This window comes from Squalius cephalus (genome assembly GCF_949319135.1).
Source record: "Squalius cephalus genome assembly, chromosome: 9".
In the NCBI taxonomy this organism is placed as follows: Eukaryota; Metazoa; Chordata; class Actinopteri; order Cypriniformes; family Leuciscidae; genus Squalius; species Squalius cephalus.
Window position 1 is genome coordinate 21,699,219 of NC_137130.1, and position 144,179 is coordinate 21,843,397.

The 144,179-nt window shown below is 38.3% G+C and overlaps 5 protein-coding genes across 6 annotated transcripts in view; all 5 read right to left on the reverse strand.

Annotated features, from left to right (window-relative positions):
- Positions 1 to 7,275: 7,275 nt before the first annotated feature.
- On the reverse strand, positions 7,276 to 86,047 carry man1a2 (mannosidase, alpha, class 1A, member 2). Its single transcript, XM_079881423.1, has 14 exons — positions 85,206 to 86,047; positions 82,840 to 83,309; positions 74,216 to 74,474; positions 53,123 to 53,219; positions 34,029 to 34,147; positions 30,937 to 31,017; positions 21,638 to 21,732; positions 20,759 to 20,882; positions 20,585 to 20,678; positions 12,503 to 12,618; positions 12,205 to 12,424; positions 11,756 to 11,928; positions 7,843 to 7,958; positions 7,276 to 7,519 (listed from the first exon to the last, which is right to left on the reverse strand). Exons 2-14 carry the CDS (start codon positions 83,148 to 83,150, stop codon positions 7,387 to 7,389), a joined length of 1,938 nt encoding a protein of 645 aa, XP_079737549.1. The 5' UTR covers positions 83,151 to 83,309; positions 85,206 to 86,047; the 3' UTR covers positions 7,276 to 7,386.
- A 7,747-nt stretch (positions 86,048 to 93,794) lies between these two features.
- On the reverse strand, positions 93,795 to 101,502 carry trim45 (tripartite motif containing 45). 2 transcript variants are annotated; one of them, XM_079881425.1, is made up of 6 exons: positions 100,829 to 101,502; positions 98,416 to 99,167; positions 96,007 to 96,136; positions 94,986 to 95,100; positions 94,742 to 94,868; positions 93,795 to 94,656 (listed from the first exon to the last, which is right to left on the reverse strand). In XM_079881425.1, the coding sequence occupies exons 1-6, from the start codon at positions 101,305 to 101,307 to the stop codon at positions 94,505 to 94,507; spliced, it is 1,755 nt and encodes a 584-aa protein (XP_079737551.1). In that variant the 5' UTR covers positions 101,308 to 101,502; the 3' UTR covers positions 93,795 to 94,504. The 2 variants fall into 2 exon arrangements, with proteins under 2 accessions (XP_079737551.1, XP_079737550.1); XM_079881424.1 differs by having other exon boundaries at positions 98,410 to 99,167; positions 100,829 to 101,400.
- Positions 101,503 to 102,784: 1,282 nt separating this feature from the next.
- vtcn1 (V-set domain containing T cell activation inhibitor 1) lies at positions 102,785 to 106,000 on the reverse strand (the record flags this gene model as incomplete). The annotated part of the gene is made up of 5 exons (XM_079880287.1): positions 102,785 to 103,696; positions 103,947 to 104,201; positions 105,332 to 105,691; positions 105,797 to 105,861; positions 105,969 to 106,000. The coding sequence occupies 5 exons, from the start codon at positions 105,998 to 106,000 to the stop codon at positions 103,569 to 103,571; spliced, it is 840 nt and encodes a 279-aa protein (XP_079736413.1). The 3' UTR covers positions 102,785 to 103,568.
- Positions 106,001 to 118,264: 12,264 nt separating this feature from the next.
- Positions 118,265 to 136,412, reverse strand: parp4 (poly (ADP-ribose) polymerase family, member 4). Its single transcript, XM_079881416.1, has 35 exons — positions 136,301 to 136,412; positions 135,910 to 136,042; positions 132,590 to 132,785; positions 132,368 to 132,473; positions 132,158 to 132,236; positions 131,781 to 131,879; positions 131,510 to 131,668; positions 131,259 to 131,396; positions 131,010 to 131,168; positions 130,723 to 130,874; positions 130,511 to 130,642; positions 129,799 to 129,897; positions 129,496 to 129,682; positions 129,253 to 129,400; positions 128,773 to 128,915; positions 128,200 to 128,331; positions 128,024 to 128,110; positions 127,770 to 127,934; positions 127,631 to 127,674; positions 127,384 to 127,462; positions 127,127 to 127,264; positions 126,796 to 127,003; positions 126,567 to 126,637; positions 125,157 to 125,344; positions 124,973 to 125,072; positions 124,690 to 124,860; positions 124,171 to 124,251; positions 123,921 to 124,001; positions 123,732 to 123,827; positions 121,854 to 121,991; positions 120,869 to 121,763; positions 120,656 to 120,765; positions 120,460 to 120,562; positions 119,447 to 119,579; positions 118,265 to 119,373 (listed from the first exon to the last, which is right to left on the reverse strand). Exons 2-35 carry the CDS (start codon positions 136,033 to 136,035, stop codon positions 119,172 to 119,174), a joined length of 5,145 nt encoding a protein of 1,714 aa, XP_079737542.1. The 5' UTR covers positions 136,036 to 136,042; positions 136,301 to 136,412; the 3' UTR covers positions 118,265 to 119,171.
- A 723-nt stretch (positions 136,413 to 137,135) lies between these two features.
- Positions 137,136 to 144,179, reverse strand: part of LOC307164497 (protein mono-ADP-ribosyltransferase PARP4-like) — a 14,323-nt gene continuing 7,279 nt past the window's right edge. Inside the window, exons 20-35 of the mRNA XM_079881414.1 lie at positions 144,054 to 144,132; positions 143,798 to 143,935; positions 143,467 to 143,674; positions 143,231 to 143,301; positions 142,711 to 142,898; positions 142,527 to 142,626; positions 142,244 to 142,414; positions 141,698 to 141,778; positions 141,486 to 141,566; positions 141,301 to 141,396; positions 140,321 to 140,452; positions 138,611 to 139,946; positions 138,349 to 138,494; positions 138,157 to 138,259; positions 137,933 to 138,065; positions 137,136 to 137,859 (exon numbers count right to left, since the gene is read on the reverse strand). Of these exons, the coding sequence (XP_079737540.1) occupies positions 137,658 to 137,859; positions 137,933 to 138,065; positions 138,157 to 138,259; positions 138,349 to 138,494; positions 138,611 to 139,946; positions 140,321 to 140,452; positions 141,301 to 141,396; positions 141,486 to 141,566; positions 141,698 to 141,778; positions 142,244 to 142,414; positions 142,527 to 142,626; positions 142,711 to 142,898; positions 143,231 to 143,301; positions 143,467 to 143,674; positions 143,798 to 143,935; positions 144,054 to 144,132 (3,265 nt within the window). The 3' untranslated portion in view covers positions 137,136 to 137,657. The remainder of the gene's footprint in view (positions 137,860 to 137,932; positions 138,066 to 138,156; positions 138,260 to 138,348; positions 138,495 to 138,610; positions 139,947 to 140,320; positions 140,453 to 141,300; positions 141,397 to 141,485; positions 141,567 to 141,697; positions 141,779 to 142,243; positions 142,415 to 142,526; positions 142,627 to 142,710; positions 142,899 to 143,230; positions 143,302 to 143,466; positions 143,675 to 143,797; positions 143,936 to 144,053; positions 144,133 to 144,179) is intronic.

A 144,179-nucleotide genomic window follows, 5' to 3' on the forward strand; every position in this document is an offset into this window, starting at 1 on the left:
AAGCACAACTGGAGAAACCCTATAGGAAAGTAGTGCAACATCATCACATACAGCAAGCATATCGCTGATGCTTCTGAGTAAACCATCAGACCTAGTGCAGCCTCCAGTGGAAATACGAGGGAGGGATTTTCCTGTCTGTTTGCTTCCTTCTAAATCTTTTTTCTTTTTTAATTATGATGAGGGTATAAATGACATGAGAAAGCAAAACAGGAAATGACTGCTCAATCGCATGTGAGGAAACTCCAGTTTTGTGTGCGGGGTCTGAATCACAATCAGTTTTGTGAATGACTGAGAACAACAAGAGAACGAGAGAGGAATGGAGAGAGAATTAGAAACTGGATCTGAGGGACTGTCCTAACAGTTTTGTGTTAATCTAACATGACGTCAATAGTGAGGACACATAATTATACAAGATAAGGAAAAAACACAAACAAAATGCTATTCCCTGTGCCACTTACATTTATGATGGGAGTGTCATTCCCAAGCTGATTCATACACACACAGCAATGAAAATCAAAGTTTGTTATAGGGAACCATCGCACTATATCTTACCCAGTCGATTAAATGTTGACAGCAATGAAAACAATGCAAAGTTTTATCTTAGCTTAAAGCTTTTACTTCATACACTCAAAAGTTCTTTATTGGCATCTGTGGTTCCATTGCACAAAATGTTCTTTACAGTGAGAAAAGGTTCTTTATATGTTTTAAATGGTCTTCACACTTAGAACAATAAAATGGTTATTTTAAGAACTGTTCTGTGGGGAACCAAAAATGGTTCTTCTATGGTATTGCTGTGAAAACCACGTTTTGAAACCATCATTTTTAAGCGTGTATAAGGGTGTTCAAATCCACAATATGCTTCCGAAAAGGTTGATGCATTTGCATTCAGAGGATGAGGCATGAACAATGTGCTACGTAAGAGAACTAAAGTATGTCGATCGCATGTGGGTTATTACTGCCCAAACAGGTTAATGAATCTTTTCTTAGTAAGACTTATTTTGACAACTGAAAAAAAAGGACATGAGTCATAACTCCAAGTTATTCTAGATGACTTAGCTCACAGGAAGCTTCTTCACAAAAGTTTGTCACTGTTTTCACACCTGGAGCTCAGAAATAAACAGTGACGGTAAAGGTTAATGCATTAAAACCATATATGCTTCTGAATTTCTGAGATCCCAACCATGATCTGTCATTCCTTTGTTGAATTTGCTAAAAGCACGAGAACACACAGCCATCAAACAAAGATTTCTTTCAGCATCATCAAACAAACAGCACCAAATGTCACATTCAAAGCCTTTGAGAAACATCTAACGACACATGGAGTCTTATGAGGCTAAGCAAGCATTTTCCTTCCCAGGTGGATTTATAGAATAAATAAACATCACAGAGAGGGCTGAATCGAACAGAAATTAAGCAGTGTTTTGTTCAAAGGTGAATGTCATTTAGTTTGTGAGGAGGGGCAATGCCACCTGCTGCAGCTGGGACCAGAGCCAAGTGGAAATGACTCACTGTCCATGCTACGGATGGTTAACCGGCGGCCATTAACACATTAAACACACTGAAGGAGGCGCGCACACGCACATACTGCCCATTAACACATTAAACTCTCCACTACGTATGCGGACGTCCACGCAATTGTTTTTTTCCCCTCTGTCTATCTGCTCACATAGTGACTCATAGTGACATTCATAATCCTCTCCTTCCCGTGACATCAGCAACCCTCTGGGATCTGTTGATTAAAATTCAGAGGTCCTGAGATACAAAAACACGATGCAAGGGGTCTCATGTGTCCTCAGAAGAGGGGTTCGGTTAATACTGGAGGGACTGGAGAACTGGCTCTCAACTGCGGGACAGATTCATCTGTCAGCTGACAGAAGCTAGTTATAGGGAAAGTTCACCCGAAATTGAAAATTCTGTCATCATGTACTCACCCTGGGTGACTTTCTTTCTTCTGTGGAATATGAAAGAAGACATTTTGAAGAATGGTGATAACCAAACAGTTTTGATGACCAACACAGAGACATTTCTCTGAATATATATATATATATATATATATATATCGTGTTCCCCAGAAGTCACACAGGTTTGGAACAACATGAGGGTGAAAAAATAATGACAGAATTTGCAGTTTTGGGGGAACTATCCTTTTAAATATGGCAGATCATTTTTCTATCAAAAATAGAATAAATGCAATTCATAAATAAATAATACCCAATATGAAATATGAATTTCCTGTAAAAGAAACCCTTTTTAAGTAGTTTGGCATCATTTTTTTTATCATAACTATAACTATAAAAAAAGAACTATGGACTCTACAACAAGCATGGACTCTACAAGAGTGTCCTGTGGTGTCTGGCACCAAGACGTTAGCAGCAGATCCTTCAAGTCCTGTAGGTTGCAAGGTGGAGATGCCGTGGATTGAACTTGGTCCAGCACATCCCACAGATGCGCAAATGGATTGAGTTCTGGGGAATTTGGAGGCCAGGACAACACCTTGAACTCTTCATCATGTTCCTCAAATTGTTCCTGAACAATGTGTGCAGTGTGGCAGGGTGCATTATCCCACTTCCACCAGGGAACACCACTGTCATGAAGGGTGTAACTGGTTTGCATCAATGTTTAGGTAGGGGGCATGTGTCAAATTTTACGTCCACATGAATGGCCGGACTTTCCCAGCAGAACATTGCCCAGAGCATCACTCTCCCTCCACCGGCTTCTCGTCGTCCCACAGTGTATCCTGGTATCACTTCCCCAGGTAAACAGCACAAAAGCACACGGACGTCCACGTGATGTAAAAGAAAACAGGACTCATCGGACCAGGTGACCTTCTTCCTCTGCTCCGAGGTCCAGTTCTGACACTGTCAGCACATTCGCCGGTGGACAAGGGTCATCATAGGCACTCTGATTGGCCTGTGGCTACGCAGCAGAGTGTGATGCAGTGTGTGTTGTGACACATTCCTCCCTTAACCATCATTAACATTTTATCAGACCAGACGGGATAGCCTTCGTTGCCCTCGTGCATCGATGAGCCTTGGGCGCCCAACACCCTGTCGCCAGGTTTGTGGTTTGTCGATCCTCAGACCACTGTTGGTAAATTCTCATCACTTCTGACCTAAAGCAACCCACAAACCTTTCCATTTCAGAGATACTCTGACCCAGTCATACCAATTTCGCCTTTGTCAAAAACTCTCAGATCTTTATTTCTGCCCATTTCTCCTGCATCCAACATGTTGATTACTGATTGTTTGTCTACCATCTAATCTACCAAGACCTTAATATGTGGCCTTGTTAGGAGATTATCAGCGATATTCACTGTGACATGTTTTGGCTCATCAGTGTTGATGAGGTCAGATCAGGCATGATAACAAACATTAGTTATATTATTTCCCTTAAAAAAAGAAAAGATAACTATGCTTTTTCAGCAAGGGGTTTGTAAACTCACTGACTTTTCTTCTGAAAGTCAAATCTCTCTTTTCTCCGGTGGTACTAGCTGTCAGCACACCCTCTCTCTGTGCGTGTAATCGGTTTGCTATCATTAATAGAAGTTGCCAACTGACCTACCTGGTTCACAGTGACCTTGGCGCTTTTTTGTGGCTGCCAGTTTCTCCAAGCTTATCACTCACTGTTTTCCACAGAGCAGCAGTTGACTTTGTGGCCTAAGATGACCCCTAAATGACACTGAACACATTTTGGTGTAAGATTGACTCTGAAACAATATTCACTCAGACATTGCAAGTAAATTCCACAAATAATTACAAAGAAATGGCAAGTAAAACTTACTCCAATAATCTTTATTTACAACTTTGAAAAATATATTTGTAGTCTCTAAAGTTTATATGGATGGTGAAGACCACTCTGTTCATAAAATTCAGCATTGCTTCAGCTGAAGCACAAGATGCCTGATTCATGCAAACTCAATATTGTATTGTAATATTGTATATGCAAAAACAAGCATTTCCACCAGTGGTCTCAGAGTTTTGGACACCACTGTATGTGTGGAGAGAGAAATCAGTCATGGTTCAGCATCTGTTGAGCAGATGATACCGAGGGGTCACATGATGTCAGGTTGAAAGAGGGCAAATGACACCCAGCTCATGACCTCTGCTTCCTTCTTTTGCCCCCCATCCATCCCGTCCTGTCACGCTGCGGTCAGACCAGACAGCTCAATGACAGCAAAAAAAAAAAAAAAAAAAAAAAGGAAATCCCTCATTTCTTGCCCTCAAATCTGCTGCTTCTGCTAAACAGAGAGAGCAACAACAACAAACACACATGTGTGAATACTGTTTGCAATGGGGATGACCTGTATACGGAGAGCAGGGGTAATGTGCAGGACCAGTTCACCACGACCTGTAATATCAATGTGTGCTGCCAAGAGCAAAAGAGCATGAAGGCCTTAAAACAAATAGATAGCACATTTATCAATAACATTGTTACTGAAATAATGGAACTGTACATACTGTATCTACTTTCGATCTATATATAGGATGTGTTAGAAGAATAATATAAGAACAAAGGCAATTTACAGTATTTACAAATCCACAAGGTTCCCACAGCTTTAGGTATTGGAATGTACATGATGCTTACATTACTTTATTAAATGTACAATATATATATATATTGTTAGTTCTAATGCTGTAAATAATATCACATAGAAACTGTTTCCATTCAAACATTTACACTACTGTTCAAAAGCTTGGGGTTACTTAAAGGTTTTTTAATGCTTTTGAAAGAAGTCTCTTCTGCTCATCAAGGCTCCATTTATTTGTTCAGAAGTACAGTAAAAACTGGCATTGTGAAATATTTATAATTGAACATTTTGAAAATGTAATTTATTCCTGTGATTGTAAAGCTGAATTTTCAGCATCATTACTCCAGTCTTCAGTGTCACATGATCCTTCAGAAACCATTCTAATATGTTGATTTGCTGCTCAATAAACACTCATCAATTGTAAAAACTAAAACTGTGATGCATTTGTCAGATTTCTTTTATGAATAAAGTTCAAAAAAGCATTTATTTGAAATAGAAATCTTCTGTAAATTTGTCATTACAATCACTTTTGATCAATTTAATGAATCCTTACTCAATAAAAGAATGAATTCCTTTAGAAAAGAATGACTGACCCATACTTTTGATCAATAGTGTTTGTATCTTACAAACGTCTCAAATTGGACAACGTTCATCCTACGGTTTGAATATGGCTCAATGGAGGATTCAGCGTTCAGTCCTATGTGAGCATAAATATGAAAATGATATTCACTACAGAAACATCCATGGCTTTTCTGTCATTTAAAGAAGTTTAGTGATCTGGTAATTTTCTTGATATATCCTGATCTTCTATGATTGTGGGAAACCTGCATTCAAATGAAGACGTCTGATCCTCCTGAACTATGACCTCCACTGTAAGTGTGCAAGTGTCTTTTTTATGAGTCAGTAAGAAAAGACTTGACAATAAAAGCTTTAGTTTTATTCCATTCACTTTTTGTAACATCTTTATTGAATTTGTGTGGTATTTTAAACATATTTACAGTTATTTTTTTTTTTGTTCAGTAAAAATACAAATACAGAACACAGCATTTTCGAAACCCACCCAGCAGCACCAGGGAAGAGTGTTGGCCTGGGCTTCACTCACCATTAGTCAAAGTCATGTTACTGGGGAAAAAAAAGAAAATGGGACACCACTTCTGCCATCTAGAGGTGAGGAGAGGACGCGGTTTAGAAACTGAAGAACTGAAACGACAGGATATAAAGAGAAAGACCCTTCGATGACACCCAGTGGTGCTCAAGTCTTTTTGAAAGACTGATTCTCAAACAGATTCTTCATGACCTAAGATGAGAAAATAAGAAACTTTTCCTTCTCCGATCAACTACATGAAATATTCTGTGGATGTGCCATTTCACACGATAGAAGATTACAACAAACGAACATGAGTCGGAGTGCGTAAGGCTGAGCACGTCTTCCAAACAGACTGAATCAATATAAGGTCAAATATGACAATTTTTTTTTTTTTAAATAAATAAAAAACTTCAATATGATTAGCTGTTTGATCAAACTTGAGTGAATCATCTGATATCAGGAATCTGTTTCTGTCTGCCACCACCGGTTCTCAATGTTTACAGCCCAGGACCGAAACATTCATGGAACAATTCCTGTTAAAACTCACATGAAATAATCAGAGATATGCATTTGACTTTAAAGAACAGAAACAGGAATGACAAAAAAAGGTCTTTGACCTCAGTTTAGTATCACCAAGTCTAAAACATCCTACATCATGGGCTTTGTTGTTGTGCAACTGTATTCAAAATCTTTGCACTGGTTTTTGTTTCATTTACTCTGGGTTTCTTGTACAGGGCACACACAGTGTATTTTCTGAACTCTAAACCCCATATTTATTTATATATATATATATATAAAAATCTCTATCTCGTTGGCTACGATTAGTGGTAAAACTGCTGTTGAAAAAATCCGGTCTGGTCTAACAGAGCGACACCGTCGACAAATGAAAACAAATGGTGATGGCCGTGAGAATTAGCATCTAAAGCACTGCGACTTCTCACAAGTTACAGCTGCTGCTGCTTCAAGTGTTACTGATTCAATGTATGGCAAAACCCATCCATGTTTCAGAAAGCAGTGTGAATGAAATTGAGCATTCAGAAAGGATGAAAAGAAAGAGAGGAATGGAGAGACACGGAAAAGCGCGGGTTTCTGGAATGACGGTGGTGACTGTCTCACAGGCAGCATCTGTTCGATAGCAGCACGTGTCTGTTTTTACCCGCTAACCTTAACAGAGACATCGGGGAGACTGTTTGAAGAGAAATCCTGGAGAAAAGAACATCCCTGGGTGCCTGTGGCCTAAATTCAACTCAGCTGGAGAAAGATTTCACAGGTGGTCAAACCCAACATCTGCTGTCTCCAGGAGCCCGGCTCAGAAAGTGAAAGGCTCTGGTCTGGGAACAATTTATCCACCATTTCGAAGTGATTTAGAGCTGAGCTGATGACATGAAACGCCGCCAAATTGGAGAGAAAAAAAAAAAACGAACAAACTTGTTAAAATCCTTCCCTGGTGAGAAATGCACATCCGTTTCAGAAGGTCTTTATGTCCGCAAATGTGTGTACAGTGTGTGTCAGACCAGCGGCCACAAGAGAGAGACGCACATGATCAATCCGGCAGTCTGTCCTTCAGAGAATATATGAGAGACAGAGATAAAGAGAGTTCGGTCTCCTCCGTTCACTGAAGTCCCATGATTCACAGTCCAGGAGGAGACAGTGGTTGGTGGGTACAGTTCTCTCCTCTCCTTTGCACTAGCAGCTGCTGTCTTTCACAAGGAGGGAGGCGTATAGAAAAAGGGGCGAGTGAGGGGGAGAGCGCCCCCCCGGTGCGTCCGCTCTACCGCTGGGTCTCGCTGCCAGGCAGGGTGATGTTGCCCAGGTGCAGGACGGGCAGAGGGTGGGCCTCCGTGTTGAACACCCAGTTCTCAAGAGGCAGCAGCTCATCGCCGGAGAAAAGCAGATATAGATACCTACAAAAACACACACATGCAGGGATCATAGAATTAACCTGATACTGTTCCAAACTAGGTCACAGATCTGATGTATCCTGTTCAAAAGACATTTGTGAGAAACTGCAGTGTCTCAATGGCACCAGCAGGTTGCAGTAATGACCGGCTGTCTTTTCCACTCCAATTTCCTCTGCAAATCCTACTTGCTTTTCGCAGTGCTATCATCTGTATGTTGCATAGTAATGTTAACCATTATAGTAGCATCTGATCATTATTACATTGTTTAATGTACAATAATAATGTGTATTTGCGTTATGCGCATCAGTAAATGGAACGACTTTTACTTGAGCGTTTCAGCCAGGAAGAAGCTTTGCTGGACGTCATCGTAGGTGGGGTTGGAGGAGTAGACGTCTTTAACACCAGAGAAACCTCCGCTTACTCGACAGTATTTATCTATAGCCTGCAGAAAAGAAGAAGAAAGTTATATTCAGAAAGAATAAACACACACACACAGTATTATACACTACTATCCAAAAGTTTGGGGTCGGTAAGTTTTTTTATTTTTTATTCATCCTTTATCTATTAATAAAACGTATCAAGGTTTCCACAAAAATACCATGGAAGTCAATGGGGACCAGAAACTTTGGTTACCCATATTCTTCAAAATATCTTCTTTTGTGTTCAGCAGAAGAGAAATTCATACAGGTTTGGAACAACTTGAGGGTGAGTAAATTATGACAGTATTTTCATTTTTGGGTGAACAATCCCTTTAAGATACATTAAAATAGAAAACAGTTATTTTAAACTGTAATAATATTTCACAATTTTACTGTATACAAAATGAATGCAGCCTTGGTGGACAAAATAGACTTTTTCCCTACCAACCCCAAACATTTGAACGGTACTGTTTTTACAATTTTTTTTACTCAATTTTTACATGTGTCCCCATCACAAAGATTTTTTTTTCTTGCATATTTGTGACAAACAGTGTAGTTTGTTAAAACATCATGTTTTTGTTCTTAATGTGAGAAATATTTTCACATGCGTGATGTTCTTGAGGCAAAAAGAAAATGTAAGCATCTTAGATGAACACTTCTTGGTAAAGGTTGTTAACGCTTGAGTCATGACTATGTCTTTGATTTCTTAAAACTGTGAGCATCAGACTATTGTTCTCAAATTCAATTCAACTATGTAATATCAAACAGTACTTTCTAATAAAGTTACCAGGCAATTGGTGAGTAACTAAGGCTAGGTCAGTTCCAGATGTACTTTTTCCTGTGCATTAGCAGAGTAAGATTGTCTAAACAGTATGTGAGTATCAAGTGAAACCTTGTCCTAATCCCCACTTTGTGACTGCAAATCAAATCAATGCACGACTGTTTACTCACAGTAATGACAAGCCAGAAATAGAACTTAAAAAGCTGCTCTTTTTCTCCAAGAACCAATAATGCTCTATTAGCGTTGCTTTAGCCTCTGCAGGCAGGAGTGCTGCAAGCCATCTGTGCCAGGAAAACACGGCATGATGTGCTCGCCTACATGGAGCAGATCTTTCTGAAACAGCTGCTACACTGAGGACTCACCTCACATTGTTACAACACAACAGCAGCTGGCCTGATCCAGACTCACATTAACCCATTCAACAGAGATTCAGCTCAGCGCCCCCTTTCCTCGATTTTCCATTTAGATTACCTTTGAATCTTTGAAAACATTCATTTAATAATACTTTTAAATATAATCATTAGCAAAAATAACTTTTCATACTATACTTAAATTGCAGCACTTAAAACAACTGGTTTTAAGTTTTAATTGGTTATCGGCCATAAAAGGAAAATAATTCTCCATTAATTCCTATAATCATTCCTAGACAGAATGACATTATTTCCCCCATAAAACAACATCTCTGCAAACACTACAGCAGTTCAAATAAACAAACTGTCAAGCCGACGACATTAAACCAAAGCCATTTGTTTAACTTCCAACTGGCCATCTTGCAAAGATATGGTGAAAACTGGGAAAAATCCTAACTGATCCCAGAGACGCTCACCAAATAGATCAAAACATCACTATTTATCTAACCAAAGAAAAGTGCCAGGATCGCAAGGAGAAGAGACGTTGAGACCCTTAAAAGAAAGAGGTGCATAGAGAGAGCCGGAGAGAGAAAATGATCAAATTAGAAGAGAAAAAGGGGCAATAGCAACAAAGGAACTTTGGTGATCGGGAACAAGTGAGCTTTATTCTGCTCTCTTTGACAGAAATGGGGATAGTGACAATGAGGGAGAGGAGGAGAGAGAGCCCAGGCATCCAGTGGCTCATCAAAAGAAGCCCAAATGCAGAGAAACAGTACTGTAACGGCAGAACAATGACACCCAATCAGAGAGAAAACAATGACGCTCCATTCTCAAGAGCACTTTGAAACTGTTCTAAAAACACAAACACACTTCCCTAAAAACACAGCCTAGGTCTCACTGGCATAATAATATCAAAAGAAAGGGAGGGATGCATCTAAAAAATACAGATGGAGAGGTACAGGACTAATACGAGCAGCAAAAAGATGCCACAGATAGAGCGACTGGGACTACAGATGGATATCAAAGCGATGAGATATGGGTTTAGATACTGAGGAACATCCTGTGCCAGACACTCAGTCTGTCCTTATTCTGTCTCTGATATCCGGATGAACTCTGATGGCTGGAGATACCATCCCGGGGAAAAGGGAGTCGAACTTTTTTCCGAACAGTTTCTTTGTGCTGCAGAACTGGGTTACGCTGATATTAAAATTCAAACTGACACAAGACGATTATTATTTTCATGTTTTGGATGATAAACAACGCTGTACAAGCTAAAAAGCTCAATAGTTATTGTCAACGTTGAATCACTGTCGTAATGCTTATTCAATACAGGCATCCCAACATTATAAATGCAGTGTAGGAAACATGGATAACTATTTTATTTTGAGATTCGACTTAAAGTCTGTAAAATAGAAATGTAACCTTTATTATAGTATAGCACAAAACTTCTCTTAAAGGGTTTGCTGTAATCCAGTACTATCCCTTTAAATTGCAGTTATATAATGGCAAAAGTAATCTAATCCACAATTAAATATACAATATTTGGTTTTAGGCACTCCATTCTGAGGATACTAGACAAATGTAACATTTACCCAATATCCAGTAAAAACAGATTTCCAGATTAACTGCAATCTTCATTTGATTTTTAAAATGTTATATATTAATACAGTAAAAATGATTTTTAAAAATGATGCACGTGAGCGGAGTGGTAATATTTCCACCGGAACGGAGATCGCTTTCTGAAGATTCTGCTCCGCTCGTTCAGGTCCGCTCGCTCAAACCCAGAATGCTCTTTGTGATATGCTGGTTTGAGAATATGTGAAATAAGCAATAGGTCTATGGTTGTGAAGATTATACATAACCTAAATGCACAGTAAACATCGAAGTTAAGTACGATGAAGGTGAAGAAATTGAAAGAGAATCTATTTTTAAGAGTTATTTTTAGTTTTTTGCTAATGGATAAAGAAACTTGAAATTCCTTCACAGCGTTATACTGTTAACAAACACACCGACGTCCACACTGATGAGAGCGCCGATTAGACGATTATGTAAATATGTGCTGCACGCTTTCCTCTCAATAACAAAATAAACACAAAATAACAGCGGTGAGAAAACAGCAGTTAAGAAAGCATCTGATCATAGTGATGTGGATCATTTTTGCACAAGCTCTGCAATTCAGCACTATCCAGTCAAGTCAAGTCACGTTTATTTATAGCCTACAACTTTAAAGGTGCATTGCGCAACATTTCATGTTAAAAATACCCGTTTTTCTAACCCATACATGCTTAAACAATTGCCTGATGGGCTGAATGAGCCCCTCTCTGATCACTGCGATTGCCTCTATAATCCTGTACAGTAAAATAAATAAGAGGGATTCGGGTCGGAATTTGAGACTGGGCGTGACGTCATGCGCGTTCAGTTGCAGTGTTGCAGTTTCGCTTGTCGCCAGAGGGGGCATAGTTCTGCAAAAACTCAGAGACTTGCGCAATGCACCTTTAAAGCCACGCATATCATAACTGTCTATAGGCCTACAGTAATTGAGGCATTCATTTAAGAAATTCATTACAAAAGACGTATAGTACAGAGAAATGTAATGTTGGAGTGGTGGAATTGTCCTGATGTATTGTGCATATTCTGTGTTACTGTTATAGAGATGGAAGCATCAGGAAAGGTAGAGGGATGTGCTGACCTGCGCTGCTTCCCAGCCCCACTGCCTGTATTTGGGGTCGTGGGTAAATCTCCACATGTACCAGTACGTCTCGATGACCTCAGGCCTCAGGATGTAGTACTTCTCGTTCTGTCTCACAGCCACGGCCTCCAGCCCGCTGTCAAACTTAAAGGCCTCGGGACCGAGCTTCAGTACTGCAAACAATAAAAGGTTTATGAGTTCGGCACTATTAGTTGAATCTTCGGCCCTCGTGCTATAAATGTAAAAACTATCTGTCTGAGAGCTTGTGGCTGAGCTGCAATCAATCACAGTCTCTCAGTCAAGTTGTGTGAAATAGAAATGACACACTCTCAAAATAACCTGTAGTGTTACCATGGCAACACTCCATGCTATAAATTAGATTTGAAGTCCAAAGATCTGATGCGTTTTTTTTTTTATACTCTTCAAACTTCCCCCTCTTATTCACTAACCAGTGCGATCGTAGCTTTCGTGGCAGGTGTGAGCAATCTCTGCTCCGAGCTGCAGATAGTGCCCAGCTTTATCATCCGGCGACCCATCAGCCCCCAGGGCAAACATGCCCCCAGCAAAGCAAGTCAGGTGACCCATCTTACGCTCCAAGTGGCCATTTTTCCACTCCCCGATGAAAGTAAGACCGCCGTTGGACTTACGGATGAGGTGGCGCTCGATAGCCTGCAGAAAGAGAGAGAATGAACAGAGAACACGCACAACACAAGAACACAAGTTGTCATGGCAACCAGCAGCCCTCACCTCGATGGCATCGTCGTAGGTCTTGCGTGCCTCTGTGTCGGTTTTGTCAGACATTAGCCAGGCCTTCAACAGGTATTCATAGAAACTATCACCCAATCCACCTACAGACGTGTGATCTGCAGAGCAAGAGAGAGAAACCAGGATAAACCAAGGAGAGCTGAGACGAGCTTTTCAAGGTATTCACTTTCACAACAATGTGAGGTCTGCAAGATTTTTAATGAGAAAGAAATTCATTATTCAGCAAGGACATATTAAATAGATTAAAAGTGACAGAAATATTTGGGATAATGTAAAAGAATAATAATGTAAAAGCAATTACTATTTCAAATAAATGCTTTTCTTTTGAAATTTCTAGTCAAATAATGCTGAAAAAAGTTTCCACAGAAATATTAAGCAGCACAACTGTTTCCAACTAAAAATACTAATAAGAAATGTTTCTTGAGCACTAAATTAGAGTATTAGAATGATTTCTGAAGGATCATGTGACACAATGAAGACTGGAGTAATGATGCTGAAAATTCAGCTTTTCCATCACAGGAATAAAATAAATTGATTTATGGAACACATATAGAAAAGCAGTTGCTTTAAATTGTTATAATATTTTACAATAATACAGTTTTTACTGTATTATTGAATAAGAAACTTAAAAATCCCCAAACTTTTGAATGGAAGTGTAAAAGTTTTAAAGACTTTCTCTTTCAAAAAATCAAAAGAAACAATACTGATGGCTCATCCTGCACTACAGATTTCTATGCAATTTAAATGCGCTCTAGATTGAGAATGTTCCTCCCCCAAATACCTGCACAGTAGTGACATTTTAGGCCAAATTAAAAGGAATGAGGTGGAAAAAATAAGATGATAAAATGTCCTGTAGCTTGTTGCTAATGGTATTGAAAAAAAAAAGCTGAGACTGCTCACGACATTTGCATATCGTTGCCCTATTATTGATTTGACTGCTTCTATTGCTCTCTTCATTTGTAAGTCGCATTGGATAAAAGCATCTGCTAAATGATTAAATGTAATGTAAATGTAAATCTTCACAACACAAATGAAAATCACTTTAAGGAAATCTGAGAGCTTTCTGTCCCTCCATAAACAGCCTACACAACTACCACTTTCAAGCCCCAGAAAGATCAAACGTAATCCATGTGACTCCAGTGGTTTAACCTCAATTGTATGAAGCAACGTGAGTGCTTTGTTTGAACACAAAAAAACATATACCACTTCATTTATAAACTATTGATCTCAAACGCGCTCATATTTTGAAAAAGTGGTAAATTATGTGTTGTTGTTTTTTGGCACAAACAAAGCACTCGCATCGCTTCATAAAATTGAGGTTAAATCACATGGATTACTTTTATGATGCCTTTTCTACCTTTCTGGGGCTTGGAAGTGGTAGTTGCGTAGACTGTCAATAGAAGGACAGAAAGCTCTCAGATTTCTTAAAAAAAAGATCGAACGAAAGTCTTACGGGTTTGAAACGACAAGTGGGTGAGTAATTAATGATAGAATTTTCAGTTTTGAGTGAACTAACCCTTCAAGCTTAGAGTAAAGGGAGTTAGCCTAATTAGATGCAGCTAAACTCTTAATTTTGTGAAAATGCATTAAACTTGAGGAAAGAAAAGCCAATTGAGGTTATTCAACTTGCTCAGTTTTGGTTACTGTCTGTTCAAAGCTCAGTCTTTTAATGTGCCTGAATGCTGCTATAAAAGTGTATTCAGGCTTGACACGGACTCTCATTACAATAAAAATGCGCTGAAGTGAGCATGTTTTCGCTGGCGTTTATTCAGTGTGGACACACACCAGCACACACCTAATCACTTATAAACACAGCCATTGAGTGCGTGTTCCACTTTGACAGCTAATGACTGCAGAGTGAGTGCGTGTTTGACAGGCTGGGAGTCATTTGTGCTGGTAATGGCTTGTAATGGGCACCTACAACAGAACATGTAAACAATCTGTGTTGACTTGTCGGAGGGAACTGTTGAAATTAAGACAGGTATATTGAAGACATGGACAAAAACAGAATATTAAAAAAGAGGCACTAGGTTATTTATTCTGATATTAAACTATGGTGCATTTGACAGCAAACACAGATTGAGTTTATCTATCTTTCTATCTATGTTTTATATATATGTCTGTCTGTCTGTCTGTCTATCTATCTATCTGTCTATCTGACTGTCTGTCTGTCTGTTTAATACAGTATTTGTCTGTCTGTACATAAATCAATCAATCAATAACAGTATTTGTCTATGTCTGTCTATCTGTCCATACAGTATATCTGTTATGTATCCATCCATCCATCCATCCATGTTATCTATTCATCCATGTTATCCATCCATCCAGTACAGTATTTGTCAGTTATCTATCCATAGTATCCATCCATAGATCCATCTAATACAGTATTTATCTATGTCTGTCTGTCTGTCTGTCCATATACCCGTTATGTATCTGTCCATCTATGTATCTATCCATCCATCCATCCATCCAAGTTTTCTATCCATGTTATGACAGCAAACACAGATTGAGATTGATTATTATATCTATTTCTATGTCTGTCTGTATGTATGTATGCATGTAAGTATGTATGTATGTCTGTATGTCTATCTATCTATCTGACTCTGTCTGTTAATACAGTATTTGTCTATGACCGTCTGTCCATAAATCTATTTTATATCCATCCATCTATGTTATCTATTCATCCATCCATCGTATTTGTCTAAGTTATCCATCCATGGTATCCATCCATACATCCATCTAATAAAGTATTATATGTCTGTCTGTCCATATATCTGTTATATATATATCCATCCATGTATATATCTATCCATCCATCCATCCATCCATCCAAGTTATTTATCTATCCATGTTATCCATCCATCCATCCAAGTTATTTATCTATCCATGTTATCCATCCATACATCCATGTTTTCCATCCATACATCTATGTTATCCATCCATGCATCCATGTTATCCATCCATCCTCTATCTCTCAGAGTGCCAAGACTCACACTCACACAAAAGCTTGTTAACCCATCCAGGGAACAGACAGGATTCAGGACACACATTCTCAAAAGAAGAACAGGAAGTGTGATGTGTGCAGGAGGCAGATGAGTGTATACTGTACACTTGCTGTTTATAGTGTATGAAATATACAGAAATTGAATAAGGTTATCAAACAGTCCGCACTAAATATAGATTAATCCTTAGTAAAGCTACAAGCCTTCTTTAGTTAAGAGCAGTGAGTGATTTTCTCTGTTCCCTTTGTTCTTTGGTTAACTTTACTGACAGACAGAATTAGTGGCTGCTGTCACTTTAAGATCTGCCGCTGCTGACAGGATCTCACGCATCGCATTTTCTCATTTACTCTTGTTCATTTAAGACTTTAACTAATTTAAGACTGCTTTTCTGTTATGAGGATACTCGACAAAACGGACATTTTGGCATAAATGTGTGTGTTATTGTTCGTTCAAGCACTAAAGAGAACTGCCCAGCAAAACTGATTCTGGCGCACTGTCAGTGCGCTCGATACTGGCGCGAGTCTTTCTGTGCGTCGTGTGTGTGAGTGTGTGTGTCAGAACATTCACAGACAGCGCGATACCTGCTCATTATAACTTTCATTGAGGTATTTTTAGCGTGTACAAGCGACGTTCCTGGACGCTGCGCGCATTGACACAGGCAGGGTCTCTGTGTCCTGCTCGGTCCTGCTCCTCCATGGTGATGACGGCGTGCGGTTAAAAATCATAAACTAATTTGAAAGTTGGGGGGACACGAACGGGATTTTGAAGTGCAAAGGAAATTACGCTTGTGCATGGAAGAATGAGAAAGGAGCCCATTAGCACTGTCACAGCTCATAGCTGCCAGGGCTAGCGAGCTGTTCTGCATTCAGCCTGCTGGGAGAGACCTAGCGTTCAGGAGATGAGCTGCCAAAAACCATTATGAAAGGTCTTTAGAGGAGACTGGGGGTGGAGAACAGATGCAGAGGTGATGGTTTTACACGAGAGAGGTGTGAACACACAAGTGACATGGCTAAAAATTGCATCTGCAATAGCTGATTCAGAGTGAGAGCTAAATAAATCAACGAGGCAGCAACGAGGCAGGAGGCTGAAGCACTTTATGAGAGATCCTTTACAGAGACATTGAGACAAAGTTAAAGATGTATTTTATGCTAATGGATGCGAGGGACTGGCCTGGAAGAGGCGAGACGTGGAAGCTGAGATGAATTATTCAACAGGAGAGAAAAAAAATTACAGGGAAAAAGGAATGGGAAAAAAAAAAAAAAAAAAACTGAAGAGAAAGTGAGAGAGAGCTGTCCAATCACAGACCACTTGTAAGTAACTCTTACCAGCCCGTCACGCACAGGAGGTGAGACATGTTGGAATACTGAAAAAATGCAAAGCCGCCGACATAATACTGGAGGTAGTTCACAAACTGTTGCCATGTGGTTGCCAAGGTATTCTGTGGTTGCTAGGGCACGGCTTACTCTGCTAATTCAAAAGAGCCCACATGTGTCTATGATATACCAGTCCCCAGATATGGCCACCTTAAATTGATACTTCAGGGATTTTTAGGCAAAAAAAGCACAAGTTTAATTGCTTACAAAAGTAATATGACACTTTTCCTCAACACATAGTGAATTTATTTAATTTACACCCTTGGGACAAACAGTGCAGGATGAGTTAGGTGTCAAATATCATAACTAATATTTAACATTAGAGATTTGTTCTAGTGATGCTTGCCTTTGCAAGAAATGCTTATAACACAATCTGGCTAGAGCTAGAAAAATTGAATAGAAAAAGTATAAGAAAATAAAGTTCAGACAGGATGTGTTGACTATGAGAATCTTGACAGGTTGAAAACAACAGAGAGAAGAAAACAAGCTGCTCAGAGACAGCAAAAGGAATAGAGAAAAAAGGTACAGAGAAAGGAAAAGGGCAGAGGCGAATGTGTACGAGTAGTAGAGAAAAGAATTTGGGTAGAAATCATAATAAATATGAAAAAAGAACAAACACTATCATCGATTAAGATGATGAATAATACATAGATGGTGCAGGCTGATGTGCAGTGAGACAGAAAAAAAATAAAAGTTGTGGAAGTGGAAAGATTGATTGAAGCAGAGACATTTCAGACTCAAACTCCCAAAAATTCCAGTCAGACTCTCATAAACCATCTGGGCCTTTATTTCACAGCCTTTTCTGGCACTGCTGCCATTCATCGAATGCCTGGATATTCACTTCTGCCAATCAAACACAACTCCCTAACGGCCTCCACTGAAAAGTAAATGCAGTCTTTGAATAAAAAAAAAAAAAACAGAGTGGATTTGAGTAACAATCAAAGATCCAGGCAGGAAATCTCTACAGAGAGGCTTCGCCGACAGCGAGCGGACAGGTCATGGACAGAGAATGATGGGCTGAAGACGAGATGTGGATCTAAAACCTAAAGGCCCCTGGAGCTGAAGTTGTACAGACAGAGAAAGAGAGTTATAATGTTAAAGGGATGGTTCACACAAAAATCATTGTTCTGTCATCATTTACTCATTCATATGACTTTCTTTCTTGTGTGGAACACAACAGATGATGTTTAACACAATGTCCAAGCTGCTTGTTTTCAGTACCTGGCTATACATGATATCCATTCAGTTTAAATTGTAATAATAAATAGAAAATACAAAATGAGTAAAAAAAATTCTAAAACATTTTGTGTTCCGCCATATAGGTCTGGAATAAAATGAGGGAGAATAAATGATGAGATAATATTCATTTTTGGGTGAACCGTCCCTTTAAGAGCCCATGGGGCAGATGCAGTGTGGGAGGGGGAATGATACTCTCTTCTGTTTTGGCCTGTCACTCACACTGAGTTTTCATTTAGAAAATAGATCTCTAGTGCACCTTAATTACATTTTACCCCTTTGGACAGACACACATGCACGCTTTACTGGAATTTAGTGTGTGTGTGTGTGCGCGTGTTTAGCCTTAAGACGCAGGGCACTAATTAAACCCTCATCTCTCCCAGTAATTAAGAGTTGGTTAAAACACAGTGGAGTGTTTTCACTACACATAATTACTAATTATATATAAATAAAGAAACTTCCTCACATCCCATCTTTATTAAAGCTCAATGATCAGTGAGGAGATGAGGATAAGCTGCTATTCTGTCATCATTCATATTTATAGAATAATAAACCCTAGCAGAGGGATTATGAAAATCATCTGTGTCTATAAACACACTTCATAGGGTGATATTTTGGATCCTCCGTTTGATTTGAATCTCTTCTGATGATTATTGCAGTAATACGAATACCGAAACAGGACTCAGTAATAAGGATAACCTGCTGGGCCAAAGCCACTGTGAGAGTCTCAGATTGGAGCGATGTCACGCCACTATATATTAGATTTGTTAATCATATCAAGATTAATACTTTTATTCAGCATGGGGGCATTAAATTATTCAAAGGTGACAGTAAAGACATTTATAATGTTAGAAGAGGTTTATATTTAAAATATTTGCTGTTCTTTTTAACTTTCTAATCTTGAAAAAAAAAAAAAAAAAAAATCACGCATCAGTTTTCACAAAAATATTAAGCAGCAAAACTTTTCAACATTGATAATAATAAATTTTTCTTGACACTGAAGATTGGAGAAATGGCCACTGAAAATTCAGCTTTGACATCACAGCAATAAATTTCATTCTAAAATATATTCAAATGGAAAATAATAAATTGTAATAATTTCACAATATTTCTATTTTTACTGTATTTTTGATCAAATAAATGCAGCCTTGATCAGCAAAGAGACTTCTTCCAAAAACTAAGTCCCCCAGTGGTGAAAAGCAAGGTTTTAATGTTGTTTATATGTCTATGTGGTGTTTTTAATATGCTTTAAGACAAACCATGTGCAAATTCATAAGTCAACACCATTGCTGAGTATTTCCTCCTTAAAACGGCAGTGAAAAAAAGACAGTCTCAAAAACGCAGTTTGAAATCGCTGGTGTTTTTTTATGTCACAAACTACGTTGTAACCAATCACGTCAACAAATGGATCTCTGAGCTAGTGTGAGAGGCGGGGCTAATTTGCATATTCATAGAACCGCGTATACAAAATGAGCCAAGGTTGTAGAGTTACATTCAAGCCATTTTAAGGCATGACAGGTTTTTTATTTTCTTTTATTTTTCTTTTCGAGGAAAAAACTTTTAAATACTGTATGTAATTTTGGTGATCAAAGATGAGTTTTAAGGGATAAAATGATTGACTACAGGGGGACTTTAAGAAAATTGTACCAACCCCAAACGTTTGAACGGTAGTGTATATCTAAAAGGAAGAGTCAAATAGCTGGTTAACAGAGTTTTTGTTGAAGTCTCAAGACTGACCTGTGATATTATTGGCAGGTTGAAAAATACAAACCAATCAGTATTGTTTTGCATTGAATGGAATCATTTTTCCAACAAAATGCTTTTTATGAATGAATGTACAGCTGCCATTGATGTTGCTTATTATCAAAAACAGTATTTTTTTGCAAATAAATTGTAACCCTTTTATGAATGTCTTTCTGGTACTAGTTAAATGTTACAAATATACAGTAAATAAAATATTGTTTTGTGATGGGGTCAGCTGAAAATTTTAAAGTAAAAATTGAGCCTGACGAGGACAACAATATAAATATATTGGATATACTTTGAGTCTAGTATATCAGTTTACTTAACTTACAAAGCATTTCCTAACAATAGGCAGCAAAATGTTAAATCTAAGGCAGCACTGTATGTAGCATTCATGGAGAATGCAATCCCAGAAAATGGCGAATTTAGAAAAACTAAATTCATCTAAGATATTGGAAAGAGTCCAAGGAAATTTTGAAATCTTTTATCTGGTGCTGCTAGGACATTCTTCCATCTACTTAAAAATGCACGATTTCAGCCAACAGTTGTGTGTGCCATGTATTTTTTCATTTATCATAGCATCAAGTTCACGTTGTGGGTGTTTGGAAACCTCTTCATTTCATAGTGTGGGAATTCATACAAAGCCTTTTCTAGAGTGGAAAGAGAGAGTTTCTTGTGCAGCACACAGGATGTTAGTGGGAGGTACTCACGCTGGCCCCAGCGTCCTGTACGAGGATTCAGGTAGTTGGGGTAAAGCCCATTGGGTCTGTCCATCTTAGCCAGCAGCTTCCGTATGTGCATCACCTAAACCAGAACATAGTTCACAACAGGACACAAACACAAGGGCTGAATAGTTAAAGCCCAACACTCAAAGCCAGTCGTACCTTCTGATAGTAGGCAGGGTTTCCTGTCAGATATGTCAGGTGCACAAACTCCATGTGCAGCGTCCCAAACTCTGCTAGAATGCTGCTTCCAGCTGACGCCCAGCCCCAGTTACGACCCACTCCACTGAAAAAGGCACAAGGCAAAACCCATGACATTTACGTACAGTAAGTTCCTTACTAGCCTGAAGCAAACATCCACCTTTATACCTTTACAGCGTGTAGACAATGAAGAATTACGGTGAGCTAATTTGAGTCAACGGCTTCATTCCTGCTTCAAACTAATTCACTGCCGCCATCACTCCTCTGTCAAGACCAATATCCTGTGTTCTACTTGTACTTCTCATTTCCATTTAGAATGTATCCACACCATTCACTTAAGACTGTGTGTGTGTAGACTGTGAAAGGCTGCTCTATATGAATGGGGATTAATAAAACACAGCGTTGTTCTTTCCCTCAGGATTAAAAACACCCAAAGCGCAGTGGTTTTTTGTCTGTTCCTGAGCAATTTCTTCTAAACACCCAATTAATTCACAAAAACCGTGTCAGGCAGGATTTGACCTCCCTCCCTCCTCAAACGCACACAGAAAGAAAAAAAACCTTAATGTACATTCACAATGCGCTCTACAGATTTAATTTAGCAATTTTCATTTCATTCTAATGAAATTATGTGGAAAGTCGAGTTAAACAGGAAGAAAGCCACAGGGACTTTCACAGACATAAAAGGTCTGACAGCTTTCCATTATGTGGCAGTCACCATCAGGACAATGAGTGGAGGCAGCATGGGAAAAAAATGAGGCAGCATCAAAGAGAGCAAAAAAAAAAAAAAAAGGGGGAGAGAAAGGATGTCGGAGTCAAAGGCAAGGTGTGTATGGAACATACCTCTTCAAATTGACCATGGCCCAGGGGATGCCTGTTGGGGTGTTAAAGGCAGGAAGCAGCTTTTCTGCCAGCTGGACAGCTTTCACCTTAAAAACCTGAAAGAGTCAGAGAGGAGAAATAAATTATAAACCTCAAGGGAGACAAAGCACACAGGTGGACAGAAAGAGTCAAGTCAGCTCTAGGGGAGATGTATAATTATAAAAAACAAAAAGGGTCAGGGTCTTTTTTCTTTTGATTCCGGGGTGAAATAAACAATTATTTCTACACAATTCCATAAGGAAAATGTAGCTTATTCAGGAACATTAAGATTCTTTGACCTTTATTGTTTATGACAATTAAACAAAGAATTATCTTTATCATAATATTTTGACTATGCAATTCCAATTATTCTCAAAAGTGATTATAAATCCTGCTAAATAAAAATTTAATTAAATTCAGTAGACAAATACTTCCATACCTACATACCCTACTACATATAATTTACAATTTAAATAATAATATACATTGGTAAGAAGAAAAAAAAAAAAAAAAAAAAAAGAATACTTTTCAGCAAGGATGCATTAAATAGTTTAGAAAAAAGTGACCATAAAAGTGACCATTTTTTTTTTAAGTTTCAAATAAATGATTTTTTTTTTACTTTATTCATCAAAAATAATGAACAAAATCTATCATGTCCACAAAAATATTAAGCAGCACAACTGTTTTCAAATTTTTTTCTTATAATGATGCTGAATGATGCTAGAAACTCAGCTTTGCCATAAATTACAAATATATTAAAATAGAAAACAGTTATATTTCACAATATTACAGTATTTAATGTATTTTACATACAAGTATTTTACATACAAGTACATACAGCCCTGGTGAGCAGAACAGACTTCTTTCAAAAACATTAAAAAGTCTTACCAACCCCAAACTATTGAACAGTTATGTATATTGACACAAATGAACAATGCAAAAAAACACAAACTAATGATTCTGAAACAGGCTTTGTTTTCATCTATCAAAACAATATTATTATCATTTTTTTTAGGTGAAATATGACCAAGACATGGTTTGTTGATTGGTTTTGTGAGATTCACGCCGTAGACAACTAACGCCACAGACTCTGGCTGTAGGGACAAAATCTGTCCTCAAGCTCAACAGATGGGAACCGACTATACTGCCTCATACAAAGAGAGAGAAAGAGGAGAACACACATTTGAGACAGAATAAATACCCAATGAACACCACACCCGAAAGTGTTTACTCACTGACTGTCAGAGGGGAGATGATGCACAATGAGGCAGAATCAAAGAGAGCAAAATAAAAAAATAAAAAAGGGCGATAGAAAGGATGTAGGAGTGAAAGGCAAGGTGTGTATGGAACACCACACCTGAATGTGTTTACTCACTGACTGTCAGAGGGGAGATGATGCACTGGGGTTGTTTGCCCTTGTCATAAATTTCATAATTTGAGCTGATATAACCTTTGCGAAAAGCTGTTGTTTAACATTATCAACAACTACTGCTGCTGCAGATGGACACATTCAAAGCAAAGCCTATTCCTGACAGCATGATTAGAAAACTTGTTTTTGGTGTGGCATAGTGGAATCAGAGCTGGTTAATGGAAGGCTGCTAGATCTAACCCTGCAACGAAGAGTCCATTACAGGGGTGGTTCACCCAAAAATGAAAATTCTGTCATTAATTACTTGCCCTCATGTCGTTCCAAACACGCAAGACTTGCGTTCATCTTCGGAACACAAATGAAGATCTTTTTGATGAAATCTGAGAGCTTTCTGTCCCTCCGTTGACAGCTACGCAACTAACACATTGACGCTTTAAAAAGTTCATAAAGAGATCGTAAAACTAATCCATATGAATTGAGCATTTTAGTCCAAATTTTGTGAAGAGACACGATCACTTTACGTGATGAACATTGAATGTAGGCTTTTATTCACATATAAACATTGATCAGCGAACATAAAAAGAAGCTCAACCGAACCTTGCTTGACCCGCGAGAACAAACCTCATTGATTCTTACAGAAGCTGAAACGTGCTGCTTAACACGAGAATGAACCTCATTGGTTCTTGCATGTCAAGCGAACATGCTTGAGCTTCCGTTTACCACAACTGATGTGTGTTAATGAATGTTTATATGTGAATAAAAGCCTAAATTCGATCTGTTCATCATATAAAATGATCGAGTCTCTTCAGAAAATGTAGACTAAACAGCTCAATTAACATGGATTAGTCTTTCTTTCTTTCTTTCTCTTTCTTTCTTTCTCTTTCTTTCTCTCTTGCTTTCTTTCTTTAGCATAGACACAGAAAGAATGACTTCACCCTTCCAACAGAGCAGGTATTATTTGAGGAGTTCATGTCAAATGTGCACCAATCAATATTTAATTTTTCCCCAGCAGTGGCCATCATAATTTCAGCGAGACCGTCTGACTACAACTCAGCAATCCCACCAAGTGCTTTTGAGCAAAAATGGCTAGAAAATTTCTTGTGCTGATGACTCACAGGCAGACTTCTCCTGTGCGGTTGATCATGTTTTTAGGACGAAAGATAAAATGAAGTCGCAGCAGAGAAAAGACCTCTGGTTCTCAGACAAACTGCACAGCTGCCCGAGCCACTGCTGAGGTTTTTATTTCCAGCCTGTCTGAAGGATGTTTATGTGGAGTCTATTAAAATGCACTGCAATTCACTAGAATAGATGTGTGAGGAGTGTACACAGCCTTTCAGATATTTCTGACACACACACAAGCAAACAAGATGACAGAAATACCACAATGTGGTGTTGTTTACCAAAGAAAACTTGCTAAATAAAACCATTTTTGAGAAAAACAAGGCTGGGGACAAAGTAAAAAAAAGATTTTATTTCCACCTAGATTTTTTTAAGTTTTAAAAATAAGTCTTGTATGCTGAACAAAGCAGGTGCAAATGGTCACTCAGAGGATGGAGAAAATGAAGGAGAACAAGAAAATGGTGAGAGAGTAGAGGAACTGTGAGTAAGACAGAAGACAGAGAGAGAAGCTAATTTAGGCTGAATGAGTGCTTCCCTCAGGATTACTGGTTGGAGCGGCGTGTGTGTGTGTGTGTGTGTGTATAATTCCCAGAATGCAGATTCCAAAGCTGAAGCCTAATCTGGTTGATGCAGATCATAAGCGCCAGAGATGATCCTGTTATTACACATATGAGGATATGAGCATGGACATTCCCCATGATACTGCTTCTGCTCTCTGTACACAAATACACACACACAAATACATACACTATGGCACCCTCAGCCTGAAATGTTCCTTAAACGTCTAACGGAAGCATATAAAGAGATTATGGGGAACACATTGGAAATGGAGGGAACGAGTGTTTGTACAGTGGATTCCCCAGGGGTTCAGGGTTAAAGCTGGATTTCTGCCCTCACTCTTGCTCTGGGTCTCGGTGTGTTTGTGCATCTGCAGCCTTTTATGAAAAACCTTCTGCCTGGTGTTTATTCTATCCGTCGTCATGGCAGCACTATTGGGAGCTGCCAATCAAGGCAGACACAAACATCACCAATCTGACGCAAGCACAGCCAATCAGAGCATCAGCATCACAGCACCGGAGACGTCGTCTAATGCAGAAATTAGGCTGTTGTCTGTGAGAATGTTAATGCGTATTTAGTCAAAAGCTTCTTATCTCCTCAAAGCAAATAGCGACAGTACATTTCTACATTTACAATTCAAACACATTTGAATCTGCCTTTATTTAAAATGATTCCTCCTGGTTTATAAATAAACTGCGTGGCTATAGAAGAGACAAATGCACAACAGAGTCTACAAAGAGAAACAGTCAGAATGCACAAGATGTCAAAAAGAGACAAACATCATTAAAGAAGCTCCTCTTGATTGAACTACATATAATGATGCTGCTTTCAGGAGATTCCTCAGACCCATTAATCACCAATGTAATGTTTACACAGCTGGATTTGTTGTGTCAATTAATGAATCTCACATATTTCACCCCAAAACAAAAAGAAAATAATGAATATCATCTTTGTCTATAAAGTTTTTTTTGCGTTATTTAAGCATACTATTATTTAAGCCTTCTAGTAATTGAAAAAAAGTCTTCTCACTACAATATATGACATTTAAATTGTGTACATTTGTAAAGTGAAATTGCATTTTTTTAAATACAAATCACTGTCAAAATCAAAATCATCTGAACAGAATAATTTTCATTACAATATTACAGTACTGAAAAAGAATAAACAACTATTTCCCCAACATCCCATTACATGCATTATAATGTTAACTTTCAAGCTTTTTTTACATTTCCATTATTCTCAATGGTGATTCGCATTAGACTTATTATTGGGAAAACGAGTTTTTTGTTTAAAGAATTTCTAAATCAGCATAAAAGCAGTATAACTATGCTCACCATGATGTATACAATTAAATACCTTCTTAAACATTACAAGTAACAGGAAAATGTTTCCCCATTACAGTAAAAAGATACTGGGGAAATGTACTTAAAGGGATACTTCACCGATTAGCATTAAACTTTGTATCAGTAGAAACCCGGTAGTATTTTCGAATGACCGAGAGATTTCTGTATTGTGTGTCTGGAAAAAACCTCAGATGATGCAAAAATCGTCATTTTGCGTCATCGGAGGCTTTTTTGGCCAGAGGCGAGAGACGACAGCCAGGAGTAGGAGCTCGTTCCGCATGTTTTCAACCCGCCCATAGAGGGTGGGATCTCACGATAAAACGGCATCTTTTCAGTTTCGAGACAACTAGTAGCCTAGTTGTATCATTTCTTCCAATACTGCCCTCTGTAACCAGTAGGCGTGGCTTGGGAGTGACCTCGTAGGGCAGCGAAGCAAGTGCATTCTGGGAGTTGTTGTCTTTCATCAACATGAGCCAAAAATACATTTTACAGCTTTTCTCAGTCAAGAAGGCACCAACTTCTAAAATAATTTCACATTTCTACTACATAAATAACCCAATTTAAATACACATTCATCTTTCCAGTGGTGAAATATCCCTTTAAAAATGAAAATTCTGTCATCATTTATTCACCCTCAAGTTGTTTCAAACCTGTATGAGTTTATTTCTTCTGCTGAACACAAAAGAAGATATTTTGAAGAACGTCGCTAACTAAACAGTTAATGAACCCCATTGACTTTCATAGTATTGTTTTTCCCACTATGGAAGTTAATTGTCTGGTTACCGACATTCTTCAAAATATCTTCCTTTTGTGTTCAGCAGAAGAAAGAAATTCATACAGGTTTGAATGACCTAATGACAGAATTTATGACCTATTGCTTTAACTTTTATCAAAAACACAACGCAAAACCTCTTCATGCTAAATTTATTTTTTCACCCTTGCTTTTGATTTTGGGATGAAACAACACCACTTTTTGAGAGATTGACCAATTATTTCGTCTCAGTTCTCAGCTGGCCCAGCATACAATGTGTCTCATTTCACATCGATGAGTGTGGCAAACAAAACCGCCGCTGGGATGTCAAAATAAACACTAACACCGGTGGGTCTAGATGTACAAAGCCAAAAAATCTTTATATAACCACTTGTTAGGCACTCAATGATGTTAACTTTCTGGCAGTTTCCAGAGTGTTTTTGGATACATTCTCATCTACAGACCAATCCAGCTGCAAACCAGAGGCTCCTAGAAAACCAGATATGTTTATAAGGAAATGCCAGTCTAGAAGGCTCACTTATTTGTATTCCAAGAGGAGATTTGATAGGTGATGGCATGACCAAAGTCTACAGCACATCAAACACACAGATGAGTAGTTGACAAACATCTTCTCATCCATCAAATTCCCTTCTTAAATCTCTGTCCTCATCTTGCCTCTGCTGGGCCTGGGGCTGCGGTTGTGTTCTGCCTTTGATGAGATCTGTGTTTGACAACAGAAGAGTCTGCTGCTCCCTAATGTGACACCGCATATTCTCCACCACTGTGAAGGATATACAACCACAGGACAGCGCATCAACATAGAGAGTGATGGGGAGGTGCGAGAGGGAGAAAGAAAGACAACTGCTGCATAATGCCTGGAGCAAACTCCATTTCCTCACACCATCTCTGCTGTAATAAATGTGCAAATCAAGACAAAGAACCAATATTTGCCTGTGTTCTTCACTTACAGCCTATGATCCTATTTGGCTTGAAGAAATGCTAAGATAGAAAACCTCAGTCAGCACTGTGTTTAACGAAACCTGCTGATTTAGTACAGAAATTGGGCTGTCAAACACACCATAATTGAACCATCTCAGAAAGGCCTGCCAAAATGTCAGTATCTGCAGGAGCAAAAGGTGAAAAAATTATATTTGATTTTTGCACAAAAATCTGCATTCCATTTGTCTTTTAAAGATAAGAAGAAACACGCTGTCTAGATCCACTCGAAAATTACTGTTAGACATGAGACCAGAAATAAGTCATCCAAAATTGCTGGCTTGCTGGTGAGTTACCTGGAAAAACTTATGAGGGTCTTAACCACAGAAGGGAAAAGGATCCAAGAAGCATTTAGGAAGAGTTATTCAAAAATGTTATTGAGCCAGCCACGGCAATATAAGCGATGATATTTTTTCTCCATTGCAGATGCGGGTTTATTAAACAGCATGTGGGTACATTTTTGCTAAATATTGCATTGCTTGTAACACGTTTCACGGCAGTTGAAATGTCCAAAGTGAAATGTGTAAAAGTGAAAAAAAACTTTATTAATCAGTAATCTGCCCAGTAATTGTAATTTTTGATAAAAAATAATTTACGTTGTTGGTGTTTTACTGCCTCTAATCATTTCAGCTGGAAACTGCAGTGAATTGTATGTTTTGCAGAAAGAGTCATGTAAGTAAGTAAAGTTTATTTATGTAGCACCTTTCACAGAAGTATTTCATGACAAGACATGTATTTCCAATGATCCTGGGTTGAATATAACTATACTACTAACTACTTGTCAATTAAAAAGAGTTTGGCATCATGGTACAGCATGTACCAAACTACTCTTCTCTGCCATCATGATGAAATAACACTGTCAAGAGATGCAGAGGTGAGAGGAGCTGAGGAACAAGGGAGGGGGACTGAGAAAGAGAGATGAAAGAAAATGATCAAATAAAAAATAAGAGGATCAAAAGACAGTGGAAGAGAGGACAGAGGGACAGCAGAGTAAACATCATCCATCACTTCATAGGGGTTCTGCTAGAGCCGGCTGACAGGCTAAAGAGATAGAGATGGAGAGGGAGAGGGAGAGAGAGAGAGAGAGAGAGAGAGAGAGAGAGAGAGAGAGAGAGAGAGAGAGAGAGAGAGAGAGAGAGAGAGAGAGAGAGAGAGAGAGAGAGAGAGAGAGAGAGAGAGAGAGAGAGAAATGGAGGATGTGGTCTTGCACAGGAGAAATAACCTCCAGAGTTAATAAAGTACAAAATCCTCGTTTCTTCAGATCAAATTCTCTTCTCGAGAAACACCAGCTGGACATCAGTCCAGTACACAACTCTCTTTACTCCTGACTCTCTTTCATTCCCTCTACCCTCAGCGGCTTTCTCCATCATGCCTGATCAAAAATCTCTTATTAAAGAGGCATGGCTTTTCAGTTTATGACACACTGCCTTCAGTCACTGCTTCTAGCATCAGCTCCATGCTGCCTACACCACACAGAGGACATACGAAGAGTTCAGATGCAAATCCTCTAAAAGTGCAATCTGAAATTTCCTTCTAGAATGATCATTTTTATAAAGCTTGTATATTTAAGCTCAGTAATTTCACTTAAATGACAATTAATAGGTAATTTGCATTGCCATTTAAGTGAAATTACTGAACTTAAATATACAAGCTTGAAAAAAATGATCATTCTAGAAGAAAATTTCAGATGGCACTTAGAGGCTTTTGCATCTGAACTCTTCATATATAGACACTCTGCCTGCACCAAGGCGATCTAGACAATAATACCTAGAGAAAGTTATCATTAGCCCTCCAATAAATCTCAAAGTTAACTTCTTGGCTGTTGCATGATCCCCTGAAAGAAAGCAATTTTAAATCAGCCATCTTTGCTCATGGGTGCTTTTGAATGATCATCAACAGAGAAAGACGCTTTGGTTCCTATAATGCTGAAGATCAACCAAGAGAGTATGCACATCTTTATGAAAAAAGTGACTTAAAAACTACTGTAAGAAATTAAAGCTCCAGATTAAAGGTAGTTCTAGGTGATAGCAATAAGATGATAATTTTCATATTATGGCCGATAAATTACCAAGATTAAAATGCTATACTATTTTGTTTAATTACTAAATTAAGCATAAAACGTTAAAAAAATAAAAATGTATAATTAAATATATAAATATTATATATATATATATATTTATTGTGCATCTTTACAAAAAAAAGTAACTCAAAAACTACTGTAAAGAAAGGACCAAACGTAAAGTCAAGTAAAAAAAAAGCTTAAATTTTAAAAACCCAACAAAACAAAACAAACTTAAATTGTATCTGTTCAGCACTGATTTTGTTCAAGCTATACCAGCATTTCAGTATTTCTAATGCTTGCTTTGATTCTTATCTCTGTATATCTCATTTATAAATGCACTGTTATTCCTGATTTAATGATTTAAGATTTAATGACTCTTCTTCTCTCTGTGTTTGCCAGTGGCAGTACAAAAACTAGTAATTTTGACACTCTGACTCCAAAATTCGGCACATGCTGTATTGCATGTCTATGACAGCACATATGAGGGAAACGGAGTGTTGAACATAGTGTGACTGTGCTGAAACTGAGGCCTGACACCCAGGCATGTCCAAACACTACTGACAGAACAAAAGGTCACTGGGGACAGAGAGGCAAGCAGGGGACAGATCAGAAGACTTTGTATGCAAGTGTGGCGAGTTTCACGTCCAGTATCTAAACTCATCTAATGAAGTGTGTGGAGTGGCAGTGAGGTCGTGCCGCATGGCTGCGGTTTAATTCCTTTGCATTTTCACCTTCAGACTAAAAGGAGGAGAACATTGTGATATGCAGTGGCAGAGATATGCTACCCAGTGATGGGGGAAAGAGAGAGAGTATTTGTGCTCTTCTCCATTAATGTCCATGGGCAGATAAGACAGAAGGGAAGCGTTAATTAACATGGGCTTGAGAGAGGGACATTTATTTCCCCTGAAAAAGCTGTTCATAGTTCTCTGATCCAACATCACTGCCCTTGGATGAACTCTCTGTCCAGAACTTCATCTATGTGGAAGCCTGTACACAATTCCATCATACAAAATAACTACAGAACGGAACAGCACAGACAGAGAAGAAACACACAAAAATCAATAAGTAGTGATAACAATGTACCTCCTGTCCGGAGAGGTAGTATGCAGCCAGAAGCCCTCCAATGAAGCGGATGTTGACCTCAAAGACAGAGACTTCTGCATTCTGTAGAAACAGAGGGGAAAATAAGGGTCCTTGAATCACAAAGTATTTTTCCCATAAGTATTTCAAAAAAATATTCGATAAAGAGACTAAATGAAACCAACCAGCTCAGAAATAATTCATAACAAACTTTAATTTCAGGGAAATTATAACAATAAAAACCTTCAAAAAGACATGACTGCATATTTTACTTCTCTTTAATATGGCATCCTATGAACCATTGCAAATTATATCAAATAAAACAATGACAATAGAAAACTACTGACATCAGTACAATATGAAACTAAATCTTCAAAGTCAAATATACTACCATTCGAAAGTTTGATGTCTAAGATTTTATGGTTTTGAAAGTCTCTATTTGAATATATTTTAAAATGTAATGCATTTCTGTGATAGCAAAGCTGAATTTTCAGCATCATTACATTATTCAGTGTCACATGATCTTTCAGAAATCATTCTAGTATGGTGCTTAAACATTTCTTATCAAATGTTGAAAATAGTTTTGCTGCTAGTATTTTTAAAAACAATCTTTCTGGAGAAAATGAATGTGATTTTTACTTTCAGAAGCCACCTACTATACATGATATGGTAACACTATTTTACAGTGTCTTTGTTAAATATGTTACATGTACTTACCATACTAATAACAGTAACTTGTGCATAATTACATGCAAATAGCCCTCAACCAAATCCTAATCCTACCCTAACCCTACAGTAAGTAGCCTACATGTAGTTACTTAATATTACACAGTACTTAAATATATAATTACACTGTAACAAAGACACCTTAAAATAAAGTGTAACACACTCATTAATCTGCATGAATTATCTACTATACACAACAGCTATGCAGCACTATCAAATTAACTTGAATTCTACATTAAAGCTGATTCAATCTCTCAGTGAGACGGAAATGAATGCTGGAGCATGGAGCGTTTTAACCTATATTTAGAGAAAATGACCAAGCAGCAGCTTTTTTCATTCACACAAAGATCGCACCACAAACAGCAACTAATCTCTCTCTCACACACACACACACACACTAAAATTTCACCCAATGCAGAAAATAAATCAAAACACAGTGAAGCTCAATGGCATGATTGTACAAGCTCCCAAAATCCTGTTTTAGCCATCTCACAGTCACAATCCCATAATCCACAGCACCTAAAAACAGCACCTGTTTTTGTATACTGTTTATGAAATACAAGCAGGTTTTCTAGTTCGTATCATAACGCTTCTAAAGCATCTGATATTGACTAGGTTTTACAATAATTTGATAAGACAAGAACATGCTTTAACCAACCCTTTCACTTAGCATTCATTTAACATGTCTATTAATTTTGACAAAAGTGAACGTGCACCAGATTAATTCAGATATGACCGTTCCCTGACCAAGGTCCATTAATTCAGTTTTTGGTTTAACAGCTGCGATTAATGCTGATGGCAGACAGCCTCATCCATCACCACAAGAGAAGCAGAGAGAGGGAGAGAGAGAGACACATGCATTTCTTTCTTCTGTGGAACACAAAAGAATTTTTTTTTTTTTAATGTACATATAATGAAATTCAATGGGGTCCAATCATTGTATGATTTTCATTGATATACAAAAACCGCTGAAACCGTCTAGAATGACATCAGGGTAAGAACATTTTCTCTTCATTTTTTTTCCCTTTGTTTTTGGGTGAACTATTCATTTAGTTATAAAATGGACAACACTTTATAATAAGACCCAATTGATTTAAATAAATTTAAACCTATTTCATAAATTCACAAATAATACATTAGGTATCATGAACTAACAATAAACAGTACAAATATTTTAATAATAATAATAATAATAATAATAATAATAATAATAATAATAATAATAATAAATAATATGATATTGTGAAATACTTTTAAAACAATTGATTTCTGTGTTAAGATATTTTTAAAATGTAATTGTAAAAGCTGAATTTTCAGCATCATTACTTCAGAGTCACATGATCCTTCAGAAATCATTCTAATATGCTGATTTGCTGCTCAAGAAACATTTAATACTACTATCAATGTCGAAAATGGTTGTACTGCTTAATATCTTTGTAGAACCTATATTTCATGTTTCCCTTCCTCACCCATCTTTTGCAGTTTATTCCCCTCCTCCAAAAAAATCCTTCCAGCACCTCCATCCCACTGTGACACGCTGAGCCCTCAACGGTCCAAGTGTGAGTCATCCCTCAAAGTGCACATGCTTCATAAGATACACTTGTCCAAAAGTAACAGTGAGGAGGGGAGACAGAAGAAATGAGGCCACTGCTCGAAAAGCCAAAAAGATGAACTAAACACCCCGAGGAGATTCCAGGCGCTGTAAGTCCTGCTAAGAGAAAGGCGGCAGAGGGGAGACGGGAGAAAAATGGCACAACACATGGAGACCAGAGAGATTGATAAAGTTGAGAAGAGCATACAGATTCTCCATATCTGATGGAAAAACAACTGATAGGGAGAGAAACTGGAGAAATCCCATTAATGGGTTAGAATGTGAATGCAGACAGAGAAAGAGAGAGAGAGCAGGAGACACAGGGGCCCCTGGGGCCAGTCACTGGCCCCGCTCCTTCTCTGACGTCTCTTTTGTCTGCCATTTCTCAACATCACCGGCTAATTCTGGAGGCAGAGCACCGGAGGTTCACATTGTTTCCATGGCGCCAGTCTTGTCTCCTGGATACGGTGATGTGTCACATCAACTCTTTTCTCACCACACGTTTTCCACAAAGTGCCACCACAATCTGATCAAAACCTGAAAGATTCACACACGCTGAGGACTCAAGTCTTTGAGGAGATATGGGGTTTCGAAAGGCTGTTAATACAGCTGTGTCAGTCTGCTGCCAAAGTATACGGCTCACCACTGTGAAATAACAGTGTCCTGAGAGATCACTGTGTCTATAAACAAAAACAGACTCGCTCTGCCCCAAACCTACAAAGACAAGTGCTGTTGGTGATCTTGCGTGTGTGTTCATGTCCGAGTCTTGGCCACCTACCACACTGAAATCCAGGTTTTGCTCGATCCACTCCTGGCCGTCCTTAAACTCGTTGTGGAGGCCCATTATGTAAAGGGTATCCAGGGCATCTACTATAGTGGCTCCCATCTGGGAATTACCTGCAAGGAAGAGGATGTGAAATATTTACTGAATACATACGCACCACACTAATTAAAATGTAAACAAACTTAAAGTTACATAATAAGGCCCATCTGATGCAAGCAATATTCATTTGCATTAGTGTGAAGCTAAAGGCAGAGCATTTTGAGGAAAAACAAACCAGTGGATACACTACCATTAAAAAGCATGAGGTCAGTAAGATTTTTTTTTTTTTTTTAGAAATGAATCATTTTATTCAGCAAGAATGCATTAAATTGGATCAGAATCACAGTAATCACAGCCACAGTTTTGTCCCCCCTCTACAAAACTGGATTATTCAGTAAATATTCATCCATGACATTTAATATTTTGGCTTTCATCACAATTTATATTTGTCTTTCTTCAGAAAAAAATATTAACAAAATCAGAAATTTGAGCTGGGGATGTTTCTGAAATTTGTTTGATTTGACATGGAATGACCCTATAATTACAAAAGATTTCCATTTCAAATGATTGCTGTTCATTGAGCTTTCTATTCATCAAACAATCCTGAAAAAAATGTATCACTGACACTGTTACTCCAAAATAAGCAGCACAACTGTTTTCAACACTAATATACTGATTTGCTACTCGAGAAACGTTTCTTATCATTATCAGAGTGATTTCTGAAGGATCATGTAGGATCACTGAAGACTGGAGTAATGATGCTGAAAATTCAGCTTTGACATCACAAGAATAAATCACATTTTAAAGTATATTAAAATATATTAAATATTAAACAGTTTATTTTAAACTAATAATTTTTCACAATATTACCTTTTTTAAAAATCTTCCCAAACTTTTTGAATGGTAATGTACACTTTCTATTTCCAGAGGACATTAGAGGAATAATTATGATTGTATAAGGTAAAAGACTGAAATTTAAGTTCCTATGGACACATTAGATGTGTTCAACTTAAAGTGCCCCTATTATGGATTTTTGAAAATACATCTTTCATGTAGTGCGTATATCTCTAAGTGAATGAAAACATCCTGCAAAGTTTTAAATCTGAAAGTGCACCGTATATAAAGTTATTGTCTTTTAAAAGTAAGAGTCTACTCTGAGTCAATGAAATGAATCGTTTTTCAAACAAGTCATAAGCCGTTTCGTTGTGACGTCAAGATGAAACATTAGCATATTGCCCGCACACTTATTGCGCGCACAGACACCAGGGAAAACTTGAACCTCAAACCTGCAGCTGATTCCTGTGGATACTGGATAGCATCATGTCGAGAAGACGCTGTGCTCTACAATGTGAAGGTAAAGCCAGTTTTTCCCCACTGCCCAAGGACGAGCATGTGAAGAATCAGTGGTTAAAGTTAATCTTTACCATGATACCACAGCAGTATAATCCTAAACTTTTGCTGTTCGCTTCATTTTACTGATGACTGCTTTCTCAAATCTCGGAGTTCAATGCAGGATTCGCAAAACGCCTGCTCTTGAAAGACTGTGTTCAAAATACTTAGTTTTGTGTTTTATATTGTGTTGGTCTCCTGCTAAATCACATTATTACTGTCTTACTGAAATACTTCTGCTAATGAGTTGTGGGCCACTAATACCTAAAACTGTGTCTATTAATGCAGATTAACGCTAGAGCTCGGCTAATGTATTGCATACATGCAATGTTATTGATACAGTTTCCACAAGTTCACCGCAATAAATTAGAAAAATACTCGGTACATATAAGTAACGTTAACTTTATAAGTAAAATAATCGGTTTGTTGATTGACATGCACTTGTTAATGCTGATAGTGAGGAATTACAGTTGCAACATCTCATAATGTACCTCAAACTGAGTAGCGTTTCACTGAGAAACGTCCTGCTCGAGTAGTCCTTGCGATGGAGGTTCGGCTTGAATAACTAGACCTTTCAGAGTGTTTCATGATCGGACTCGCGCTCGGATTGATATGGTAAAATCGACGTCATTGTTCGTTACTATGTTAAGTTTACAGTGTAGAAAGCCTCAGGACACGCAGAGCTAATGTTGTTATGACAATGGGTGTTTTTGTTGCGCGCTGTAGACCAATCACAACAGATTGAGCTGTCTGACCAATCAGAGTAGAGTAGCTCGTGGAAAGGAGGGATTTAGAGAGATTGATTCATCTGATGAGTCGTATGAGAATCACTGAAAAATGTGGTGATGTGCAAATGTATATTATGAGAAAATTAAACAGTTTTGACCTTTGATGCATGTAAACCTGTTGTAGGAGACTCCAAAACAACATTAGGAAACTTTAAAATAGCATAATAGGGGCACTTTAAAGTGGCGCTGCGCAGACCAATCGGTGTATGACACCAATAATCTTCCCTTCTAGTCAGTTGTTAACCCCTGCGAATGGATCATTAAGACAGTGAGTTGAACTTAAGAAATGGATCAGTCTGATTTGTGAACTGGACCAACTAATTCATTTAAAAGATCTAATTCAAATAACGGATTCAGACATCACTACTATGAAGAACTAGAGCAGATCTCAAGATTTAGCAGAAATTTTACTTTGTATTTCTGTTTTAATAGTTTCAAATCCGTGGAAAGCCCCTGTAAAACTATCCCGTCCTGATAAAGAGCCCTGTTTAAAGTTCAAGATCAGATATCAGCAATCCTGTTATTCCACAAATAAAACTAATTTCAAGAGTGGAAAACTGATGAGACATGTTGTGTGGCATCTCTCTCTCTCTCTCTCTCTCTCAGTGTGTAGAACCTCAGAGTTATCATCATCATTATTGTCAGGAACTCTAAATCACTCTAAAAATACCCAGCAGCCCTCAGCCTCTTAGCTCTTCTAATCTGTCCAGACTGCTGCTTCAGTTTGTCCAGAGGCACCCCAAATGGCCCCAACCCTTCAAAAACCACAAACACTTTTGCTTTTCATCCCTCTTTTTACAAGACTTAAAGCCCCGTCCGTCCTCTAACGCCATTTAAGACTAGGCTATACTTAAATGTACTGCCTTCCTCTTTATCGCCCTTTCCATTTTCTTTTTTGTTTTTCGACACCTTTTTGTTTTACTATGGAACCGTCTCCAAAGATGTATCAGTCCCTCATTTGCAAGTTCGCCAATATAACCCAAATAAAATAAAATTAATCAAAGAAAACAAAAAGGTTGCAAAAAAAAAAATAGATAACACAAAACCCACTGAACTGGCTGCACATTCATCCCTCACCACCTCATTTACACTCCCATAAATACACTGCCCATCTTGACTAAAATCCACACTCTCTGGCTCTCTCAGGCCTCATCATACTGAATGAATCTTGATTGGCATTTACACAAGGCTGGCATTCCGGATGCCAGACTTTGCTGGTGTAAATCAAATTGGACTCAATAAAGTTACTTGGGGAATTCCAATGGTAATCAAACCAGGCTTCTCTCTCTGCTTCCTACAAGCCATCTTTTCATCCCACGCTCCCCCACTTAGTGTCATCCTTGCCAGTTTAATTTGGTGACAGATTGCAAGTTGTTCTAATATGAACACGCAAGTGGTAGCCAGCATGATGATTTCATTGTTCAGATTGTGTTTTTCTTCAGATTCTTCATCTTGAGAGAGAACCATTAGAGAGGTTTTCAGTGGTGGAGAGGTTTATGTAGTAAAATAGAGGGGTGTGTTTGTGACTCTGGGTACTTATACCAAAAAAGAGGAAGAGTTTTACTTCGTTGCATCTCCAAGCCAAAGACATGAGTCAGAAGGCTTTTTCCCTCTATCTGTCTCATCTCAAAGATATATCAAGGGAATGCAGTGGGGGAGAGAGACAAACCCCATTCATATCTAACAGTTTAGTGCTCACCATTTCTGCTGCCACTGATTCTCCCTGGACCCTGAACGCAACATCTGCTGTGCTCATCAACAAACTGCTCTGGCTTAGTGTGTGCAAGAGAGAACAGTACAAAGAAAAGAGAGAGTAATGTACAAGAGACATTAGACCACACAGATGGAGTTGCTGGAGATTTTTCTCTTATATATACACACACTTACATTTTGGTGCAATTCTTACTATTAACTACCACTTTTGTCTCAAACTCCTAATTACTGCTTATTAATAGTCAGTAAGATAATTGTTAAGTTAAGGTATTGGGTAGGATTAGGGATGTAGAATATGGTCATGCAGAATAAGGCATTAATATGTGCTTTATAAGTACTAATAAACAGTCAATATACTATGCTAATAAGAAAGTAGTTAATAGTGAGAATTGGACCCTAAACTAAAGTGTTGCCGAATTTTTTTGTGTGTCTTTGAAAAAAGCTTGTGCTAACCAAGGCTACATTTAACTTAAAGTAATAACTTTCTATTTTAATATATTTAAAAAATGTCTTGTAAAAAAATAATAAAATATGATGATATAAAATGGCATATTTTCAGTAGCCATTACTCCAGTCTTCAGTCACATGATTCTTCAGAAATCATTCTAATATGCTGATTTTGTGTTTAAGAAATATTTCTTAATATTAGAAATGTTGAATACAGTTGTGCTGCTTAATATTTTTCTGGAAACCGTGAAGCATTTCTTTCAAGATTATTTGATGAACAGATATTACTCAAATATTGTGTAACCATATAAATGATGGTTAATCATTTAAACTTCTGATCAATTTATTGTGTCTTCGCTGTATATAAATTTTTTTTAAAAAAAATAAAAATATATATCTTTCTGACCCCAAACTTTTGAACAGCAGAGTATAAACAGGCTAAAATATAAAGATCTATAAGAAGATTGTAATATTGCCTGACCAGATTATTTAAAGCACTTTTAAATTGCTTCAGCTCAGACCAGAAAGACCTTTAAAATTAAAATCCACAAATCAAACAGCTCCAATTTTAACCTAAGCATTAGTAAGGCACGTACTTTGTAGGTTTGAACTAAACACCATAAAGTCTAATTGCCTTGTGGCTCTATTCTGTATGCAACAGCATCTCTCTCAAGGAATGTTTTATGATCACCAATTTGTACTCCATAAAGCGCATTGAGACCAAGCGCAAAAAGAAAAAAACATTTCCAGTGCAATTTCCACAAATGGGCCATGAGGCCAAAAGCAATGCTGAACTCTAGATAACAGCCAATTAGTGAGCTGGTGAACACGGCCACTGTGATAGGCTGTTAAGATGCATCTTGATATGAGTAACCAATGAAAGGTTTCAATGTTTTGCGGGGGTCAAGTAAATCACACTCCTGGTGAATCAGCGCATGATGAAACCATTTCTGAAAAATGCTGAGTATACAGATGCAGAAAGGCTAAAAGGCACATCAAAATTCAGTGTTTACGTAACATCCTGTTGGTGGAATGGAAATAAAAATTAAATCTGAAGCAGTGGTTTCATTTATAAATATCCTATTTTCCAATTTATTGCTCAGTTTTTACCAAGAAATAAGCATCACAGTGATGATATATTAGCTTGGTTGTTTCTAAAGCTCACTTGATTTTGTTCCAGAAGTGGCATTATGATTCTAGTAGTGGCATTCTTAAAAGCCTGTCTTCATATAAAAACACTGCCCAGCAGTTGCCTTCAGTGTCGGAGGTTATTCATCACATCATGACATGCGTGTTAGATATTAGTGTGGACAACTTGCCTTTTCCCCAAGAAACTTAACTTTGCTGATGCTCTTGAAACGAAAATCCACCATTAATTTCAAGCTCCAGTGCAGTTAACGCTAAGGATATTAGATGAACCTTTTAAGGTCACAAACTTATTTTTGCATTTCCTCCCCCCGAGAAATCTGACAAGCACAAGGAGAAAGGATCTGAAGCAGAACATGAAACATACTGTATATTCTGACCAGATAAAACGCTGCACTGTCAGAAGTGATCACCTTCAATCATCAGACTGGCCCACTAGAGCTCACGTCCACAGACATGCTGCATGTTGACTGGGGGCATGCACATTTGCTGGAAGCTTTCGGCTGCGTTTTTCCATCATTTCTGCATTTACTTTTATTTCGTACAGTCTTAGCCATTACTTATCCGTACAGGCTTAGATTGCAAACCCACTGAAGCATGACTGGAAATGTGGGTGCTGCAAATGAAACTACAGGCGGATCTTAGCTAGTGGAAAGTAGTAGCGGGATTCTGTAAATATTGAGAGAACGCAACACTGGAAAGCTCGAGTGTGCGTACTGTGAATTTGCCATGGATGAGGAATTCTTTTGAAGCTTGGTTTATTGGAAATGAAAACAAATCACATATATTTGAACTGTGCGGTTTCATGAGGATTCTTTTCTCTTGTTTTAATCCCTTTCCAATTTTCATTGTGTTTTTAAAATTACAACGCTTAATACCACCGGCCTCAATTTGCCAAGACGTGGCCGCAAAATGTCACACGCCGATATTAAAAGAAAAGTTCACTGAAAATCATATTTAGATCCTCACCCCAATTAAGTGTGTCAGTGAAAGAATGAAATCACATTTGCCTCATCAAGTATCAAGGTCACCATTAAAGCTAAAGAATAGCTTACGGTCTTGTTACATTATGAATTTTGCTGTGATACAGTAAAATGCTATAGCTTATTATTAAGTCAAGTCAAGTCAAGTCAAGTCAAGTGTATTTGTATAGCGCTTTTCACAATACAGATTGTATCAAAGCAGCTTCACAGTATTAAATTAAAATAATACAACAAGGTTTGTTTCTAGTGGAATTTATTGATTGATAAAATAAAATTAAATATCCCCAAAATATCCCCAACTGAGCAAGCCAAAGGCAACAGTGGCAAGGAACCGAAAAACTCCATCAAGTGACCTAATGGTGTCCTAAAACTCCATCAGGTGACCTCCATCAGGTTATCAGGGCTTATATTCTTATTTCACACATAAATACATAGTTTTTTTTTTTTTTTTTCAAAATGGGTTTGGTGTTTTAATGTTTGCTTATGCTCACCTAGGATGCATTTGATTAAATACAGTGAAAACAGTAATATAATGAAATATTATTACAAATCAAAATAATTTTTCTACTAATACATTTTAAAATGTAATTTATTCCTCTAATGGCAAAGCTGAATTATAAGCATCATTACTCCAGTCTTCAGTGACACATGATCATTCAGAAATCATTCAAAAATGCTGATTTGATGCTCTAGAAACTTTCCTTTTTAGTATTTTTGTGGAAACATTTGTCAGGATTCTTTGATGAATAGAAAGTTTAAAAGAACAGCATTTATTTTTCCGTAACAACGTAGTCGTCTTACTCTCGCTTTTGATCAATTTAATGCATCCTTGCTGAAATAAAAAAACAAGCAAAAAAGTTTTTAAATGGAGTTAGTTATAGTAAAAATATATGGCATCACTACCCACTCAGCAGCAGCGGACGACAAAGGATAATTTACAAAAAAAAAAAAAAAATACAGAATAAAACAGAAATAATGACCATGGCTCTCCATTTGATGGTAAATGGGTTTTTTTTTGTATAAAACTGGGTGTACAGCATTTACTTTTCTCAGTAGTTCTTGACTGTTGCTTGTTAGATCGTATGAAGAGGCATCTTGGGTAAAAGCAAAGGCGGACAGACCAACATCAATGGTCTTTTATGCCAGACAGTAAGCTCTACATCATAGCTAGGAATTTCATGACTGACAGTGTAGACTGGCCATTTTAAGTCAGCAGAACACGGCTATCATGCTGTCCTCATTTACAAGTGAAACTGAAATAATACTGCAGACACCTTGCACTAATGACAGCAGTCTAAAGCCTGGCCTGGAGTCAGATGTGGCTGGGCAAAAGCCTGCTTGATTCTTTACTAGACAGCTGCCAGAACGCTCACACTGCAGGACTGTGAGCCACAATTAAGGACGCAGGACTTCAAAAGGTCAAGATAAAACTCTAAGGCACTTAATGAGAATCTCACGCTAAGAGTTACAAGATGATTTTCCTCCATGACCAAAAGATATTTTACGACTTAAGTCTAAAAAGTACCAGCCAGGGTAAGAAAATTGACTTGACTGCATTAATGTATCAAGGCAAAAAGGTTGGCCTCCAAAAGATTAATTTACCTTTTGATGCAATTAAAAAACTCACAGACTTGATTTTTATTTTTTTATTTTTTTTACAGTAATCTGGTGCCACCATGTGCGCTTTTCACACTGTAACTCACACACACATACAATCACAGTCCATGTACAGGTGCTCTGGTCAAAATAACACATCGGCACTCAAGTCACGTACATTCAGCTCTCAAGGGCACACTAGTGTCTGTCTGTCTCTCATGATCTCTTAATGAATAACTATACAGACATTTCAACAGCTTATTTCCATCACAGTGTCTCCTTTTCCACCAAACCTCTGCCTCCATCCTGCGCTCTTCTATCTCTGCTCTGTTTGTAATTTGGTGTTTGCTGTGCTTGCTGTCAGTCACTGGTAAGTGGCTGATGAATATTTACTGAGTCACAGCACTTTGATGAATGGCTGTAGTTGTGATGCCGAGGGAGAGGAGTGATCCCTGTTTCTCAGACACGCAGACTCTTGCACCATTTTAATGCTGCAGAGACTCATGGGGCACACCATTATCCGGGTAGTGCAGCAAGAACAGGGTCTGTATCATGTTGGAGAGTAACCGATTAAAAAAAATAGCAATGTCACCGACTTAACGAACAACATTTTTTAGTAGAAATACTGCAGCTCAGACCAGAGCAGCTTTTCCAGTTAACAGCAATTAGTTGAATGAGAAAAATAATAATAATTTGAATCACTGCACCCACATCTGCAATGCATTTTACAAGTTTTTTTGAAATACTATTATTATATACATTCACAAATATTATATTTAATCAAATAGGGCCATTTATGAGTATGTTTTTAATTCATTTATTATCATCATTATTATTATTATTTTTATTAATAAATGACTATATAGTGCTTATGTGCCAAATAATTACTGTTCTGAATTATTGCAAAAAAATAATTAAAAAGTTGTTCAATGGAGTCTACAATAAAGTAAAATAAAGCTACAAGCTACAAGTTTCCCAACACTGCTATGTCATGACTTTTGTTCCACTTTTTCTCCTTTTCAAACTCCATTTTCCATTTCATTTCCAACTCTTTTTAGTGCTTTGTTTCTAGGTCTCCTCTAACATGTCAAGGGCTTGCGTGCATTCCTGGTGGACTGCACAGAACCGAATTTGTGCGAATTCCCACCTGCGCTTGGCATCTTCTCATCTATTAAAAGTTTAATCCCAGCAGAACCCTGGTAGAGCGGGAAAAGCAGCAGGAATTAAGCTGGAATCAGTCAGTCAGTTGGGAGGGTTTGCAGCATTTTCTTTGTGCCAGCTGGAAACATGCTAACTCAGAGTAAGCCTCGTAACACTAAACAAAGAACAATACTTAAGTCACTTCAGAACAGTGCTATGGACATGATATTGATGTGCAAAAGTACATATTTTCAAAAACAACTCGTTGGAAGTTTGCCTGAACATCTAGTTGACTACTAGGTCTTTAAAAAAAAAAACTGTAAAATTAGGGTTTCCTGACAGGTAAAATAAAAAAAAGAACTTAAATCTAGATGAACTAATCAATTGGTGGTGGTTGAGGAGATTCCCCCTTCCATGTGTAAAGCACTTTGAGTACCCAGAAAAGCGCTATATAAATGAAACAATGAATCTATATGAATCCCCTTGAAGTTGCAGAAAGCGGTGGTCTTTAGAAATTCAGCTATGAAAGCAGACATCATGCAAGATGCATAGGCTATATACACGTATGATTTATGGTTCTACGCTTTGAGTGTGACACATGCAGCCCTACCTTTTGCGCATACTAATTTATGCAGGGTGAGTTCTGTTCTCAAAGAATCCATCACCTCAAACTCAGATGGCAGAGCTGGCATGACCTAACTTACTGAATGTGTTTGCTGTCTGTAGGAAGTGGTGTATTGGCTGGGGACTAGACTTTTGCCAAGCGAGAATGCAATTTGCCTGTTTTACACAGCTGTTTTTGAGGTATTCAAAATCCATGATCCACATACATATAATGATATTTAATTGAGGAATATATACACATACATATATATTTATATATACAAACATACACTAGAAATATGCAGACATGTATAATATTGTATTTTTTTTAAAAACGGATTACATTTGTATTTTATACATACATTTATCTCCACAAAATGAACAAATTCCCTCTTAAAGTACAGTCACACATTTCAACGATCAAATAAGCTTTAGCTATAAAAGTTACATCTGCATTGTTTGTAGAAATGATGCCATTCGTGAATGATTAATTCTGAACACAGACGGATGAGTGCATTACAGGCTTTAGCAGAAATGCGTGAGACATTAAAAGGAAAATCGCATGACTAACTGTCTAGTACTGTGCATCCATCAGCATTTAGCACGTGCTTGGGATGTATTCGCACACAACTGGCATCCTTTGCACGGTGATGAGAAAAGCCCAAACCCCAGTGTTAAACTGCTTTGTCTCTGCATTGCAGGAGAGAGTGGTGCTTGGCACCTGCCTGAGCCGAGCCGAGCCGAGCCGCAGTCGTATATGAAGTCACCACGGAGAAGACAACATGCCCCAGGGCTCATCCTGATTCACTCATTACATCATTACCAACACAGTGGGTCACGTACTGACGGGTCTCTAGACAAAACTCATACACGCACACGCCACGAGCACTAAACTCACATGCTGAGAAGCTGTGTATACTTCCCCATGCTCTCCACAGTCAAACAGAAAATCACACGCATCATTAAGAAAATATTAACCACCTAGGGAACGCAATTCGTTGGGCAGTACCAAGATGCATATATAATTGGAGATTTCGGCGAGGCTGGTGGCTGATGGGAATTAAGCAAATGAGATCATAAATACCAAAAACGAATGGAAAAGTCAAAAGAGCCAGTCGACTGAGGCAATACTCTCTCATTCCAATCCCTTGTCTTGACACAACTCCCTTAGACAGCTGTTTTCCCTCCCCCTCTTTTATTCTCATTGTCTGCTCCTCCACAACCTGAATACTGGGGATGCACCGATATGAAAATTTTGGCTGATAGATAATTATTTATATTTGAAAGCCGATATAACAGAATATAAACCGATATATTGGCCGATAAATCTACATTTTTGAGAGCCTGATTACTAAAACAAAAGTCTCACCATTAAAAGCCATGTCCCAAGCACACAATAATAATGTTCTCATTATTTTATGTAGCCTATATGACAAACTTGTGCTGTATTTTCCTTTTTCTCGAAGTGATTCCAATCATATTTCAAGCAAATCAAAACCATCATGGCGAACAGTGCGCATCTGAAGGAAATAATCCATTATTTATCGGCTATAATATATTGGCCAAATTTTCTTATTGGGCTGATAACGATACCATAAAAAAATGAACATATTGGGCAATACCGATATGGCGGCAGATTTATCATGCATCCCTACTGAATATGATTACAATTTTATCCAGTTTACACAATTTATTTTATAAAAATATTTTTACCTTGTGCATGTGTATGATACGGTGCTCAAAAGGTCGTTGAAATCCTGGAAATATCATTTAATAAGTTGTAATTTCCCGGCCTTTAACATTGTTATTGTGAATACATTTAAGTTATGCTCAGCTCTGAAATATTTAATCAGCAATATTTTCTCTTCCCAAATAGCATCTTACAATTACAAAATTCACTGTCCAATTCACTGTTGTTGAAAAGTCAACAACATTATCAAAACTCAATATAAGTGCCCTCAGTTCATGTTAATTTTATTTACTGCATATTAAAGGGGGGGGGGGGGGGGGGGGTGAAATGCTCATTTTCACTCAATCTCCTGTTAATCTTGAGTACCTATAGAGTAGTATTGCATCCTTCATATCTCCAAAAAGTCTTTAGTTTTATTATATTTATAACAGAAAAGATAGGCTGTACCGAGTCTTTCCGGAAAAAACCGAGCGTCTGGAGGCGGGCCGTGTGGGCGAAGCCAGAGCCATAGAGAGAATCCGTCGATCTGTAAAACATTCATCGTCGAAATGCAGGGAACAAACAGCATCCACTGTTCCTAACGCTGGGTTCTTTGGGAAGCTGAACATGGTAAGCTTTCCCTCACATCCAAAAACACACTTTGGAGACACTATGCAGCGCTGCCGATGATTTCCTGTTGAAGCGCGTTGATGTGCGCGGTCTCGCTCTCCTCTAGTCGACGTGTGCGCGGCCGCGCTTTTCCGGGAGAAATGCTCATATAAGGAGTTCCATTCTGGTCTACGTCATTAGATCCACGGTCGAAAAAAAAACCAGCCGAAACTTGAACCAACCCGGAAGTAAGATTTTCGGCACAGAAATTCTCCGTTATTCGTCCAAAATATTTTTAAAAAACTTTGGCCATGTTAAGCATGAGAATTCATCTCTTTAACACTGTAAACAACTCTGAATACATGAAACACCATTGTACCCCCCCTTTAAATTATGTACCACAATATTTGCTGAGAGTACAATTGCAATTGTATTTATTTTACTAACACAAATTACAGAGTGAATAACTTCATAACTTTTAAAATATTAAAGACAAACTTACTGTGAGCTAAAAGGTTGTTTGTTTTGTTTTTGTTGAAGCCATCAGTCTGCATTAGTTCAGCTATTTTTTTTTAAATAGATGTGGAAAACTACATTACTCATGATTCTGCAATAAAATCTCCACCAATCTGAGAATTGCAAAGCAAGCAAAGCGTGGCCACTCTCATTAAGCACTGTAAATGACATGTCTATCTCTTTATGCTCACAGGCTTCTTACATATTTGTATATATGCATATTTGCAATTAATTTAAAATATATTCTTTCGACATTTACAATCAACATTTAAATCAATGGTTTCATATTTCTCCATTTTTATTTTGATTATGTCGTTCAGTGCTTCTTGGGACTGTAATTCCTTTCCTCATTAAAGCCATTAAGTACACCTTGGTCTTTTGACTTTTTTTATTAAAATCAAAGATTGTAATGTTGTGAGTCACACTGGTTAGTTTGGTTCATGGCTTATAACTCATAAACAAAGACTTTTTAAATCCCTATGGGAAAAATACTTTTGGAAGCAAAGCTACTGAAAAAGTGGATTGTACAATGATTTTTGGTGGATTATCATCCCTGCAAAACAAAAAGCTGCAGCAAATTCAATTATTTTGTGCTACAAGAATCAGAAAAGGTTCTGTGAAATCCTGCAAATGTTTTACCATGCAAGATTATCCATTTTAGTAACAAGAAAACTGATTTCTAGCATCTAGTGGCTGAAACGCCTACTAGCAACCAAAATCACCGTAAGTGTGAACATCGCTTAAAGGGATAGTTCACCCAAAAATGAAAATTGTTCATCCATTGTATTTTTTCCTACTATGGAAGTCAATGGCTACAGTCAACTGTTTGATTACCAACATTTTGTGTTCTACAGAAGAAACAAACTCATTTTATCAAAATATCAAAAATATTCATTTTTGTGTGTACTCTCTCTTTAAGCCCTACCCCTTTCAACCAGTCAGGGAGAACCGCTGAGCTCTCATTTTATAACACGGCTCCTCATGGATTGTGCTCTTTTATTCCTGGGAACAGATATGAGGGATAAAAACAACCCAGTTATGGACAATGGTTCAAGCACAAGACTCAAGGCAAGTCTCCTTAGCTGATTAGCTGCAGGCTGGAGGGTATTGATCAACCAGAGCGCTGATTAAAGACTAAGTAGTCTGGATGCTCTGCCTCTTATCAGCCAGCATACGCATTCTGACCTCAGCTAGCCCTGCCGTTACTATGGCAACAACACTGGACGTCGGGATGACGGAGAACACAATGGCCCGTCTCCAGCTGCGGGTCTGGAGGGCTGTGCCCAGACTAAAACTGTCTAGATTCAGCCTTTCCGCTCTCTCTCTCTCTCTCTCTCTCTCTCTCTCTCTCTCTCTCTTCACACATCAGGATAAGACTTCCTGCTCAATGTGGGTTCATACTGAGGTTAAGCCTAATGAGTTCATTCGGCCATTTCATGGTGGAAAGAAATGAAAACACAACGCTTGACTACTTAAGAAAAAAAAAATATCCACCTCTTCATTGTCTGCTAAAAACCTTTTAATGGTTTAACTACAATAGACTACAATAAAAAATGCTGGGTTATTTATTTCTTTATTTAACCTAAATGCTGGATTCAGCCTGTTGGGTCATTTTATTGTTTTGTTTTTTTTTTTACTATTTTTACCCAGGTTCTGGGTAGCTAGGTAGCTTTTGTGCAACTCAGCTAGGTCAATTTTACTGACAATACACTGGGTCAATGTAACCCAATGGTGGGTCTGCACAAACCAGTTAAAACTGGAACAATTTGTCAACAGAGGGTTTGTGTTCTGTTCTGAGAAAAAAAACTATTTCCTGAATGAAATTAAGGTTTGTATTACATTGTTTTTCTATCAGATTAAAGAAAAATGTATGCAGTCGCACATTGTAACTTATTTCTTTACATGTACGTCGCAGCTAACGTCTGCTTGGAACACTAGCCTTCTACAAACGCAAAATACACTGGATCTACACTCCGGGCGAATGACACGGCAGGCACCATATGAAAGTTTCACCTCCCGGCAAACGAATGGCGCGAATAGGCCTGACACACAACGCGACATCGCTGTCATCTCATGTAACAAAGTTGCAATGCACATTCAGTGCAGACCGCTCTGTGCAGATCGTCTGGGCTATGGTCGCACTATTCATTTGATGGGTTAAAAAAAAAAAACGTACATGTCTGACAGACGAGATGACATGGTAAAGTTGTTTTTTATGTAAGTTTGCAAACATGAATATTAATATAATACTGACATTGAATAAACTGGAATAGAAATATAGCCTGATTATACCAGTTTCCTTTCCACAGATTCTCCAAGGCTGCTCCAGTCACTTCCCTTTCTAAATGTTTTTGCGTATTTTATGATTGTCAAAGAATGAATTGTCATTGAATAAAAACTATTTTATATGAACTGTCCTTGTCCTAGCCTATATACAACAGATTTTATAGTGCATTATTATTTAAAATAGCTTTCAATATTAGGTTGCGTGCCCCAGCACGGTTTCAAAAATAACCCAACAAATGGGTTAATATATAAATCCCAACAAGCTGGGTCAAAATAACCCAGTTTGGGGGCAAATAAGATTTTTTCTTTTTTAAATATATACTTTAATTCAGCTAGGATTCATTAAATTGACGATTAAGATAATGTTACAAAAGATTTCCATTTTCAAATAAATGTTGTTCTTTTGAACTTTCTATTCATCATAGAATCTTGAAAATGCATCAGTTTCCACAAAAATATTAAGTGTTTTCAACAGATGATAATAAAAGTTTCTTCAGCAGCAAATCAGCATATTAGAATGATTTCTGAAGGATCACACAACACTGAAGACTGGAGTAATGATGCTGAAAATTCAGCTTTGACAATAGAAAAGATTATTTTAAGATTAAAGCTATTTTCATAAAGCCTATGTCAGAACAGCATGTGAATGAGGCTTTAAAACACGTGAAAATAATCAATTTTGACGATGACAAAGAACTGCAATGCCACGTAAGTGTAACGCATCTACTGGTATATACTGTACACCCAAAAATCACAGCTGCGTTTTAAATGTGTGATGTGAATGTACGTTGCATTGCACATTATGTTGGAACGGCGGCGCCAGAACTGCTCCTGACAGAACATGCACTATTTCACGATCTAAAATCATAATATCGCACACCTCTATTTTAAATTGTAATATTTCACAACATTACTGTTTTTACTGTATTTTTTTATCAAATACCTGCATAAGAGACTTAAAACATTATAGTCAAGTACATAAAAAATATTTACAGACTCCAAAGTTTTGAATGGTAGTGTAAATCAACTCCATGTTAAACATTCAATCGTAAAACATCAGAAACAGAGCAACAGGCACTCGCTCTGCCGTGCGAGCATACGTTGATGTGTGGTTATTTATAGAATTGTTTTATCGCAAGCGTAACGGTGGCAGTTGGGTTAAGCAATCTGACCCTGGGGTCCGGACTGAGAATATTCCCTGCAAACAGGGTGTTTGTTTACAGATCAAAGTGCATACCATCAGCGATCTGTCCAGAGAGTGCCTTCAAGCATTGGAGTCTCAGCTTTTATGGGTCAAATGTTTTTACACACACACACAAAAAAAAAAATCAATGGATGTCTATCAGTGGATCGATATGGGCGAGTCCCTGTCCCACTGCAACAGTAAGCCACTGGAATGGTCCTTTTGACCATAACATCAGATGTACAATCAAGAGGACAAAGGCCTAGTGTGGAATCACAAACGAACAGTATTCTTAAACAGGTTTTAAACACAAAAAGGTCCAACTGTTATGTCCAAAGTATTTCAATTGTGCAAAAAAGAATTTCACTTGTGACTAGACTGTCTTTAAAGGTATAGATCACCCAAAAACTCTCTGGTCATCATTTACTCATGTCATTCTAAACCTGCATTAATTTCTTTCTTCTAATCCATACAAAGAAAGTCAATGGGGTCCAATGTTGTTGTTTTGGATCCCTCTGACCTTTCATTGTATTATCCATACAACCAGAACCAGAAACATATAACCAGAAAAGGTTCTTCAAAATATCTTCTATCGTGTTCAACAGAACTAGGTGAACTAGCCCTTTAAAGGAATATAAAATATATATTTTAAGGTCATGTCCACCAAGCACAGGTATATTATATATCATAATCCTCACAAAAGCCTTACAGATTATGCATAATAATGGGAACGTTGTTCACAGCGATTAATTAATTAATTTGTTACAGTTATATAGCACTTTTCTGGGTACTCAAAGCACTTTACATATGGAAGGGGGGAATCTCCTCAACCACCACCAATGTGCAGCATCCACCTGGATGATGCGACAGCAGCCATATTGCGCCAGAACGCCCACCACACAACAGCTTACAGACCACAGGGTGAGCACCCCCTACTGGCCTCACTAACACCTCCTCCAGCAGCAACCTAGTTTTCCCAGTAGGTCTCCTACCCAGGTACTGACCAGGCTCAACCCTGCTTGGGGTTGGGCTACAGGGTGATATGGCTGCTGAAGTCCATGAAGTCAAACAGTAATTAAATCCAACAGTAATTGTTTTGACATTTATTGTTGAAGGTGCTGGATGTGTTACAAAAGGAGTGCTTTGACAGAGTAGCAGCAGAATTTTAAAGGAGTGGGGTTTAGAAACACAACCTCTTGCAGAGCATTTTAGCTAGCTCTGAAACATTTTAGTGGACAATAAACGCATCAAGACCATTGAAAGGCTGGGTTTTAGCATAAACCACTAAGAAAAAAATCTAGATACAACTCGCCGCACTAACCAGTTATTTAATTATTGAACGATCCATCCAAATCCAACCCTTATGCTGTCAGATTGCTAAAATACATCAGCAAATATCCTAGATGTGGGGTGGGCAGTTTAAATTCAGTCAACAGAATGTGACATTATGAAACTGTCAGCACCATCAGCTCACTCATTAATAATGGCTCTATATTCTGTTTCAGGCTAGCCAAAAAAAAAAAAAAAGAAAAAAAAGGTCAGCTCGAAAAACAGCCTAAACTACTTATATAGCCTTTTTATATTTAAATATTATATTAAGTATATTATGCACTGTATATTTTATATATTTATACTACGGGGCTGTTAAATGTTTGATTCTAATTGATTAACATAGTGTGCAATTATTTTCCAGTAAACAATGCTAAAGTAGTTCCACATATAGTACAGACACATGGAAACATGTGCAGAGAAACTTGTCAGCGCTGCCCCGCGACTATCAGCAAAATAGTTCAGCAGCTGAAAGGCTACATATGGCATTTCTTAGTAGTAAGGTAGTAAAGTCACAGATGAACAGATAAAGTCACAGATAAAGTCACAGACTTCAGATGAAACAAAGCACACCATGTTCTGCCAAAAGATGGAAGGATGGAGAACGAGTTTCAACAGGGAATCTGAGAGAGAAACTTCTAGAAAAGAAGAGCAAATTCATCCAAAAGTGTTCCATCAGTCTCTCTCCAAAATATAGCCAAGTATGTTGATCAATACATGCCCAGCTGAGAAGATCATTACACATGTGAGGATAGAAACAGACAGACTTATTAAATATGCAAGTGAAGTGTGAAAGACACTTCAGCACACCGCACTGCAGCATGAGGCGCTCCCTTGTTCTTCCACACTCTCTCTCCACCTCAAATCTTTGTTCTTCTTCAAAAGCTCCCTCTTATTTTGTTTAAAACGCAGCACTGCCTCATATAAGTCTCATTGGTCTCTCAGAGAAAGAACAAATAAAAAGTTTCAGAGAAAGACTAAGGTCGATTTGCAAAATATAACAATATTAAATGGAATTGACAAAACATTTAAGTAATGGTATTAATACATATTTCATTATAAATAAACAATATATATTTTTTAATTAATGCATATATTTAATTCATTTATATTTATAAAAAAATTAAAAGTTTAAAAATGACTAGGTCCAATCAGCAACATCCCAATTTGGCGTATTAAGAATGTGCAGTCACAGGTCTTTCAATGCACCTCATCCTATCAGGATACAGTGTCAGAACTATTTATTTTATACTATTGTTTTTTTTTCCTGCATACACGGCCATGGTTACCTCAGCAGCAGAGTAAGAAGCAAACAGGATGAATTGTGTTTATAGGATCTTTGTTTGTCTTTCATGATCTTGAGGCATGCTCACATGTACACACACAGATCCGATCAGTCCCACTAGTTGAATCTTCTTACGCTCTTGAGCTGAGAGCCAGTTATAAACACACCCAAACAAACAGAGAAATGATTAGGGAGGGCGATCTGCGCAAGAACGTCTTATCGTTTGAGGGTGAGTTATAGACGGCACACAAAAGTGGATGTAGATGGAATTGTGTGTGTCTGTCCTTCCTTACCACAATGAACCAAATCATCCCGCAAGAGCAGTCATTTACATGTAAATGAGACTCCAACATGCATCCTTACTTACCGAAGATATTGGTAGAATGTCCTTTCTTGGCGAGGGGTTTGAGCTCGTTGTGGCCCCAGCCATATTGCCTGTAGCTGTCCCACGCATGTTTCATCATCTAGGACACAGAAATGACGAGAAGTTAGCCCCAGCCACAAACACAAAAAAGCATGGTGGATATCTGCATTACAGAACCTACATCCATCTGACTGATTCATCTACAGCCGCCTGCCTTCATGATTCGTAAACCTTTTAAAAATGTCGGAAGGAAACAACTGCATTATTCAATGCAAAATGTAGTGACATGAAAAGCCAAAAAAGCTGTTTGGTCTGATAACGAACGACACGTTTTAACAGGGTAGAATAACACAGGGACGAACAAAGGCCTTTGATGTATAAGATGAAGCATTGCATCAGAGATGTCCTGTTACCCAGAAGTCCCCGCTGTGACCGTGTCTGCTGTGTTGTCATTTCCCTTTCAGGTCACTGGCCAGCAGCACCCTGTCAATGTATCTTCACTCTATGCATGTGTGTTTTTCTTTTTTTCCTCCTACTGGGGAAAGATGAATGGACACAGTGTGTGTCTGCGTCTCTAAGCGTGTCTTTGTCTCAGCTGAGGCTCTAGGCGTGCTCTCTCTGAGCTCTCGCTCACATCCATTAAACGGCTGGCTGAGATTCAGCTCCGAGCCACTCCACATTTAGACATGTCTTCAAACATTACCACTTGGAGGAATCCTTCCTCCAAAAAGCAGAACACTTGTGACAAGGATGATAAGGTGCTCACGCACCAAGGCAAACGAATTAAATTCTAGTTCTGCTCCAAAAGCTAGTGAGCTGCATTGATGTCTACAGCTTGCAGTAGCCTATATAGAATGTTGCCTCCTGAAGCCCAAATTATACTTTGGTTTTTATACACATCCTAGGGTATGTGTATGTGTAAATTTCATTATCAGCACTTGCGTGAAGGACATTAAGAGATTCTAACAACTCTGATAAAAACTGTCTTTATACTCGTTTAAATTTGACACAAGACAAAGATGAAACTTAATAGTGTGAATGTGTTCGTGGACTCTACCGAATGGAGAATACTTTGAAAGGCTGTGTTCGGCTGTCCGCATATGCCAAGTTTTCAGGTCAAAACTGAAGAATACATTTGGCCGTTCATATAAGACAATATTTCTTGCACTAAAAATGTTGCATCCCAAATAATGTACTATACACTTGTACACTTACACTCTAAGTGTATACATTTCAGCAGGGTTAGAAGTTTTTTTTACTACAAGGAAGCATTTGCCTTGCCATTGTCCCTTTGAAAGGAATGATTTTTCAAATGTGTCTGATGTGTTGCCACTTGTTTAGGTTGTATATTTAAAACAAATACATCCGATTCGTCCAAATGCGATATGCATCTTTTAAGCAACATCTTAAATTCAATCATGCCACAAGATACTGACAGTACAGTGAGACGGCCAGACCGCAAAGAGATATGAACAAATCCTGTTCTCAGATGGAACCTCATAAATTTCCAATTAGGAATGTCCTATGAATAGCGTGAAACGCATAGGAAAGTAATGTGAAAATTCATTCCAGAAGAGTTTGACTTTAGCATGTTGCTATGCTAATAACTCCATAATCAAAGTATAAAAAAAGCACATACAAATATTGGGTTGAATTTGGCCAAAACAAGATTGTTGCCTACTGTTTAAAATGGCCTTAGCATTGGAGAGAATGCCTTAAAATGCTGTCGCATAGGCAGCTCACTAGGGTTTGGCACGGAGCTTATGAACACAGATGGAGTAGATGCCTCTGGAGTTTGTCTGACTGTCAAGTGTTGTTGTAGGCTGCCATCCCGAGCACAAGCCATGATTTTTCTTCGCTGTTCTCAGCCTAAAAAGCAGAAAACCAGGAGGGAGCCAAGGCAATGAAAAGAAGTCAATAATTTCATTTTGTTCCCTGCTTTCAATCTTTCCATGTCATGCTGTGCGCACAACAGATTATGAATTACCACAATGCAGTCTTTCCTCTATGGTTCCAACAATCCGAAGGCTGGAGGCTGATTAGACTGATTGTTAAACCCCCTTTAAATGTAGACAAATTAAAGCCCAAGATCAGCAAGAAGCCTAAAATACAAACTGTAAGGAGATGGAGAGCTATGAGTCTACATATCTCTCTTTCCCTTTCCTCTAAATTCCCACTTGATCATGCATAACTTCCAACCTCCCGCTCATGTTTTATTCAAGGGCCGTTCAGGGTCGTTCTGCCTGTCAATTAACAGTTGTTTTGACTAAGTGGAGGCCTTGTGAAGCGTTGAGAGCAGATCCTATCTGACATGAAGAAAACTTAAACTGCCGGTTAAATTAAGCCCAGGCTTTTAACCACCCCATGAAGAGGTGTCTACAGGGACGCAAGTGCATGAGAGATAAAAAAAAGTGAGACTGTCACAAGTGTGATAATTCTGCGAAAATGAGCATTCTGTCATTATTTACCCTTTATGTCAATCAAAATTTGCTGTGGGTGAAACTGCACACCGCTCTTTTCTATAGAACAATTCATAAAGACCACAACTAGAAATAATAAACAGAGCAATTCCAAGAGGGTCCTCACACCATCGGTGCTCGGGCCCTAAAAAGCTAGAAGCTAAAAGCTAGAGAAAAAAATAATAATTCTTCAGAAACTCTTCTGACTCTTCAGAAGCTATTTGAAAGCTTCATGTAAGAAACACACAACATTTAAACCATTATTCAAAATCAGATCAATCAGCTCAAAAGTAAAAAAAAAAAAGCTCAAAAGAACCATTCATTCACTGATCCGGTTCCCGGGTTCAATGCAGTGACTCAATCTGGATGTCACAGTTCTTGAGTAAATAAGGTACAGTATAACTTCAGAAGACAAAGCATACAGTACAACACAAGATTTATGGACCAATTTTTTGGTGTCTCATTTTTGGAGCTTAACGGATGTGGCTGCTTACTTTTAGATGGAAAATTGCTGTCAATATTCTTTAAAAAAAAAAAGTCTCCTTTTGTGTTTCACTGGAGGGAAAAAACAAGGGTTTTGAACGAGCATTGTAAATAATACAGTTTGTGAGTGAACTATTATTTCAATATGTTTTCAAATAATTTAAAAATGTAGAAAATAACCATATAATTTGTGTAAATTAAGATTCAAAAAAGGTCATCTTGCGTTTTCACATTTGAAAACAAAAGACCAAGCCCACTAATTTATTACAATATTCAATTTTTTTTTTTGTGCGTTGAAGGTGGATGATTTTAAAATACTTGTGGTCATTTGTCCAAAGTAGAGAGTGCAGTAGAGAAGTGAAGAAGAGTGTGCAGGGAGGGAGGAGTGGGTGGAAAAGAGAGTCAGGAGTGATTTGTGAAAGAAGGGTACCTAAAAGTGTGAAAGGGAAAGTTCACAAGACTGTAGCGAGGCCAGCTATGTTGTATGGGTTGGAGGCAGTGACACTGACAAAAGGACAGGAGGCAGCTCAAAGATGCTGCGATTTTAGTTGGGAGAGACAAGGATGGACAGGATTAGAAATGAGCATATAAGAGGAACAGCACAGGTAGGACAGTTTGGAGACAAAGTGACAGAGGCGAGACTAAGATGGTTTGGGCATATGCAGAGGAGGGATGTGGAGTATGTTGGTAGTAGAGTGTCTATAGGATTGAGCTGCTGGGTAGGAGGAGAAAAAAAAGACCAAAGAGGAGGTTAATGGCTGTGGTGATGGAGGACATGCGGGTGGGGTGGTTGGTGTAGATGCAGAGGACAGAGCAAAATGGAGACGGATGATGCGCTGACCCCAAATCGGAGAAGCCGAAAGAAGACAATTATTTTTTGTAGCTTCACCCTCAAAGGAAATAACAAATACACAATAGTAAGGGACAAGAGAGATTGAGAGAGAAACAAATAAGTAGTGTAATATAAAACGACAGCGCTTCAGTTATTTAAATTTTAGAAAGGCATTATGAACTTTCATTCACTACTCCACAGCATTCCTCCATGGATTGTGTGTTCATTCGGTGTCTCACATGCAGCGCTGAAGACAGGTTTCTGAAAAATGAGGTTCCTGTAAATGAAGGCTGCACCGTATCACTGAGTTTGAAAGCGCATTTAGTCTTAATTAAAGTCCAAAATGAGCGGCAGTTTTGCTGTGGTCAACACTGAGTAAACACCGAAAAACCTCTTTGTAGGCCTCTTGGGACAACACTAAGCTCATTTCACAACACTGTTCAAACCACACTTTCACTCTATGGGACTCTCTCATCTATAGGCCTTGTGCATTGCAATTTCCTGATGTTATGTTCTAAAAGCTATCAGTATTCATCAAGTTGTTCTGTAGTTTACTCTGTAAATTCAGAATTCGGTGCACCTGCACAAAGCGACTAATTGATTTACTGGAGCGGTCCCTATGGATCAGCAGTCGTGTTCATATCAATTCCAGAGCAGACAGATACGATCATCTCCACCCTCCCATCAATCGAACACAGCACAATGTAGAGAGAACAAAGAGAGCGATAGATGAGCCTTGTCGGCGCTTTCTGCTCAACTGCTTGAGTGATGGGGCCGGCCTATTGTGTATTTCAATTACCATCCGGCTGCCAGCACACTTGTTTGAACAGTGATCAGTGCTCATATCAGCTATGCAGGTGGATTCGTTATGTCCATCAAGCACTGCCTTAAGACTCCATGAAAGTCAGAGTGTAAGACAAATTAGATTGCATGTTCTCAAAAACTGTAAGTGGTTACAATGCATCACCCTCTTTCCCGAGGGCACATTCACCTTTCTTGAAGCCGTTTGCTGCTTTCAGGCGCTCTAATATGATTTTTCTTATTAACATTCGCCTTTTATTTTGGAGTGCATGATTGCCAGGGAACAACAGAAGCACTTGGGCATGTTACAAGGGTATGCTGATGGTTTTTCCAATGCACGCTGGGATTGAAGCGTGAGAGGGAGATCCTTTTAGAGCACATCACACTGTCTGGAAGGATTCCTAAAGCAAAGACAATGCCAATGATGGAGTAAAGGGTGGAGAGAGAGAGAGACTATAATAGGCTTCCAAAGAAAGTCAGAAAAATTTGAACAAGAGGAGGAAAAAGGAAACAAAAGACAAGGCAGACAAACATTTGGTAGAAAGAGGCGAGTGTGAGAATCAGTCATTTCAGCATGGATGAGCTTACTCTTAGGCCACTAATCACACCTTGTGCTATTAGTGCAGTCTACGAATGTGCAAACTATGCATTTACAAAACTGACTCTTTAGTGAACTGCCTGAATGTTCAGTTGACTAATCAGTCTTAAAAGAACAGTTCACCCCAAAATAAAATTGTCATTTACCGGTATTCGTCCTCATATCGTTCCAAACCTGTATGACTTATTTTCTTCTGGGGAACAGCAATCAATCAAAGTCAATGGGGTCCAATGTTTTCAATCTTCTTTTGTGTTCCATAGAAGAAAGTCATTCATATACTATGGTTAGAATGAAATCAAACTAGAGGTTTCCTACCTGAGGAGAGTCAAAGTTCACAAGGTAGGCACAGAAACTTACATGCTTTGAGGTCATATGGATGCAAAAAAACTGCTCCAGACTAGAGGTATCACAATATACCGGTATTGTTGATTACTGTGAAATAAAAAAAATAAAAAAATATTGATATAATTTTAATGCTACACATACAATGTTATCATAAATAATCCAATGCCAGTGTCACTCTAGCAAGACACTCTACTCGAGACACTCTACTCATACTCAAATAAAATTAACTCGCCAACGTGGGAGTGTTTTGGATTCTATAAAAAGATCTGCAGTCTGCAGGAAGTGCCAATCAACAGTAAGTTCTTTTTTATGCTTTTGTACAAGTTATGATTAAAACTCTCTCTCTGACTCCTTTAGATTAAGGATGGTGGCTTCAAGGACAACATATTGGGAACGACTGTTCTAAAAAAAAAAATGCATAGGAGTCACAACTCTGTTGTTCCTAATGAAAAATCGAATAATCACTGCTGAGGACGGTGAAATTTCACCAGGTCAGCTAATTACTGCGGGTTTAGAAAAATATAGCATTCAAAACCAGTAGAGCGCGCGTGCCTACACACACACACAAAAAAATGCCCTCCAATGTTTCCTCTAGGGGGAGCTGCATTAATTAGCATTAACCCCCACCAGGCACATGCAATTCATTCATAGATCACTCTTTGCTCTACAGCAAACCAACAGAGACGAGCAACTGTGAAAATTCTGCAGCGAGGTCAAAAAAGAACAGCCGCTCTGAAAGTATCAGGCAGCAGAGCTGCAATTACCAGTTGCCTCTGGTGAAGGCCTGAGTCCCTGTGATTGATTTAGACTCCACCCATTTTGCCACAGAGCTGCAGGTTGAAGTTACAGCGCTATAACCTGTCTACCCGGACAGACAGAATCATATCTGACAGAGTCTCACTGCAGTAAATGTGACGACGCAATACTAGGTGATAAATTGACTTTAAGAGCATTCTGACACTTAAAAAGATTCAGGACAGTTCTTTTGTTTTGGAGACAGCCTTTAAACATCACACCCAGACACTACTGCGCTCCCTTCTGACATGTCAAATATAACCCATCATTCAACTAACTCGGATATATTGGCTCTTCAGTTGATGTTTAAGGTCATCATCTTGAAAGAAAGAGCCTCTCTCTCCACTGTATATGATTTTGTAGTTTAAGAAGAGCTGGATCTAAGCCACAGGTGTTATGGGAATAAAATACATTGATGTTCTGAAGTCAGGTGATTTCTCGTGTAATGTGACCTCTGATGTTGTGCTAAACAGATGATTACTGGGCTCATCTAAGAGCAGAACACCAGCAGAAAGGCCAAGGAGTTTAGAAAGGTTCCGCTCCCATGATCTCTGCCAGGGGCGGTTCTAGGATTTGATCGTCAGGGAGTTTGGAGTATGAAGGATTTGATCTTCAGCCCTTAGTGAGAATGTGTAGCAAGAGACCACTGCCTAAGTGGTGCGTCTTTGTAAATTTGCACCACTATATTAATATACTATAGTAAGTCAAAAGTACCCGATCAGTACTTAAACTGGTACCAAGTCAATACAAAAACTTTATCAATTATATAATGATACCAGTCTTTCTAATCGGTACAAGTTTAGGCTACTATCTGACTAACACAAAATTGTCAAGATAACACATATCATATATTCATATTTAATATAAATTGAAAACCCTTCGCTTCTCCAAATTTGCATTACCCCTCGATGCTAAGAACAGTGAAAACACCTAATACTGAGAAATATAATTAGAATTTAAAATAACGGTTTTCTATTTGAATATAATTTAAATGTGACGTCAAAGCTGAATTTTCAGTAGCCATAGTTTTCAGTGTCACATGATACTTCAGAAATTGTTCTAATATGCTGATTTGGTGCTTTGGTCTTTTCATTATCAATGTTGAAAACCGTTGTGCTGCTTAATAAAATACAATCATTTTTGTGCTTTTTGTAGAACTTTTTGTGAATAGAAACTTCCAAAGAACAGAATTCATTTGAAACGGAAATTTCTGTAACAAATGCAAAAGTCTCTTTACTGCCACTCTTGATAAGTTTAATGTATGCATCTTTGTTGAATAAAAGGCTTCCTTTCGCATTCTTAATTCAGTTTACCTTGAAGGATGCATCCTTTGTGTAACCATGTCTTCCAATCACCCAAAATCCTTTGATGACAACAATATAAAATAAAATATAACACAAATACTGTACGGTGTCAAGTTGTATCCTGTTGTACTGCGTTTGATGATTTCTCTTACTGAACGCTTTCAAATACAGGCCCAATTAATTCCCTCAGTGACCTTGACTGCGGCATACAGTCTCACCTTCTCTTCATCTCATCTTCAGGGCATATGCACAGCCATGAACCTGCCCTCTGATGCTCTTCGTGTCTCAGTACCCTGCAGTGTAAATGCTCTCACTGCCAACAATACTAACAGAAACAGAGCAGCACAGAGCTCCAGATTCTCACAGCAACATGCCACAAACAACATGCGTCAGATAATTGGCCTGGCGGCTAGTAGACAAGCTCTGACATATTACAAGTTGGAGTTCATGTGGGTAATTAGAGTTCAAGTTCAGTTCACATAAACTCCAGATCCTGTTCCCCTTGACCAGCAAAGCCAAATAACTCATAAAATAAACATACTTTATCTAGAATAGTTCTAAATTCTGTCATCATTTGCCCTCATGTTGATCCAAAAAATATTTAAGAATGTTTTTGGTAAGCAAACATTTTTTGGTGCCCATTGACTTCCATTGTATGGAGAGGGGGAATTTTTTATATCTTCTTTATATAAAAAAGTCATTCAGGTTTGGAATGACATGAAGGGGAGTAAACTATACATAATTCCCTCTAATTAAATGGTCTATTTTGTTTCTGAGAAAGTGAGGACTTCTCGGTATTAGGTTCACCCAAAAATTTTAATTCTGTAGTCGTCCATAAAGATCAAATAGTTCATCACACTAAACGTCAAGAGTAACCATGTCAGCTATGTCAGTGACTCACTGTTTGCTTCAAGCCCTGCGGACCACCATCAGAACAAGCAAAATACCGTTATACACACACACTCCATAATCCCAGTTATGGCTGTGGAGGAAGGAACTGAGGAGCTTGTGTTGAGGGCCCCTTAGACAAATCAATATGACTGTAAGCTTATCACCGAGTTAATGTAGAGGGAGTATTAGAAGTAATTACATTCAGAGAATTGTCAAAATGAGACTTCTGAAAGTGTGTGGAGAGAGAGTTTATGAAAAGATTATAAAAAGCACTGGTCTGGGATAATAAATCCATTTAAAATCCAGAAGATTGAACAAAACAGGCACTCTTTGAAGACTCAAATACATACAAAGAGTACAAGTGAGACACAGAAAAAGCCAGAGTGAAGGAGTGTCGGTTTCACACCACAAGTAAAAGCAGCACATAGCCTATTTCTTTCTCCACCTATGGTATTCACACAGCCTGTGCAAGCAGAGGCTTACATGCGGGAAGTATTTCAGTAAACAAATTAGGTAAATAACACATGATCCAATGAAATTTGATTTATTTTACATAATATACTAAACCGTGGGTGCCCAGTCCTTTTCCTGTGGATCTACCTACCTACCTGCAGAGTTCAGATCCAACCCTATCAAACAAACCTGTCTGTAATTATCAATTGCTCCTGAAGATCTTAAAGGAGAACTCGGCAACTCTAGCGAACTCTAGTCACTTCTTCGCTGATTTTCCCTTTTGTTGTCGCATGTTTTCCCCACGAGCTCCCCCTACAGCTGTGGGGGGCGTATATTTCACAACACGGTCGTAAAAAACTCACTTGCGGCGGCCTCCTCCCCCTCTCTACCGCTGCTCATGTGCGTTTGTTATGATCGGAGCAAGCCAACTGTATCGTGTGGAGCTATGTCTACCGAGGTGGGTAATCTGGTAATACATCATACATGCATGTGTGTTTATGTTGAATTGCCGTAAAGCAATTTGTGTTTCGCGCTCGTTCTCGTGTCTCACGAGACTTCCAATTTCTATCTTTCCGGGACGGTAGTCCCCAAGTTGCAAGGTTGGTTTTCCGCCTGGGAACGCTGGGGGGAGCGGGGAAAGTCACCAATATCACCAGAACAGGATGTTTAACCATCCAAATGATTTCTAGACAGTTTTATTAAGTTAAAAAAGTTACCAAGTTCTCCTTTAATTAGCAGGTTCGGCTGTGTTTGATCAGGGTTTGAGCTGAACTTTGAGGGAAGGTGCTAACGTTATAAAGCTATAAATTTGAAAATTAATGAATATGAAAAAACTAAACAAACAAACAAACAAACATGTAAAATAAACAGATTTATACTTTAGATAGCAACTTCCTGATTATGTAATTTTCACTTTATTTTGATGGTCCCTTTAACACATTCTGTTGACTATAAGTTATGCACCTACATGTTTAATAACTCTCATTAGAGTGTTAGTAGAGTATTAGTGGACTGGTAGGGGTAGGGTTAGAATAAGTTGACATGTACTTGCAAGGTTACTTATAGTCAGTAGAATGTGTGTTGGAGGACCATCAAAATAAAGAGTTAGTAGACAGTCTACTAACACTCTAATGAGAGTTAGTTGGCATGTAGTTGCAAAGTTACTTATAGTTAGTTATATTAGTAGAATGTTACTAGAAAGGGCCCATCAAAATAAAGTGTTACCAGAAATTGTTAAAAAACAGAAAAAAAAAAAGTGAAACAGTGATTTGTTATAAATGCGTTTTTGCTGAATGTCGCAGTATATGAGATTGTTTTATAACATTTCCTTTTCTATTGCTTATAATATAAAGGAAAACACTATAAAACTTCATATACCGTTTACTTTCTTAGTTTAACAGTTATGTCTAATAAATTATTAGACAAAAATGTTTAACAAAACTAACAAAGACAAAGATAGTGAGCTCCTGTGTCTGCAACAAAAGTTATTATTGGTGATGGATATATAGAGAGAGAGATAGATAGATAGATAGAGATAGATAGATAGAGATAGATAGATAGATAGAGATAGATAGATAGAGATAGATAGATAGAGATAGATAGATAGAGATAGATAGATAGATAGAGATAGATAGATAGATAGAGATAGATAGAGAGATAGATAGATAGAGAGATAGAGAGATAGATAGATAGATAGATAGATTATAGATAGATAATAGATAGATAATATATATATATTTATATTTATATTATCTATCTATCTATCTATCTATCTATCTATCTATCTATCTATCTATATATATATATTTATATATTATCTATCTATCTATCTATCTATCTATCTATCTATCTATCTATATATATATATACACTCACCTAAAGGATTATTAGGAACACCTGTTCAATTTCTCATTAATTCAATTATCTAATCAACCAATCACATGGCAGTTGCTTCAATGCATTTAGGGGTGTGGTCCTGGTCAAGGCAATCTCCTGAACTCCAAACTGAATGTCAGAATGGGAAAGAAAGGTGATTTAAGCAATTTTGAGCGTGGCATGGTTGTTGGTGCCAGACGGGCCGGTCTGAGTATTTCACAATCTGCTCAGTTACTGGGATTTTCACGCACAACCATTTCTAGGGTTTACAAAGAATGGTGTGAAAAGGGAAAAACATCCAGTATGCAGCAGTCCTGTGGGCGAAAATGCCTTGTTGATGCTAGAGGTCAGAGGAGAATGGGCCGGCTGATTCAAGCTGATAGAAGAGCAACTTTGACTGAAATAACCACTCGTTACAACCGAGGTATGCAGCAAAGCATTTGTGAAGCCACAACACGCACAACCTTGAGGCGGATGGGCTACAACAGCAGAAGACCCCACCGGGTACCACTCATCTCCACTACAAATAGGAAAAAGAGGCTACAATTTGCACGAGCTCACCAAAATTGGACAGTTGAAGACTGGAAAAATGTTGCCTGGTCTGATGAGTCTCGATTTCTGTTGAGACATTCAGATGGTAGAGTCAGAATTTGGCGTAAACAGAATGAGAACATGAATCCATCATGCCTTGTTACCACTGTGCAGGCTGGTGGTGGTGGTGTAATGGTGTGGGGGTAGGGCTGTCGCGGTGAAGGATTTTCCCTTGCGGTAATTATGAGATGCTCAATAGCGCGATATGCGGTTTTACCGCATTTATTAATTTATTTTGATTTATTTGTTGCTATATAAATAAGTGTTACGATGTGGTCAGCATGCACAAAAACGAGTACATTTTCAGTAACTAAAAAACCGAAACTAAACAGCGTATCTGCGCATTGAAATCCTGTCACTCAGCGCGCAGTTGTTACGGCAACGGACTGTCTTTGAGTGAGTCATTAAACCATTCATTCAACAACACGTTCAAAAACGCTGATTGATTCATTAAAAGATAGTAATGAAACAAGGTTAATTGTTTTTAACTTTGAGCTCCACTTTTCAAGGCTCAGCTGACCAGCAATGCGTTGCATAGGTAACGCTGAAGCTTCACTTAATAGAGACAAATGGCATTGATTCAATGCGTGACTCACTGAGTTTTGTTTCCCGCGACCGCGAGTTCCTCGCGCTGTGGATGCTGACCAGCGCTGTCGCTGATGCCATTCATGGTAAATACCCTTTATTTTAAACGTTAAAAGGATGACAGGACAAATATTTAACTTTCCTTGTACACGGCAACCTTTACACGAATATGACTTGACCTCAAAGACAGACGCAGGTAATCGCACGTGCTCAGTCGATCTCTCTCATTCACTGTCTGTTTAGGCTTACGTGCAAATCCACGAAGCCTCTGTACAAATCACCATGATAAAACCATGACCACCACGTCTTATTATCATTATTAACTTATTTAACATTCAATACACATGCACGAAGTTCAAAACAAGAAGGGTATAGCCTTATGAAAAAAGAAAACACGCGAATATCGCGGTTGCTGCGGTTACTTGAATTCCTCTGCGGTTGGCCTGTCAGTAGCGCGGTACTGCGATATTGCGGTTAACGCGACAGCCCTATGTGGGGGATGTTTTCTTGGCACACTTTAGGCCCCTTAGTGCCAATTGGGCATCGTTTAAATGCCACGGCCTACCTGAGCATTGTTTCTGACCATGTCCATCCCTTTATGACCACCATGTACCCATCCTCTGATGGCTACTTCCAGCAGGATAATGCACCATGTCACAAAGCTCGAATCATTTCAAATTGGTTTCTTGAACATGACAATGAGTTCGCTGTACTAAAATGGCCCCCACAGTCACCAGATCTCAACCCAATAGAGCATCTTTGGGATGTGGTGGAACGGGAGCTTCGTGCCCTGGATGTGCATCCCACAAATCTCCATCAACTGCTAGATGCTATCCTATCAATATGGGCCAACATTTCTAAAGAATGCTTTCAGCACCTTGTTGAATCAATGCCACGTAGAATTAAGGCAGTTCTGAAGGCGAAAGGGGGTCAAACACAGTATTAGTATGGTGTTCCTAATAATCCTTTAGGTGAGTGTATTTACACACACACACACACTTTTGCAATACAGGCTTTTGTGAAAGCTTTTATTCTATTGGGCTTCAGGCAAACAAACATAACTTTCTATTCAGTAAATGTGACTAAATCCAGATTCTTTACTTGGTGGTATGGGCGCCCTTCTAAGGTCTAATTAATACATATAAATTTAGATTATTAAGTTTGTAATAATTCTTAATATCACACTCTTGATAACTTTTTTATAATTCCAAATGTATTAAAGTATAATAATAACTCAACAACTGATTTCCTGTATAGAGACGCAGCTGTTACGCTACAAAAAAGTGTGATAGTGTGATAGTGGGAGGCTGTATTTGCACTTTTTTCTTTTTTTGCAGAGTGTGAAACAGATCTGGGATTCAAGCTAAATCATCAGGATCTATCATATAAACTCCTTTAACACACACACCACATGCAAAAGCAAACAACAAACCCTGACAGGCACAATTAACAATGTACACAGCTAACTTCTTATGCTTCTTATGTTTCTCCACTGAGCTTCGGAAACGTAGCAGCTAATCCACACAAGAAAGATAAATTTGGCACTTTCATTTAATCAGACGAAGCAAGAGAGGTGTGCTACTGTAGCAATGGAGAGAGTGAGGCATTGTGGGAGCATCTTTTCCTGTCAGCTCCAGTCCCTTCATCAGGCTAATCAAAGCTAGCACTGTGCTAATCCAAAAGCAGTTCAGCGAATCACAAACACATACTAAAACAGCTCAGAGGGCAGATTTGTATATAGTTTGTATAAAACCATGCTGAAAGACAACAGCTAAGACTGGTTTGGGCACATAAGAATCAGGTTACACTGTAACCATTTAGTGTGTAGTATGTGTGAGGTAAAGCTAACGTGTTAACATCATGTACAGTATAAATGAGGTCAATGTACAGTTGTGTACAGTTATTTAATTATGTCATAATACGGTCTTTAAACTAAGCTTCCACGAAGAAAGCAGTTGCTAGCAAGCGGGAAGTTAAAACTAGCTAGATGGGCATTTAAGGGATACAGTACAATCATACCACTTATTACACGCCATTTCGCCACATAAATAATTATAGGGATTAAGAGATACTGATTTAAGATAAAACGGTTTTAAAATCTTACATTTTAAAACAGCTGCGTTTGTATGAAACGAGAGCGATTCTACCATACCCGAATGACATAATTAAATAATTGTACACAAAATATTGATTTGAGTTTTAATATTTTATTTGCTCACCAAACGCAAAACTTCTACGAAATAAAAATGTTCATAGCAAGCGTATAGCTCTGATTTCAGTTACCCGGATGAGCCAGTGTTATCAGGTTTTACCGGTTGTTATCAAGGAATAACATACCGCTGGATGGCGCGATTGACCAATCAGAATCAAGTATTCCACAGAGTTATTCATTTTAATTGTATTCATTTGTATGACCAAGGTAAGGTTTTAGCACGCACGGTCCTAGAATCACACTAACACACACATGAACTGAGCTGTGATTAAAACGCTACAGCTCTTTAGTCAAACACAAACACAGCTGCTAGCGTTTAAAACAAGCAATGAGAACGGCGTTAAAATAAATGTTCATCAGAACATTTTGGTCCAGTCTTCATCATATTTCTCTGACAGAAAAGGGACAGTCCGTTTTTCAGCAGGCAGTCCATTCACTAACTTTGACAAAGTAGAGAAACTGGCCAATAATGCAAAATTAATTCAATTGCAAAGGTGGGTATAGGAAGCTGGAGTGATGCTTATTGAGGTAACAAAGTGCATTTAAATGAAGGCAGGCCACACACACACACACAGATCCAGAGTAAAAAGAGGGTTAAGGCCCCAAAGTGAGCAGCAGATGGCCCCGCTGTGAGCAGTCCACTAAGAGATATGTTATGATGCTGGATTTCATCCTGCAGAGTGTAAGGTAGAAGAAAAAAGTAAAAGGGATTGTTGATGGATATCTTTTGATGAATGGCAGATGCTTCCTCTATAAACAGCATATCACATACAGTAAAGACTCCACATTCCCAATCTAAAACACATTAACACACAGATAGAGCAGATGGCAGAGCCCTGCATTCCCTCATCCACATCACTCTACAGACCTCTCATTAAAGCTTATTATAGACTTTTCACAACTCATCTTGTTTCTTGTTTCACAAAGATCAAACATCACCTTAGGTTAGTAACAAATCACAGGTAGTCATGTTTGTATTACTATCTCTATTGACTAGGAATGTGACGGTGAGGAAATTTTCCCACTGGTTAATCGACGCGTGATAACACCGGTAATATCCGTATCAACGTAACCGGGGGAACGTTGGAATTTTTCCCCTTTTTTTTCCAATTAATTCCTATGGAAGCTCAACTATGCTAGTAGACTAGAAATCTAGACTCACCCTAGCGGCAGCAAATTTTATTTTGCAGCCAGCGTCGTCTAGCAACTCTCCGTTGGCTTGCGAGCTGGAAAAAACAAACTCTAGTCAGGCCAATCACATCGTGTATAGAGTCGGTTCCGCGTGAATTCCCTGCTTCTTGAAAACAAAGAAGATGGCTGCTGCTGCTGGCGAACAGCAGCCTTTCAAATGGGCCTTTTCTTTGAGAGAATTCTTAAAAAAGGAAGATGTGTTCGGAGTTTTGCCGACCGGATACGGCAAAAGTTTAATCTATCAACTAGCTCCGCTGGTGGGAAAACGCTCTGGTTGGTTGTAGCACTATCCTATTTTGCGTGCAGAGGGAATTTGAAAGACAACCGTTTATCCCGCCCCTCGGATTGAGCCCTGCCAATGGTGTGTTCCCAAACATCTTGATGTGGGTCTGGCTTGTCAGGCTACTATGCTAGCTCAACTGAACTGAAAACGCACGCCCCACTCCAGTGGACACGCACTGTTATGAATGCGCATGCGGCAACACAATCATGTTGATTCATGTCGATAGTTGGCAGTGCATCATCAAACACCATTATGGTATTGATACTGAAAGTACAAGAACAGGGATGCTACAGCTAGCTAAAGAATACCGAATGCGCCGGATATCACAACAACACATTACGCTTTTGATCAGGAATTGAGGAAGGGCAGGGCTCCAGACTGAGAATTTTGTTAGAGGTCACACTGGTGCCACCACTATGTTTCCCAACTGATAGGAGATGCCATTTCTGTTGCATATAAGAAACATCAAAAGGCAAACAAATTGAAAGTGAAAAAAGGAATTGGATTGGATTAAACCCGCCAATAGCGCCCCAGGTGGATAAGCCAGTTTGTGATTGGTCCCCGCAAATTTGTAATGGAAGCAAGATAGAAGAATGTAAAGGTTTACAGCCTAAACTGCAGGGTGAAATCAAATCGCCGGCAGATCGGACTGGGTTTACCCAGTCTACAAATCACCAACATCCACCATGGATTTAATGTAGCAACTAGGGATGGGTATCGTTAAAGTTTTGACAGTATTATTACTCTTACCGATTCCGCTTATCGATCTGATACTTTAACGGTATTCTTATCGGTTTTTTTCTGACTTTTTTATTAAAACAATAAAACTAATTAAGAACATAATTAACATTGCTTTATAAACTGAAATGTTAAATATCTATAGCAAAAGAAACAGCAATGTTTTGAACAAAGCGAATATAAAACATATACCCTTTTAGTGCTGACGTCACAATTATGTCACAACGTTAGCTGAAGGCAAAACAAAGGGAAAACTGGAGGCGGCCAATAATACAAACCAGCACAGAGTCAGCTATAACGATCTTAAAATGCCATCTTTTGTGTTGTTGGGTGCCAGCATCGATAGAGTACAGGCTCCGATTTGAAATTTTATTGCATACCTGCTGCCACTGCCAGACAAAAAGAAACGACGACAGCTGTGATTAAACGCGATAAAACGAGCGGACTAGACAAAAACGATTATCAAATAATACCTTAGCCATCACATTGAATGTTTAACTTTGTTTGTATTTTGGCCCAGTTCACTCTCATGTAGTTGTACAAATAGTTCTTATTGCCTGCTGAAATAGAAACATATATAGGCCTACAGTACATCTTCATGGCTAACTGTTTAGATTAGGTGAATACACAGGTGAGTCTCCAGCGACAGTGCCAATTCTGTAGCCTCCTCTTAACTTGTACACAACTATAATGAAAGAAGGGTTTGCACATCATACACTCAATCATTCATCACATAGGCTAGTTATAGGCATCTAAAGATTTATATGCCCTCAGTTTCTCTTTACTATACATGCTTCTCTATCAGGTAGATGTCACAACCAGAGGTAATCCTATCAGATCATCCATCCATTGAGTGAGCATGTATGGGACGGCCAATCTGGTTCAGTCCATTATAGTTAACTTCTTCAAATAAAACTTGCTAGCTAGCGTTAGTAAAGTGGTTAGCCTCCACCTAAGCGCCACCCACAAAAAACAATGTTTATTTCGTGTTGTGCAGCTCCACGTGAGGCATCTCTCTCTTCTGGATTGAAAATAGCAAAAATGCATCACAGACAAATAATGGTTTAATATTATCGCATATAGAAATGGTTGGGGAGATTTGCAAGATAACATCTATATATATTAGCAATAATAAATAGTGTATTTTCTTAATTTATCCAGACTCCAGTGCCAACAGCAGAACCGATAGCTTATCGATCCTGCAGTCTTTCAGAATTAAGCACTGGGGGCTCAGGTTTCAGTACCTGTCCCTAGAAGCAACGCTAACTGTAATGGCATTGTGGCAATTTTTTTTACATTATTCATCTCCGGCTTCTAAGGACCTTTTGAGAGTGAAATTCAAGCAATTTTCAAGGGCAATTTTCACACTTTTTCCAGCACTTCAAAGCTTTAAATATTATCTAATTATAATGTTATTTTTAATGATGATTTATAAAACTAAAAAGATGTAGGAAAACTAACACTTTGTGGCAAACAAGCACTTTTATTTAAAAATACTTTAGGAATTTACCACTATAACCAGTAGATGGCGGCAGAGGAGCACTTACTGACTTATTAGCCATTCAACTCCCTAACTGTACGTTCACACCGCCGCCGGCGAGAGCGGCAAAATTCGCTCTCGCCGCCCTGCCACCGACGCCGTAGAAAGATTCGGGGACGCTCTGACGTAGATTAGAATGCGTGATTTTTTTCCTCTCAGGCGGAGGACTTCTACATTACAATTGGTTGCCGCCGAACCGCGTCATAGCTTATTACCATAAAGTTGACTTGATTTCAACTCCTCTCGCCGCTCTTGCCGTCCAAGACGCGCCGCGCCGCCTTCGCCGGAGCTCGCCGCCGGCTCTCATTGAAAATGAATGGCTTCCGGCCACTTTGACGCTCTCGCCGCCGGCGGTGTGAACGCACAGTAATACATGGAACACACTAATATATGGAAGTCACAAAGTCTCATGAAAAACAAAAACTTTGTACAAAAAACACGTCAAGAGCACTTCTTTTATAATCACTGAAACTGTTGGTCAGTTCAGTATGATACTACAGAACAACAAATTAGTGGTCGACCGAAATATCGCCAAGGCGCTTTGGCACTTTTAAAATATCGGCATCGGCCAATAAGTTTTTCTGATTGGCCGATGTGTTGGAAGCGGGACTTATTTTGACGCCGCTCCGGACTTTTATTTTGACGGGTGGCGCTGAGAACACCAGTGCCTGAGAAGAGAACAGCAGCGGCTGATCACACAGCACTCACTCACATTCTCCGTCTTCATTAGTTTACGATCTCTGTCAGTCATATATCTAATACTTTGTTGGACAGAACTCGTAAACAAAGAAAGTAAATGGTATGCGAAAAAGTAAAGTGTTGCTTTTATATTATTTGTAACAGAAAAGGCAAACAATTAGGCTAAAATACTTTCTCATTTACTGTCAACATTCAGCAAATGCGCATCATTTAAACAAATCTCTGAATATCTAATAAACATTTAATTTCACAAACCTTGCAGATTTAATGGAATCCAGCTGTGATATCTTGTGAAGTGTGCATGTGTAGCCTGCGTAAACGTGTTACTGCGAGTGACGGTCGGTCCGTGCGAAATGAGTGAATGCAAACAGAAGATCATCTTCACAGGAGACGCGATCGAAAAACTTTAAATCCTTCATTTTAAAAATATGCTGTGCTATATATCCAGTTGCCCACTGTGTCATATTCATATCGTTTTCACTGTGTGCTGTATGTAATATTAGCGTTACCTTGTCTATTTGAAAAAATATGATTACCAGTGTGCACAATATTGCCAGATTACCGAGTGCAATGTTACAGTGTTTACTTCCTTTTTATTCACATATTCATATATTTTTAAACAATTACTTTATTTGTGAAAAATACTGTAATAGGATTGCAGATTCAAGTTGCCATCTTAAGTACAAGCATGTTTATTTTAAAGATTTGTTTTCTAATTTATTTAAAACGTATAAAATATTGATTAAAATAAATATAAAGTATATAATAAAAATATCGGCTTTATATCGCCCATCGGCCATCCTGCTCTCTAAGATATCGGCAATCAAAAAAACAATATCGGTCGACCATTACAACAAATGTGCATGTAATAAGAGTAGAATATTTAACTTTTCCCTATAAAAAAAAATTGTTTTTTGCACATTACTGTTAATAAAAGTTAATTTTATCTGCATATCAATGCAAGCTCAGTGCTTTACTGTTACATTTCCAATAAACAAAACAAACATAATATTATTAGTAACTGCACTTGTTAATGCAAAAACAATAGTAATTTTATGATTAAATTAACTTTATGATTAATTTCCCCCAGTGCTACCAAATCTGGTGCCACCATTTGTAGAACTTAGTGGCATTGGTGATACAGCTCTCAAGTGTTAGTCTGGAGCCCTGAAGGGGGGTAATAATATTCTGCAGGCGGATAGGATCTTGCGAGACACCAGAGCAGCATTTCATAGGTTAACATTGGTTCCTTTCAAAACTACAAGTGTTAAAAGTGACTTTAACCTGGGATTTACAAACGTTAGCCCATGGTTAAATGCCTGGTAAAAAGCTCTAAGGCAACAGTCATCTCACCTTTACACATAAGGACACCAATTACTCTTAGACCATAACCATCACTAACATCAACACATACTTATGTGGGGACAAAACGATCAGTCTCCAAAGTACTGGAACAAAAGAAAAACATTTATTTCCAGGTTTAGAAGCTCATTAAGGACAAGTAGCAATAATGGCAAGTGAAATAATGGCATTTACTGCAAGCATTGCTGACTCATCATCTGCAGCCCACAGGCTGTTAAGCTTTATGTAAGAGGTCCTAAAGTGTCACAGCCAACATTAAACATGATCAATATTAAAAGTCAACTAGATCTGAATATCATTTGTGTCCATACCACGAACAGTGCAAAAAAAAAAAAAAACTCAAACCCCAGAGTATGAGAATTGGAACAATAATGCTTTTGCATTAGTAAACAACACTAATAGCCGTTTTCCAATCTGATTCATTTAGGAACAGATCTCACACAGTAAGACAAATTGTGTGGTCCATCTGGAAGAGCGAAAATCCAAATCTGCATTACATCAGTAGAAATCTGTCTGTTCCAGTAAGGCACAAATCAACCAGTCGCTATTACTTTCTCAGAGTTATTTCTCATCCAAAACTGCAACCCATTTTCAAAAGCTGATAATTATACCTATGGAGACCTCAGTCAGATTCAAATTGCAACAGATTAAATAGGCCAAAACTGTTCAATTTATAAAGCAATGTGAAGTCTGTTCATCTCTCACCAAAGCACGACCAAGACAGAATCGAACTAGGAGTTGCAAAAATTCTGAGTTGGGCTGCTCGAGCTCGACTATGATAAAAATCCTAATCGCAATTGATTTGGTCTATACTGTAATCAAGATTATTTACCACAATCATGAGTGGGCAGTATGACCAGAACATTATGCGAGTAATTTATTTCACAATAAAAATACATAGCAATAGCATCAAGCAAGCATTATCTTGATTATCGCTTTTTTTATAATCATTGGAAAACAAAATCGAAGCTAAAATTTGCTTAATCGCACAGCCCTAATTCTTAAAACTAGCAAGCACACTATACCCTTTAAAAGCATGTAAAAACACACTCCTCTTACCTCTCTGATTTTGTCCCTCTTTTCCTTGGTGTCAGGATCCCCTGGGTCACCATCGTTGACCCCTACCAGTTTGGGCATGGGTACTGGAGGCAGTGGTTTGGGACCGTCTTTCTTTTTCAAGTCCTCAGCTACCTTGGTCTTCTCTGTTTGGATCTCAGCCTTCAGCTCCTCTTTGGATTTGCGGAGCTTTTCCTTGGCTTCCTGCAGTGCCCGCTCATGATCTGCCCGGATCTTGTCACGAAGACTCTCCTCTTCCTCCCTGCAGATACACAATGAAATGTAGAAGAGATGCTTTAATTAAAGTTGATTGTTACTAATATAGGAGGTGGAACATTTCTATTTCATTTCTATTTCTATTTCTACATTTATATGATATCATTTATTTTCATATTATATAAATTGTTAATGTAATTAAAGGCTACATATATAAATGTCATACATGTAACTCAATGTATACTAATATACTGCCCGTTAACAATTTTAAACTTTAGGGTCAATAAGATTTATTTTATTATTTTTCTTAAAAAGAAATGAATGAAGTGGATATTCAACACTATACTCTGTGTAAAGGGGCAGTCGTGGCCAGACTTGTAACAGTCAGACTTGTAACCCAAAAGTTCGATTGGCAGGGAAATGTAGGAGGGGGAGTGAAGGAACAGCGCTCTCTTCCACCCTCAATATTCACAACTGAGGTGCCCTTGAGCACCTAACCCCCAATCACTCCCCGGGTGCCGCATCAAAAATGGCTTGGGGTGTGTCTCCACGGTTTGCAGTGTGTGTGTGTTCACTACTTACTGCTACTAATGTGTGTGCATTAACTTGGATGGGTTAAATGCAGAGGACAATTTCAGAGTATGGGTGACAATACTTCACATCACGTCACTTTATACGTACTCCACCCAGGAGTACACTAACAACAAACAGCTCAAACAAACCTGATTTATAATCAAACAATTGGAATACATTTTTTAATTAAAGTTTTTTGCAATAAAATGGAAATAAAATTGTATTAACAGAAACAACCTGTTGTTTAGTATGTATGTATTAGTTAAGAGCAATTATGGGGTGGAGTGTGGGAGAATGCACAGGAGACTCATATACTATAAGCTACAAGGTAACATAACGCCACACACACACACACAGAAGAATAAGGGTGGAGACAGAAGATTTTTAGGTCTTGTGAATCAATGAAGCACACCAGACTAAAGAAAGAGCAGAAGGGGATTGCAAGGAAAAGAGGTCAGATGGATACAGTGACACAGACAGTGATATGCCGGGGCGACGCAGGTTATCTCAGACTGGTTCGTTCATTGTTACGGCCTGGAAACGTTCGCCAGGTGACAGCGAGACGTTTTGTCGTTCTTCCCAGTCTCGCTGTCTCCTGGTATCTGCTAAACTATAACAGCTTAACAATCATTTGAATGCATTACAATATATATCGAAAATTTTGACCCACTATTTTGCATCAAAGTGCTTAATTAGCTTAAGAAATACATGCGACGGACACTAACGTTGTCATACCAGAGGATAAAAGCTGCAATTACAGTAAAGTAAGTGCTGTTGTGAGCATTTCTAATGCCGGGGTTAAATGGCTAGTCTGCAAACAGGGACGTGTGTGAGTTGGAGATATGTGGGCACTAATGGCTTCTTGCGAGGGACATGAGAGCAAAGGGCCTAACTAATGACAGCAAACACCAATAAAACTCTGCATTGCATTAGAGTGCAGACATCTATAGTCTACGGTAACGCTCCATTATAATGGATTCACCTACAAATCTCAGCCTGCAACCCTTCGTTCCCACTCACATTATTCTATTGGCTTTTTTTTTTTTTGGGCCTGCAGTCTCTCTCTCTTTTTGAAAGGCTTTCTCAAAGCTGCGTTTAGGTGATTTCATGGAAGGCTCATAATGTCAAACATACAATTAGAAGCATGTCAAAATTTGTTTGAATCAATTACCCCAACTGAGACAAAGTCAGTCCAGGGCAAATCAAAGTGTGGCTGAATTAACATGTTTAGTTCAATCCATTGCGTACGCTACTACTTTTCATCAGCAATTCCATTATTTACAGGCATTATGTGAACCCACCTACATCATTCCAACAAGCTCTAGGTGGAATATTCTTTGAAATGTAATGTCATTATATAAGCTCCCTGTAAGAGAGTTAACATCAAGAAAACCTTAAAGAAACACCATTTTGACATATTTAATCTATAATGAATGATTAGCCTAATTAATCTTACTAATGATGCATGAATACAGGGATTGTCTGAAAATGTTTGTCTAAAATGTTTGTTTTTTTAAACCATACTTTTTGATCTCATTACTGTACAGTTGCTTCTATTGCTCTCCTTATTTGTAAGTCGCTTTGGATAGAAGCATCCGCTAAATGATTAAATGTAAATGTAAATGGATATATCAAGATGGTGTTGTATAATGGATGTTAGATAGCACTGCCATGCCAACAGAACACTGGTAAATTCAGCAGAGCTTGCCATTGTGAACAGATAAGCGCTTATTATATTACACCCACCATGAGCAGGTGTTAAGATGCTCAGCTTCCATCAGTTTTGTGCGCTCAACACTATCTACCATCAACCTACCCACACATCCACCTTCAAACCTCAGCTTCTTCACAAGTCAAAGCTTATCGTGGAAGTACACCAAACACTGTCTATAGCAGAATGGGTCCAGAAGCACTTTTGGAGCAGTTATCCCCACATGTGTGGCTCTAGGTATAAAACAGGTTTTCATTCTGGTACAGCAGATTAATTCTGTACGCCTCAGGAGACCCAATCTATCTCAGACAGACCCATTCCTCAGCCCCATCATTAGGCTTTGATCAGGATTCATTTTCTGCCTTGCTCACATATAGAGACAGAAAAGAGATAAAGACCGAGAGAAATGCAAAGAGAATGAAGAAACACCTATAGAAATCTGAAGCATCAAGGACAGCTTGAAGTATTCAGCTGTGTTACTGAGGAATAAGAGGAACACACTGCTTAACTCGCCAACTGATAAATATTGTATGTGCTTTTCATTAGTATTTAGTGTAGTACAGTGCCTGCAAATGTTTATGTGAACGTACTTGCACACGATTCCCTTGAGAACTGAGCTCATTTTCAACAAAATACCACCAACACCTGTGAAGCCACGTGGCTGCTGGCCCATTTCGCAGAAACTAGAAAATAAGGTCAGCAACTCATATTTCCAATATAGAGTTCAGGAAGGGCCTTCTTCCTCACCATCCCCACCATCCATCGCTTTCTAGCCCCATCTTGCCTTTCAAGAGTTCAAAGATACAACGCTGTGTGGTGGTTTCTTTCTGTATCACTCTCAGCCTGAAGCTGCTCTGGGGAATAACAGCCTCCTGGTATCAAATGATGCATACAGGTCTGACTACAGCCTTTAAGTGGACAGCACTTGAGCGAAGCGGAGCCTCTCTTTATTCCTTCCTACATTTTTCATGTCTCTTTTTAAAAACAAATCTCTTATCTGACTTCCATTCCTGTCCTATTTGATGTAAAGCTGCCTCATGAGGATGGACAGCTGTGTGCAATGGACTGTCATTTTTAATTACTTCAGTCATGAAAAACAAACCAGGAGCCATATCAGCCATGATTTGTAATTTTGCCATCTTGACTCATTTTATCAGACACAAATTTAGACATTTGTTCAAAAAAATGGATTAAAGATTCTAACTTTTTTACTTTTGAGATAAATCGATGCCACTCAATGAATTAAACGTGCAACCGTGAGGTCATGTGAAAAAGTAGCATACTGGTATTTGAAATGTTCATCTTAGCATAGAAGCAATTAATACAACACAAACACATTAACAAATGTTTTAAAATTAACAAATGTCAAATGTAGTGACAATGCACCAATGATCTGGTAGGGCAAGTAGTATTCTCACTTTTAGACACTAAATATGTTGTAGTTGATTCTGTTCCTCTTGATCCTAAAGACCCCAATATACTTCAAACGAAATCGAAGAACGAACTTATGTGACGTAATTTCTAACAAAATCAGGCCAAAACGAACTTCGTTTGGGGTTTGTTTTGGGAGTTCGAAACAGCTACTACTATTGGTCCGTGGCAACTACGTAATAGGTAGGTGTGTGCAGAGGCTCTGCCTTCTTTCACATGGAAATCTTTTCCGCTTCATTTCTCCAGTCCGTAGAGGTCAGACGTCCGTGAGTGAAAACATGAAAACACTGGAAAGCTGCTTTACAGTGGAAAATGAAGTTGTACTTCAGATGAAATGAGACACTGACACTGTTTTTCATGTTTAATATGGTAAAGCTGCTTGATTTTAAGCAATCTATTGTATAAAGTGCTGTATAAATAAGCGTGATGTGACTTTACTAGAATGCCGAATTGCAGAGCTCGTGCAAACATATCCACGTTGCTATGATCAGATGCTTTACAAGGCTATGCTTTGTTAAAAAATGCTTGCGGTTTTCTCAATTTTGTTGTGTGTTTATTTTGTTATTGAGAGAGGAAAGCGCTTAGCACATTTACATATTCATCAGATGTTCGCTACCAGTATATCGCTGGTCAGGCATTTCGAACTTTGTTTTACCCCAAGGCGAAGAATGAAAAATAACTTTCCCGTGAGTATATCGGGGCCTTATTTTAACCACTGCTTTAGCTCAGAAAGATGATCTGCAATATTTTCGCTTGGTCACAACAGCTGCCCCCTTTCTTAGCATTTTTCTATCACCACTAACTACAATGAAACTAAATTATGTTTTCTGCAATAATAACGTCATTATCACTTTTTTTGAGGAGCACATCATCATCTGTCTGTTTCTCTGCTCTAATAGAAACAAGAATCTAATAAAGTGCCTGAGCTCAGACACTTCAAATGAATCTTCCTCTTACTAAAGCTTTGGCAGGAGCAGGCAAATCTTTCACTCAGATTGAATCTCCAACATGCCATCAAACGTAGCTCATCCAATTTAAACAGTATCAGGACAAAAATTGAAAAATAAACTGTCAGGTTTAGGAGAAAGGGTCTGGTTTAGCTCAAGCCGAGCACTTTCTCGCTTTTAGAGGAGCCTTAAGCTTCATGTCAGGTTGGCAGGTGTGAGCGCTAACTCAATTAACGCAAGTCACAGGGCATCTGTTACATCAGCCCACCACAGTGACATACTTACTCAGAGAACATGAGCTTAAAATGAAGTTAGAAATAATGGGAGACTTTTATCTGCACATTGGGAATGGGTTCTCGAATATAGGCGTTATATATTCGTGTTATGTATATATAGAATAACATGTTTGATGCATTTTCTCCTTTTGCAGCCATTTTGCGTCCATATTTTTGGCAAATTGGATATCTATCCATGAGGACAAACACACGTTTGTTTTTTCTGTTATCCAAAGTAATCCCATACAGCAAATTTTAACTTCTTTTTTGGCAGGGGATAGAGATTAGAGATAACAGCCTGACATGTTCTCCGCTATATGTGTGTGGGTGGAGCAAGTTGAGAGTCTAAGCAGTCAAATAGAAAGAAGTTGCGTATATCCACAGGTGAGATTCTCCATCTGGTTTCATTTTTTCCAATACTGAAAGGAGCAAATGTCCACGATATGGCAATCGGACGTGATATACCGTCATACCGCTACAACCCTACTAGTATTAAAATGAGTTTTGGTCACAAGTAGACGAGGGAGACACATTCCCATTTACACCTGTTTTGATCCATCTCTTTTGTCCACTTTCAACAACTTCTGTCTTGATTTCTTTGAGGGGAAAGTCTTTGGGCGGGGAAATGTATGGGCTTTTTCAGATCTTTTGGTCTAATGGATGAAATAAGCTCACACAATTTACTATGAACAGGAAAGGAGACGACGAAAAACATTTGTAGAGAAGCAGTGAGTGACCATGAGTGCGTGTTAGAAATCAATGTTGAGTTTCAGACCCTGTTTAACCTGTATTTAGCGTTTACTCGTGATTTGATCGACCAAAACGCATCTTAATACCAGGTGTAAACAGGGCCTCTGTCTCTCACTATCAAATACACATGCAGTACGTCTGACTGCACTTCAACTACCTTTGGGACGACAGCGCAAAAAACAACAAAAAATATGCATTAACATTAATATTTCATCAGCTCAGCGGGTTTATTTTCTAGTGTACTTAAGAGGCTCTGTTCAATCCAGCCGGTAAAATTGAGACGGTCCTCAGTCACACTAATGCCTTGCTGAGACAGAGTCAGCATTTGCAATGTGAACACACATTTCCATAAATGAAAGCTTGAATGACCACAAAAAAAAAAAAACACACAAGCTGCATTTAATTCAAACGTTTCTATCACTGAGGATCGTATTGCAAAAAATGTGGGGGAAAACTGCTATGATATTAAAGCTTTTACATTTTGATAACTCATCTTATATTGCACAGGGAAAGTCATGTGACTTTCAAACAACGTTAGATTGCAACTACATTTTCAAAGATACATAAAATCTTTTTTTTTTGGAAGTTGCATGCAAACCTCAGACAGGATAAACCTAGATAAGATTTTAAGCCATGGCTTGGTTCTTAAGACAGTACACATAGCAGCTCAATGGTGAAAGTAGAAACAACACATAGAGGCCCCTGTAACAACAAAGAATCAGAAAGCGCTTTCTTTCACCGAAGTTCACTTAAACTCTCAATGAATTGTGGTCCACACAGCTGAAGAAGGAAACAGAGAACTGAACTACTGACTGTGAGGCTACAACCATCTCAGGTGGAAAAGAAAAGCCTTTTATAATTGTGGAAGTATTGCTAGGGGGGAAAAGTAGATGATAAATACATCAATTGCAGAATGAGATTTTCATAGAAAACAGTGAAGGGCTTCTTTGCCTTGCGGTTAATAACATACGCTTTTCTTAAATGATCTTGGAAAGTTTTTGAATTTCAAACCTAATAGAAAAGCATTCCCAAAGATTTCTGACTCTAAATCACTGTTTGCTGCTATGGATTGGGGTATGAAAAAGCTTACAGAGATCGCAGGGCCATTAACGAAAGCACAGACAATCTGTGAATAGTCTGTTCGCACAGCTCACACCTACATGTGTGCTTGGCCTGAATAGTGCATTTAAAGCTTTTTCCTCCTGCCATGAAATAGTGGTATGAGCTTTCCAATTACAATATGTATAGTAAGATTAAAGGGTTAGTTCAGCCAAAAATTCTGTCATTAATTACTCACCCTCATGTCGTTCCAAACCCGTAAGAATTTCGTTCATCTTCGGAACACAAATGAAGATATTTTTGATGGGATCTTTCCATCCCTCCATAGACGGCTAAGCAACTACCACTTTGACGACTCAAAAAGTTAATTTAGTAAATTAAGCGGTTTAGTAAAAATTTTCTGAAGAGACTCGATCGCTTTATATGATAAACAGATTGAATTTAGGCTTTTATTCACATAAACGTTCATGTGCGAGAGCCAATGAGGTTCATTCTCATGTCAAGCAGCACGTTTGAGCTTTCACAAGAACCAATGAGGTTTGTTCTCGCACATCAAGCAGGTTCAGTTAAAGCTGCAGTCGGCAAGATTTTTTTGATCATATTCACTGAAACCGACACTATGCTCCGACAGAACAACATAAATCAGCCGGTTTTATTTTTTTAAAAACGCGCTTCTACCTCCACCTAGAGCCTGTTATTTGTTTTGCAAAAATCCACCACTCCCAGTTTTTCTGGTGCAATCAGCGTAGGGCTGTGTGAGATCTGACTGTCAATCACAGTTCGTGCACACGCCACAGATCCCCCCCTCGTGCACGTTACAATATCACATGCACACGCCTGAAGTTCGCAGGTGTGTTGGATTGTACGAAGCGTGATGGCGGAGAGAAAATCTACTAACAAGCTTCCAATTCCTCGGTTAACAACCAGAGCTAGGATGTCCAAAACAACCAAGGAAAAGAAAATGATGCTTCGATGCTGAAGAGACGGGCGCATTCACAGAAAAGTTGCACACGCACTGACGAGCACAAACTCGATTGGAGGGTGCTCTGTGGTAGTGGGGGAGGGGCATGCATGAGAGTTGTAAACATTCAACATTTTTTGGCTAAGTCCCCTGAATCTGCCAGACTTGCCGACTGCAGCTTTAAGCTTCTGTTCGCTGATCAATGTTTATATGTGAATAAAAGCCTAAGTTAACTCTGTTAATCATATAAAGAGATCGAAACTCTTCAGAAAATTTGGACTAAACTGCTCAATTCATATGGATTAGTTTTACAATCTCTTTATGAACTTTTTAAAGCGTCAATGTGTCAGTTGCGCAGCTGTCTATGGAGAGTACAAAAAGCTCTCATATTTCATTAAAAAATATCTTAATTTCTTTTCCGAAGATGAACGAAAGACTTATGGGTTTGGAACGACATGAGGCTGTGTAATTAATGATATAATTTTCATTTTTGGATGGACTATCCCTTTAATAATATTAAAAGAAAGCAAAAATCTCAAAGAATCCGTTTTGCTTTCATAATCTTTCATTGACTTTTTTCGCTGCCACATAGATTTGCATAGAAGCGGTTCAGTTTGATTTCCGAATAAAGCGCCACAGTGAAGATGTTATACCACCTATACACAGAGACACAAAAACACACGGCGATGTTGAGGAGATCTCACCTGTGCCGATGCTCGTCGTGAGCTCCCACGCCATGTATGCCCTGTCTGCTGCTGTGCCTCGCCTCCTTCTCTGACTCGATGTGTGGTATCAACACGTCCTCCAAGCCAAAGTCAAAGCGCTTGTGTTTGGAGTTGTCCGGGAGGAAGAAAAACGCTCCAAAGCACAAGGTGATGAAGGCACTGAGGATGAGGAGGAGGATGAACTTCTCGGAGAGCCGTAAGGTGGCTCTGTGATGGGGGAATGAGGAGGCACCTGGCGAGAGGGTAGGTATCCTACGTCCCGAGAGTGGCAATAGAGCCGGCGTGGTCATATTTTGATGATGAACTGGAATATGGTGGGATAAGTGTCAAGGTTGTTTTTGTGTAAGCCACACTATTATCTCATTGCGGTAAAAGGGAGATTTACTGCCGAATGTCTTCTTATCATAGAAATTTAGTTGTCCTGTAGATCACAACTGATTCCACTTGCTCTGAAAACAAACACATTTTCAGATACTGACTGTCATAAGACATTCAACAGAAGCTTGCCATTAAAATGAACTTCAGTTTCCATGGCAATTATGTTAAGCAGCAGAAAGGACATGATTCTAAATTTTATTAAACAACAGGTAGCTAGCTCCAGGAATCTAATTTGATTCCTCTGTTCTAGACTAATAGTCACTAGTGATTAGAAGTAATTTGGTCTATTATTTGTGCAATATATTTGTGCCCTTCAAGTGTAGTCGGAAATATCGTAATTAAGAGTTACGAGCAGATGACCGAGCAAAGTTGCATTTACAAGTGGGAAACTCTATTCTAGATGATACAAAAGTTGTGACATTGAAAGGGGAGTGACGATTTGAAACATTGCAGAGACACTGATATATAATATAAATAATATTATGTAACATATAATCTATACACAGAGATCTGTGAGCAAAAAGCAAGTCTGTAGCAAATGGTGTCAAATCACTCAACTTTCATGGTCTGCTTCACATTTAGTTGTGATACCATAGATAAGTTAGTGATTTCTATTTGGGTTTATAAACAATTTTTTTTGGTTTTGTTTTGTTTAGGCTGCCATGTTATGTTTCCACATTGAATTAGTGATGTCATAATAACAAAAGGCAGATTTGGAGGTATAAGTTTCCCATGTGCACTTGAAGGTAGCAATAGAAATTCAGATTGGTATGCTAATACTAGTGTACCGTTTTGACACAGCCTTGCATACTGACTACAACATTTGGTTTGAAACTTACTACGAAGTATGTAGTACAAAGTATGTACTTTATAGTATGAATATGGGTAATATAAATGAAATTCAGATGTTGTACATCCGCCATTTTGTCATGTGACCAACCAACATCAGTTGTATCACTTCACTGCCATTCACAATGCCGCTCTCATGGCCTCATGGGATAGTAAAGTGTTCATCAGATGCAAATTTCACCAAAAGTAGTAGTACATTTGGGTAATTTAATTTACAGTTTTATAGATTTGGACATCTCACATACTGTTTTTCACCAACTATAGGGAAGTAGACTGATTTAGAAGCAGGGAGAGGCTTTCTGAGCCAGGAGGGGAATTCTGTGCCGCTCTGCTCCACTCAAATACGCTGATCTAGGCCAGCTTTTAGTCTGTTTTGCTTGGTGACAGGCAAAGCCTGGTGTTTTGGGTAATTTCGGTACTATTTTTGTTGGTAAAAAAGAAATATACCAACTAATCAGTCACATTTTGTCTGACCGCAAGTTACTTAAGATATTAATTAATCTATACTCTATAAAATTACACAACAAATTGTGCTGTTTTATGGAATAAGAGCAATGTTGTAAATGTGATTACCTGTAGTGCTGTGTAACACTCTAGCTCGTGATACATTGCTTAATTATAAGGATTAAATACTTTTTCCCTACTATTACGCCACCCATTAATTACATGGGCTTTTGGTTCACACTTACAAATGGTCTACATTTAAAGACAATGAGGGCACAAGCATACATTATGGTAAAAAAACTACTTTAAATATTGTTTATTAGATTATCTTGTTTGGATAATCATGCATCTCCACATTCATGTCAAACACATGACTAGAGTCAAACAAGCAAAGACGAGTGACCATTCAAATGAGATCAGCATTATATCAAAACAACAATCATCGGAATGAACATGCGCCAAATATCTCAAATTCGGCATACAGACAGTACTATCAGACTTTGAGCATGACAATGTGACACCTGTACAAGTGCTTGTGCTTCATTACAGCGCCACATCAAGCGTTTCGTGCTCAAAACGCAGGTCTTATCTTTAACATCAGCCAGGATTTGTATTAGGCTACTATTTGATTAATACTCTTACAGATATAGGTTAAATGTGTGCACATAGCCTACCGTGAGGGTCTTTTTATCATTCTGATCCATGATCCTCGCTTTGATCCAAACGCTTCTCGGTGTCGAGGCGGGTTGGGTCAAGTCGTTATCTTCACGATAAACGGCGAGTTCGCCCTCACCGCCCGAAAGGCGTATTTATCTTAAACTAGCAATACGTTTTCGATAGCGAAAAAAGCAGTTTGATATGACAAAATAGTAACGCAACCTAGGAGAACATAAAGAAAACCCGCCGAGCGGATAGTGAACACAATTTTACAGCTCTAAGAGCTTTCCTTCTGCGTGCTAACGATAAAAGTTCCCGTCACATCATCATGAGCTCTTCAAACGGTAAATATCGCGGAGCGCGCGGACAGTGTTTCAGCACAGGCCTGATCCGCTTGATGCCGTGGCAGGGTCTCTGAACCGGAGAGCGATATCGTGAGCCGATACAATATTGAAAGTAAACCACGGGTGTATCGCAATCGCTGGGGGATCCTCTCTACATAATGCCCTATTTTAATAAAATATCAAGCCGGCCTGCGCTGGACGTGTGCTGCGCCTTTTTCATCCAGTAAAGGCATTCAGCTGGCAGCCGTGTAGAGGACTGATCCCGTCCTGCAGCTGCTGCATCACCTTGTCGGTGCCTCGGGATAAATCGGCGCCATAGACCGTAAATCCACAATTAATGCCTGAAAGTTGCCAGACTCACGTTTATGCCCCTGCTTCTATGCACTGAAACATTAGCAAATGCCACCACCGCCTCCCTTATGTCTCCATTCCTCCTTATTTCTGTAGCCGTGTGCGCCGCCAGGCTCTAATATCCAGGATGTTGTTACTGCAACAGCTACTCCTCCTCTCAGTCCTCCAACATCCAGTCAGCTGCCGTTTGGTAAAGCCAGGGAGCGTCGCTCAAGTACGAGTCTCTCTTGGCAACGCAAAATGAATAGCGGTAGACTGTGGACGGTAGAGAAAATAGAGCATTTATAGTAATAACTTTTCACAGTTCCTAAAGTAGATTGGTATTACTCTTATTTACTTTTTGGTCTACTTTAATATTTTAATTTTTTGTCTACTTTATCTTTATCTTTTATGTTTTTCTGTTTCTGTATGTTCATGTTCAATTTGCTGTTTATGAAACATATGCACGACTAGATTTTAGTTGCATGCATATTATTATTTAAATAATGATAAATCAATTATTAATAATTATAAGTACAAATATTAAAAAAGAATAATCAAAAATAAAAACAATGTAACTGATTCCTTTATGAAAAGATTCCTTTATGTAATGCCAAAATAATCAAGTATGTTGTTTTATGACATTAAATTACAATTACATTAATAAGTAATCAGATGAATTACATATAGCTTATCATATATGTTAAACTTTAGATGATGTAATCATATAAATGATTTACATATAGGCTAAGAGATTGACAAAGTACACAACTTCCTTACTTGAGTAAAAGTACAGATACTACTGGTCAAATATTTTTACCGATTTTTACTTAAGTAAAAGTACAGAAGTAGTCTACTTGTTTTTAAAAGTACTTAACTATCAAAAGTAAAAAGTAAATGTCAATGTATTGTTTTATTATTGTTGCAATGTTGTATGTAATACTTACAATACCTTATGCCTCTGAATCTATGCCTCCATATCTACCTTTATATCAATATCAAATTTATTAACACAGTTCCGGTAGTGGGACTGACTGTGAGATTGAACAAGTCCACGATGGTTTCGGACACCCAAATTGTTGTTCCCTCAAATAGTGCCCTATTTTAAGTTTTTTGGCTTTTAGTATGAATATGTTAGCCTGTTATCTATAAGCTATAGTGTGCTCTAAAACAATGACAAAATTCGCATTTAGAAGACCACCAAACCCAACGTTGAAAATGAAAATCAGGTTGACCTCAGAATGGAGCGTTGGGTTCTGACGTCAACCGGACTTTATTTTCCAACCAAAATCCAACGTCTGTCCCACGTTGGATGTTGACGTCAATGTGACGTCTGGTTCTGACATCAACCCGACTTTCATTTCCAACCAAAATGCAACCCCTGCAACCAAAATCATCCCCTGACTGACGTTATTACTTTCTACTCAAGACCTTGACAGAATTGTAGTTGAGTAAAAAGTACGATATTTGTCTTTCAAATGTAATGAATTGTAAAATGTAAAAAGTAAAAAGTTTCCAGAACAAATAATACTCAAGTAAAGTACAGACACTCAAAAGGTGTACTTAAGTACAGTACTCAGGTAAATGTCCTTTCTTACTGTCACCTCTGCATATATTATATATAAAAAATGTATCGACGACTTTGTGGAAATTATCTAAATAGCCTATGTAAAATTTTGGTGGGGCAATCTTAGGAATGATTTGCATAGAATGAAATACACTCACCTAAAGGATTATTAGGAACACCTGTTCAATTTCTCATTAATGCTATCTAATCAACCAATCACATGGCAGTTGCTTCAATGCATTTAGGGGTGTGGTCCTGGTCAAGACAATCTCCTGAACTCCAAACTGAATGTCAGAATGGGAAAGAAAGGTGATTTAAGCAATTTTGAGCGTGGCATGGTTGTTGGTGCCAGACGGGCCGGTCTGAGTATTTCACAATCTGCTCAGTTACTGGGATTTTCACGCACAACCATTTCTAGGGTTTACAAAGAATGGTGTGAAAAGGGAAAAACATCCAGTATGCGGCAGTCCTGTGGGCGAAAATGCCTTGTTGATGCTAGAGGTCAGAGGAGAATGGGCCGACTGATTCAAGCTGATAGAAGAGCAACTTTGACTGAAATAACCACTCGTTACAACCGAGGTATGCAGCAAAGCATTTGTGAAGCCACAACACGCACAACCTTGAGGCGGATGGGCTACAACAGCAGAAGACCCCACCGGGTACCACTCATCTCCACTACAAATAGGAAAAAGAGGCTACAATTTGCACGAGCTCACCAAAATTGGACAGTTGAAGACTGGAAAAATGTTGCCTGGTCTGATGAGTCTCGATTTCTGTTGAGACATTCAGATGGTAGAGTCAGAATTTGGCGTAAACAGAATGAGAACATGGATCCATCATGCCTTGTTACCACTGTGCAGGCTGGTGGTGGTGGTGTAATGGTGTGGGGGATGTTTTCTTGGCACACTTTAGGCCCCTTAGTGCCAATTGGGCATCGTTTAAATGCCACGGCCTACCTGAGCATTGTTTCTGACCATGTCCATCCCTTTATGACCACCATGTACCCATCCTCTGATGGCTACTTCCAGCAGGATAATGCACCATATCACAAAGCTCGAATCATTTCAAATTGGTTTCTTGAACATGACAATGAGTTCACTGTACTAAAATGGCCCCCACAGTCACCAGATCTCAACCCAATAGAGCATCTTTGGGATGTGGTGGAACGGGAGCTTCGTGCCCTGGATGTGCATCCCACAAATCTCCATCAACTGCAAGATGCTATCCTATCAATATGGGCCAACATTTCTAAAGAATGCTTTCAGCACCTTGTTGAATCAATGCCACGTAGAATTAAGGCAGTTCTGAAGGCGAAAGGGGGTCAAACACAGTATTAGTATGGTGTTCCTAATAATCCTTTAGGTGAGTGTATTTGTTAAAATTAGATTACACAAATGATTTCCATTTAATCAAATATATGTTCAACTTTAGATGATACAATCTTTTAAATGATTTACATATAATCAAATATATGTTTAGAGGACTTATTTTAGAGGACGCAGTCTTGGGGTTGAATATAAAACAGTTTGCGCCCTTATACATCATGGATCCATCAAAGGACATGTTCACATTCTGCTGAGCAGCAGAGAAATGAGGCCATTTAGATCAGCCTGTGACTTAGTCCTTGGGCTGCCATAAGTGTAGTTATTTTCTCTTGATTTAAGGATGATATACCAGACTAACCCACAGCAAGTGTCAGTGCTGACACTGAAAAAAAATCATGTGTGAGTCATATTTAAGAAGGCAGTGGCCAAGGGACTAGATCTGCTGTCAGTCAGTTCAAGAGGCACACATTTGACACCCTGACAGATGTCACTGTCAGAAAGAAGGAGTTTCGCTCTGCTGAGTTTCTCAGTTTTCTGTGAGAATACGACACAGATCACTGGCCAAAAGTAGAATCACCTTAAACCTCAGACCAGAACAAAAAAATACTGGAAATAATTCACAGCAAAACTCGGTGAAGAGGACAAAGAGACAGGGAAAAGCAGAGGAAACGGATGATTGAAAGGTTTATCTATTACTTTAAGAGCAGAGGTGAGACTGAGACCATCCTCCAGTGGGCCTGCATAATGAGTCAGGATGTGTTCTGAGACTTTGAAGTGAGGAATGGTGAACGATGACAGTTTAAACTCAGCAAGCAAATGAATGGGATACAGCTTCAACCTTGAGAAGTCCAGGCAAGGGCGAGTTGATTGGCTTTGCAGGACCAAAGCGGCTGTCAATTGCATATCCTGTCACCAATAAATGTAGATAAGGGTGACTGTGTCTGACGTTCCAGTTAATGAGGCGACATAGCAATGCCCCATAATGCTAAAGAAAATAGGAAGTGAGTGGGGGCAAAAACCATCTCCGTAAAAGAAGTACTCATATCTAGGTTAAACTAACAATTAAACAATAGTCTAAATGTTACACTAAACAATATAATCACATCCGAATCATATAAAACCAAATAAAATTAGGTTCAGGTGAAATACTTAAACTGTTTGCCTCTGACTGAAATTATACTGATTCAGTGACTCACTCATAAAGATGGCCCAGTTCCTGAATAAATCAATCACAGAGTCCGAATATGCATACCTCTACAGTGTGCGAAAAACATATGAACCCAGTAGTATTCATAGTATTCAGAAAACAGTATGCAAAAAGTACCCGGATGACTTCTTCCAGCGAGATTCTGGGCGAAAGTCCCAAACGGTGTTTTTACGCCCTTGAAGGGCACTTCAGGAAGGGGTGTTCCTTGAAATTGAACACCTGAATTCCTTAATGAAGAGCCCTTCCACAAGTCATACATGTTTTTTGCCAGTTCTTTGCCAAAATAATTTTGAAAGCTAAGAACATTATTACTGTATTAACATACAAATGATGCGCTAAATTGGGTGTGAGGTACATACATTTATTAAGTATTCCTTTTTATAGCTGACTTGCTCACATATTATTCTATTTATTTGCAAACATGTGGCCACAGCAGTACATTAGTTTTGATCTTATACAGTTAGTAAAATAGAATGCATGGATTCATTTTATAGTTTAAACATGATCAACTAGTAATGTATTACATATGCTTGACTACATATCCCCTTCATAAGTTTTTTTTTTTTTTTTTTTTTTACTCCCATCTCTTTAATTGTGCAAGTGAGCATATAGCTCTGTTACTAAAAATATATAAGATGCCCAAAGGGGACCACACACTATGTTATGCAAGTTGTCCTGGAAACCACATTTCTGGTGAATGAATTATTGACAAACTGCTAATGTTAACTAATCCAACTGAATAATTCAGTCGCAACACAGTCCCGCATTCAAAACTCTCTGGCAAGTTATTCTTCCCTTCAGTGCTTTTGTGGGTGCATGTGAAAAAGAAGCTTTTAGCCTGGGTTGTCAAGCTTTGTCACAACAATCTGGTCTCGGCGCTGTGACATGACATGATGCTGACAGTTGAGGAAGAGTTCTCACCTTGCGAGGGATTGATGGGAGATTAGAGATCTGAGACAGACTGTAGTCACATACTAATGAATACGGTAAAAGCAGAGTGTGTACATCAGACAGAACAATTTACAAAAGGGCATGTGGAGGAAAAATAACAAGAGCAAGAGAATGTGCGTTAGACCTCAAGTGTGAATGATAAATGAAGTGTAGACAGAGAGGAGCTCGTAGAGGTAAACACTGCCAAACAAGACAATGTGTTTTAAACAGAGAGATGACAAATGCAATGAGAAGAGGAGGCAGCTGAATGAATGAGTGCATCCAATATCAACAGATATGATAGCGTGCAGCTCTCGAGCCCATGAGGATTACGTAAAGGCGTTCACAGAAAAAGTGCACACCGAGGAATACGAGGTCTCTGGAAAACAGGCAACGAGTTTAATGATGCATGTCATTAATGACATCTTCTGGATGACATAGCAGCCATATTATTATACAACTAAGTGATACTGTATATAGGCTACAATGATGAGCCAAAAGATTATATGATGTTGGTCCAAAACAGCGACGATCCACTGACCCAGACCCTACAAGAGCCCTGAATGTGTCTCTGGGACCAAGATGTTAGCAGCAGATCCTTCAAGTCCTGTAGGTTGCAAGGTGGAGATGCCGTGGATTGAACTTGGTCCAGCACATCCCACAGATGCGCAAATGGATTGAGATCTGGGGAATTTGGAGGCCGGGACAACACCTGGCTTGAACTCTTCATCATGTTCCTCAAACCATTCCTGAACATTGTGCAGTGTGGCAGGGTACATTATCCTGCTGAAAGAGGCCACTTCCACCAGGGAACACCACTGTCATGAAGGGTGTACCTGGTCTGCAACAATGTTTAGGTAGGGGGCACTTGTCAAATTTACGCCCACATGAATGGCTGGACCTCTGATTGGTCTGCGACTGCACAGCAGAGTGTGATGCACTGTATGTTGTCACACATTCCTCTCATAACCATCATTAAAATTTTCTGTGACTTGTACCTCGGTAGACCTTCTGTGGCTCAGACCAGACAGGATAGCCTTTGTTGCCCTCGTGCATCAATGAGCCTTGGGCGCCCAACACCCTATTGCCTAAAATTATTGTGGTTTGTCAATCCTTGGACCACTGTTGGTAAATTCTCACCACTTCTGACCAGGAGCAACCGACAAACCATGCCGTTTCAGAGATACTCTGACCCAGTTGTCTTGCCATAACATTTGGACCCTGTCAAAAACACTCTTTCTTCTTTATTCCTGCAGCCAACATGTTGATTACAAGAACTGACATTTTGCTTACCATCTAACAGACCTTAAAATGTGACCTTATTAGGAAATGATCAACAACATTAATCTTTGACTGGCCATAATGTTATATATTCCTAACTTAATTTGCTTGATAAATACTGGCATATACTATGCCTGCACCAGCCAAATAATTTGACCATGTTCTTCACCTACATCAAGATATAATGACACACTTTGCTGCGTCTCTTCTTCAACATTTTTCCTTCCAACAGCCATTTAGATTCTATCCAGGTCATGGCATCGGAGTAAAAGACCCTCCCCCCAAAGAGGCTTGAATCTGTGATGTGTGCTGTCAAACCCTATGCATGTAGATTAATGCATAGTTACTTTAGCCCCCTAGAATGCCCTAGTGGGCCACAAATGAGATTCTTCTCTGAAATGCAAATTAGAACACTACTTCTATATCTGTCAATCAAAATATTTTTTTTCCCAATGATAATTGAGATTATGTATGGGTGACCATGATTTTTTCAACTAGGACATGTGGATCAACATCCTAGCTTTTTTTTCATCTTTTTAGGAATATGGAAAGGAAAGGGAAAATAATATAGTTTTCTTTATTAATACCCCTAGTTGACATGCGTTTAAAAAAGGTAACCCTACCCTTTTTCCTGTTATATAAATAGGAAAGGGGTAGAGTTACGCAAACTTAGGGTGACCATATGTGTGTGTCTACATGTATATATACAAACTAGGGGTATTAATGATGGGGTATTAAGATGAAAAGACCACTTCTTACGAAAATCCATCATCAGAATAGATAAATCCAAATATTACATTGTACAGTTGTGATAAAAGAGTGTTTGCAGGCTTACAGAACTACTCGTGTCCTTGAGCTCAGAGATTTCAAAGAGAAAACCGAGGGTTCAAAGCATGCATGTTGTCCTTCTGAATCAGATTGATTGCTACTTTAATCCACTGCTTTGTGTGTGCATGGCATACTGGGAAGAAATATTAGAGGTCATTGACTGATATCTTTCACATGCTCCTTTTTTCAAAGTGAATAAATATTATGTAATGTATACATTTTATAAATGTATATATTTTGTAATATAATTGTAAAAACTTTTTTTATATTGTGTGGTCACATGACACTTAAAATGTATCATTTTATGCAAACGGCAATGGAGAGAGAGGGAGAGAGAGAGAGAGAGAGAGAGAGAGAGAGAGAGAGAGAGAGAGAGAGAGAGAGAGAGAGAGAGAGAGAGAGAGAGAGAGAGAGAGAGAGAGAGAGAGAGAGAGAGAGAGAGAGAGAGAGAGAGAGAGAGAGAGAGAGAGAGAGAGAGATCCTCACAAAGCACAGCTGCCATCTAGTGTTAGAAAGAGCAATCCAGTATGTTGTTTTACAGATAGTTTAATTGTGTTGAGTTTTAATCCTTTTCTCAAAGTCTGTGCTCAAAATCAGCACAAATGAAAACGGCAAACCAAATAACTGCATTGATTAAAATTATATTTTGCTCAATAAGCAAGGTAAACCGCATGGTGGTGAGAACTAAAGTAGGTATTTAAGTGACCACGACACGTGTTTTATAGACCTCACTACACAGAATATACACTATGCAAAACAGATCACATTAGCACAATCAAACATACTCACAATCTGAGAGTGGAGAGGTAAGAGTTGTTTAATCCGAGGTACCATTACAGCATATACAAAGGCAGCTAAAATGTAATGGGATGCATATAATAAACGAAATCTTTGAAATCGAGTCATGCACATGTATAAAAATAAACCATTATAATAATACAAACCACATTGTCTATATAAAAGGGTATTATCAAAGGAAACATGATGATTATGATAAAAAAAAAAGCGCATAAAACAATACCACAGACATTAACAAAAATATCCACAAACATTTCTAAAATGTTTTTGTCAAATGCTAATTATGATCAAATTATGGATAAAAAATATTTACAGTGAACAAATAAAAATACAGTAGTTCTGAATGTGTAGATAAAACACAAGCTGTTAAATCTTTATAATACTGATACAAAAGTATTAATGATGGCACTTTGAAAACAGAACAGACACAATTTAAGTTGCTGTTTATCTGCCATCATTAAGGGGCACAATAAATATTGGCACTGCTGAAAAGAAAAAAAATCAACACCCAAATTATGGACACCCTAAAAAGTTTAATCTTTCAAAATAATGAGAATTACATGAGAATGACACTGTAGAATTACACTGTATGAATAAAGACAACACGAAAGGCACAATGTGAATTTGTGCTTTATATGTTGACTGGTTAATGGTTTATGAGTTTATGGTACAAATTTGATCAGACAGAGTATATTTGCTGGTTGTCTCAGAGCTCCACAGTCCGGAGATGTCCACGAGGAGAAACGCTGCCCAGATTATGTAGAATACACTCTGAAGCCTCCACTACACTTCCACAACATGACCAGTGGGGCTTACCGGGGTGTCCTTTATGACCATGTCCACAACCCTGAAACCCACCTAAGTGCGCACACACACACACACACTCTCCCTTTAATGTGATTAAATAAATATTATATTAAAACCATTTTTTGTGCTACAGTACCTGGCATGGTCCCTGTGCAGCCACAGCGTGCCTCTTTAGCGCCCCCACTAGAGCAGAAGGAACAGCAATGGAATACGCCACGGTGACGTCTGAACTTCCTCTTCACATTTAGCACGAAAGGTGACCCCTGGAAAACACAGATTGTTGGAATGTCAGTCCCGGCATCACTGATATTCCTTCAAAAACTGGCCAATAATGTTACTGTTATTATTAGACACGTGTTTTGGTTCAACTGCACAGTTACCTGGACGTGCTGTGCTTTAACACAGACCCACACAGAGTAAAGACCTGCTTCAGCAGGGGTGTAGGACACACCATAGGAGCCATCACTGTTATCCACCACAGACACCTCCACAGAGCTGTAATGCCACAGAGAGGAAAAAGAAGAGTCACAGTATGAGGTGAGAAAAAAAATATGAGGACATTTAAGAAATGAATGAAGAACTTTTATTGCAGCGTAGCAGTGACAGTGTGTCAGAATGAACCCTAAACATCCTAAACTCAAATCCTGTTACAGTTAACCACCCCTAATGTAAATGTAGTTGCTCCTTTTGTACGAAGTTAGACACACGGAGATGGTTCTTAGGGTCCTCTCACTTGCTCCCATTCTACAATTGAATGGATTCTACATTTGCTCAGGATTTTATCCACTCAAATCGTAATCAAACTGTTGACTTTGTTCTACTTCTATATGATAATTAAGCCATTTTTGGAAATGAGCGCGTTCAGCCACCTATCTTGGAGTGGAATCTGGGTCGAGGCAGTCTGTCATTTCTTACACTAAATAATGCAACAATTTGATCTCAGATGCTGATAATATGCAGTATTTGAACTCAAATGTCTTATTTTTTCCTTTATTTGCCTGCAAGCTTTGTTATTGTGAATTTAAAACACATTCAGTTTATTATTACCATTACAGAAATCTCATTCTTACTTGTTTCCTTTATGCATGACTGAAAAATATGCATCACATTTAGTTTATTACTTAGTTAATCCTGTATAATCCAAATGTTTGAAAATATTCTATGCCATATTATCTTAATTAATTCAGGCCTAAATATCATGTAATAAAAACTGAAATATTATAAAGTGATAAAAACTAAAACATTCATTCATGAACAAAAATTATTTTAAAAAAATCCATTTGATAAAATGGCATGTGCATTGATAGTTATGAGTAGAATCTGTAAGCATTGGCAAATATGATTCAACGGTAAAGACTTTAGTGACTATACTGTCACACTTAATTTTCCCTGTGTACTCACCAGTCCTTCCTGTCCTTGTGCACTATGCTGACCAGCACAGGGTCTCCACCACGGCCCATCTGCTCTCCAGAGGAGTCCCTGCAAACCAGAGTGAACTCGTCCCGCTGGCCTTCACGACCTCGCTCCACACCTGGGAGTTATTCACACACAAGGACAGACACATGTGAGTGGACACAGGCTACGCAACGGAAGCAGTGGCGTACATCTGAGTGAAACAAATTCTCGAAAAGAAAAACTGGCTGTTAATTGGATGAAGGCAGAGCTTGCAGTCGATTGCGAGGAAAGGGGTGGGGATTTAAGCCATATAAATGATAGGATAAGTCTGTCATTTCATCGGAAGATCACAGTTCTGATATTTTAAGAATTACGAGGTCAAAAAAAACAAAAAAAAACAAAAAAATTAGAAAATATATTTGGAACATTTTCATTCCATCCCAACTTTAGGAAAGACAACTAAAACTTTTAGAAAACAACTGAATTAGATTTATAATGTTTTTTTTTTTTCTTTCTGCGTGTCGCTGTGTGAATGAACGGCGCGGTTTCGTGCTTTTCACCGTTTCATTTGAGAAAAAAAAAAACTACGGTCAAATACACACCGAAACTGAAACTGAAAGATCTTCGCCAACAAACCGTCAAAATAAATGTTTGGTTTAACTTCAAGAAATTATGACAGAAATATAGGCTATCACTACTGCATACTTAAATGTACTTCTCAAAGTAATAATAATAATATAAGTATTTCTAAGGAATATCATAAAACCCAAGACAATTATTCATCCGTTTTAAATTTATACAGTTGTTGTGCAGAATCTTATTTGACAAAAATAATGAAATATTTTGTTATAAATGAATTGTTATCTTTTCATTTTATTACATTTTAAAACCTTCATTTAATTGTTGAAGTTGATATAAATTAGTATTAAATCACAGTTAAAATAAATAACTGAATTTAGGGAAAAATAAAATGGATTTAATGGGGCCCTAAATTAAAAGGTAGCTACTCTTTAATTGTGAACAAACACGTTTTCTTTCTCAAGTTCTAACAAATATGTGGAAAGCATTTCCTTTCCCATTAATGGTAAATGAATATTGTGATAAATATCAATATCAAAATACAGTCAAGCAGCAGTATATTATCCTCCTGAGGTGAACCTGCATGTGGCATGCTGGGACAGAGCTGGATAAGTGACCCTTTTACACTCTAGGAGCACCAGACCAGACCAGTTCATAAAAAGGTTGAGTTGTTGTCATAGTATCCAGGAATGTTGTCTGCTATTTATCCCAGTGTCATGCCCTAGGCCTTTTGTTGTGTGCACTTGTGTATGTATATCTGTGTGTGGAACAAATGTGGATCTTAAGTCTCTCTTTCAGACTTCAGATCTTGTGAGACGGAAAACTTTCATCAAATTTCATCTGAACTATGGCTTCTGAGGAATGTTACATCCTGTTTTCGGTCGAAGGCCATAGTAATCGATTGTCTAGTTCACGCGCATAGGTTTAGTTACCCATGATCACGCGCGTGAACTCGGCAATCGACTACTTTGGACTTCAACCGAAAACAGGAAGAAGATACAGGTATTTGCGCTGGCTTAAATAACATCATTTTTATCCATTTCTTTCACATCTACTGTAGTCAGATTCACTTGTGTTCACTCTGAAGGAATCACTCACATGACCTGTGCACTTGTAATGACACATCAAGGATGTTAAGAGGCTAAAAGCAGGTTTAAATATTGCCCAATTGAAGTCAACAGGGTGCAAATTTTAAAAAGAGGATAACACGGTGTAAGCAACACCGATTTTGTCGTTGTTCTCTGTACTGACAGCACTCCAAATTGACAAAAAAATGAGCTCAATGTTAAAATTGACCGGAGTTCTCCTTTAAGGCTGAGGTCTTCCTCTATGCCAGTGGTTCTAAATCTCTTAAACCATATCCTAACCATGCGATATGATTCCAGCGACAAGCACTTTGTCTCTCCACACCAGGACTGCGTTTAAGTCCACTTTTTTATGCCCTTCCCCCACTAACTTCTCTCTGTCTCGTTCACTCGGATTTATGTCATTGCTTACGTTGCACGAGTGCCCACTACGTGCGGAACCCTGGCAATGTGTTTAAATGGAAAGCCCTAAGCCCTTGATCACTTGGAATCTGCTATGGAGCCTGCCGTGCAAATTACTGTTGAGACGTCACAAACGTGTTGCATTGTGGTCAGTAGATCTGCCTAAAGTATACATACGAGTAAAATCGAAGGGTTCGAGGGTCTGTCTAAATGAACTTCCCTCGTCCACCTGACGAAGCTGATCGCATTTCAAAATGGTGGTGGGGATTCCCCTGAGAGGAAGTGCTTAGGGAAGTTTGCGAGTGTATGTCTAAAAGTGGAGTTAAACGCAGCCCAGACCTACTCTCACCTTCTCCCTGGATAGTGCACTTGCTGGGATCCAAAGTCTTGGCATGTAGAACTCCAACCACAGGAAATCCCTCAATCTCCCCAGCACTCTCCTGAGGAAGAAAACAGATGCTGCTGGCATTATCGTGGGCGATCGTCGTTGGGTGTGGGTCGTATCCTGACTCTACAAGGCTCATCAATCTCCTCATAGTGACTCCTTTGGCACTGAGGATTTCGGCGTCTGAACCGCACGTGAGCAGGCGTTCTGCAAAGTCCACTCCACCACGGACGTCAGACAAGGCTTGCTGCAGTTGAGCCTTCTGCAGATGGAGTTGGTTCCTGCGCTGCAATTTCAAGTCCTCCAGTGACCGCAGCAGCGAACAGCAATGTGCCTCCACAGCGTTGGCATAACTCCGAGCAAACGCCCGAATCTCACCCGCCAATGTGTCAGTCCGTGCCCGCAAAGCCTCTTGGGATGTGTCCACGCATCTCATTGAATCCTCCAGACGAGCAAGACGAGGCCTCAAGCTCCTGACGACCAAATCCCTGATGCGATCTCCATGGCGACTGATGACCTCATGGGCAGAGCTGCAGTGGTGGTCACGGTGAAAGGTGGCCGCACACTCCAGGCACACAGTGAGATCACATGGCTCGCAGAAGAGCCGTAACTCCTGACCAGGATGCAGCGAGCACAGGACGGGTCTAGTGAGACGACCCTGGGATTTCAGCTCCTGTAGGCTTTGGATAGAGTGAGAGGAGGTCCTCTTCTGTCTCCTGCAGGGAAGATACACATTAGAGGACTTAGTTTGCATTCAAGTCATGATAGAAAGATCGTATTTATGAGTTAAATGCTCATGAACGCCACCACAAATTTGTAATTTCGGAAAAACCCTGGATTTTCTTTCAGCCCAGAGTTTCAGGGAATTTCAGAGAGAAAACATGGTGGAATCAAAGAATGAAGCATCTGTATTGACAGTAAATTTGTAATTAGAATGAAATTATTGATTTTTTTCCTCATTTACAATAAATTATATAATAAATTTCCTCATTTAATTAAGTTGCATACATGTACAATAGTGTACAAAATACAGTAGCGTTTAACAGCTACGATACAATATATTTAACATGATTAATCATTTTAATCATGGTCACAATTTGTGGCTGCTGAATAAATGCACTTACGCAACCTCTGTGCTACAATACAAAGTCTTTTTTGGTTGTTTTAATAGAAAACATTAACAAAATGTATAATTATTGTTAATAATTAATATTAGGAATTTCAGTTCGATTCAGTTTATTACACAAAAACAAAGAAAAACACATGATGTGCACTCTTCATCATTTAGTAGAAGTAAAGTTCTTGCTTTATTTTTTTGTAGAAAACGTGCATCGTCATCTTGATCTGACCATATTGTTTTGAAAGCACCTGGCATCTTAATTATGACTTACCAATTTGTGTAAACAAACTTCGCAAGAGAACTTGAACACACCATTTTGCAATGGCCGTTTAAATGACAAAGCAGAGAATGTATTGGGGGGTGTTGTTCACACAGGACACATCTTTGGGACAGCCATTTTTGACCATTCAAGGTGTAATGTTACATCTGAATAACCATAGGTCTTGACCTTTGACCCTAACCTAAAAGTCTAATCTGGTCATCCTCTTTAAATGTTATGAAATCATACTCTATGAATAATAAGCACATATGATATAGTATTTGTGTAGTTTGAATGTAATCCTGATTCATTGTTATGTGACTAGTGTCTGTTACTCCTATCCCGTTGCCTCATGGGATGGTTAAATGTTCATCAGATGCACTCTCTAGAATCTTGCCTGAAGTAGTAGGTCATTTTCACCAACTGTTTTATGAATACTGTGAATTCTATGGAAGCTTGTTTCCGCCACAGACAAACAAACTTCCATAGAATTCAGATATACGACTCGTATCATCACACACTGTTTTTCACCTACTATAGAGAAGTAGGCGGCATATTCGCATGGGCAGGTATTGTGTATTTTTTTTTATAACAACATGTTCAATAGCTGAAGTGGAAGCACAGCCTCTGTAATTTTTATTATACAGTAGACTGACATCACGCTGTCAAAATACACCACTTTGAAAAAGTATTTAAAAAATAATGATTAGGCTACTCAATATTATATTTAGAATGCTTTATATATTTCGAGAAATGTTGAGTGATTTTTGTTCATACAATGGAAGTCAATGATAACCATATTTGGCTCTCAAAATTTTAAAGAAAGAAATACAGGTTGGAACAACATGAGGGTGAGCAAATAATGACTATTTTCATTTTTCTGGGGTGAACTATCCCTTTAACATCTCCATTTGTGTTCAAGGAATAAAGTGGCTTATGAAACGACATGAGGGTGAATAAATGACTTTATATTTCTTCTCAGGCCGTGATAAACTGACCTGTGGGCCTGACTGCAGAAGTCGCATAGGTTGACACAGCACACCTCACAGCGCTTCCCCGCGTTACTGTCGCTGCACAAGTCGCACAAAACGCTGCTGTCCACTAGCAGGGTCTCCGTGAAAACCTCGTCCAGCGCGAGATGATCAGTGGTCAGCCCATCCACACCCGATGGCGGCAGATTCACCTCTGAATCGCACTCAGGACACAGGATCGTGGACCCAGAGTTGTGCCCGTGCGTGTCATCTTCAGGCGAGCGTCGTTCCCCGTTCACGCGACGCTCAGAAAACGGCTCGAGCTGGCGAACGCAGTCCGCACAGAAAGTGTGCAAGCAAGGCAGGATTTTAGGGTCTCGATACATCCGATTACAAACACCACAGACCGCTCTGGACTTCTTTCCCGTGTCCCCATTGCTTTCACTCAAGACTGTTTCTCGCTTTTCTTCTTGAACTAACGTTAATCGCTCTTTGCAAAGTGACATCGTAGTTGTTATTTTTATACGAGGGTTTTATTATAACTCGCGCTTATTCAAAAACAAAATATGATGCGACAGCAGTAGTCTGGTTTTGATAGCATTTACCAAAAAAAAAAAAAAAAAAAATGCAACTCAGACCAAACTCTGAGAGTTAACTTTTTCTCTCATGTTATTTGAGAACGTGCTTCGCCATCCAATCATGTTATGCGTTCACGTTTGGGGGCGTGGCCTGAAATCTGACCTATTTTAGACAGTCCCCATCCAGGGGTGTCAAACTCAGTTCCTGGAGGGCTACAGCCATATGGCTACAGCCCTGCAGAGTTTAGCTTTCAACCCTAATTAAACACACCTGATCAGCTAATCAAGTCCTTCGGGCATATTTGAAAACTGCAGGGGTGTGTGTGTGTGTGTGTATATAGGAAGCGGAGTTGGAACTCTGTAGGGATGTGATCCTCCAGGAACTGAGTTTGACAGTCAGATCAAACTACAACACTCAAAGGTCAAGATCTGCAGTTAAATAAATACAGAAAATACAGAGCAGACTCCCCAGATCAGGGATGGGCAACTTCGGTCCTGGAGGGCTACTGTCCGACAGAGTTTAACTCCAACCCTGAAAAAATCACCTGCCTGTAATTTTCTAGTAACCCTGAGGACCTTGATTAGCTTGTTCATGTGTTTGATTAGGGTTGGAGCTAAACTGTGTAGGACAGTGGCCCTCCAGGACCCAGACTAATGTTCAATCTTAAAAGATTGAGCTTGGTCTGGTGATAGCCAGACTAACACAGACTAATTACAAGACAAGGAACACCTGTGAACAACGATCAGACGATTAACCAATGACGAGACACATGGCAGGATCACATGACAAACAGGGAATCACATGACAAGACACAGAAACATGACAATAACAAGAACGTGATAATAATAACTAGTAACAATGTACAATGTAATAATACAAGTCCCTGTTTTTGGATATATCGTTGTATTGGTTATAGTCAGCAATTAAAAAGCAAAGGTCTTTGTTATCGGTACCACTTTACATTAGAAATCATTAATGTTTCAATAAAATAAAAGCAATAGCCTACATTGGTAAAAGTATTTATTCATCTTTGTTAACAGTTGATAAAAATACAAATGTTAATTATTTCATGTTATCTCAGGTCCATATTAACAGATACAAGTTTTGATTTAATTACTATATTAGTAAATGTTGAAATTAACATTAAATAAGATTTAAAGGGATACTCCACTTTAAAATGAAAATTATGTCATCATATACTCACCCTCATGTTGTTTCAAACCTGCATGAATTTCTTTCTTCTGCTGAACAGAAAGGAAGATATTTAGAAGAATGTCAGTAACCAGACAGTTTCTGGTACCATTGACTTCCATAGTATATATATTTTTCCTACTATGGAAGTCAATGGTACCAGAAACTGTCTGGTTACTGACATTCTTCTAAATATCTTCCTTTCTGTTCAGCAGAAGAAAGAAATTCATGCAGGTTTGAAACAACATGAGGGTGAGTATATGATGACAGAATTTTCATTTTAAAGTGGAGTATCCCTTTAACATTAAATAACATTAATTAACATTGTCATAGTTATTTTATGTTAACTAATGCAATGAACAAAGTGGCCTTGTTGTAAATTGTACCTTTTTATCATGAATGAATTTCTAGACATTTTTATTGTGGCCTAATATGAAATAATAAAAGAGATACTAATACAATGTCTCAAAAAATAAGTGTAATGAAAATCATTTAAAACTGCTGGGTTGTCTCAACCCAACTTTGGGTAAAATATGGACAGACCCAGCTGTTGGGTTACATTTTAAAATTACATTTTTAACCCATTGTTTGGGTTTGTCCATGTTTGACCCAAAATTGGGTTGGGTTAAAACAACCCAGCATTTTTTAGAGTGTGGTAATACAAACATTTTCCAAGAAAAGTTTAAGATAATAGTATGAGAAAAGGTATAATAAATAATATCACATATGTCTGCAGATTAGTTGACATTTTGTCAATAACAAAAGGTTTCATATGAAATAATTCATTGGATTTATCATGTAGAACATGAATTTGGATTTAGAATATATGTCCATTACAGGTTTCTACAAAATCTCATGTAAAATGTTTTTTTTTTAATTGGGAAATGTCATTATGGTTTAGGATGTGTGGTTAATTGATTGAATTTTTTTTATGTACTGTAAGCAACCAACCCGAAAAAACATGTCAGTCTTTGTAACTGATTGGTTTGACCATCTGTCAACCACTGGAGAGACTTGTCTGGGTTACAGAGAGAATAAGGGTGACTGTGAACAGAAGTTGTAAGGATGACACTTTTGTAGATGCAGCACTGAAAATGAAGTATGTCTTCTCCGTCACGCTGTTTGCTGAAGAAGAAGAATCATAAAGAAATAGCAATGTTGACTTTAAAACAGAAACTCATGATTTGATCAACATACTGCACGTGTCATGCTGTTTAATGAGTGACATGCATTTTGTGTGTCCATGCTGTCCAGAAAATTGTTTTAACAAATTTGATTTGATGTGCAATGCTCTGTGCAAATATTATCACTATGGGTGAGCCCTTCTTAACAACTAGTCTATACATTTTTGTTTTGTCAATATCTACGGTTTTACCTGTTACAGTTGCCTCTGAGATAGCTTTCACAAGAGCGTTCTCGATAAGACAGGAGTAGATGTCATCCACTTTTACTTGGTTTTCGAGGACACTGGTAACTCGCACGATTCCAGCATTGTTGTTGGTGAAATTGGTGCTGCTGTTTAAAAGCTGCCCACTCTGACTCCAGCTAACCTCTGGTTTGGGAAACCATCTAGGAGCCTCAGCAAATAGAGAGCCATTTGCCGATAGAGTAAACGTGGGAGCTGTGAAAGCTGCAAAGAAACCGAAATGAGCAGATCAGATATACGCTAAATGTGTATATAAATATATATCATTTGATGTACAGTGTAAAAATGATTGAAGTATGTTTTACAAGAAAATACTATAAGTCTTTATACTTCAAAATTTCATTTTTAATTTAATGTTACTTGCCATTTCTTTGTGATTAATTGTGAAATTTACTAGCAATTTCCAGTGCATTCAAATATAGTCAGATTGATTCAGTAATTTTAAAGGTATAGCGGAGGATTTTCCCGAATTTTAGAAAAGAGCCGCCCTCTCCACTTTTTGAAAAAATGCACATGCGCAACACTCTGCTCCCGAGAGGGAACGCCTATTAAACGTGTGCACGAGAGAGCATGCACGAGCTAATCATCGCTTACATTAACTTTTACTAGCAGTGATTTTAAATGGATTTCTCCAAATAGCATGCCAAACTTCACCTGTCAAGAAACTTCGCAACTGAGACATCAGTGGGAAGCCCAACCTGTGTTTTGAGTGCACGCCATCGTGTGAATCATGTGCACGAGCACGTACGACGGCCTTACGTAAACATATCACCAGAATGATTGACACTTAGGAGGACCAATAGTCTTGATGATCCACCCGGAAAAAGAAAATCCTCCGCTATACCTTTAAATAATAATTTTGTTAATCTCTGAGCACACAACAGTTTGTTCCTATGAATCAGTTTAGAACAGATAATTTAAGTGGCGCGATTCTGAAGTGTACATTCGATGGAAACTTTACTATGAGACCACTGGAGAGGATTTATGAATGACAGTGAAGCAACGTAACTGACGGTGGTAGGTCATGATAATGACAACATGGCGGATGTAGTACGTCCAGAATACAAATACATACTTTTGAGCGGTCGTGAAGTAATTACTTATTCAAAATAAGTACCTACTCAAGAAAGTATACGATTTCGGATGCAGCCAGACACTAGTTTGGATTTCAGTGAATCAGGGTTTTTAACAAATCATATGAGAGAATGATTCAGTGACTTGCTCATAAAGAGACTCACTTGTTGTCACCTTGTGGATGTATAAAGCATGAAGAAATAAGATATGGGTTTAAACATTCATTTACTTTGAAATAAATGAGTAAAGAATGTATTTACCAGCCACTCTAAGGTTAACGCTGGTAGTTCCTGAGACTTTTGGTGCATTGACAGTGACGCGATACACACCCTCATCCTCCATCTTCACATTTCTCAGCAGAAGGGAAGCGTTGCCAGCTGATATAGCATCTGAGAACAGTTGAGCCCTGTTTTTGAACTGAATGTTCTGCCCCTGGAGCTGGGCTGCTTTGTTTTTGTATTCATAGACCACACCACTGACAGCATCTTTTAGCCAAGTAATTGACACATCACTCAATTGCTCATTGCCACTGTTGCTAAGAAACCTGCAATCCAGGACCACATCCTTGTCAATATTCCCCACAATAGAGGGACTGCTGCTTTCAACGGTACCTTGGGACACTTGAAAATCAAACATACACACGGACGTTTAGTTTATACATCAAAAGCCAAATGCACTACTAAAAGTTGTGCAAACTGTTAGAGTTAAATTAATGTTTTACTAACCTGAAAATGCAATAGCCAAAATGAAAATGATGAGTCCTGAAATGGCTACTATTAGAACAATCATACTGCAAAAGACATACATTTGATGAAAAACATTCAGTATTGACTCATTGTAATATTATCTTCAACCTGAAATTGTTTGAAAAAGTAGGGTTTTTTTTTCAATTCTTACCTTGCAAAGATTATTTGTCCAATTGAAGCCATTCTGGTAATCTGTTCCTACTTTCAAGCAGAATCTTTGATGAACCGATGTTCCACTCTGTTCTTCATCTCTGTCGATGGCATAATAAATCAACGGGCTAAGATAGACGAGCGCTTCCTAATCCCCCAGACTAGTTTCAAACTGTACTTCCACTGAAGGAGATCAGCACCTCCTCCCTCTGTCAATATTACCTCTGAGAGGAGTGTCCTGACACACTTAACATACAGTTTGACAAGAGTAAGTGTGCTCATGAGACGAAATACAAACAGTTGCAAATGGTCAGAAGTCAGCTAAACCAGGGGTGTCCAAAAATCGGTCCAGGGCCACTGTCCTGCAGAGTTTAGCTTCAACTTGCCTCAACACACCTGCCTGGAAGTTATGCTTGATTAAAACCATCATCCTTTAGTTTCCTTGAGCCACCTTACAGACAATAGTGTTTCATTTAATGACTCAGATATAAGAGTCAAAGTCACACAATTGAAAACATTCAGTTCTGTTTCATTGAGCTCTGTAAATAACCATGAACCGTAATTGGAGTATGTTAGCTTACAATAATCAGATTTTTACAGTTTACTTATTGCATGTGTCCGCTACAGAAAGAACAATAAATCCTGATATATTTTGAATTTCAAAATTCTGAGAAAAAAGTTATAAACTTGCAATCGAAAGAAAAAAGTCTGAATTTTGAGATATAAATTCACAATTGTGAGAAACCCCCCCTCATAAAACTCGCTTTTTTATGATTTTGTGAAATTATACACCAACTGGAAAACACTGTAATGCTGCAGTGCTGGGTGAAACCAGTATCATCTCACTCTTCAAGAAATGAGCATTATTACAATCCACAAAAACTGGTCACAGGTAAGTACTCTAATTAGAACAATTAAATTATATTTAGTCGACTTGTATTTAAACATTTAGGAGTTAGATTTCTTCTGAATGTGGGCGTGATTTAATTTATTTGTTATACTGTAAGAAAGAAAAAAAAGAGTAGAAAAACAGAAAAAGCAATTTCCTGCCAGGACATTATCCGTTAAGTTTACAGACATTTCTTTTAATCTTTAAACATGCAATGCATAATTCAAAAAATGGGTATAACCTGTGAAAACATTTTACAGTTTTCTTAGAGTGTATTATATCAAAGATGATTGATTGGGAGAATGATTTTTCTCCAGTTGATTTTCAAAATGTAGGTTTATTTCTGACATACCTTAAAGTAATGACAGCAAAAAGCTATTAAACTTCCCCATCATTGCCCAGGAAAATTGATACAGTAAATGTAATCTCTTTGTTGAGATGTTGTCACAGTGGAACCTCCCACAAATGTATGAGTTAAGCACAATTAGGAAGCAAAACAACTGATTAAACATTTATTTTTATTTGTTTTGATTAAACTTGACCCAACCTGACATTTAAGAATACACTTGTTCCGAGAACACAGTCGAACATTTTGGTTAAAATCATCCTTCATTGATTTAATTGTTCATTATGGTTTTATTGTTCTTTCTTGTGCAGTTTTATGGTTACATCAGCATAGCTGTTGGTTTCTTTGGATGGTGGCTGATATCAAACACCAAGGTTGGGATCTATTGTGACAGATGTTCTTGTCAGTGTTTGAAGGACTGCTGCGACAAGATCTACGAAAGAAAACCGTACTACGAGAGGCGGTACGAGGAGGAGCTCCTGTCTGTGGAAACAGATAAACACTTGCATAAATTGCCAAAAAGAGAGCAGAAGGGATATGTTCAAAGCACATTGCTCATATTGAAAAGAGTGTGTTTAGCACAAATAGAACCATACAAATGTCTGAAGATGCTAGGAATGCTTGGTGTGAAATATCTCACCCAGGTTTTTATACATCAGACCGTTCTGAAAATCAAAAGCCTAACCTTTTTATTAAAGAATCCTATATCTTGGATATTTTCTGTTCCAGTCCGACCAGGGGTGACAGTGACTAAAGTAATCGGGCGTGAATGCTGAATAATTGCTAGTAAATACAAATGGCTGTACAAAGTAAAGTTTATGATGGCAAAGATTTTTTATATATTCTAACAATCCTAAGATTTTTTTTTTTTTTGTCAAAAAAAAGTACATCTGGATTTCTGTTATGGAGCACCAGGGTGTGTGAATGCTTACACAGAATGAGACATTCTATGACTGTGTGTGCAGCTCCATGAGACACTGCAACAACAACAGTATATGTGTATATCTTGTTTTTTTGTACTTCTGTGCTGCATTAAAAATAATCAAGTTAAATGATTAGTTTCTACTACATTCATATCTCAAATCCAAACCCAAGCACAGTGCTAATTTTGACACAAAGTTTGATTTGATTTAGTTTTATTGTCTTTTGACTATAATGCAATTTAGTCATATTTAATTATTATACTCCTGGAGAAAACATCTATTAACCTGTTAATATGAATGATATTAAGGTTTGAAAATGCAATTCACACAGAAATTTAATTGTTGAGCCTGTGACATATAACATGTATTTATCTTCAAATTAAATAAAACCACTTCTCATAAAGAAACAAGAATATGGTCCTTTTTTTTAAATTAATGATGCATTCTTCATAACAACTTGCATACAACATTCTTCATTCGGACATATACAGTTGTGCTCAAAAGTTTACATACACTTTGCAGAATCTGCAAAAATTTTAATCATTTGAACAAAATAAGAGGGATCGTAAAAATGCATGTTATTTTTGAGTTAGTATTGTCCTGAATAAGATATTTTACAAAAGATGTTTATAGTCCATGAAGTTTTTTATTTTCTTTTGCTGAATTCATAAAAATGACCCAGTTCAAAAGTTTACATATTGATTCTTAATCCTGTGTGTCATTATGATCCATGACTGTTTTTTGTTTTGTTTTGAGATGGTTGTTCTTGAGTCCCTTGTTTGTCCTGAGCAGTTGAACTGCTCAATGTTCTTCAGAAAAATATTTCAGTTTCTGCAAATTCTTCAGTTTTCCAGCATCTTTTGCATATTTGAACCCTTACAGCAGTGACTGTATTTTCACCTTTAAGACAATTGATTAAAAAAGGTCCCTCTTATTTTGTTAAAATTATTTGCAGATTCTGCCAATTTTGAGCAAAACGGTATATTTGTAATATTGTAATATTAAATATTGATTAATCCTTATTAAAGCTATTAAAGTTATTCATTCAAGAGCATTTAGTGATTTTCTTTTTCTTTTGTTGTTTGATTAACATTAATGACAGACATCAGCATCTAGTTTAGACTGCTGATGTCTGTCATTAATGTTAATCAAACATCAGCATCTAGTTTATTAGACTGCTGTCACTATACGTTCCCTTAAAGGTTCCGTTCTATGTGATCCCATGTTTCAAACTTTAGTTAGTGTGTAATGTTGTTGTTAGAGTATAAATAATATCTGTAAAATTATAAAGCTCAAAGTTCAATGCCAAGCGAGATATTTAATTTAACAGAAGTTGACTACAAAAAACGGCTGGATTGGACTACACCCCTCTACTTCCTTCTTTAATGATGTCACTAGAACCGTAACCTCCGCCCACAGGAACACAGGCGTATTGATGGCGAAATGTCAACAGACGTGGTTGATGTTTATCTATAATCGGATACCGCAAAAGTTTAATCCGAAGTTGTTAGTTTGCTCTGTCCATTTCACCACGGACTGTTTTTCTAACCTGGAATAATATCAAGCAGACTTCTCTCAGCGTTTCATACTGACGAAGAGGACTATTTCAACTATATTCCAGCAAGCGGTAAGTAGTGATTTAATATGGAAGTAGCGATCACTCTTCACATCGTTCGTTTCTCTTAGTAGGATGAAAATAATCTTACTTAAACTGTGATTAATATACAGAAAGCGATCAAAGAACAATCCCTTTCCAATCGCCCAAGCTGCTGTCGGTGACACAGCGCGAGTTTATCTGGACTCTTGCCAAAACTCGTTATGAAATCAATGACGCTGTTACACTGCACAACGAAGCTCTTACTGTATTTATATGCCTCATGTTTGCATTGGTGAAATCATTAGTGAGAGTGCAGAAACTGCGTTGCAGTGATAAGATCTTTTTTCACACGATCAACAGGCTGTCATCTGCTCAATGCTCATCACTGCGACCTTTTATGTGATGGTAATAGATCTAAATACTTAAAAAACTTCTCACGATTCGTTAATCCAGATAGCTGTAATAGTAAAAACGTATAATAGCTGTAATAGTAAAAGTTTTCCAGATAGTTCCACATGTAATGCCAGATATTTCATATGCAAGCATGTCAGCCAATCACAGCAGAGGGCGTTTACATTGAAGTCTCACAGCAGACACGCCCCTTCAAACAGAGTGTTCAAACCAGGGAATGAAATCAGGCTAGGAAATATGCCTTTTATTTCTAAATTATAACAATTTTTGATCTAAAAAACATACTAACATTATAAGGGCACCCCTGGAAACATTATAAAATAATAAAAATAATCCATGGAATGGGACCTTTAAGCGATAACTGACTTTGTTTACTGAACATTGGCCAAAACTGACATTTGTCTAGTCAAGCGTGAAAAGACACGAAAAAGAGCTCAATTGAGTTGTGCGCTGGCGTCCGATAAGCGGCTTTCTGTGTGCCAAGCTTAAAGAATGAAAGAACAAAAATAAACCAAGCATAAAATTGTCATGTTGATATATTTGCTTTTCAAACAGATAATTCATATTTTGAAAAATACACTTCTACGAAAAAGTATTTGGACTAAAAAAGATTTAATCCAAACTGAAAATCTGAATGTCTTTGCATTATATATTGTAAGGCCCGTGAAATTGGTCCAATATGCCGGTCCGCCAATACACAGGGAAGGTTATCACGTGTTCTGTCCTTACTCGTGCAAAATATTGGTTGGTTAAATTTACAATACATTTAGTTATGTATTCTCTCGTTAATTTCATCTGACTCCATAAATGAAAAGGTTTTAATGATATCTGTGGATCATTAATCATGAGTGAATGTTTGACTATTCCGTTTAACTCTTCAATGGAAATAATATCAAAGTCAGTTAGAATAATCAAATGTAACAATTTATTATGTCAGGTAAATGTATCATGCCAATTTCATAATCAATTCAAAGATAATCGATACAAAACATCAAATGCTCTGGAATAGAGAGAAGATGCAAACCCAACATTAAGAAATACGTGAGGCTGAGAGATCTATATCTCTCAGCCTCACGGACCGATCTGAAATACAGAAAAGGCCCCGATCTCCCTGCTGCACTCCATTAAATAGCCAGACCTCTTTCACATGTAAACATGTGCTAACAATAGTAAATTTGCATTCTTGGGGGGGTGTGACCATTTGCTTGAGAGACCAACCCCTCCTTGTATGCTAGTTATCCATAAACCTTCAAAAACCTTATTACCTTGTGTTTTACTTATTCTGAGATGAGAGAATTGTACCAGTCGCACTGTGACATTTTAAACTATACCAAACATGAATATACTCTGTGATAATCATTCACATTAAACTATACATTTTCTTGGGTGAAATCAGGTAGTCACCTGAGCATGAGAGAGAGGGGGTGAAGGGAGAGGGAAGGAGATGTAGATTAGATGACTCGGGGGTGAGACTTTCGTCTCGATGGTGTGTGAGAGCCAGTTCAAATGCTAATCTCCAGAGAGGTCCTTTTGTCCTCTCAGGGCCTGGTCACCCCCAAAACAGACTGTCTGGAATTTCCTAATTTATCAATTCTTACAGTTTTCCCTCCTTGACTCCGTGGGTCAAATTCAAATGAGCTCCTATGGAGTCACTGATAAACGTCTGTTGTCATTCTTGAGATGTTCATCCGAAAATTGTCTTTTCAATGTTAGCATCTGTAGAAGCTTGCAGAGGGCTGTGTTCACCTGCAGAACACCTGGTCTCACCAGGTGTATGTTGCTTGAGTCCAGCAGGTGGATGAATGCATTCAGGTTCTCTTCCTGTGATGCGAGCAAAGTTCGTAGAGTCAATCTGGACCTTTGTGACTTGTTCAGTTGACGTGTCATTCCTCCATGGAGAAACTTCTGCTTCTCTGGCACCTTCTCCACGATGATGATCTGACCCTTCTTGACCAATCCTGTCACCTCCAGCGGTACGGTTGTCTGGGCAGACCTCATTGGATGAAGGGCTTCTCCTTGGTTCACACTGCTTTGTGTGAAAAGCCTGAAAAGCATCTTAAATGTACATTTCACGATTGAGCACTTATGAACTTAAAGTCGTCGGGAAATGCATGGGAACACATAATGCAACAAAACAAAATCATGTCATGTTCAATATAAAATATCATGTTCATGTCAGCGAGTGCAAATGGTACATCTGGTCTCAAGTGTTTCTCAGGGTCATGTAGGATGGTCTCATTTTTAATATCCAATTCTTCACTACCACTGTGATGTTAAATGGTAGTGAAATTTAAATATTCTTGGTCTGAATTATTCAAAGGAAATGCAGCAAGAGGTCGGTGCAACCTAAATAATAAGATCAACGGTATGCATCAATTAATCTTGTAATACCAGCAATAATAATCAATCACATTCAATTCCTAATATCATTAGGAATAATTACTTTGTTTGTTCAGCAATCTTCCAGTGCAAACCACCAATGCAGATCTAAGAAGTGACTTGGAACATGTTTAGGCATACAAGAATGGAGATTGTTCATTCCTTGCAACAGTGTTGTGTGTGTGTGTGTGTGAGAGAGAGAGAGAGAGAGAGAGAGAGAGAGAGAGAGAGAGAGAGAGAGAGAGAGAGAGAGAGAGAGAGAGAGAGAGAGAGAGAGAGAGAGAGAGAGAGAGAGAGAGAGAGAGAGAGAGAGAGAGAGCTGGCTAAGTCACAGTCGATGACAGGGTTAAATTGTAAATTTTGTAATTGATTGAAGTGCTCACACTTCAGATCTATCCGTTTTATGAGATTTCTGTTATTAGTGGTAAGTTGAGAAATCAGGGGCCCTCTGATTTTTCAACCACCTCAATAACAATCAGAAAGTTTGAACATTTTGAAATTTTATAGCAGGTCTGTCTCGGCTTTATAATTTGCATCATTGACTTGTGACTGTAGTCATTCATACGTATATTTCAGTGTTTTCCAATGAGTTGGCAGTGTGTTGTGAATAGCGTGTGCTATTCTCTGTGTCTCTGTTAGACCATGATCATGAGATCATCTCCACCCTGTGTGTGTGAAGCTATCTGGATCTGTTAGTGTGAAGATGACACATCTTCGTCTGATGTGCAGTGTTCAGCCTGGATAGACTATCTACCCCAGGTGATGATGCTGTGAGGGTATAGTGATGGAGGTGTGTGTTCAGTGTTCACTTCTAGGAGATGGGTGTAATCTAATCTATAACAATTGTGTTGCAAATTTTGATCCAGTTCTAAACTGGGAGGCCATATGTACTATTGTGAGTGTGAATGGCCTCTTGAAGTGTCTTTTCACCCATCTCCCGAGGTTATGTTCTAACAATTCCACTGTCCTGGCCTTGATCCAGGTGGGGTCCGGCCCATCCTGGCGTCCGTCCTTCGAGGAATTTGCAGAAGCAAACCTGAGACATAAAACAGAGGAGAGCGAACCACAGACAATTCCAATATTTCACAAACATTAAATACAGACGTGTGGAATTCTTTTACTTGTTCCATTATCATGTCAGTTGCCATTTTAATTCCAGATGTCACATGAAACCGAGTTTCATTGACCACGTCTGAATTGTTGCTGTTGTTTCAGTGTTTTGTGACACCTGAAGCTGCTCTTTCAGTTCAGCCTTCAGTCTGCTGCATGTGCAATGCTCATTGCTTTCTCTCATTACAGGCAGATCTCTGGGTTGTCTGGTTAGCATTTGCTGTTTATGGTGTCGTTCACACATTTTAGTTAGTGCAGATATTTTTTGACCTGCAAAAAACTGTGGTACTTCTGTCTGCTGTTTAGCATTTCACACCCTCCTTGTAAATGTACTTCTCTGATTAGATTACATTTTAGTTGTTGCACAATTTGGTTTGCTATTACCTGTGCCACAATTCTAGCCGTGTTTTCTAACGGTGAAAAATAAAGGCATACCCCGCCCCTTTTGGCACTGGGTAGCACACAAATGAAATTCTGTTTCAGAAATTCAGTTTTGATGACGAAAGTCACACTTCTCCAATTATTATCCTACTCTGTGAGTGTAATACAATGTTTATTATAATTCAAGTTATAATATAATTATATTCTTTAACAATACAAGTCAAATTATATTGTTTTCAGTCTCTGAAGAGTCTCTGGAACAACTTAACGCATGGTCAAATCTCTACTTGTTCTCATGTCAATACATTTGAATATGAAAAAGGCTTTTCTGGCTCAGGGCTGATAAGATGTACATTTGCTGTTTCTCTTTTTTCTTTGCTAGGTTTCAATTACCTTTTCTTCTCATTAGTCTTTTTAAATGGACATTTTAACGTTTGGTTATTCTATTTACTCTTACTTTATATTTTTCCGTTTATAGATAAGGAAAACTATATCGCTTTGCAGTCCTTCCCAAGGATGCACGACACAAGTGGTCAGTCCCGAAGATCAGGAGCTGAGGCAGTTGGCTAATTCTCTAGGATTTTGCCGTACACGCGCAACAATCAAAGAGATTTTTAATAGCCCCCTTGGATGCCCTTCAGGAACTTAATTCAATCGTTTTACTTTAGTAGGTGCTACAGTTTCTACAATCTCTGGACGAACGGACTAAATTGTTTCTTTAACAATTCCTACAGACACCAAAGAGAAAGGACCAAGCCTCTGCTTCTACAATCTTTTGATGAACGGACTAAATTGTTTCTTTAACAATTCCTACAGACTCCAGAGAAAGGACCAAACTTATACATTTATCTAAAGTAACATTAAATTAGAACAGAAGACATCGGAACACATCCTCCCACCCAAGTCGCCAGCACACTCCCTGATATCAGATATTAGCCGTCGCTAATCTCTGACGCAATCTTGTGGAAATATACAAATCCGTTAACCTATTTTGGAAAAAACAAATCTCAGAGTAATTCAGAATACATTCAAACATGACAATATTTAGTTCTCTGACGCCTTAAATATAAAAAGGTTTTTGTTTCAGGATTAATGAGATGCATTCGTTTCTGATTTTCCGATTTGTTTGTCTTATGATTTACATTGTAGCCACATGGCAATCCTATGCTCCTGTTAGGAGACAAACAAATTCAACAAACACACTTGATATTTAATCCAGTTTACACAAGACACGTGGCCTAGCATGCATGGCATCTACAACCTTTTACCTAAGTGTTTTCTACAACACTTACAGTAAAGCAATCTTGTGTTTTTAAAGAATAAACTCAACTAGCCTATGTGCACATTTTCGTAGCACAAACAACTATAAAGTGTGTTCTAGCACAATGTGTCAAGCACAACTACAAATTTGAAAATCCAAACAGAATATGCATCACATCATCCTGTTTTTCTCAACCTTGCTTTTCATAAACAAATGCATCGACTTGTCTTTTTGTTTATCCAATTACATGTTTCTGATCGTTCAAATTCATTGTGAGTCACACTATAGCCACCGAATTCAGCATAGACACGCGTTTAATTCAGTTTACACAGGATACATGGCCTAGAATACAACATCTATATCACCTTTACTTAAGTGTTCCAAATACACTCACAGCAAAGCAATAGAATACATCTATATCACCTTTGCTTAAGTGTTTCAAATACACTTACAGTAAAGCAATCCTGTGTCTCAAGAATAAACTTTAAATTAGCCTATGTGCATGTTGTAGCACAAACAAATTTGAAAATTAGCATTATTCATCGCTCAGAATAGTATCCTCAAATATTTGAACAGCTTGACGGTCAAAATCAGGATGCGCGCGATCATAGCTAGTTATAACGGCGCCTTTTTATACTTGTATTACCCCAGCGTGTTACAATGTTTTAGAGTTTATTCTGCCATCGTTTTTACAGACTCGCCACATCTAACAGCTCCTGTCAGTTGTGTTGGATATATTTTAGAGATTACTCTGCCATCGTTTTTACAGTCTCGCCATATCCCCAACCACCTAACAGTGACAACCAAGCAAAATTTTCTAATTTTCGTGAATTTTTGACTAGATAGCATATCAAATACTTTAGAGGTTTACTTTTCAGAGGAACTGAAATAAGCCAAATTAAATTGAATATCTTAATTTAATTCCATCAATGTTAAAGTTTTAGCATTTAGCATTAGCCTTGAATGCAGCATGGCTTTAGCATTTAGCGTAGCCTTGAGCGTTTTGAAAGCAACATGGACAATAGCATTTAGCATTAGCCTTGAGCGCAGCATGGTTTTAGCATTTAGCATTAGCCTTGAGCGCAGCATGGTTTTAGCATTTAGCATTAGCCTTGAGCGCAGCATGGTTTTAGCATTTAGCATTAGCCTTGATATTTGAGTTTTTTAGCCTGTAAATCATATCATCCTGTTTTCCCAAAATTTTCCTTTCATAAACAATGCATTGATCTGCCTTTTTATTTATAAAATCACGTGTTTTCCGACCGTTTACAAACTTAGATTTTTCTTTCTCTGTTGTTTGCTCATTCTTTTCACATGTTGCTGGTTAGTTTTAAGCCCATACAACAATGGCCGCAAAACATGCGGCTGATTTTTTAAACTTTTAGGCTTTACATTTTCAGCTCTTCATCGAGTTATTAATTATTTGGAAGATGTTATTCTCACTTTAGGTTTCGTTTCTTGTTGCTTAGGCAAAACAAGGCGATCTTTAAAATCTAATACACAAGGTTTTTCATTCTTCATCTGGCTGCCACATCAAACATTTCTTCAACACTTCTAAAAATGCAAAGAAAATTGACTTACCACAACTTCGGAAGAAAGAGATGATTTTCAAACCTCTTGTTGATTTTAAGATCCCAATACTTGCTGGAAAGGACGTTTCTCGTGAATCTGTTTTGATCTGTTTTGAGATCACGTCGAGGTCACCACTTGTAAGGCCCGTGAAATTGGTCCATTATGCCGGTCCGCCAATACACAGGGAAGGTTATCACGTGTTCTGTCCTTACTCGTGCAAAATATTGGTTGGTTAAATTTACAATACATTTAGTTATGTATTCTCTCGTTAATTTCATCTGACTCCATAAATGAAAAGGTTTTAATGATATCTGTGGATCATTAATCATGAGTGAATGTTTGACTATTCCGTTTAACTCTTCAATGGAAATAATATCAAAGTCAGTTAGAATAATCAAATGTAACAATTTATTATGTCAGGTAAATGTATCATGCCAATTTCATAATCAATTCAAAGATAATCGATACAAAACATCAAATGCTCTGGAATAGAGAGAAGATGCAAACCCAACATTAAGAAATACGTGAGGCTGAGAGATCTATATCTCTCAGCCTCACGGACCGATCTGAAATACAGAAAAGGCCCCGATCTCCCTGCTGCACTCCATTAAATAGCCAGACCTCTTTCACATGTAAACATGTGCTAACAATAGTAAATTTGCATTCTTGGGGGGGTGTGACCATTTGCTTGAGAGACCAACCCCTCCTTGTATGCTAGTTATCCATAAACCTTCAAAAACCTTATTACCTTGTGTTTTACTTATTCTGAGATGAGAGAATTGTACCAGTCGCACTGTGACATTTTAAACTATACCAAACATGAATATACTCTGTGATAATCATTCACATTAAACTATACATTTTCTTGGGTGAAATCAGGTAGTCACCTGAGCATGAGAGAGAGGGGGTGAAGGGAGAGGGAAGGAGATGTGGATTAGATGACTCGGGGGTGAGACTTTCGGCTCGATGGTGCGTGAGAGCCAGTTCAAATGCTAATCTCCAGAGAGGTCCTTTTGTCCTCTCAGGGCCTGGTCACCCCCAAAACAGACTGTCTGGAATTTCCTAATTGATCAATTCTTACAATATATATATATATATATATATATATATATATATATATATATATATATATATATATATATATATGTATTAGGGCTGTCAAACGATTAATCGCATCCAAAATAAAAGTTTGTTTTTACATAATATATGTGTGTACGGTGTATAATTATTTTCTATATATAAATACACACACATGCATGTATATATTTAAGAAATATTTGCATGTATATACTGTGTATATATATTTATATTATATATAATTTATATTATATATAAATATTTTATATATAAATAACACATTTTTCTTAAATATATATGCATGTGTGTGTATTTATATATAGAAAATAATTATACTCCATACACACACATATATTATGTAAACACAAACTTTTATTTTGGATGCGATTAATCGTTTGACAGCCCTAATATATATATATAAAACATCAAACCAAATGTAATTTATCTTAAAGACAGCATAGCCACACTTTTCAAGCAAATCATTTCACAGAATTTTATATTTCAAATGAACAGTGCACCATGTTTTACATCATAGTGTGTCATATAATGTAATGAACTTTGCTCTGATAGGACATAAGTGTGAACTTGAAGAGAAATTACTTCATACATCCTCTAAAAATCACTTTGAGACCAGCATTTACTGGCAAATGACAATTGGTTTTACATTTTCAATCCAATGCAAAGAAATTCTGACATTTTAAGTGACACAATTGTCCAAATATATTGTTGAGACCACTTTAAAGCTATAACAGTAATTTTTTTTTTTCAATATTAAAGGGATAGTTCACCCAGAATATAAACAGAAGCTCAGCCATTCTTGACATGCGAGAACAACCTTTATTGATTCTTGTGGAAGCTCAAACATGCGGGCGTATCACGAGAGAATGAACTTCACTGATTTTCGGGAGTCAAGCAAGCATGCTTGACCTTCTATGACCAAATCTGAATGTAAATAAATGACAAATGAATCTGATCATCATATACAACGATCGTGTCTCTTCAGAAGACATATTAGCCGCTCAATTCATTTGGATTTATTTTACAATCTTTTTATGCACACTTAGACTTTCAATGGAGGGACAGAAATCTCTCAGATTTAATAAAAAATATCTTCATTTGTTGTCCTGAAGATGAATGAAAGTTTTGTTGATCTGGAACGACTTGAGTGTGAGTAAATGACAGAATTTTCATTTTTGGGTGAACTAACCCTTTAAACAAACAGCAACTGTAAATGAAGGGGGAAGTGTGTGTCCAGTTTCTACATGACTGATACACACACACGTCTCTCCAGAACAGGTTTGAGAGGGGAATATGGGTGTGGAGAATCACAGCCCAGCAGCTGACGTGTAGATGATTCCCAATCCCGGCCGATCTCCAGCCTGCTGCACACACACGGATACTGTCTGTCTGTCCGACAGGCCCAGTCCACGGCCCTCTTCACTGCCTCCCAGTGCATCGGCCTGAATGGAGAAGAGCACAAAGTTATGGATCAAATATACAAGAGTGAATCACTATGAGGACGTGTGCTCGTACCTGGACTCCTGAGACTCTTTCAGCCGGAGGAGAGACTCGAGCAACCGTCCCACTGCCAGCTTCTTCACCCGGATCAGCTGCAGCACCAGCAGAGTCGCCACCAGTCTCAGAATTTCAGCATGAGCCTTCACACCTGACAGACAAAACATGTGACTGATTAACTGATTCTGACTGTGTCTGTTAAAAGATATTAGATTAGATTCACTTCAATTAAGCTTCAAAATAAACAGATAAATACATATATTTCAGATAAAAAGTTACATTTAATAAAACACAAATATATTTGTCAAATCTGTCAAATGTGCCGTCCTCTGTGAAATAGCATTAGTCCAAAATCCAGCACCACTGTACTGTACATTAAGCATTAAATATCTTCTGATTGGCTGTGTGTCAATTCACATGACAGATTCATGTTGAGTGTAGACAGATGAACTGTGGTGTCGTAAGGCTTGTTCGACTTGATCCGGTGCTGCACAGACCGATAGGTGAATTACATCAAAGACGGCTCCGTATGCTTTTGAATCATTCTCGCGGTACTTTGATGTCATAAACCGATCGGTCTGTGCAGCGCCGGATCAAGTCGAACAAGCCTAGAATCTTGTCATGTCATGCTTGATTAAGACACTGTAGCATTAGGTAGGTGGGACTTTGTTGATTTATTAAGATGGTTGGTTTATGATACTTCCTGGAGTAAGAGCACACAGGTGTTCGAATTATTTTGAGGATGAAATAATCTGTATTTGCCATGGAATAATGCAAGGTTAATGACATCAAATCTTTGAAAGACTTTCAGAGCTTTATCTGAGACTGCTGCGCCATTATTGAATTGAGATTTTTCACATGCTAGTGTGGTGTATTCCAGATAACCTGCCTTTATACAGTATACGAACAATACAAACTGTGATTGGTCACTTTACACATCAGCCAGACAGCTCTTCTTGTCTAAGTGGGTGGTTCTTTACCAGAATAAGCTGCTAAATGGACCAGAAATGGGCATGTAAAAAATCTTATACCAAAGGAACGGATGCCTTTCTCCTGAAGAAAGACATTGGCAAAAAAGTCTACGTCCAGGTTGAGGAAGCTGCTCAGTCTCTCAGTGCACTCCCAGTATCCATCCTACATCCAAACACAATACATAAGTTCATATTCCCTTGACTTACACATTTACATGCCGTATATAATCTAGTGCATTAAATCACGTGTTAACACCTCATGTTGAAGCTCAAACAGCTCATTCCAGGCCACGGTGTCAGGCTTGCTGATTTGTTTTCCCAGAAGCAATGATGTCTTCCGTCTTTGAATAGGAAAGCCAGTACTGTCTTTGGTTTCAGCATAATAAGAAATGAGACATACATTTGACATGTTTTTAATCCATCTGAACATTGATCAAATAGGGAAACTCATCAATGTGATTCAACTTACCAGGTACAGAAAACGCAGACCTTTTTTGTTGTTGCTGAGATGCTCCAAAGCTAAAGCCTGAAAAAGCAGAACTCTCCCAGTCTAGAGGCTTTATTGTTTCTCGCAGAATGGCAGGAGCGCTACTGTATGCAAAGGCATTTGGCACACCAATGGCAAGCTTACAGGTTTTAGGTTGACCAAAGGAAACAGCAGCAGGAAGAGGGGGAGCCAGCAAACCCCTGTCACTCATGGAAAAAGATACAGACTTCTTGGCAGAAGCAGGAGGAGGAGGTCTGGGAGCTCTGCAGTAATACATGGGCTTCGACTTTCGGCGACGAGCGCCACAAAGGGGATCCACAAAAGAAGGCACTGAGGTGTCAAGACTGGTAGCAGGAGGAAGACTGTCATTCGTGGAGAAAAGTGAGGACAGCGTGGGAGCAGGAGGAAGACGGCTGTGAGTCATGGAGAGAGATTCCATTGACCTATAGGATGGAGGGGGGTCTTGAAGGAGTTTATGATGAGAAGCACGCATTGGGGCAACAAACATGCCAGTGGAAGTACGCACTGGGGCATCTAACATGACAGGGGAAGTACGCATTGGGGCACCAAACCTGCCAGGGCAAGGGGGAAGCTTTAGAGCACTTTCCTCAATATTAGGAGAGGGATGCATGTCAAAAAAAGATTCTTCCAATGTTGAGGCTTCAATAGGAGTCACACAAATAAACTTTGTCTTTAGATAAGGTTGAATAACATGAGAAAGAGAGCCAGAGAATGACTCATGGACAGGGGGAGCTGCAGGTGGTGCTTCTCGAACACCATACGTTGGTTCATAGCTATCTCCCTCATCAGATTCAGTACAATCAAAATCCAGAAGTCTAGATTTGAAGATGCTACTGGACCTTTTCTTTGATTTCAACTGGAAAAAAAAATGCACTGTTCTAAATACTGAATGATGACATCCTTAATCACTACATTATGTGACTGTTTTGTTTTTACCCATATTTACCTCTTCTTCCTCGGCACCAATACTATGCTGAGCCATGAGCTTCTCTTCAGTCCAGACCATATATGGCAAAATATCCACATCCTCTTCTGATATGAGTTTAGGAATATCTGTCAATCCAGTGTCAAGCTCATTCTGGTCCTACAAAGAGCAAATGAGGACATACAAGTCAATTCTTTCATAGACTTTCATTGACTTCTTATCAACAAGACTGATGTATCAGATAATATTGGATATATTTTCATTATCAGTATCTGCTATAAATGGACATTTAGTGTCGCAAAGCAGAAAATGCAATTCTCAATGTGTAGAGATGTGTATTTTTTGTTAATTATTAACACTTAGAAAAGGCAGGTACAAGGAGAAGCTGCCTAAAACACATGCAAGGAACCATAATTTGAATAACTAAAAGATTTGACATTAAAAGAATAAATGTGTGAGAAATTTGTATTATTTAAAATTGTTTATGCATTAAACGTACAGTATGGAATTTTTCGCCGCTAGGGGTCGCTAACCTCTTACAATAACAAAGGCGTAGTTTGATGACGCAACATTTGCTAAGAATTATGGATCTTGTCGTCAACGTCAAGCCGACCGATCTAATAATGTTTATGGATGAGTGAATACATTGATGTTTTTATCATGACTGTGATATGAAGCAGGTCGGGATTGCTAAGAGACAGCTATCAGCTCCACACGCGACGCGAGTGCCTCGGATATAAAAGGAATATGGACATTTCATTCTACCGAACTACACGCAAGTGCAGAATTACAACTCACAGGTCAGTTTATTAGACAAATTAAACCTGTGAGGTAACGGAGCGCTGTGCCACTTGGTCTAACATTACACTAGCACATTAAACTGCATTTGAATGTGTTGAAATTTATGTATTAGTTTGTCTGTATGAGACTAGCAGTAAGCTAGATCAACATTAGAATAACATACAGATCATATTCTAACATTTTATCATTGTTGAACTATATAACATTGATTAGTTTTATGTAAAGGTGCTCACCTTTAATAAAGTACATGTAGGAGCGGTCGAAATCTCGGACGTGGAGCTCTCGTTTATATACTGCCTATGGGAGCTCTAGGGATCTCGAAAACACTGCGCTGATATTGATTCTTGTTTTAGTTCTTCTTTTTTATCCAAAGTCTGCTTGCCATGGTCCATAATGTTTGAACGAAACAACAACAGCGTGCAATTAGACATTGCGAACTACACAGTTGTCCACGTCAGTCACCTTGGTTACTATCAGAGGGCTCTGGTTACTATGGCAGCACGAGCGGAAACCAGGGACAACGCGGATATGACGCCATTGACGGAGACAAAACGGAAATAAAGAAACGGTCCGTGTCTTCGAATTAAATTACAAATTTCTCCTGGTTTGAAAGTTGTTGGAAACAGTCGGGATAATGTAAGTACACAACAAAAAAAAATATATAACATAGATATAGTGATTTTTGCTATTTTTAAACAAAAAAAGTTACATATTGTGCCTTTAAGAAAAGGTAGAAGATGTTTGCTGTTGATGTTATTTTAGTCACCATTTTTACTCTGTAATGGTTTGCTATATCTTCACGAAGTGTTTCCTTTAAGATAAAAAGAAAGATGGGGCAGCATAGTTTTTTGTTGTTGTTGTTGTTGTATGTTTCTCTTGATTTTGGAAGAAATTTTCAGTAAATAATTGAAACTTGAACAAAGACCCAATTTTTTTGCCAAAAATGACAATCCATGTTTATTGCTACACATTTAAAATATGTAATTTTTTTTATTTTATAAATTTATTTGATTTAAGTTTAAGTGAATTTATAATAAATATTATGCAAAAATAAAAAATTGTCATTAATTGAGACTGAGATGTTTAGAATAATTATACCCTCTCTTCGATGGCGACAAAGCTTGTGAACTGGGACAAGATGGAGAACTCTTTACTGAGCTCAATGATGTAGGACTTCAGCTCTGCTTTCTTCCCCTGATAGAGAGATACAAGACAGCAAGTCAAGTTCTTCTGATAGCAAATTTGCCAGTTCTATTAAAAACAGCAACAATCAGTAAAATATTGTACCTCATGTTCTGCTTCACTGTTGCCTAGAATGCCATCTTCATAGTCTCTGATGATCGCTCTTGCTGTTAACTTGTGAAGGAACTACACACACACACACACACCCACGCACACACGCACACACACACACACACACACACACACACACACACACACACACACACACACACACACACACACACACACACACACACACACGATCAAAAATTGATGATATTTCAGATTATATGAAGTATTTAAGATGTTCACTCACAGTTCCTTTTGTCTTTTGCAGTTCTGTGGTGGAAACCATTGTTTTGATCTCCTGCCCACTCAAATCACCAAACAGTGTGGCCTAAAAGTGTGAATATTACACAATTAAAAATTTACAGCAGAAATTAACATACCTATATGAAGAATAATATTTACTTACTTTCATTTATAGTATGCATCAATATAACTATACTGATGAAATAATCGTCCAACATACTGTATATTTTAAAATAAAAAATGCCATACAAAATCTTCATGAACTTAATAATGCAAACAAACTGTCGATTCAGAGCTTTGAATGTATTTTATGAAACAGTTGGAAATAATTCATCAAACTCTAACTCTAATAGTAAAAAATACTAAAATTATAGCTACATTCATAATGTTTCTTAATTTTACAGTTTTAGCAAAATCTTTTGGATATACTGTGAATTTTACAATATATTACTCAGTCCTAACTACAATAAGGAACAACCATCTGCAACACAATCAGATCAGCTGGTAAATAGCGCAGGTCTACCTGAGTGCAGTTCGGCACAAAGCCGTATATGAGAGTGTGACAGTCACTGAAGAGGCCGTGAAGCTGTGAGGGGGCTTGAACAGGAGGAGGCGCTGTGGGATTAAACTGCTGCCACTTCACTGCCACTGATCTGCAGCCTGGAGACTCCATACGCTGAACCTGAGCACGCACCTGAAATTACCAGCAAATCTGGTGAACTCAAGCCTCAGAGCAGCCCATGTTGAACTGATAATGTTCCCTTTTCCTTAATTAACAGAACAATACAATAAACAGCGTGATTCACCTTCTCTGCCCAAGTGTGTTTCATTTTTGTATCAAAAAATTCACATGTTCCTCCCCCTGCTTGAGCCAAAGCTCTGAGCATATGACGATTAGCTGTCACGCTAGACAAACACAAACACAAACTATAGGTTCAGAAATGAACTGAAGTGTTAAAGAGATTTGTGTTGAACTCTTCAAAGGCAGACCTGAGTCCACAGGTGAAGAGGCGCGTGTGGCAGGAGTTTTCTCGGACCAGCTGTAGGGTCAGAGGCTGGTTCTGAACATGTCCATCAGAGAGCAGAAGGATGTTCCTCACGCCCCGGCTGGGAGACAGAAGGCTCAGGCTCTGGAGAGGCCGCCACAGCTCAGTGCCGCCACCAGCGCCACTACAGGACTGAAGAGACCACACATGCAATGACATGAACATGAACTTTAGTGATTAAAGGGTAACTCTCTCCAAAATTGAACCTAGGAGTCAAACTTTTGTGTAAAAGTATAATTAGAATGGAAACGCCACTTTTAAGATTGACCGTATTTTCGTTTTAGGTCAAAATGCCTTTTGAATGGGAGTACATGGGGCACTTTTATGATAGCATCAAAATCACTATTTTTGAAACACTAAGGAGGCTCGACACAACATGAAACTTTGTTCGAAGTATCACCAGGGGCTCTACACATGAACTTGAGCATCGACTACATTGTTTGTGTACACAAAGTTTACTAAAAAGAAAGGTTTTGTACGACTCACTTTATCAGTTAGTGTTTCCGGTGGAATTTTGTCAGTCATAAGTAGTCGATCTCCAAATGCAACGTAACATGAGGAGAGTAAAGACGGAAAGCTCCTAAAGCTTGTTTCCATATAAATTCACGGATAATTTTTTATCTAAGTTATCATGCTTTTCATTGAAATTACAAGTTCATGACATTTCCTCATATGGAGTCAGTTCAATACGTTGCATTTGGAGATCAACTACTTTTGAATGACAAAATTGCAGCCACCGGAAACACTAACTGATAAAGTGAGTCATACAAAACCTTTTTTTTTGGTAAACTTTGTGTACACAAACAATGTAGTCAATGCTCGAGTTCATGTGTAAAGCCCCTAGTGATACTTCGAGCAAAGTTTTATGTTGTGTAGAGCCTTCTTAGTGTTTTAAAAATAGCCATCATAGAAGTGCCCCATGCACTCCCATTCAAAAGGCATTTTGACCAAAAACAAAAATATGGTCAACCTTAAAAGTGGCGTTTCCATTCTAATTATGCTTTTACACGAAAGTTTGACTCGGGTAGATTAACAAAAAGAGCCTAGGTTCAATTTTGGTGAGAGTTACCCTTTAACCAAGGGCTCAAGGTTTAGCTGGTTAATGTGGTACAGTTACACCCTGCTGGATGATGCTGTAACTACAACATTATGGTGGCAAAACATCTCGCTCTAATTGGAACTGAGTGTCCATGAGCAACATCTTAAAAGCTGAAATGAAGTGATGATGATGCATAATGTGAATCGAATGATGTCTCCTGATGGAAGAAGTCAAAAAACCTGAAGAATTTCTCAATATGTCCCCTTTCAAAGCACAGAAACACTCATCTTTTAAACATTTTTAAACATTACTCACCATTATAAATTTTCTGGCTGGTTCAGATGCTTCATCTAAAGGCACTGGTGCAGGAAAAGCTTCCTTGTAATCTTAAAAACACACACATTTTAAGATTAACATTGTGTGAATGAAGTACCAGCATATAATATTCTTCACCCATAACACTTCACTGTGAATTACAAGAATAAAAGGGAAATAAAAGTGTCTACAAGATGATCACTAGCAGATAGTTTCAGTGAACACTAACCAGTGCTGAAAGAGATGATGTTGATCTTCAGGGAGCGGTCCAGAGATTTAAGGACTTGAAGGGCAATCCTGCGGGCGTTCAGCATGGCATCTCCCCGCATGGACTTGGACGAGTCCAGTAGAATGACCACATCGCTCACACTGGACGGATCTCCAGAGCTGGAAACCCCGCTTGACTTAAAGTCTGGATAAAACACCAGCATGCAGGCCTGCAGGGATCAGAGAGTGTCAGAGAACGACTTTTCTGTGTGTTTTATAGCTCAGGCCATGTGAAAGAAAAAGAGGCATTTTTGTCTGCAATATGAAACAGATGTGACTGATTATTTCATTACCTGACTACATTTATCCGGATGGTTCTCGACCCACATCCTGGGCATGTGGATATTAGAAAGACTGAAGTACACCTGTAACCCTTCAGATCCAAGAGTCTGTCCCGGTAACGTGCTGAGCATTGCCTTACAGTCGGTCATCTGAACGGGAAAAACACTGATACTGTTAATAATACTGTTCATAACCAAATATGTTTTATTTCCTTTGGATAACACAACAAGTATCTAGTAAGACAATCCACAAAAATAAGTAAAATAACCTTGGTTTTGATGCGGTGTGAAGAACTCAAGTTGATGATCTCGTAAGGCATTTCAATGGACATAGACAGAGAAAACTCCCTGAAGAAAGTGGGAATGAATGAAAGAGAGTGTGATATTATAAAGACAACGTGGTTTGCTAAATTAAATAATTGTCTTTTATATTGTAAATCATCAGCAGATGCATTTTGATTTTAGTGAATCTTTAGTGAATATCCCTGTGAATTCCCCCGTGTTTGAGACTCTCACCCCTCTGACTGAAGCTCCGTCACACCAATCTTTTCAACAGTTGCCTGAAATATAACAAAACTCTCAGTCAAAACACTGTAACTAACAGCAGCCCATACAGTAGTTTAACTACAGTGACTAAAGACCAATCGTGTCGTACCTGAGTTGTCAGATTAAGGGCGGCGCTCTGTTGCCATGGTGCCACGCTGCCAGCCAGTGAGAAGACTATAAAGCCTGATCTCACCACCAGCTCAGTGATTAACGTCACCTTGATCAAAACTGTGGCTCCGGGAGGAAGGTTCCCCACGCTGATAGTAAATACATCCTGCCTCACATGAACACATGACCTTAAAGAAGCCTTCTGATACATTATCACTCATGCATCAGAGAAAGAAACAGTAGTAAGTAACTCACAGGTGCATCCTGGTCCATCAGGTAGGCTCCATGGCCTTTCTCTATGGCTTGCTTGTACTCCTTACGAGCCTGCTCTTTTTCCTTTACCTACAGGACAAAGAAAGACATTGAAAACTGATGAGAAAGCAGCTATGAAGAGCAAAAGCTGCATTCGACAGATTCTGAATGACTTGTACCTTTCCAACGACATGTTTTCCATTGATAAAGGCTTCAAACCCACACACTGCTGCCGTCTCCTCCAGTGGAAAAACGTACTTTGCTTCAATGGGAACAGCACTCTTGTTTGTGTAGGTCTGAAAAATGATGACCTGATGACAGAACAGAGAAAGTTTTGGTTATGGTTACAGTTTGAATTTGTAATTATAATTTTGCTATGGTTCTTTCTTTCTTTTATTTTGTTAACCCTATTGGATTTTACTTTGAAGTTCTTGATCACCATGTCATGTCTTTGTTCCCTATTGCACTCTTTGTTCCCTACTATAAATGTGTCCATTGCTGTTTTGTTTTCAACTGCCATAAAATTTATGTTTTACCACCCCACATTTGCTGCCAGCCTCTTCATCACTAATTAAAATGTTCATATTTTTATCATTATATTTTCTGATATTTCACTTATTCTATTTATCCTTTATTCTGACTTTTTATTTTTCATAACATTGTTGAACACACGATTGACCTTAGCAGTGAGAGAAAAGCACACAACTGCTTTGTGTCGCTCATACACTCGCAGTCCAACTGTAGTATCACACCTGACACAGCAGGTCCATCAGCTTGCACCTCACATTGACAGCCTGAAGAGGAATTTTCTGACCATTGCTGTCCAGCAAACCTGCAGTCATCTCCTCCAGAGGGTTTTTAGTGGACTCCAAACCCTCACTGTCATCACTGGACACTAAAGAAACACATTAAACAAAACCAATGATCAATTTCACAAATCCAAATCAGAGCATTCAGCTTAACAGAGCATCAGATGTCCCTGAAGAATGATTTTCTCTCCACCATGTCAAAGTTCACCGTTATTATAAAGGACTGTTCTGCGGGACTCAAACTTTGGTCACCCAAAGCGCTATTGCACTATATGTTGGAGTGTTGTCCAGAAGGATATGGGCTCCTTAATGTTCATTGATAAAAAAATGTAATGTGCTTGATAGCCCCAGTTATCATCTACAACAGATTCCTCCACATACAAAAGCTCTTTCTACATGTCCTGTTCACTGTTCATTACTCACAGACGTCAGACGTGTCAGTGAGCTGTGTGAGCTCCACAACTGTGTCGATATGAGGCTGGAACTCTTTTAACTCGTCTCCCTCCAGAGTGTACTGAACCACATACTTCAGTCTGATCTGCTCTGTGTTATAGACAACAAACTCATCATCCTGTCAAATAGAAACCAGCACACACAAACACAAGAATCACATTAGATCCCAAAAACATGAGCAGAATAATTGAGAACAGAGAAAATGACTAGCACCTCAAATTCAGAGAGTCTCTTCTTGGGTGTGCGGCGGACTCCGTGTACACTGTGGTAGCCGACAGGGGCGCAGGTCAAAGTGGTGTCTTTCTTCAGCAGGTCTTTGCAGCGACCCAACGCCACTTCACACACCAACAGCAGCCGAGAGCCGTCAGTTACACTGGGCTTGGAGTATTTCACACTAGTGCTTTAACACAGAGCAGAAACTTACTGACTGGCTCAAGTCTTCAGTTGTCATGAAAGTGGAGTATTTACAAATCTGTCATAATTAAAGATTCCTGAATAATGCAAAAGACCACTGACTTTAGAGAGTCACTGAAGTAGATTCCTCCTCCAAGATTCCCGATATCCGTCCTCTCAATTCCATGCTGTTCGACTCCAACTCTGGGCAGCAACAGACCTCTACATAGAATATTCCATTAAAAAAAATTATATTTAATTAATTACATGATAAAACAAATAAGCAATCAAATGAATGACAATGAATTGCATTAACACTTGCTGAGAAAATCCCAAAAATGAACAAAAGACATTACATGATTATTGCAGAAGAGTAAATCATTGAATAGACATTACAATAAGTGATTTCTGTCAATTTATAGACAGATATTAGAGGTTTTTTCAGAGTTTTTCGGGGTTGGTCTACATTGTTTTAAGTAATGCTCATTTCCTCTATTTTTACGTTTAGATAAATTTGCCATAATTTATTAATCATTTAATAACATTTAATAAATGTATTAAAAACTGGGTTTTAAACAGCATTTAAACTTGTTAAAATAAATGGTTAAATTTAATCTTATTACATTTAATGCAAATCTCAACAACAATGTCCATTTTTGTACATTATTATTTCTAAATTCACTTACTATCAGCCATATCAAGAATCATGGTTCAACCAAACCGACTGTATCTGTCTTCACTTGCTCCACCACAGTATATGGTCTGTCATAAACAGGTTTGTGTGGTTTTGTATGTATGTATGTGTATGATTATTTTTTAAAGAAAATGCTCTTACCGTGACAGTATTCCAACAAAACTACTGGGACTGGTGGAGTGAAGGAGAGGCTTAATGTTTCCTAAATCCTCCCAAAACATTTGAAGCTCCACCCCTCTGCTTACACGCAGTATCTGCTGAATCTGAACAGGCCTGTAGTGGATACAAGATTAACACCATCATAATATATTCATGTTTGAACTTCAGACCACAGTCGTCACAATCAAGTTTACCTTTCCTGAAGCAGTTGAGAGACAACATGAAACTCAGGGTTTTGTGGTGGAACAACCTCAATGCTGCACCTCAGAGCTCGATACTTTCCCAGAGACGAGGGCGACGGGCTTCCCAGAGTGGCTTCACTCACATTCAGAATGTCTCTTATCAGCTGAGGACGACAGAAGAGTTTAAAGTACCAGTCTGCACTGTGTGTGGAGTTAAAAATCCATATTGAAAAATCTACCAAAATCCCCAAGTATGAAGGAATCTATATAATCATGTACTCTAATTGCATACATGTTACCTGACAAAGATCTAGTTTCTGAGACACAAGCTTGTGTTTGGAAGGAGGGTCGATCATTCTGAGGGGTAGAAGAGTGTTGACCTCCTCTAGCAGGGCCTTGACTTCATCCTCTTTCTGAGTCTTTTGTGCCTGCAGTAACAATCCCTCCACCCTGCTCACCTGCAACAGCACAGAGACATTAAACACACAACATTCCTGTGAGCTTCATGATTGGATGTGTGTGTGTGATTATTTAAGGCTTATTCTCACATCATTAAGGCTGATTTTGGAGACAGGGACTGTCAGGATGTTGCTAAGGGAACCGAGAGCTTCGGTCCAAACCAGCTCCACAAAGGCGCCAACTTCCTGTGATAATGAGCTGCAGTTCAGCTTCTCCTCCAACAGAAGCTGCAAATCAAAAGAGTGAACTGATTTTACACTCATCGGACACGTTATATATGCACATACTGTACAGTATCAACTGAATAAAACAGATCTTCATAGATCTGTTTCTGTGTAACCTGCTGCAGGCTGTAGGACGCCAAGCGTTCAACCTCAGGAGGAAGCGTGTGAGTTCTTGTGAATCCCTGCGTCTCCATCTCCTTCATCAGCAGCAGATACGCTTCCACAGCATCCTCAGACGTCATGCAGTGCACAAGCTTGTCCTGCACCCCTGCGCTCTACAGTGAGAGAGTGTCAAGACATGTCAAGAGTTCATTACCTCTCTCACAGTATATGAGTCCTATGATAACAACATTTAAACAGTTTAAACGGTGTTCGAGATGACCAAACCTCAGCTTCACGCAAGATTGAAGACAACACACGATACTGCTGGCCTTTTCGTCCTCTGGCACTCTGCAGCTCCAAAACAGACAAAGTCTTGGGTTTGACCTGCAACACAGACATGAAAACACCTTCAAACTCAGGCAGTGATGGAGGCTACAAGAATCACTCCAGGAATGTGTTAAACTGGTCATCATACATTTATCATTATTTTATACTATTTATCTGTCTGATTTCATTAAGTTGTGGAAGTTCAGAATGAGTTGTTTTGCAGGTTAGAGTGAATAAATGGTCTATTTTGAGTTCTGAACAATACATTGTGTTTTACATAGTACGTGTCCTCTTTTAATTCAAAGATTAATGTAAATAAAAATGTTCTCACTCACCTTCTCAAAAATTGAATACTTGGCCACTTGAAAATATGAAGGAAATTCAGGCAGCTCATGGTCGCCGCCTCTGTAAACTCTGCATTGGGTAAATGAAAAGATGCAATCAGGTAAACTAGCACATCTAAATAAATGATGTAAAAAATGTAGAACATTAAATAAACTTCAATAATTCTCAAGAACTGAAAGTGACAAAAAACAAGAGCATACCTGAACCTGCCAAGACTGGGTCCGCCCTTCTCAATCTTTGAGAGTTCAGAGTCAGACTGACCTTTGAACTCCTCTTTTTCTTGTATCTGGGTCGACACTTTTCCCTCTTTATGGTGAAAAACAACTTTATGTCAACAGAGCCACAAAAATGTATGCTTAAATCTCACTTAATAATCTTATAACCTAAAAACAATGTCAAATACATTTTCAGGAATCTCCTACCTGGACGAGAGATGAATTCAGAGGTGGGATAAGCCAGCTGTGGGGCCAAATCATGCTCCGTCAAAGGCAGGAGATGCCCTTCATCCAGACAGCTCCACACATACTGCGTCCCAACCACTGGGATCCGGAGCTTCTGGATGCTGCGCTGCCGGTTACTGCTCAGGTCATTCACACTGCTAGTGACTACAAAGGAGCACTGGAGAAGAGAAAAGCAGGTCAGAAGACACACTGCAGCTCTTTAGTGACTTTTAGTAGAAACATTGCACACTTTGGTGTCACTTTTACATATTTTAAGTTGCCATGTTACTGTTGTAGGAACTAATATAAAATTAGCCTATAGAGAGCAGTTAATTTTAACCCACTGGTACTGATCGGTCATTTTAGACCTAAAAATTGCCAAGAGTGCAAAATAAACACAATAGGCAGAGTAAGATCAAAAACTTGACTTGACTGTTTAGTTGAGCCAGAAGACTGAACTAAGATGTTGAAAAATCACTGCCAGATGGATCAAACATACTGAGATTTTTTACACTTTTATCGAATTTTTTTTTTTGAATTAATCATAGTTAAACGCTTTCTCTGTGTTCAGGTTTGACTGTAATGATAACGCACAAACTGACACTTTAATTTCAATTTCAAATAAAAAAAAGATAAACTTTGACAAGAAGTCTTAATTTTTCAAATGCAAAACCTAGCCTGATTCATGTAAGTAATTATGTCTGAAAACCCTGTTCAAAGAAAGGGAATTGCACAGGCCTGTGAATTTATTTATGGGCCATTCTATAGAATTGGTGCAAACTGCTGTCCGACAACCAAAAAACACATTTAAAAAGCATTTAAGTATTCAAATTTTAGATGTTTACAAATATCCTTCTATTAGGCCTATCTATTGAATCCCAGTAAATACAAGTAAACTTAATATAGAATCATCATTTACTGGGTAGGCTACTTTCAATTGGGAGGTGGCTGTCCCGAACCATAACCCCTAAATTTCAACTTGTGAAAATGATATTGAAATATTTTTTTTTAATTTTTTTCCATTGTTGTTTTTACAAATATCTTTTTGATTTCTTTTAAAAAGTTAAGTAAAAAAAAAAACATTTATTTAATTTTTAATTTTTAAATGTGTAAAAAAATGTGTCCCGCATTTTCATGTCACTACCAAAACAGTGTGTGTTTTAGTCCATTGGCTGAGACTGATTTTAACCACACCCCTACATTTTTGATCAGGAAATATTCTTGTGTGCCTCTCTCTCATAGCCTCTCTTTCATTATAGATAGGTACCATCATTTTGAGGGAAATGTGTTCAAAAGTCTGAAAATCTGTGTGTAACTTTAAGAGACGTCACTACCAAACACCTTTTTTCTGCAATTAAGCAAACTTTTTGGGGTGTAATTCCATACAATTTAGTTTTTATGTGTGTACAACTGTTCAGAACTGTGCTAGGTAACCATGTGCTGGCTATCATCTTTGAACTGGGTTTAAAAGTATCTTAAATTGTCACTACCGAAACAGTCATTACCGAAACATGTCGTGAAATTTTGGTTGTGACATCATGTTTTTTTTAGTGTTATTCGATAAAAAATTTGTTTTTGTGTGTGTACAACTGTTCAGAACTGTGCTAGGTAACCTTGTGCTGTTTATCATCTTTGAACTAGGCTCAAAAGTATCTTAAATTGTCACTAGCGAAACAGTCATGACCGAAACATGCCATCATTGTTTTGGTAGTGACAAAAGGGTTATTTGTACAGCTATGCAAATCATTAGTATCTTAGTATGTTTTAGTAGTGTTTTAGTATGCAAATTAAAATTCTGTAATATGATGTGGTCGCTACCAAAACATTACTGTCACTACCGAAAATGTGCCGTCACGACCGAAACATGGATGTTTTGTCTAAAATGAAGTATACTGAATTATCAACTAAGATGTTATTATAGTGTTTGGTTCTATGTATATTCAAACTAATGAATCCCATACAGAAATGTAATATATGTCAATATATGTAAATTACATATATAATGTCAGTGCCCATGTATGTCTGCTGCCTAAATGAGAATATATGCAAAATTCATATATGTAAAACACATAGACATTTATGAAACATATATTTCAAAATATAGCAAAAATGGCCGTTTTCATGTAAGTGCCATATATTTTCCCGTATATGCACATAAATGTGAAATATATGTAAGACGCATATATGTATACATGCATATATGTACTTATTTCCATAGTACATACTTTCACTTATATTAGGGATACAAATCTTATATCTGAATGCCTTGTAATTAAATGCCTATAGTTGGAGATTTTGTGTCTGTATTGTGTGAATACCAAATATAGTATTTTTAATACAATAATGCAGTGTTTTCTTTGTCATTTTTGACAAATACATCCACAAAGTACCATAACCATATGCCACAGCTTTAAAAATGCATCAGTATCACATGCATGTATGTTTACATACATTTATTAAATATGTGGAAAACAAATATGTATGTCACATATTTATACTTAATGTTGTCCATGCAAGAAACCAATACTATACTGTAATATATGCAGATCATATATGGATGAACTCAAATATTTTCTTCACATGTTTGGACACATAAATGTTCATATATGTTGCAGGCATATATTGTGTTCTCAGATAAGTCAAATATATGTATAGATATATGTCATGCTATTTAAAAGTACATATATGGCCATATATTACATTTTTGTATCCTTAACTTTGAAGTCAGTATGATTAACTTAATGCCTTTTACAAAGAAAGATTGGGTTCAAAATACAACAAATCGTATAAATTACACTTGAAATATTGTTAAAATTGTAATTGTTATTGATTTACCTGTGAAAACTTTTTTTTTAAAAATAGCAAAAAATATATTTACAAGGTAGATGTAAACAAAATATGAATAGGTCAATATGAGCCTTAAATTATTTCGGTAGTGACAAATTTGGGGAGAGGAAAAATATTCCAAAACTTTCTGAAAATACAATATGATAATTAACTGCACAATCCAACTCTGACTTTGAACCAAATCTGTAGAATGGCCCATATAGAGCTAAACAGGAATCCAGTGGTTAAACCACATTAGGTGCTTTTCCACCAATCTAGATTTTCAATGTCGTTGTTAACTTCAACGTTTAACAGTACAAGAGGGATAAACAAATCAAACGTCTGTAAATTGTGTAAATGACCTTAAAAAAAAAGAAAAAAAAGATCTAAATTTGTGTAAACAAACGCTCAGTGTAACTGTTTTGATGACAGAAAAAATATAGTTTAGTTATAAAGAGTATAAAAATGAGCAGAACCTCTTTGTTGATGACATGAGAGATGTTTCCTCCATTATCCAGAAGAGCCAATCTCAGCTTGTTCTTCTCTTTATAAGGCACATTCTTCACATCTAACACTACAGTACAGTTTTCAAACACTGTCATGATGCCACTGAAGAACATGCCAAGAACAGAAGATAAACAAAGAAAATATATCAATCAATCATACGAACGCTATAAAATATATGTACTTTATGCATCAACACAAACATGTTCAAATAAACATCGAATATTTATTTACAAATTATGCATACTACACATACCTAAAACAAGTTAATTGATTTTTCTCTTGAAGTAATTAAACATTCAGGCAATAATCAAAATCGCAGTATGATAGATATCACGTCAAAGACGGAAGAGCATATCTTACCGTGGAGAAGTTTATACCCTATTTTAAGAAAATACAATTAAAGAAGACGTAAACAATCTGCATGTGAAGTTCGTTAAATTACTTCCTGACTCGTACAGTATGTCACCCCCCTATATAAATATTAGACGGGCTCCATCCAGTGGTCGAAACTCAGTTCTTCATGAGGCGCGTGTAGGCTACAGCATAGCTACGCGGTGAGTTTTCGTGTGTGTGTGAGACGACTGTAAGTGTATCGGTGCAATATGTTTGAAGTGAACATATTCTTATATTCAAGTGTTGCACGGCGCCTCATAGCTCTTTTTCATCACTTGTGTTTTCCTGCTTTAGAAATGACAAATAAACGTAATTAAAATAAAAAAGGCACAATGTCGTAAAAATACCATTTGAGGAGTTTCTTCTATTAAAGTACAGATAATTAATTTATAGAATATTATTAATTAAATCGGGTGACAAGACTTCACAATTTTTTTTTATTTTTTTTTTACATTGTAGAATAAAAAGTCAAGAATCCCTAGAACATCAATTGATGGAGTTCTTGCCACAACTTTGACAGCCTTTCACTGAATGATACATTATTTTACTGATGGATAAAAATAGGCAGAGCAAAACTTATAACCCAATAAGAATTTTTAGCACAATTAGTTGACATATATTTGAAATTACCAATTTTTTTTTTAAAACGCAGAGGGCTGTAAGTGGCTTGACGAGTAATTCCCAAGGAATAAAGATTTGATTCTTCTAATAATCATCCCATGGATTTAAGCCATTTTAACTTTAAAAAAAAAAAAAAAAAAGAATCCAGAGAAAGTCCATTAGGATAGGATGGATGATTATTACACAGAACAGGAGGCAACAGCTTTTCTGTGACTGTGCAGGTCCTTGAGGCACCAACGTTTACGGTAACAAACAATATATTTATTTTCATTTACTTAAAAGAAAGACAGCACAAGCACATGTGTCAACAAAACATTTGGCAAATTTAGTTTAATTTTAAATGATAAATCAACATACTGTTTAATGATCATAGATAATGTGATGAACTACATTAGTGGTTGCTCCGCTAAGACATCAGTGCGAACTTGAGGAGAAATTACTTAATAGATCCACTAAAAGTCACTACTACAATTACTGTAACTGAAAAAATGTCTAGTTCTAAAAAAAAGCTTGCAAACACTTGATATTTTAGAATACAATGAAATTCAGACATTTTGCATCAATATTTTGAGTTAATCTAATATTTCAAAAGTGTCTAAATATATTGTTAAGGCCACTTAAAGGCTAGAAAGATTTGTTTGCAATAAGCAAGCAGCAAGTAAAACAGCAACTGTAAAAGAAGGGGGAAGTGTGTGTCCAGTTTCTACATGACTGATACGCACACACGTCTCTCCAGAACAGGTTTGAGAGGGGAATATGGGTGTGGAGAATCACAGCCCAGTAGCTGACGTGTAGATGATTCCCAATCCCGGCCGATCTCCAGCCTGCTGCACACACACGGATACTGTCTGTCTGTCCGACAGGCCCAGTCCACGGCCCTCTTCACTGCCTCCCAGTGCATCAGCCTGAATGGAGAAGAGCACAAAGTTATGGATCAAATATACAAGAGTGAATCACTATGAGGACGTGTGCTCGTACCTGGGCTCCTGAGACTCTTTCAGCCGGAGGAGAGACTCGAGCAACCGTCCCACTGCCAGCTTCTTCACCCGGATCAGCTGCAGCACCAGCAGAGTCGCCACCAGTCTCAGAATTTCAGCATGAGCCTTCACACCTGACAGACAAAACATGTGACTGATTAACTGATTCTGACAGACAAACTGTGTCTGAAAAATTAAGAAGATTCGATTTAAAAAATCTTATACCAAAGGAACGGATGCCTTTCTCCTGAAGGAAGACATTGGCAAAAAAGTCTACGTCCAGGTTGAGGAAGCTGCTCAGTCTCTCAGTGCACTCCCAGTATCCATCCTACATCCAAACAATACAAAAGTTCATATTCCCTTGACTTACACATTTACATACTGTATAATCTAGTGCATTAAATCATGTGTAAAAACCTCATGTTGAAGCTCAAACAGCTCATTCCAGGCCACGGTGTCAGTCTTGCTTGTTTTATCTGCCATGACCGACAGATTCAAGATGTCATGAGGTTTTGTGAAATGTTGAGTCCTTATTTGATAACCAGAATCAGCCCTTATTCTAGCTTCATGAGACAAAAGATAGAAAGATGAGACAATGATATAAAATTGAGACAAAGGATAAAAAGATTTTTTTTACTCCACATCAACATTGAAACCTCATCAGTGTGAGCCAACTTACATTGTGCAGAAGTCACAGTGTCTAGTGGCCGTAGTAGTCTTTGCCGTTTTAGTTGTTGCGCTTCTTGTGCTGCTGGTTCCATTAGTTGTGTTTGTTCTTGATGAGATGCTTCATAAAGTCTGGAGGATGAGGAACCAAAAAGGCCCAAAGGCTCATTCGTACTTTGAAGGAAACCACCAAAGCCACTATATGCAGGGAGAGAGGGCGGCGCAGACATTGTGGGATAACCAAAGACAGCGTGGCTAGCAGCCTTGCCACTCCTTGAAAGGGGTGCATCCACGCTGCTAAAAAAAGTAGGAGGAGGAGGAGGACTGGGAGACAAGTACTGCTTATATGCAAGATGAGGAGGAATAGGAGGACCTTCAAAGAGAGGAGGAGTTGAGGCGTCACACTGGGTCTCTGAGAGACGGTGAAGGTCAGGAGATTCCCTCGTTGAAAAAGATGCGCTCTGCCTGCCAAAAAGAGGAGGAGGAGGAGTAGGGCTGTGAGACAAGTTCTGCTTAGATGCAAGATGAGGAGGAATAGGAGGACCTCCAAAGAGAGGAGTTGAGATGCCATGATAGATCACTGAGAGACTGCGAAGAGCAGGAGTTTCACTCATTGAAAAAGATGTGCTCACCCTGCCAGAAAGAGGAGCAGGAGGAGTGGGGCTGGAAGACGAGAACAGATTAGATGCAAGACTAAGATTAGGAGGAGGAGGACCTGCAAAGAGAGGAGGAGTTGAGCCTTCAAGCTCGAGCGCTGGGGGAAGGTATGCTGGCAATGCTCCAGCACGGCGAAGGGCATAAGTTTCACTCGTGGGGAGAAAGGAATCAAGGCTGCAATCAATGGAGAGAGAGTCCGCCGATGCAGAATCACGAAGGGGAGGAGGCACTGAGGAGGGAACCCTAGAGACACGACCAAGGGAAGTTGGAGGGGGAGGGGGAGGGGGAAGCCTGTCACTCATGGAGCCAGATTTGGACATCAAGGCACTACCAGAAGGACGAGGAGGTTGCATTGACTTTTTAAGAATTTGATGATGAGGGAAAGCACCCATTGTGGCACCTACAGGAGCCTGTGATGAGGTTGTGTGAGGCGTCGCATCACTTTCATCAGAACTAGACGAACGACTTAACATTCTTGCTGAGCGTCTGCAATCGAGAATGCTACCTTCAAAACGTGAAGGACGCCAGCTGTTACTGGAGCGAAGAAGAGGGAGAGCTGCAGATGCTTCCATTTCAAAATCCTCAGTAGGATCCGCATAGTCACACTCAATTTCATCATCATAAAATGAAGCTTGTTTAAGGAGCTGATAAGGAGATGAGGAGCCGCTACTGCTCCATTCCTCTGAATCCATCTAAAAAAAAAAAAATTAAAAAAAGAATATATACATCATATATATATATATATATATATATATATATAAATAAAAACGATTGGTGTGAATACTGAATGATGTCAGCTTAGATACTACATTTTACATTTATGCATTTGGCAGACGCTTTTATCCAAAGCAACTTACACTGCATTTCAAGGTACACATTTTCATTCTTATCAGTTCTTGCTTTCCATGGGAATTGAACCCATGACCTTGGCGTTGCAAGCGCCAACACTCTACTGTTTGAGCTACAGGAAAGCCACTATGTTGCATTTATACTACTACATTACATACTACATTATACAACATTGCATGACAACAGCTGTAATAGACCATTTTGTTGTTACCCATACATAATTAGCACATTTAATACGCCCATCCATGAGCTTCTCTTCAGTCCAGCCCATATATGGCAAAATATCCACATCCTCTTCTGATATGAGTTTGGGAATATCTGTCAATCCAGTTTCAAGCTCATTCTGGTCCTACAAAGAGCAATTGAGATCACAAAAGTCATTTTAGTTTAACTCTCATATATCACACTTTAGCAGAAGTTGACTTCTTATATCAGAGAATTTTTGGTATATTTTCGTTATATAGCATCTGCAATAAATTTTGCCGCTGGGCCATTTAGTGACCCAAGTCTGAAAATGCGATTCACAATGTACACTTTCACATTTTATTGACCTTTTATTTTTCACCTTTTATTTTTATTAAAACATTTTTAACAAACGATTATAATAGGCAAGTATAAGGAAAAGCTGCCTAAAAACACATGCAAGAAACATAATTTGAATAGCTACACGATTAGACATTAAAAGCATAAATGCTTGAGAAAATTGTATTATTAAAAATTGTTGCATTAAGAAAAGGTAGATGTTGTTATTTAGGTACTATATGTTATTGTACATTTGTTTGGTCACCCTTTTTACTCTGTAATGGTCTGCTGTGTTTTACTATTGAACAGTCTTTACGAATTTCGAATTTACGAATAGGTGGTAATACACTATACGTAAAGATGCTTCAATAGTAAAACAGAGCAAACCATTACAGAGTAAAAAGGGTGACCAAACAGATTTAAGCTAGAAAGAAAGACAGAGCAACATAGTTTTTGATTTTTCTGTTTGTTTCTCTTGATCTTGAAACTGAAACTTGAACAAAGACACAATTCTTTGCCTGAAAGAACAATGAAAGATTATTGCTACACGTTTAAAATCTTGTTTTTACAGATAATGTAAATTATTTTTATGAATTTAAAAAAGCCATTTATTGTTACAATATGTTTAGAATGAATGATCTGAACACATAACCCCTACATTATCAGCAATCATACCCTCTCTTCGATGGCGACAAAGCTTGTGAACTGGGACAAGATGGAGAACTCTTTACTGAGCTCAATGATGTAGGACTTCAGCTCTGCTTTCTTCCCCTGATAGAGACAAGACAGCAAGTCAAGTTCTTCTGATAGCAAATTTGCCAGTTCTATTAAAAACAGCAACAATCAGTAAAATATTGTACCTCATGTTCTGCTTCACTGTTGCCTAGAATGCCATCTTCATAGTCTCTGATAATCGCTCTTGCTGTTAACTTGTGAAGGAACTACACACACACACACACACACACACACACACACACACACACACACACACACACACACACACACACACACACACCTGATTAAAAATGTATGATCTTTCAGATTATATGAACTATTTAAGATGTTCACTCACAGTTCCTTTTGTCTTTTGTAGTTCTGTGGTGGAAACCATTGTTTTGATCTCCTGCCCACTCAAATCACCAAACAGTGTGGCCTAAAAGTGTAAATATTACACAATTAAAAATTTACAGCTGAAATTAACATACCTATATGAAGAATAATATTTAATTACTTTCATTAATAGAATGCAACAATATAACTATACTGACGAAATAATCGTCAATATTTACCAACTGTACATACTGTATATTTAAAAATATTTTAATATCAAAAATGCCATACAAAATCTTCATGAACATAATAATGCAAACAAACTGTTGATTCAGGGCTTTGAATGTATTTTATGAAACAGTTGGAAATAATTCATCATCAAACTCTAACTATAATGGTAAAAAATACTAAAATAATAGCTACATTCGTAATGTTTCTTAATTTTACAGTTTTAGCAAAATCTTTCAGATATACTGTGAATTTTACAATATATTACTCAGTCTGAACTACAATAAACAACAACCAACTGCAACACAATAAGATCAGCTGGTAAATAGCGCAGGTCTACCTGAGTGCAGTTCGGCACAAAGCCGTATATGAGAGTGTGACAGTCACTGAAGAGGCCGTGAAGCTGTGAGGGGGCTTGAACAGGAGGAGGCGCTGTGGGATTAAACTGCTGCCACTTCACTGCCACTGATCTGCAGCCTGGAGACTCCATACGCTGAACCTGAGCACGCACCTGAAATTACCAGCAAATCTGGTGAACTCAAGCCTCAGAGCGGCCCATGTTGAACTGATAATGTTCCCTTTTTCTAAATAAAAACAACAATACAATAAACTGCGTGATTCACCTTCTCTGCCCAAGTGTGTTTCATCTTTGTGTCAAAAAATTCACATGTTCCTCCCCCTGCTTGAGCCAAAGCTCTGAGCATATGACGATTAGCTGTCAAGCTAGACAAACACAAACACAAACTATAGGTTCAGAAATGAATTGAAGTGTTAAAGAGATTTGTGTTGAACTCTTCAAAGGCAGACCTGAGTCCACAGGTGAAGAGGCGCGTGTGGCAGGAGTTTTCTCGGACCAGCTGTAGGGTCAGAGGCTGGTTCTGAACATGTCCATCAGAGAGCAGAAGGATGTTCCTCACGCCCCGGCTGGGAGACAGAAGGCTAAGGCTCTGGAGAGGCCGCCACAGCTCAGTGCCGCCACCAGCGCCACTACAGGACTGAAGAGACCATAGATGCAATGACATGAACATGAACATGAACTTTAGTGATTAACCAAGGGCTCAAGGTTTAGCTGGTTAATGTGGTACAGTTACACCCTGCTGGATGATGCTGTAACTACAACATTATGGTGGCAAAACATCTCGCTCTAATTGGAATTGAGTGTCCATGAGCAACAACTGAAAAGATGAAATGAAGTGAAGATGATGCATAATGTGAATCGAATGATGTCTCCTGATGGAAGAAGTAAAAAAACCTGAAGAATATCTCAATATGCCTCCTTTCAAAGCACAGAAACACTCATCTTTAACCATTTTTAAACATTACTCACCATTATAAATGTTCTGGCTGGTTCAGATGCTTCATCTAAAGGCACTGGTGCAGGAAAAGCTTCCTTGTAATCTTAAAAACACATATTTTAAGATTAACACTGTGTGAATGAAGTACCAGCATATAATGTTCTTCACCCATAATGCTTCATTGTGAATTACAAGAATAATAGGGAAATTAAAGTGTCTAAAAGATGATCACTAGAACAACAGCACAATTGTTTCAGTGAGCACTAACCAGTGCTGAAAGAGATGATGTTGATCTTCAGGGAGCGGTCCAGAGATTTAAGGACTTGAAGGGCAATCCTGCGGGCGTTCAGCATGGCGTCTCCCCGCATGGACTTGGACGAGTCCAGTAGAATGACCACATCGCTCACACTGGACGGATCTCCAGAGCTGGAAACCCCGCTTGACTTAAAGTCTGGATAAAACACCAGCATGCAGGCCTGTAGGGATCAGAGAGTGTCAGAGAACGACCTTTCTGTGTGTTTTATAGATCAGGCCATGTGAAAGAAAAAGAGGCATTTTTGTCTGCAATATGAAACAGATGTGACTGATTATTTCATTACCTGACTACATTTATCCGGATGGTTCTCGACCCACATCCTGGGCATGTGGATATTAGAAAGACTGAAGTACACCTGTAACCCTTCAGATCCAAGAGTCTGTCCCGGTAACGTGCTGAGCATTGCCTTACAGTCGGTCATCTGAACGGGAAAAACACTGATACTGTTAATAATACTGTTCATAACCAAATATGTTTTATTTCCTTTGGATAACACAACAAGTATTAGTAAGACAATCCACAAAATTTAGTAAAATAACCTTGGTTTTGATGCGGTGTGAAGAACTCAAGTTGATGATCTCGTAAGGCATTTCAATGGACATAGAGAGAGAAAACTCCCTGAAGAAAGAGGGAACGAATTAAAGAGAGTGTGATATTATAAAGAC

What these genes read in the sequence shown, in the direction of transcription:
- parp4 (XM_079881416.1), bottom strand. Translation starts at nt 136,035, where the DNA reads ATGACAGTGTTTGAAAACTGTACTGTAGTGTTAGATGTGAAGAATGTG. An exon ending in ACGGAGCTTCAGTCAGAGGG is followed by an intron (nt 127,463 to 127,630) that starts GTGAGAGTCTCA and finishes CACTTTCTTCAG; the next exon opens with GGAGTTTTCTCTGTCTATGT. An exon ending in GAAAGGCATCCGTTCCTTTG is followed by an intron (nt 119,580 to 120,459) that starts GTATAAGATTTT and finishes TTTGTCTGTCAG; the next exon opens with GTGTGAAGGCTCATGCTGAA.
- man1a2 (XM_079881423.1), bottom strand. Translation starts at nt 83,150, where the DNA reads ATGACCACGCCGGCTCTATTGCCACTCTCGGGACGTAGGATACCTACC. An exon ending in ACTACCTCTCCGGACAGGAG is followed by an intron (nt 21,733 to 30,936) that starts GTACATTGTTAT and finishes TGACTCTTTCAG; the next exon opens with GTTTTTAAGGTGAAAGCTGT. An exon ending in GGGGCTGGGAAGCAGCGCAG is followed by an intron (nt 7,959 to 11,755) that starts GTCAGCACATCC and finishes TCTTTTCTGCAG; the next exon opens with GCTATAGATAAATACTGTCG.
- trim45 (XM_079881424.1), bottom strand. Translation starts at nt 101,307, where the DNA reads ATGTCACTTTGCAAAGAGCGATTAACGTTAGTTCAAGAAGAAAAGCGA. An exon ending in TTCTGCAGTCAGGCCCACAG is followed by an intron (nt 99,168 to 100,828) that starts GTCAGTTTATCA and finishes TCTTCCCTGCAG; the next exon opens with GAGACAGAAGAGGACCTCCT. An exon ending in CTGCACAGGGACCATGCCAG is followed by an intron (nt 94,657 to 94,741) that starts GTACTGTAGCAC and finishes GTGCGCACTTAG; the next exon opens with GTGGGTTTCAGGGTTGTGGA.